The sequence below is a fragment of the Chenopodium album genome, chromosome 9 (genome assembly GCF_948465745.1).
Source record: "Chenopodium album chromosome 9, dcCheAlbu1.1, whole genome shotgun sequence".
Lineage (NCBI taxonomy): Eukaryota > Viridiplantae > Streptophyta > Magnoliopsida > Caryophyllales > Amaranthaceae > Chenopodium > Chenopodium album.
The window spans coordinates 5,663,364-5,807,542 of NC_137842.1; the positions used below are offsets into that span (position 1 = coordinate 5,663,364).

The 144,179-nt window shown below is 34.5% G+C and overlaps 5 protein-coding genes across 6 annotated transcripts; 3 read left to right on the forward strand and 2 right to left on the reverse strand.

The window, feature by feature from the left end:
- Positions 1-11,244: 11,244 nt before the first annotated feature.
- Positions 11,245-16,990, forward strand: LOC145558315 (ribulose-1,5 bisphosphate carboxylase/oxygenase large subunit N-methyltransferase, chloroplastic-like). The gene is made up of 12 exons (XM_081619522.1): positions 11,245-11,724; positions 12,296-12,459; positions 12,581-12,664; positions 12,789-12,846; positions 13,390-13,443; positions 14,766-14,837; positions 14,978-15,058; positions 15,430-15,602; positions 15,861-15,963; positions 16,049-16,180; positions 16,320-16,442; positions 16,611-16,990. The coding sequence occupies exons 1-12, from the start codon at positions 11,326-11,328 to the stop codon at positions 16,695-16,697; spliced, it is 1,530 nt and encodes a 509-aa protein (XP_081475648.1). The 5' UTR covers positions 11,245-11,325; the 3' UTR covers positions 16,698-16,990.
- Positions 16,991-24,482: 7,492 nt separating this feature from the next.
- On the forward strand, positions 24,483-28,415 carry LOC145559469 (uncharacterized). Its single transcript, XM_081620894.1, has 6 exons — positions 24,483-24,885; positions 26,507-26,794; positions 26,911-26,959; positions 27,048-27,459; positions 27,736-27,811; positions 27,956-28,415. The coding sequence occupies exons 1-6, from the start codon at positions 24,511-24,513 to the stop codon at positions 28,121-28,123; spliced, it is 1,368 nt and encodes a 455-aa protein (XP_081477020.1). The 5' UTR covers positions 24,483-24,510; the 3' UTR covers positions 28,124-28,415.
- A 7,763-nt stretch (positions 28,416-36,178) lies between these two features.
- On the forward strand, positions 36,179-42,045 carry LOC145558316 (transmembrane emp24 domain-containing protein p24beta2-like). Its single transcript, XM_081619523.1, has 5 exons — positions 36,179-36,379; positions 36,498-36,728; positions 40,516-40,702; positions 40,794-40,901; positions 41,637-42,045. Exons 2-5 carry the CDS (start codon positions 36,513-36,515, stop codon positions 41,768-41,770), a joined length of 645 nt encoding a protein of 214 aa, XP_081475649.1. The 5' UTR covers positions 36,179-36,379; positions 36,498-36,512; the 3' UTR covers positions 41,771-42,045.
- Positions 42,046-42,747: 702 nt separating this feature from the next.
- Positions 42,748-48,185, reverse strand: LOC145558317 (acetyl-CoA acetyltransferase 2-like). The gene is made up of 15 exons (XM_081619524.1): positions 48,051-48,185; positions 47,605-47,663; positions 46,506-46,604; positions 46,212-46,385; positions 46,018-46,123; positions 45,532-45,670; positions 45,224-45,301; positions 45,075-45,140; positions 44,543-44,628; positions 44,299-44,398; positions 44,019-44,129; positions 43,886-43,927; positions 43,616-43,702; positions 43,304-43,408; positions 42,748-43,083 (listed from the first exon to the last, which is right to left on the reverse strand). Exons 2-14 carry the CDS (start codon positions 47,642-47,644, stop codon positions 43,319-43,321), a joined length of 1,218 nt encoding a protein of 405 aa, XP_081475650.1. The 5' UTR covers positions 47,645-47,663; positions 48,051-48,185; the 3' UTR covers positions 42,748-43,083; positions 43,304-43,318.
- Positions 48,186-59,502: 11,317 nt separating this feature from the next.
- Positions 59,503-72,445, reverse strand: LOC145558318 (protein ACTIVITY OF BC1 COMPLEX KINASE 7, chloroplastic-like). 2 transcript variants are annotated; one of them, XM_081619526.1, is made up of 18 exons: positions 72,240-72,445; positions 71,046-71,673; positions 70,732-70,875; positions 70,488-70,613; positions 69,150-69,237; positions 68,443-68,536; positions 66,405-66,498; positions 66,233-66,287; positions 66,017-66,108; positions 65,340-65,510; positions 64,652-64,708; positions 64,489-64,572; positions 63,601-63,685; positions 61,838-61,899; positions 61,656-61,730; positions 61,458-61,562; positions 59,977-60,118; positions 59,503-59,881 (listed from the first exon to the last, which is right to left on the reverse strand). In XM_081619526.1, the coding sequence occupies exons 2-18, from the start codon at positions 71,649-71,651 to the stop codon at positions 59,808-59,810; spliced, it is 2,154 nt and encodes a 717-aa protein (XP_081475652.1). In that variant the 5' UTR covers positions 71,652-71,673; positions 72,240-72,445; the 3' UTR covers positions 59,503-59,807. The 2 variants fall into 2 exon arrangements, with proteins under 2 accessions (XP_081475652.1, XP_081475653.1); XM_081619527.1 differs by lacking the exon at positions 72,240-72,445 and adding an exon at positions 72,030-72,169.
- Positions 72,446-144,179: the final 71,734 nt, after the last annotated feature.

Consider the following 144,179-nt stretch of genomic DNA (forward strand, 5'->3'; position numbering starts at 1 on the left):
TTATTATTATTATTATTATTATTATTATTATTATTATTATTATTATTATTATTATTATTATTATTATTATTATTATTATTATTATCTCAAAAACAAAAAGTCATACAACCTACAATAAATTAGTGGGAAGCCGAGATACAATCTGGGCCCCCACTCCTCTAGCTATAGCAAAGCCTACCCTAGTAAAAATATGAGCTGCAGCACGTGCTCCAATGTCTTGCGTCGTCGAGAACCTCTGAATTCGCTTAAGCAACGCAATAGCCTCCTTCTCTAATTCACCAAACGAAGAAAAGGAGAAGGGAATGAACCCATATCCAATCGCCTGACAACGAGCCTCATACTTATCCCGCTTCCGCTGAGCTGCATCAGCCACAACCCGTCCAGGAATAAAGTCAGATAACCTTGACTGTGTCAAAGGAGAAGATCCTGTCAAATCAACACAGACATCGCGACCACGATCCCAAGAATAAAGTAACACATCAGCAGGTCTGAGGGCATCACCGTTCCCTCCAGACAACCCAATATCAACCTCTTTCCTTGCTGAAATCCCAGAACGATAGCAAACATCAACTAGGGTATCCCGAACAACATTATGTCTATGTTTAATACCCACGATACCAGCACACGACACCGCGTGATCGCCAAAAATATCCCCTGGAAAAACCCTTGAACAAGCAGAGCACGGTGTCGAGGCAGAGAACAACGGAACACCCAATCGGTAGCATAATACACATCGATAAGTCTTTGCATTCATAATCTGACCCAATCCTGAAATAGGAACGGCCCGAAGCCAAGCAGACGTGTGATCTCCCTGCTGAGATTTCCACAATGCTGATAGACGAGGGGATAATGAAAAGGTGGATTCTGCAGATTCGGTAACCTTCGTGAAATATATATCTGCCAATTTCTTCATAAGTTTTGGGGCAGCGACCTCACTAGGATTACTTAAAAAATCAGACTCCACCACGCCATTAAACAAACCCAAGGCGTCTTCAAAAGCTCGACCATGACCAACAATGTCAGCATGTCGAAGAAGCTTTGTTTGCAACCCAGTAGACTGCAACCGAGAAGCAAGAAAAGCATAATGCCGAACATCACCTGCAGAATAAACACCAAGCCCTCCAAACGCAAATGGTAAAGTGGCAAGCCGCCACTGCCAATCGCCAAACCCAGGTCCTGAAGCAGTAACAATACGCTCCAAAGAAGATCGAAGAGCCTCGTCAAAAGTGCGCTGAGCCGCCTCAAAAGTACTAGGGGGACAAGTACGCAACGCAAAGTAGAGTTTAGAAACTCCGGTACAAGCCCTAAGTAACAATAGCTCACACTGAGGATCATCCAGCGTAGCAACCTTATCCATAAGCGCAATGGTCTTGGTCACCCTATGCATCACAAGCTCACTACTAAAACCAGAATCAGAACTAGCAGGACCACCAAGCAACTTAACACCACGCGAAGGTCGAGCAATGTTAGGTGGAAAGACACCCAAAAGTCTGCTTCGGGGGTCTTCTGTAGGCCAGAAAACTTCAGTTTTGTCCACGTTAAGATGTAACCCAAAAAGAGGCCCTTCCTCCATAATCAGATGCAAAATTTTCCCCACCACCAACGTGTCACCAATAATAGTGCCATCATCTAAATACCAAGCCTGAAGACATACATCAAAAGTATCTCTGATTTTACACACCAAGGGTTGTAAAACCAAAGCAAAAAGCAGAGGACCAAGGGGATCACCCTGCTGCACCCCCTGAGACGACCATAAGGTGTGGTCCCCATAATACAATCTAGCTGGATTAGAGTAGCAGAATTCAACCCACCGCGAAATACCCGGACAACGACGACGGACCTCACGTAACATGACCGCACGATCAACTAGATTGAAGGCATTACGAAAATCCACCAACAACATTGAAAGACCAACATCAGATCCACGAACCTCAAGTAATCGATTCACAGCATGAAGAATGGCCTCACCGCCTGAAGAAACCCCAACGCCAAATTGAAGACCATCAAAGTAACTTCCCAAAGACTGCCCAACCATAACAGCACCGACTTTCGAAACCAGACGCCGCCAAACCCAGGTCCTGAAGCAGTAACAATATTATTATTATTATTATTATTATTATTATTATTATCTCAAAAACAAAAAGTCATACAACCTACAATAAATTAGTGGGAAGCCGAGATACAATCTGGGCCCCCACTCCTCTAGCTATAGCAAAGCCTACCCTAGTAAAAATATGAGCTGCAGCACGTGCTCCAATGTCTTGCGTCGTCGAGAACCTCTGAATTCGCTTAAGCAACGCAATAGCCTCCTTCTCTAATTCACCAAACGAAGAAAAGGAGAAGGGAATGAACCCATATCCAATCGCCTGACAACGAGCCTCATACTTATCCCGCTTCCGCTGAGCTGCATCAGCCACAACCCGTCCAGGAATAAAGTCAGATAACCTTGACTGTGTCAAAGGAGAAGATCCTGTCAAATCAACACAGACATCGCGACCACGATCCCAAGAATAAAGTAACACATCAGCAGGTCTGAGGGCATCACCGTTATTATTATTATTATTATTATTATTATTATTATTATTATTATTATTATATCTCAAAAACAAAAGTCATACAACCTACAATAAATTAGTGGGAAGCCGAGATACAATCTGGGCCCCCACTCCTCTAGCTATAGCAAAACCTACCCTAGTGAAGATATGAGCTGCAGCACGAGCCCCAATGTCTTGCGTCGTCGAGAACCTCTGAATCCGCTTCAGTAACGCAACAGCCTCCTTCTCTAATTCCCCAAGCGAAGAAAAGGAGAAGGGTATGAAACCATATCCAATAGCCTGACATCGAGCTTCATACTTAACCCGCTTCCGATGAGCAGCATCAGCCACAACCCGCCCAGGAATAAAGTCAGATAGCCCTGACTGTGTCAAAGGAGAAGACCCTGTCAAATCAACACAGACATCGCGACCACGATCCCATGAATAAAGTAACACATCCGCAGGTCTGAGGGCCTCGTCGTTCCCTCCAGCCAACCCAACGTCAACCTCTTTTCTCGCTGAAATCCCAGAACGATAACAAACATCAACAAGGGTATCCCGAACAACATTATGCCGATGTTTAATACCCACAATACCAGCACAAGACACCGCGTGATCACCGAAAATATCTCCAGCAAAAACCCTCGAACAAGCAGAGCACGACGTGGAGATAGAGAACAATGGAACACCCAACCGATAGGACAACACACATCGATAAGTCTTGGCGTTCATCGTCTGACCCAACCCCGAAATAGGAACCGCCCGAAGCCAAGCAGAGGTGTGATCACCCTGCTGAGATTTCCACAATGCTGATTGTCGAGGAGTTAAAGAATAAGCAGATTCTGCAGAAGCGGTAATCTTTGTGAAATACATATCTGCCAATTTCTTCATGAGTTTAGGGGCAGCGACCTCACTCGGATTACTCAAAATGTCAGACTCCACTGTTCCATTAAACAGACACAACGCATCCTCAAAGGCTCGTCCAAGACCAACAATGCCAGAATGCCGAAGAAGTTGTGTCTGCAACCCAGCAGACTGCAACCGAGAAGCAAGAAAAGCATAGTGACGAACATCACCTGCAGAATAAACACCAAGCCCTCCAAACGCAAATGGTAAGGTGGCAAGCCGCCACTGCCAATCACCAAACCCAGGCCCCGAAGCGGTAACAATACGCTCCAAGGAAGATCGAAGAGCTCCATCAAAAGTGCGCTGAGCTACCTCAAAAGTACTAGGAGGACAAGTACGTAATGCAAAGTAGAGTTTTGAAACTCCAGTACATGCCCTAAGTAACAACAATTCACACTGAGGATCATCTAGCATAGCGACTTTATCCATAAGGGCAATGGTCTTGGTCACCCTCTGCATCACAAGCTCACCACTGAAACCAGAATCGGAACTAGCGGGACCTCCAAGCAACCTAACACCACGCAAAGGTCGAGCAATATTAGGCGGAAAGACACCCACCAGCCAGCTTCGAGGGTCTTCCGTAGGCCAGAAAACTTCAGTTTTTTCCACGTTAAGACATAACCCAGAACGAGGTCCTTCCTCCATAATCAACTGCAGAACTTGCCCCACCACCAAAGTGTCTCCAATAATCGTGCCGTCATCTAAATACCAAGCCTGAAGACATACATCAAAAGTCTCTCTAATTTTACACACCAGAGGTTGTAAAACCAAAGAAAAAAGCAAAGGACCAAGGGGATCACCCTGCTGCACCCCTTGAGATGACCATAAGGTTTGGTCCCCATAGTACAACCTGGCTGGATTAGAATAGCAGAATTCAACCCATCGCGAAATCCCTGGACAACGGCGACGTACCTCACTTAACATGACCGAACGATCAACCAGATTGAAGGCATTTTGAAAATCCACCAACAACATAGATAGACCCACATCAGAACCACGATCCTCAATTAACCGATTCACCGCATGAAGAATTGCCTCACCACCTGAAGAAACCCCAACACCAAATTGAAGGCCATCAAAGTAACTCCCTAAAGACTGACCAACCATAACAGCACCCACCTTCGAAACGAGACGCCTCCAAACCGTACCCACAGCAATAGGACGGATACCACCACCGGGCTTGACAAGTGGCGTAAGAGGAGCACTAGCAATGTACTCTCCTAATTCCATAGGACATCTTCCAGCTAGAAAGAGATTAACCACCCCGGTAATAGAGTCAACCAACTCATCTGAGACTGCCACAGCTGCACCACTTAAGCAATCCATAAGATGTTGAGCACGCAAACCATCCCTACCACATGATGTGCCACGAGGGAAGCTCTTAATCCGATCCAAAACAACAGCAGAAGTCGTTACGAGATGAAGGTGATCAATAGGTATATCAGGCAAGGAAGGAGCTGGAGATGAAGGGTGCTTGGACTGTAAATCCGCAAGAGTGGCGTCATTATAAGGAGCAACGCCTGAAGAGGAAAGAACCCGAACTGCAGCAGTGTAATGGCCATCGCAAATCTTCCTACGACACTGCTTTATATTACGCTCCTCCAAATCAATGTCCTCATCATCAACCGCCGACAAAGTAGGAGATTCCTCCGCCAAAATTTCCCTCACAAGCTGCAAATTACCACCCGCTACATTCCAAGAACAAATAGCACGGGAAATACTCTCTTCTTGATGCCGACGCCTTACCGTAGACCGAGACTCACGACTACTCCGAGGGCGAAAGACTTTAAGGATGCAAAGAGGTAACACCAACAAAGAGACCCAATTAGAAATGTCATCAGGCTTAGAGATCACCTTATCAAGAGCACCTTTCAGAACCCGAGAAAACCCCAAACGACACTTGGGAGGGATAGACTTAACAGTGCGAAACCCCTTAGAGAAAAAACAATCAAGGAGAGCCACATCAAAACCACCGTTATGATCTCGCACCTCACCATCCACATGACCAACTTGCGCAGGAGAAGAAGGAGCTTGCGGCTTGGTAAAATTATGAAGCACAAAACGAACAAAACCATCTCCTTCATCAGGGGGCGAAACATCCTCATCCCTATCATGACGACACTTAGAACGAAACGTGTGCGTTTTATAGCAAACGCCACATAACCAAATCCCCATACGCCTAAAAGTAACTTCTGCCTCACTATAAACAGCTAAATTAGAAGTTAGAGAATGACGGGTGATATCTCGCGCACCGATACAACAATGACGATCACTAAGATGCCTAATTAGAGAACGTCGAGTAAGGCCATTTCCACTCCCATCTTGACAACCACTAAGACCCACAAACGGACAATGAAACTTCACAACGACTCCGGACATAGGCTGCAAATACTCTCCCAAGAGACACTTGAAAACTGCCAATTAAACCCCTATAAAGCTGCCTGAAAACTGCACCCAAAACACACCAAAAACACCACCAAAACGCACCTGAAATACGCCGGAAAAAGCACCAGAAACAGACCATAAACTGCACCCAAAACTGCTACAAAACACAACCTAAAACTGGAGCAGCACTAACCTGAATTATGCCACAAAACAAACAGAATTTTGCCAGAAAAACAGCCCGCAAACAGCCCTCAAACTGACCCAAAAGCCGCCTGAAATATGCACTAAAATGCTCCAAAAACGCAACTGAAAACACGACTGAAAACAGAGCAGAAACAAAGCACCAAAATCCTCAAAACAATGCCTCAAAAACGACCAGAAAGACGCCTGAAACCAGCCCTCAAACAGCACCAAAATCACACCCAAACTGAAACAGAAAACTGACCCGAAACCTGCCTTAAAACCGCCTGAAAACAGCCCCAAAAACACCTGGAAAATACGCCTCAAAGTCGCCGGAAACAGGGGAAAACAAGCAGCAAAACACCGGACTGAAAATCGCCTGAAAATTGCCTGGAAATTGCGCCTCAAAACTGCACCAAAAAAGCCCAAAACCACCTGAATTTTACCCCTAAAATAGCCGCCTGAACCACCGGAACCACCTAACGCGAACACGCCTGACCTGAACGACCCTAATCGCCGGAAAATGCGCCGGAAAAGGACGTGGAAGCCTGCCCTGCCCTACCCTAATCGCCCCTAAACGAGAGAAATTCTATATTATTATTATTATTATTATTATTATTATTATTATTATTATTATTATTATTATTATTATTATTATTATTATTATTATTATTATTATTATTATTATTATTATTATTATTATTATTATTATTATTATTATTATTATTATTATTATTATTATTATTATTATTATTATTATTATTATTATTATTATTATTATCGTCGTTGTAATAAGAGCTTAAAAGAATGAAATTTGGCTTTATATCATTAGCAATATCATTAGACATAAACTGAACTGAACTGAACTGAACAACTGAACTGAACTGAACTGAATTTCAACGTATGAGAACAGGCCCTTAGTAGTAATTTTGTTCATAGATGGCCTTATTATTAATTTACCAAGTGGACATGCTAAACATGTTAATTCATTCGATCAAGGAATTTTGACATTTCTTATTGAATGTCCAATTGAATGTGCTATTATTCTTTGCATCATCCCAGTTGCCGGATGTTTCAAACGATCATGCCATAAAATAATCAAATTTTTGTCATCTAACTTCTGGTTAGATACCCTATTGATTTCCACAAGTCGTATGTTTATACGATATAACCCCGAAGAATATGCTGGCAATTTCTCATATATATGTTTCTTGCCATGTTTTTCTGTCGTGAGGCAAATATACTCTTTTTGATCTGTTGTCATTGTTTCTAGATGATAGCCATTTTGGGGTACATCTTCAAAGCTTATGAGATTTCTTCGAGATTTACTTGAATATAAAGCATTATTGATTATTAATTTTGTTCCATTTGGAAGCATTATACAAGCCTTTCCAGATCCTTCAATTAATTTAGCTGACCCGGAAATAGTGTTTACATTTGCTTGAAACAACTTTAGTTGTGAAAAATATTTTCTATCCTTCAAGATAGTATGTGTTTGTTCTCTCCAAAAGGTATTGATATTCGGAACTAACTGATAGAGAATATCCATAGAATATTCTCATCTTAGGTTTAGGATATATTTTGTATAAGATTATCTTTGATATCGGTACATATCTTATGTTACCTAATATGATTAGGTTTCTCATTGTAACCCTATAAATATTGATCAATGGAAATCACTCTAATTAAAGGAATTTATATTATCTAACATGGTATCAGAGCTTAGGTTAGATCTTGGGATCATATACAAAAATTCTCACCCTGCCGGTTGGTTAGAAAATTAAACCCACCGGCGGGATATACACAAATTTTTCATGCTTCCGCAAACACACACATATAGATTTTTTTTTTCTTTTCTCAAAACATAAGCAACCAAAGACACGTAATGCCGAATAAATTGGATCACGTTGGTATAAAATTTGAGTAGCATATTTATAACCTAAGACTTTGGTTGGAAGAATGTTTAGGAGGTAAGTAGCCATGGCTAGAGCATGATGCCAAAAGGAATGTGGCAAGGAAGCATGAGCAAGAAGGGTCCGAATAATATTATTAATAGATTTTATGTGGCGTTCAGCTTTTCCATTTTGAGGAGAGGTGTGAGGACAAGAGAGACGGTAAAGCATGCCATGATGTTCAAAATTTTTTTGAAGAGTACCATTAACATATTCTGTGCAATTATCACATTGAAAGGTCTTAATGTTACGTTCAAATTGAGTTTGGACTATCTTATGAAAAGATTGAAAAAGATGTTTAACTTGAGATTTTTTTGCAAGAGGATAAGTCCACAAAAAATTACTGTAATCATCAAGAAATAATAAATAATAGCTATTTGAGATTTTCATGCAGATCCATATCTTCATAAAATAAATTTGAGATTAGTTTAGAATAATATCATACAAAGTTTTATTGATGATAGGGATTTAAAGTACATGACTAGAAATTTAAAATACAGGACATAAAGAAAATACATTAGAACATAATATATGTTACATTAGTAGATGAGAAACCAAAGCATTGTTATTTTCTCCAAGGATGAAATTATTTCCAATTTCAGCATTATCCATGAAATAATCAGATACATCAAGGGTGGGACAAGGAGCATTTTCTTCATTAACATTTGCTTAATGTTTGGCCGTATGACAAGTACGTCCCCAATGCCCTGTCATGCCACATCTATAACATGTGTCTTTTCCTTTCGAAGGAGTTTGTTTGTGGCTTCCAGATGATTGTCCATTCTGTTTTTCAAAATTTTTTAAAATTATTGTTTCTTTGAAAATTGTTTCTACCACGACCACGCCCACAGTCGCGATAATTTCCGCTGCCTCTTCCATGACCATTGTAATTTCCACTTCCACCTCTTCGTGTAGAATTTGACCCGAGTGGATAAGAATTTGTTGCATTTGCCTCATGATGAGTGGCCAAAGACCTAGTTGGTTTAAGATTATGATTTTTCAACAAAAGTTCACTATTTTGTTCCGTAACAAGCAATACACTCAATAATTCATTAAACTTTTTGAAACCTCTTTCACGATACTGTTCTTGCAACAGTATGTTGCTTACATGAAAGTTAGTGAGTGTTTTTTCAATCATCTGTTCATTGGATGATCACAATATCTCAATATAGATATTATCTCATGTACAGTTGAATTCTAATCAATTACAGATTTGAAATCCTGGAATCGTAAATTTGTCCAGTCCAATAATGCATTAGGAAGGAGCACTCTTTTGTGCTGTCCAAATCCTTCATTAAGGCAATCCCATAATTCTTTGGGATCTTCAACAATCATGTACTCAGCTTTAAGGCCTTCAAGTAAATGATGTCTTAACAACAGTAAGGATTTTGCTTTATCTTGTTCAGTAACAGGTTTTACAACTATCATTGCAGAAGTGGTAGTATCAGTTGTTTGACCAGAGGGACTTTTATTTTCTTTAACAATGTGCTTCAAGCCTTGAGCTTTCAAATTCATCATTACATCCACTTTTCATTCTAGAAATTTCTTCCAAATAAATTTAAGATGCTGAAATGTCTTTTCATAAGGTCTCCAATTTTAGCTACAACAAATTCAGTGATAATTAGTTTGTAATAATAAATTTTATGTACAAGACATATGTTTAGTCCTTCCATAATTATAGTTAGGTTAATAAAAATAAGTAATAATTAAATTTAACAATAATAAACCATAAATAATATAGTTTTTTTTCTCCCTCCCCTGGTTTATTATTGTGAGTAATTGTATGATTAAGCAAAAATTAATCATGTAAGTTGCAAAAAAAAAAAAAAAAAAAAAAAACAACAAAACGATAACAATAACAGTCGTAACAATAATTAAAATGATAACGGTAATATTATACAATGATGATTAATAACAACAAGCCAACATAATAAAACAAAAACAAGATTTGAATCTACTAAAACGACAAAAAAAAGTGAGTTTTACTTATACATAATGACAAAAATTAATATTGCTATTAATAAACTACAAGCGCCGTAATTAGAAGGAAGTATTGTTTTATCTTCATTAAACAAAGTGAAGATTTGGGTGTTTTGGTTGCCGTCGCCAGGGAACATATCGGAGAAGAAGGGGGTGAAAAAAAATTTAGGTGATTTTTTGGATAAAAAGTAGGAAGGGATAAGGGATTTGTGGTAAAATCAAGGGAAAAATCTGCCTTTTATGGAGGTAGGTTTATTTGTAACTATTCTGTGCGACTGTAAAATATCATATAATAATCTAATATACTGACAAAAATTATGGTCAATATATATATATAATTATAATGTAAAAAGTTATCACACTGGGAATGCAAGTCATAGTGGTCAGAGAGCCCTTTTATGTAAAAAAGATCATGGGTTCGAAAACGGAAAGAAACACAAAAGTATGTAAAAGTAAGAAAAATAATAAGTATAAAAGGTTGCATCTTTGATGAGCATGTAACATGCATATATAAATAAAAAATAATAATAAAAAAATAACTACATAAATAAAACAAAGGAGGATATAATGATTTTACAAATAAGAGAATTGTTTTTAACCGTTGTTTTTGAGGTACATAATACAATAAATGTTTGAGTTTCCGATATATAGGATTCCAAATATGGGCAACTATAGAGCATACTCCTCAAAACATTTAGAAGTAGATAGTATTATTTGTTATAGATTTTTAGAAGTAGGTATAAATATACTTGGCTAGAAACCAGTGCTAATAACGTGTTAAATATTTACCGATAGAAAGTTTTATTCAGAGAAATAAAGAAGGAGTAAGTGAAGATGGGGAAATTGGTAGTGTTGCTCCGGTAAATTTTCTTGTGTCATTAACACTTGCATGACACTCTTTATATAGTCATGAGTGTTCAACTAGGAGTACAATAATTACATACATACAGCCATATGAGTTCACAAGAGTTTGGACTCATATGCGCATTATAACATCAAATCAATAATTGGCATTCACATTATCTTCTAACAGACACTATATTTTATTCAAGAATCGCTTATCATATCAGCCAGATTAGTTCTTTTCTCCTCCAACATCTCTTAGTACATTTCTTTTAATTATTTTTGTAACATCTCTCTCATTCCCTCTTAATAACCACCCCCAAAAGATTATTGGCTCGAGATTCTCTTAGGTGCTATGTTTTTAATTGAGTTTCATACCAGACTAGATAGACCAACTTGAACCTAAACCCGACCCAATCAATTGATTTGTCAAGCCTATAAACCATTGGGAAACATTTTGGTGCAATCTACAACCAAAGGTTGCCAAAGAGGTCATCAGATAAGGCTTTCTTCTTCACTCTCTACTTTCTACTCTCTCATCAACAATGGCAGAAGCTTCAACAATAGTATTCCAAACCACACTACTCCCATCTCTTTCCTCTCAATTCCACCACCATTACAATCACAATCCCCTCTTCTTTCCAAAACCCATTCGTACACCCAAAACCCACAACACTCTAACCCCAATTCAGTGCTCAATTTCCACTGCTGCAACCCCAGATACTGCTTCTGCAGTTGACAGAATTCCATGGGGTTGCGAAGCTGATTCGGTCGAAAACGCCGAAGCGTTGCAGAATTGGCTTACAAAGTTGGGTTTACCCCCTCAAAAGATGAGGATTGAGAAGGTGGATGTTGGTGAGAGAGGTCTTGTTGCAAATAATAATATTCGGAAAGGAGAGAAGCTTCTCTTTGTTCCTCCTTCTCTTGTTATTACTGCTGATTCGGTATAATTCTTATTCATGAATCTTTTTTTAATTTCAAGTTCATTTGATCAATACTTTGGAGGGTTGTTTCCTTTTTGTTGGTGATTAATCAATTGTATAAGATTGTTAGTTATAGCATTGAATCGTCGAGTTTGCTTGTGTTGGGGTCTGTTAAGATTGCTACTTTTAAACAATTGTAAGCTAAAAGTATGTCATATGAACTTACAAAGTGTATCAGGCTAAGCAGGGAATCAGGGATGGGATAAGCCATGATTCCCTTGGTCTTTCATACTTTTGTGAAGGTTGTGCCATCGCGAAAGAGTTTTAAAGAGTTGATTGAAATGCCATGATTATCTTGGATGATTAATCCATTGTGGAAGCTTAAAATAGTATCTTAAGCTGTTGGCCAACAGGCCCAACAATCTTAAGCTGCTTTACTTTTAATCTTTTCAGGCTATATCATCTTGTGTAACTTACTAGTCTAAATGTGGATAAAATTTTAGCAGAATACAACTGCATGACACACTTTTTTTGTTTTTTTCTTTTTTTTGTATCTTAATTGCCATGAAGCAATTCCTTGTTCATATATCAGGAGTGGGGCTGTCCCGAGGCTGGTAAAGTTCTGAAAAAGAATTCTGTTCCTGATTGGCCACTGCTTGCGACATACCTAATAAGTGAAGCAAGTCTAATGAGTTCATCAAGATGGAGCAATTATATCTCAGCCTTACCTCGACAACCCTATTCCCTTTTGTACTGGTAAGCTAGCTCTTTAATCTTCCAGCTAAATGTTGGATACTCTTAGTTCCTTTTTACAATATCTCGGCAGAAAGGGTATACTCTCAATGTCTTCCCCTACAGCTTCTCTACGTCGTTTCAGGACTCGTTCAGAGCTGGATAGATATTTGGAAGCATCCCAGATTAGAGAAAGGGCTATTGAAAGGAGTAATGATGTTATTGGAACGTAAGACTTTGTTCTTGTCAAATGGACAATTTGATTTATCTGGCTAAGGCAGATTTTTTTTTTTTTTTTCTTCATGGGAAACAACTATTCATCAAATCATTAATATCAATGTCTCTATGTGCAGATACAATGATTTAAAGCTCAGGATATTCTCTAAACACCCTGAATTATTCCCTGAAGAAGTATGTATTGTTTTTTATGAAAATTATAATATTGTGGTACGCATTTGTGTTGTTATTCCTTCTCATTTACCTTTTTTTCAAGACTCCTTATTTTTCTTCGCACCTTCTAGTCACATTGGCCTTGCCAATAATTGATGTACAGGTTTTGCTACTGCGACACTGATTAAGTTTTATTTATTTTTTATTTATTTTTTATCCTGGCATTCCTTGTTATATACTTATCAAAATTTCTTAGTCTTTTAGTGTGCGAATATATGTTCTGGATTGACAAGAACTCAGTGGCCATAGATCTCCACTCAACAGTTTATTTTTATCTTTATTTCAGATCCTTCTGTCACCTTTTTGAAACAGACTTCCGGTGAATGTGATGATTGTTTGCATTTTGTAGCACAGCACATCCTCTTGATCATATTAAACTGCATTGACTATTATGTTAAACTTTCTGTCTTCAACTCATAAAATATGGAGCTGTCTGAAATCTTACTCAAATATAATACGTGTATCACTTTTCTACTGATTTTCCATGTGCAATTGAAAATGCAGATTTACAATATGGAGACATTTAGATGGTCATTTGGCATCCTTTTCTCACGATTGGTATGTTGATTACTTATGGTAATCTCAGGATTGACTATGGAGTGTATATATATATATATTTTTCTGTTTGCCTTTGGAGATATTATAAATATGATTCTACAATTCATTCTTGACATTCCTTAATACATATTTTGGAAATGTCTTTGGGATGTTTCAAAACATTTGTCCTATGTGCTTATGAGTAACACCCAAAAGATATGCTACAATTCATTCTTTACATCCTTTAATGTGTACTGTATTTTTTTGTTGACTTGGGTAGTCAAGGTGATAAAGCTAGTAAGGGTATAGATGTCAATTTTCTAATATTTTTCCTAAAAGATTTTCAGCATGATTTTGTATGTAAGGCATCTTAGACCCTTTTTAAAAAAAATAAAAAAATAAAAATAAAAATAAAAAAAAATCTTTAGATGGGTAATTGTTTAATCATGCTGGATATGCTAATGGAGATACTCCTTTTGAGTGAAATGATTAGGCATTATTAGGGCTGACAATTTGTGCTACCGAAGAAAGTGATACATTGGAGAGCTTTAAGGGTCATTTGAAAGCTTATGAGTCATAACAATGTAATGATTCTACGATCGGTATCTGAATTTAGATTATGACAGTGAACTGCGCTGAAATATTGTGCCATACTGTGAATGCTGGATGTTGATTAGCTTTAAGATTTAAAATATTGTAAAATATTGTGCACTTTACCTAGTGAATTGTTGATGATGAAAAAGATGCTACATGCTTAACAAATAGGACATCTGAGAAAAAGAAGATTTTCTATAGTTCCAGCAGAAGATATCCAAATCTATCATCCAGTTGAGGAGGAGACAACATATGGAAAGAGCCCAAAAAAAAAAAAAAAAAAAAAAAAAAAAAAAAAAAAAAAAAAAAAAAAAAAACAAGAAGAACAAAAAATAGGACAAACTGAGGAGTAAGGGATGGGAAGGTAAAAAAAAATACTGCCATTTGACACAAACCTCTCCTATGACACTGTAGTGGTACTTCATTACTTGGCTGCGAAAATTGTCTCATCAACGCTTCTTTATAAAGTTGGTCCAGAGCTCCACTAAATGTCTAGATGTACCCAGACTCTAGCCTCAATATAGGATTTTGGAGTTCTATTGCAACCATAAGTTCCTTAAACATTAGCTCTAAGTTTTCCTGCAGCTTCTTAAATCAGTGAATGATTCAATATTATAGGGATGCACTTATGGCCTCTTCATATTATGGATGGCATATTACCTGTGGTAGTAGAGACATATTTGAGTTACTGAAATTTGCATATTTTTCTAAAAACTAACATCTAGCATTACTTTTTCCTGAAAATGTAGGTAAGATTACCTTCAATGGATGGTAAGGTAGCATTGGTACCATGGGCGGATATGCTCAACCACAGTTGTGAGGTATATGATCTAGTGCTAGAGCCAAAAATATTGTCCTAGATAGATATTTCACATTTAGATAGCATAAAAAGTCTGGGGAAAGGGCTTGGCCTAGTTTGGTCAGATTAAGTATATTAATCAAATATCTTGATTTTTCGTAGGTGGAAACATATTTGGATTATGATAAGTCCTCAGAAGGCATTGTCTTCACAACTGACCGCCAATACCAGCCAGGTGAGCAGGTAAATCGAAACTATATAATAATTTCAGTACAAGACTATATCAAAAAGCTGCTAAGTAAGTTTTTAAGTCACCAACATCGAAACCTGATAAAACTTACTTTGCCATGCTCCTAAGGGCACAAAGATAAGATGCAGACCTCTTATATTGTCTGTAGCATAGATTTCCTCTGTTTTGGCTGTTGTCCTCCCTATTAAAATAAAGGAAAATTAAATTGATGTCAAGAAGCAACTATCCTTTTTTCTCAAGAGTGCTACAAAATAGAAAGATGCTCCTTAAGGTTTGCAATTAAATTGAAGGTAATACAAAATACAAAATAGAAGGCTGCAGGGTTTCTTAAGGTTTTGACTCTTTCTTTTGTTTTTTTGAATAGGTGTTTATATCATATGGAAAAAAGTCTAACGGGGAGTTGTTGCTATCATATGGTTTTGTTCCCAAGGAAGGAACCAATCCTTCTGATTCTGCTGAATTGTCATTGTCGTTAAAAAAATCCGACAAATGTTACAAGGAGAAGCTTGACGCTCTAAAGAAATATGGGCTGTCGGGGTAAGTTTACGGTGTATGCTTGTATGAGGTGCATAATTGAGTATGAAAACAAAAAACTATCTATATCCAGGAGGTCTTACAGAGTTGTGGATGATTCTTTTATATGATGATTTTCAAGTTCCCCCCGCCCTTCCCTTGCTTTGCATTGTTAGCTGTGTCTTAAGCAATTGATTTCACTGCTTGATTATCATCTGCTTCTGAACTGGGTAGTATGATTGATAGTTTTTGTTGATAATTGACTGAAAAATTGTTATCTAGATCTCAATGCTTTCCTTTGCAAGTGACTGGTTGGCCGGTTGAGATGATGGCTTATGCTTACCTGGTAGTCAGCCCACCAAGCATGCTACAACAATTTGACGAGGTACTATATCCGCTGATTAGCTTTCTTAGAGCAGCTATGATTTCCTGGGTTGTTTGTTAGTGATCCTCACAGAGTTATGTTTCAGATGGCTGCTGTAGCATCAAATAAAACAGGGGCCAAGAAGAATATTAGATACCCTGAAATAGATGAGCAAGCTTTCCAGTTCATTTTAGACACTTGTGAAGCAAGCATTGCAAAATACACCAAATTCTTGCAGGTAACTTTAGTTGTCTAGAATTATTCATTTATGACACGCAGATCTCGCAGAAAAAGTATGCACACACGCACACTATAAAATTAGCACCACTTATTTGATTTGCCAATATCCATAAACCATATCATTCCTCCTTTGACAGGCAAGTGGATCTATGGATTTGGATGTGACCTCACCAAAGCAGCTGAACCGAAGACTCTTCTTAAAGCAACTAGCTGTGGACTTGTGTAACAGTGAAAGGAGGATATTGTACCGCACCCAATATGTATGAAATCTCCTCATCTTAGTTTTGCTTACTGAGTCATAATGTGAATTTTTTTGCAAGTTTTGATCTTGCTCTTTGTTTCTCGTGAAAGTTTGTGCCCTCTTTCAAGCTACCTCCCCATTCATCTCATGAATTTATCTGACTATTACAATTGTCATGTTGGTGTAGATACTTAGGAGGAGATTGAGAGACATACGATCTGGTGAACTGAAAGCTCTCAGATTATTTGATGGTGTCCGGAATTGGTTTAAATGAAAGTCTTTGAAATTTAAGCAGATTGGCATATTGATGCAATTACCTGATAACAAGCTGGGATTATATTTCGATGGTAAGTTTTTTGGTACAAATATCTCAATGGTAAGTAAACTTACCATTTTGGTAGGATTGAATATATGTAATGTGAATTATTGTACACCTGATAGTAGAAACTTTTAAAGTTGCTTATATTGGCTATGTATTGTCTCTTTCTTCTCCTGTAATGTGAATTATTGTACACCCCAACGATCAAGTGAAGATAATAGAAACTTTAAAGTTGCTTTTCTTGTCTATACATTCTCTTTCTTCTCCTGATACTACCATCTCACTTTTGAGCCATAAAAAACTTTGATGCCTATTTTGCAAGAAATGATAGCCCGATACATAGGACTTGGCACAATGCCAATCTCAAGTATCGAGCTATCATTTCTCCCATTTTTCTGCATGAGGGAGGTTGTGCTGAGACTGCCGAATGCGAGCATAACGATTTTGTGTATGTCAATATCTTGTGAGACTACATTGAATTTACAAGGGCAGAGCTTTTGTGTAGAGCTAGAGCATAGGGGTCATTTGACCCCAATAACTATTTGCAACAACATAAAAAATGATTAAGAGATTAGGAGAGGAAAGACAACTAATAATGACAAGATTTCTATTTCGTGGGGATATATGACGGTTACGACTCATGCTGCTTTGCATTTGGTTTGTGTCATCTAACTAAATGAATAGTGATCTCGTCAATACTTTGAATGAATGCCCCATACTAGAGGGTTAAAGTGTATATGCTAAACAAAAGGAGGTATATTAAGGCAAAGTTAGAGGATTTGACAAAATTTAGTCGATTGGTGTTTGGTGTTCAGTTGATGCAGATATTGAATTGGACTTTGTTTTTTTAAGACAACAGTGACACAAAGAAATCTGCCTATTAACAATATCCTAGGCTTAGTAAGTTAGCATGGGTATGCTCTAGTTCAAAGTAAATTATGAGTTCATAGATAAAGTCAAAAATAGACATATAGTAGTATAGGAATGGTACCCACCCCATCTAATGATATAAGGGTAAGTTTATTGCAAGTATTGAGCAAAGTCTCAATATGAGTCTTACTCAAGATTCTTGCAATAATCTCATCTAAGACTCATGTGAGTCTTATATGGAGTTTGGAAAATCCAAACCCATGTCAAGACTTTGCAAGGCCAATGAAAATTAGCCACCTCACAAACCAAAAGTTTACAATAATTTTTTAAAAAATAAAAAAAGATATTTTACAAAAAATAAAATTATTTTGAAAAGAATTAAATGAGTTTGGAGTGAGTCTTGGGATAATGTGTAAATTCGGAGAAAGTCTCGTATGAATCTGAATAATATAAAGTATTTTAATTTTAGTGGAAAGCTGATGTGGCAGAGTCTGAAGTATGGGTCCGAGTCTGGGGATAAACTCACCCTAAGGCTTACATTCCTTTTTGGTGTTTTAAAATAGCGTACCTCGTTCATATACGTAGTATTTCCATTTTATATCCAATAGACATTTTTTTCGCTTCTTCTAGGTAAGTAGTTACATTATTTTTTTCCGTCATTTTTTTCACTTATACTATACTCCACTCGTTTTGTAATAATCACAACATTAGGTGTTGCATAAAGTTTAAGGTTATAGGGTGGACGCCAAAAGGAGAATTTTTTTAAATATAAAGTATAGATAATGGGGATATATTCTTTATTTTCTAAAATATTTGTTGCATATTGTAGGGAATAATTTCAAGCCTTTAAAATCCCACTAGCTTGAACCCCACTGTGATCATACATTAAAGTACGGTGGCGTCCAAAAGGGAAGAAGATAGAGCAAAAGAGTCGCCAACAAGTTTTTTAAGGAACTTGTAAACCGTTCACGAGGTGAAGGTTACACCCCTTAACGATCCAAGAGATCGTCAACTCCATAAGGTCTAGAACTAAATAAGGGTTCGGGGATGAAGGTACAAATCCAACCTAAAAGAGATTGAACATGCCCTAATAATAGGCCTCTACTTTATTCTGATCGTATTCATGTGCGCTTTCTGATTAACATACAATCAATAGGATTAACTCTAAACCTGTTTAATCTATGTTGGTTGAATATTAATGCACAAATAAACTATTATTGACGATCACTTGAATTATAATCATATTAACCCTAAACAAGATTATTAATTATCTTATTAATCGTGATGACAAGTACAAATTCTCTTTAACATGCATAAAAGGTGTGATCAAGCAATAAAGAATAAATAATGTATCAAGCAACATAATCAATAATAATCATGAATAATAATAATAATAATCATCATAATAATAATAGTAATCATGAATAAAAATAATCATCATCAAAATAATAATAATAATATTCATAATCATCCTAAATTATAACAATTATAATCACAATCATGTTCATGTTAAAGCATGATAAAAATAGCAAGATCCTAGGCATGATACTAACAAGATTAATAACAAACCCTAGCATGTCACTAAGCAATAAAAATCAAATCTTTAGCCCTAACATGATACTAGCAATCATAAATATTAGGAAGAACATAGGAAGCAACATAACAATCATATTTAATATTAAAATTACCCTAGACATGATACTAGGAATCATAATAACAATATAAACATGATTTCTACATCATAATATCAATAAAAACCATTAAACTACTTACTTTGATGCCTCGTACCTCTTTCTAATAACAAAATACACACGTTAGTAACTTCAAGGAAAGTAATAATCAAACAACTAAACTAAATAATTGAAATAGAGATTTGGGACCAAACCCTCAGAAATTAAAAGTTTTCACGTTTAGGGCGAAGGCAACTTCGAATATGGCTAGGTGTTTCTAGATCTTGTGAATGCGGAATTTTGTATGTAAAAAAGCAAGGAAAGAAAGAGATGAATGAAAGAATGCTAAAGAATTAATGATTGTTGATGAAAGCTAATTAAAACTAATTGTTGATGAGAATTCGTGAATGATTGATGTAGATGATGAATGAAAACGGAGTTTTTAAATACGATATTTATAGAGAAAATCAGCCAAAAAAGATAAAATAACAAAACAGAGTCTGGCGTACGCAAAACAAGATTGGCGCCAACCCTGGCTAGCTGGCGCCAGACACCAGTGGCTAGCGCCAGGCGCCAAAGGCTAGCGTCTGGCGCCAAGCCTGGTTCCAGTGGCGCCAAGGCCTGGGGTTGGACGCCAGTCTTGATTTTAACGCGTTTTCAAAAATACGATAAGTTTACCGTACTGGAGCATAAAATAATATAATTTCTCCGAAAATGCTATTTGATTTTGATTAAAACTCTGAAAAGTCAACAAAGTCAACTTATCAATGCTAATTGAATTAGGAATGAAAAGAACCTTCTAGAAGAATCTAGAAGAATAAAACCATTCCTAATTGCATTAGGAATGATAAATCATATTAGGCCCTCCCCTAGATCATTGGGCCGCACATAAAGCTCAAACCGGGCCCAGTTTAGTAAATTGGCCATAACTTCCTCAATATTCATCGGAATTGGGCTTATAATATATCGTTGGAAAGGTCTTTGCAAGCCCCATCCAACTACACTACTATTGGACCCATATCATGGACCAAAAAAACTGGATTGGCTGTTTTCTTAAACTAAAGTTTTCAAAAACAGAGAGAAGAGAAAAGAAATAAAACTATCCGCAACACTAGACCTTTCCACACTTTCGTTTCATTCGATTATGATTCGACGTGAAAGGTACTCATCACTGGGTTTGGTTTTGGGGAGACACAAATGGGTGTCTACACATATAATAATAAATAGAGGCAGTAATTGTTTTTAAGAAATAGAAATAAGGAAAATTTTAAAATTACCACAAAAAAATGTAACCATTTTTGAACTAACCACCCGTTTGTTTTTTTTTATTTTAAATTACCACCCCTTCAATTAAATAAATGCTCAGATTACCACCCACTTCAAAAATACGGTGGATTTTCCGTCTGTGGGACCCACCTAACGCTTATTTGACCCTTTTGACTGATTTGTCCCCTATTTTTCGCTTTAAAAATGCTCTCCTAACTTTAATTCACATTTTTCTCTTTGAAATTTGGTAGGATTTGGTGAAGGAAATGTGAATTAAAGTATAGAGAGCATTTTTAAAGAGAAAAATCGGGAGAAAAAATCAATCAAAAGGGTCAAAATAAGTGTTAGGTCAGGTCTATAGACAGAAAATCCACCGGATTTTTAAAATGGGTGGTAAGAGCAACCAATTGGTCTTGGATGCACTCTAGTGCAGCCAAGATAGCTACAACAAATGAGGCCCAAAACGCGCGGCCCAAATAAAAAAATGAACATTTAGTTAAAAAATATGAACATGAAAAAAGAAATGAACATTTAATAACAAAAAATGAACACGTAAAAAAATGAACATTTAATACTAAAAAGTTTACATGTTATAAGAAAATGATCATTTTTAAAAATGAATCTGATTATCATATAATCATAAATTTTCTAGACGACGTCCTTAAAAATGAACATTTAGTTAGAAAAATGAACACATAAAAAAAATATTCAGTAATAAAAATGAACACGTAAAAAATAAACATTCAGTAATAAAAAGTGAACATGTAAAAAAAAAATGAACATTTAGTATATTAGAAATGAACCTTTATCATACAACCATAAAATTGGGATCATATACATCGGAAATTCTCCAACTTAAAGGCAAATTCGTTGTAATATCATATACTTCTTCATCACTTTTACTTGTTTCTTCACTAATTCAGAGTCTTTGTCTTCTACAAATACAATTAATCTGTACTCACTAAAATATAACAAATAATCAAAATTCATAATCATCACAACATATGATCATAATAATTATTTAGAATGTTCATAATATATAATCATCAATACAATAGTTAAAAATATAAATAATTATCACTCTATATGTCATATGTGTTCATAATCAATAACAGATATGTTCGTAATGAATACGAAACATATATATTCATAATAAATTGTTCAGATTTTCAACACTAAATGTTCAAATAATTTAACTTTCAACGTAGTATATTTTACTTTCAACCTAATAAAAATGAACATTTAGTATTAAAAAATAAACACTTATAAAATGAACATGTAACAAAAAGTTATGAACATTTAGGATATTAAAATGAACATGATTTTCATAAAGGTTCAAATTCATTGTATATAATTATTAATGAAAAATAAAGATTAAATAAATTGTTGAAATATGTTCATTTTTTATGTATTTAATATTCATTTTCGGTGTACTAAATGCTCATTTTGTAAAAGATGTTCATTTTTAAATTCCTACTTGTTCATTTTTTTTTACAGAAATTATATTCAAGATCGATTGTAATCATTGAAACTCTAAAAAATTGATTATACACCTTAAATCTAATCTTGATTCATCATAGAGAAATTAATTATTGATTTGTAACATGATTAGAAATCAAAAGAAAAAAAAAATCAAAAGAAAAAGAGAGAGAGAGAAAGAGAGAGAGAGAGAGAGAGAGAGAGAGAGAGAGAGAGAGAGAGAGAGAGAGGGGGGGAATAACTACAAATTAAGCAATACAATTGATATTCATTAACAATTAAGCAATTTAATTGATAGTCATCACAAACTCATAATAATTTCAAACAATCAAACAATAAATCATCATGCATGATCAACGAAATCATATATAATTACAAATTGATAAAATCTAACCTCCATTATTTTCTTTGACCTTCAACTTTCTCTCTCCTCCATTTTTTTTCTTTCCTCTTTGATAAAGCCAAATGATTGAATATGAAACTCATAGATTTAGAAAGAAAGAAGTATACCCATCAAAACACGAATTAGTAACTCAAAAATTTATATAAAGAAGAAGAAAACTTTAAAGATTGAAGGGAAATGAGGTAAAGAGGAGAGAGAAAATGTTAAATTGAGAAGAAAACTGAAGAGAGAGAAAAATAATAGAGCTAAGGAAGAAGAAGAAAGAGAATTAAGATATAAGGAAGAAAAAAAACGTACGTTCATTTTAACGTACTATATGTTCATATTTAATAGTGTTGCAGCTAGCTTGGCTGCAGTAGAATGCAGCTAGCTTGGCTGCAGTAGAATGCAGCCAAGAAATTGCATAAGAGCAACTCCAATGGTTGCTTTCAAGGACTAGCTTGCAATTTTAATAATTTTCAAGCTAATAGTCCAACCATTGGAGTATATTTAATAATTAGCTTGGTCAAGCTAATGCCAAGCAAATTAGCTAAGCTAAGCTAATTAGCTTAAAAATTAATTGTCTCTAATAAAATACTAATTATTTAAAAAATAAAGCTGAAAAATCTAAATATTAATTAGCCTAACCATTGTGGTATGAATTAACTAGAAGGAATAATAGCTTTGCAATCTTCGGTGGCATGGCAAGCTAATTTGCCATTGGAGTTGCTCTAATCTAAGCATTTATTTAATTTAAGGGGTGGTAATTTAAAATAAAAAATTAAACGGGTGGTTAGTTCGAAAATGGTTACATTTTTGGGTGGTAATTTAAAAATGAATCATAATTAAAAAGTAGTGTGGGGTTATAAAATAATAATGGGTCATTATCAAATAAAAGAAGTGTTATAATTATTATGAAACAAATGTAAAAGGAAAGTGTGCCGACTATTATGAAATCGAGGGAGTCTAAAATACTTTGTACTATGGTATTCAAATCTTTATAAAATGTTAGAGTACTTTTTTTTTCAATTATATCTCGCCTCAATTATTTTTTTATTCATCTTATTGTCACTCATTTTAAGTTTTATGAGTTAGATTTTCTAAAAAAAAAGTTTTATGAGTTAGGTGAAAATAATTTTTTTTTTTTTTTTTTGATGCAAATGTGGGTTGAGACCCTTTTATTCATAAAAAACAAAAACATTACACCACCATACGAGGCAAAGCCACCCCTATGATAATAATTTTCTTTGATCAAATTACCTGTAAAATACTCATAAATCTAATTACTACTTCCTCCGTTTTCTTGTAGATGCAACACACTCTTTAGCACGGTAATTAAGAAAGGTGGGGTTTACATGATATAATAAATTTTAAAATAGGATGAGTGGTTGTTAGAAGTATAATTTAGTGGGCCATGTGCTTTAAATAAGGGATATAGTATATTTTTTCCCTAAAGTAACTTTCTTTTTATAGTGTGTTGCAACTATTGTGACATTTCTTTTTTAGGTTAGTGTTGCAAGTAAAAGAAAACGGAGGAAGTATGTATTTAATAAATTAAAATTTAAAAATCAGATAAGTAGAACCTTAATCCTACTCCCTCCATCCTCGAAAGAACGATCCTTTTAGTTTGATTTCGCGAGTATTAATAAAGTTAAATAAAAAAAAATAAAAGATAAATTTACATAGGGTTTACAAAAAAGTAAGGAGAGATAGTAATAAAAGTATATGGAAAAACAAAATTTTATATGGAGAATTTAATTTTACACAAATATTGTTGCAAATTGGTAGGTATTTTAATGCTAATGAGTCATTTTTTTAGACTAAAATTAGGCCAAATGGATCGTTCCTTTGGGAGTATAAAAAATGAAAAAATGGCGTTGTGTTGAAAAAAAATTAAAAAAAAATAAAAAAAATAAAAATGTACACTACATTGTGATTTGTGGAATTGTGGACACGTACCTAAAAACAGTCAAAACCCCATTCATCTTCCATTCTTCCATGATACCACTCATACCACAGTAGCACTCTACACTCCTACTTCCAGTCTTCCACTCACTCACTCACTCACTCACTCACTCACTTCTGAACTGTACAACCAAAAATGGGCATCAAAAAACGCAAAACACCCAAACAACCCACCACCACCGCCGCCGTAGAAACACCGCCAGTAGGCCCCGGTATCGAATTCCGCAACCTCGAAGACGACGCCTGGTACAACATTCAACTCCTTCTTCATAACCAAACTTTACTCGTCAAATTCATCGAATTTCCTGATGATCACGACTTGGAATTCCACACCACTGAATTCTCCTCCTCCGGCGAAATTTCCGACTTCCGGCGACGATTCCGGCCGTTGACTTTGCAGTTTGAACCGTCGGATTGTGTAAAGGTCAAACTTGGTATGAGGGTTTGTGCTTTGATGAATTCCGTTATTTGCCGTGATGATCGCCGGTTTTATGACGCCATTGTTGAAGGGGTTTTTCTCTCTCTCTTAAATTTGTTCAAAGTTTTAGTCTTTTTTATGTTTAGTGTTTTATACTTTTATGGTAGTATATATATATGACATTTTCTTATTTGATTATGTGTTTATAATAATGTTGTTAATAAAGTTAATTACTGTATAAGAGAAATATAATAATAGCGGATTAATTTAATTAAAGAGGTTGTTTTGATTAAGGGTTTGGTTTGACCTGAAATTGTGGGTTGTTTGTGGTTTAGACTATGTTTTAGCTTGGAATGAGTAACAAGGTTATATGATTGCTTGTGTAGGGAGGTTTTGTCGACGGTGTTTGGGTTCGTGTTAGGTCGAGTTTGATTTCGATGTCTTCCATATATGTTGGTGACCTTTAGGAATTGGAACTATTCATGGTATTTGAAGATCTTATTGTACTATTTTAGTGTTGAAGGTGGTTTTGACAAGGAGATTATTATACTAATGGCTTGTTTGGTTAGTTTAAATCATGAGAACGATAATAAATTTGTGTTCGTGTACAATTTTACAAGGAAAGCTTTTGTTCATAGAATCATGGAGGATTGGAGATAGAACACCCCTAGAACTCTAGAAGTCTTCATAAATTTCCACCAACTATCAATAGCTCATATAGGGTGTTGATGGATGATAATGACAATTTAAGAAGAAAATTAAGAATGAACTACTAGCATTTATGTAGATTTTGGCAATTTAGCATGATATTTTCTTCACTAAGTAACTTTTAAAATCATGAGTAAAACCTACCTATATTAGCACTTACCGAATGGGTCATAAAATGTACTCTGTACGGCCATAATATTTACGTGTTTTTTTCCCAATTGTTAAAAAGGAGTATTTGTATGGTCATATGGACAATGTACAAATCAACTGTTCTGCTTCTATTTTACTTGGTTTCTACAGATTAAACAAAATGAGTTTAATTGTTAGATTCAAGGAGGAATAAATTACAAAGAAATTCTCTTCACACCAAACAATAGATGATATCTAACTTTGGTAGTTAGATTTCTCTAGATTTTACCATAGATGCTAAGATTAATGCATCATATGTACATGTGGGATGGTGGCTGATGTCAATCTTCATTGTAATATCATTGCTATCAATTTAAGATTTTAAACTTCCTAACTTGTTAGGTTCAATTAATTTAAAAGCTGTCCCAAGAGAAGGAAAGTGAATTTAAAGAGGAAATTATCATCAAGAATCAAGGACAATATTAAGATTATTAACCAATGAAAGATATACAGGCTTTTTGTAGGATTTTCTGTTTCTAGTGAGGCAATGATGCAGTGTACTTCATTTTCTTACGCTAAACATCTCACTTCGCATATGTTTGTTACTTCGTATCTATTAAAGTTGTTGGCTAGCAACACATTGGCCAGATAACAATAAAGTTTTTAACATCTTAAACTGGAGAATTAGATGCCTTTGTTAGGCAGAGAGGGTAATTTAAGTAGGTAGCCTTTCTTCATATGAGTTGAAGAGGTGCTATTCTGCTGCTCCACTCAACGTTTTTAATGCTTCTATTCAACTTGTGCTTGGTCTTATCAAGATAAAATGTGTCTTAAATCTGCTTGGTGTTTTTTTTTTTCTACCTGTATTCTGGAATAGGTGAAGCGTGAGGAGCATACTATTGTGGATGAAACAGAGAATTGCTCATGCACTGTTATTCTTTCATGGCTGCATGGTCCAAAAGCTGGGACGCTGACAACAGCAAGAGTTGAAGATCTTTGCCCAATCCAGCCTCCTCGGCTTGATCCACGGGTTGCTTGCTTTTTGGAGTTAGCCAAGTGGAAGCAAGGAATAACTTCATCTTGTTCTAATTTGATCAATGAGGATATAACATATAATGAAGAAAGTCCTACCTCTTTAAATTGCCAACGCTGGAATGTAATTCAGGCAAGTTGTTCATTTGCTGTTGTAATTATTCACTGTGCTAGAAATTAAATGAAACAGATCTATTCTGAATTTTCTGATGGTATGAGTTTGATGGATTTTCCCTTAATATTCTGTAGAATTTGGAAGACGAAAGACAAATGGGAAGTATAGTGCCATATGATGAAGGTTTGGAATTCATGCTTTGATTAGTGGTGTCGATTTCTTTTGCAAAGAGAAGTTTTGCCTTTCTGATTGTGCTGCCTCTGCCAAACAGGAAATATTGGCCATGAAAAGAATGAAGATGTAGATCTCGGAGGGGGAGGAGATAATGTTCATGCTAAGGAAAGGCTAAATGATGATAATTATTTCTACTCTTTGGACAAATTGGTGGCAGATGTGTGTAGCATCGGTTTGGGAGGGAGGGATAATGGAGCGACTGAAGTAGTTGATACAGAAGCACGCTATTTTATTGTGATTGAGAACTTGGAGAAGGACATATCTAGTTCAACAATTGTGGAGTTTGTATTAGAAGAGACTGGTCTTGAAATTGAAGCCTTTGTCTTATTGAGTTTGTCTGCAGAGCCATATACCAGAGGAGCCCTTGTTGTTAAGTGTGCTGAGGATCTCGAGAGGTTGTGTAATTTTCTAGTCAAACCAGATCAGATGATCACATCATCAAAGGGAAGGTAGATACAAAAATCTCATTTGATTTCGAGAATGCCCATGATTTCAATGGAATAATCTTCATAATTTATTTCTTCACTTAACTACAATTTGATCTTTGCTCTGTGTTTTGTTTTTTGTCTTTAATAAGCACTTCGTAGTACTGTTTGCTGATAATTTGGAATCCATGGCACTTGCAAAGAGTGTGGCTGTATTTTTATTTATTTATTTATTTATTTATTGCTACAGTTCAGTGAATTCACTTTACTTTTCTAACTGATGACAATTTGTTGCTTCAGGCCATGGATCGTGTCGGATACTTCAGCGACTGAATCAGTGAGGCCTTCTTTTTGGTGTTTGGAACCAGATCTCAAGGTCAGACTCTCTTTTGATCTCAAGTTTTTGGTCTTGTTCCACCACTCGTGTCCTTCTATATCATCACTACTATGAAATGTATTTGTTCCATCGAGCATTTACCTATTTATTCCATCGAGCATTTACCCATTTACTGATTTACAGGACGAAAGGCAGCAGTCAGCTGGTGATGGATTGAGAGTTGTTCAGTCAGGAAGTGAGGAATACAGCAAGGCGGAGAAGCTAAGGGATTTATATCTAGCTTTCACTACCCATCAACAGCAATTGTCCAAAAGGTTGGCCTTGGAGGAGCAACGCATCCTGGATGCCTAACATGAGTATTGTGTAGAATCTTACAAACTGAATGCAGTATCTATGATGGAAGCGTAGATATACTGTTCATATTAACTTAACCAAACTGTTTAGTAATGTTTGTAATTAATGTTATCATGGCCAGCACGGCCCAGCAGTATTCCGGATAGCGCTGTAGAAGTAGACATACACAGCTCAAGCCTCTAGTGAATTACGTGAGCTGCATAGTACATTAAATCGAGCACTGTCTTACCTGAAGTTGTAGATGTGCATATGGTGTTTTAATGCCTGAGTGATTATGTTATTAGTTGTATATGTATATTCTTCGTTTATTACTGTTATCTCTGATGCATCTCTTGCTATTCCAAAGATTTTTCTTCTGCATTTACAAGAACAAACACTTTTGTTTACCATCAATCATCAATAAGATAATACTAAAACAGACACCAAAAATAACACATGTTACTTCTTGGTGTTGTATTTTCTCTCAAAAACTTTTTTTTTATTCACTTTGGGCATGTGCTGATTTACTGAGCTAAACTGAACGAAACTGATTAGAGATGAATTGAACTGAACTAAAATGAATTGTTTATGAGAGAAAGAAATTAGAAATTGAAGTGATTGTAGGTCTGAAATCAATAACATGATACTAAAACAGACATCAAGAATGACACATGTCACTTCTTGGTGGTGTTTTTTTTTTTTTCTCCAAAACTTTTTTTTCTTTGTTTTTTTTATTCACTTCCTAAAAAAAATATTCATTTCTTTATATAGTTGTGATTCACTTCCTAAAAGAATATTCATTTTCATATTTTTATTGTATAAAATATTATTCTACATCTTTTACCTTTCTTTTTTTTTTTTTTTTTTTTTTTTTTTTTTTTTTTTTTTTTTTTTTTTTTTTTAATGTTCTACCTTTGGTCTAGTTCGGATTTGAGGCTCAATTCCGAGTATAAATTAAGATTCAAACCTTTTCAATTTCATTTAAAAATATGAGGATTAATTTTTGGTAGATTTTGAACTAACATTATAGTTCATTATAAAATTTGTTAAACTCGTGCAGTACTAACTCTTTTTTTCATGTTTCATTTTGACACTATTTGCACACCCATCTAATTGTCTTTTGTTAGTCATTCTTCTTTGGTCTCCCTCCCTCTATTTCCTTAATAATTAAGGATATTAATGGCTGTCCCATTTTAAACTCAACTGAGTGAACTAAAAATATGTATGGAAAGTAGTAAGCATTATTAAGTGATGGGGTTTGTTGGGAGTGGATTCCAAGCAAGCTACAAATTAGGAAAAGGATAATAATAAAAGAATCAATTACACTCAATAAGGAAATGAGGTGAAATAGGAAGCATACATGGTCAAAGACATCAAAGAATAATAATCAAGGATTTAATTAGTCCAATTAAGAAGTCAATAATTAATCAAAGATCTTATGAAGACTATGGAGTCAATCAAATAAAGCTAAATTGGGAAATGAATAACTTGATTGATGGAATATATTATCCGCGCAGTGGTCCCTGCTGAGTACGGACAGTACGGACTCAGGTGCACCTTTCTGAATAAGTCGATTGCCTTACTGAGCCTTTTTGAGTAAGGCAGCTTCCCTTCAAAGTTCGGACCATTTGAAGACACGAAATGAATGCTTGGGCAACAAGCACAATCAAGTCCCATGATTGAAGGAGCAAATCAAGGAAATATCAATCACTAAGTCAACATTTCCTAAGATAAGAAGATGCCAATCAATATTGTCATCATTACCATAATAGCGAGGATTCTTCAATATTTACCTTTATTAGACTTATAAATCATTATAAATAGGATGCTCATTGTAATAGAAGAGGACACACATTCGTACATTGTCTAATACAATTTACTACAATTTTATATTAAAATCTCTGATTTATGTCGTCCTTATGACACCAGTTCGTCCTTACTGACACCAGTTCGTCCTTACTCAGAAATGCCTCTCTTATCTCGATCTTTTATTATAGCTCTATTATTTTATTGATCTTAACTAATTCATTTGGAGGTTGTGTTTATTTTCTTTTGGCAGATTTGATTACTAAAACCCCATAAAACCTTTAACAAATTCCTATAAACCCTTTTCTAAGATTTGTCCTAAACAATTTGGCGCCCACCGTGGGGCTTGTAGTAAAAAATTTGCTAAAACCTTTAAACACAAAGCCTAAATCCAAGCCATGTTCGGAAACCAAGGATGGATTACCATGGCCGACATCCATGAGGAAATGAGTTCCTTGAGGAAAACCCTAGACTCACAAAAAATCCAAATAGAAACATTGTTGGAAGGAAAAATCCAAACAAAAGCCAAACTAGCCCAACTAACTCTTGAGAACGAAACCTTGAGGAATCAAGTTCACTTAATGGCAGCAGCAAATGTCAATTCGAGAAATGAAAACGAAGAAATTTTCAGATCTCGAGATCGTACCCCGCCTCGCGCTTTGTTTCATCAAAAAGTTGGGGAATCACAGTCCGTTCTGAGTAGGGAGGAGTCAGTTTTGAAAAAGATAGTAGATTTTCATGTCAAGCAAGTAGAAGAAAAGATCAACAAGATCCCCGGTGTTCCTCGGCCAATCAAGGAAGAAGCTGACAACAGTTATGCCGACTCACCTTTTATCGAATCCATTGAGCTAGTGGAAATTCCAAAGCGGTTTGTCATTCCAGACATGCCAACATACGATGGTACCGGAAATCCCGATGAACATGTTGCGCTCTACAAACAAAAGATGATGACTAGCTTTGTACCACAAAATATTCGAGAGGCGATCATGTGCAAAAGTTTTGGATCCACTTTATCAGGTCCGGCCCTTACTTGGTTTATTAATTTACCTAATTATTCTATTAGATCTTTTGCAGAAATGATCAACATGTTCAAAGTAGAATTTGCAACTAGTCGCCCACTTGGGAAACAATCAAGCGATCTATACCACATTAGACAACGAAGTGATGAAACACTCCGAAGTTATTTGAATCGCTTTAACAAGGAGAAAATAAAGATCTACAAGTGTGACATCCCCACTGCAATTGAAGCATTCCGTCAAGGCCTTTTTGAAGAAAATGGGCTCTATAAGGAACTAACCAAGTACCCTTGTGCAACATTCGAAGATGTGCAAGCTAAAGCTATGGCCCAAGTGCGATTTGAGGAGGACCGGTACGAATGGATTGTTACAAACTGAGTTGGTCTAATGACATTCGGAGAATTGCAAGCATTACTCGTTTCAAGTAACATTTTACCTACTTTTTCCTTACTTTCTTTTAATGCATGTTTAGCTTGGTTATTTTTATATACTCTAGATCCTCATCATGTCATTGGGGGCTTTAGATGTTCCTCTTTATTTTGGTTGCATTTCTGACTTCCGAACTCGGCTCGGAAGCAAATTTATTTCTTTGTCCTTTTTGAATTTCAAACGCAGTTCTTCTGTCCATACTCAGTACGGAACAGAAGTAAATTTATTTCTTTGTCCTTTTTGAATTCCGAACTCAGTCCTTCCGTCCATACTCAGTACGGAACAGAAGTAAATTTATTTCTTTGTCCTTTTTGAATTTCGAACTCAGTTCTTCTGTCCATACTCAGTCCGGAATCGAATAAAATTGATTTGTCTTTTTGAAATTTAAACACAATTCTCTTATCCGTACTCAGTTAGGGGCCATACCGAACCAAATCAGTTTGTCTTTTCTGACTTTCGAAGTTAGTTTCTACATCTGAACTCAGTTCGGTATAGAAATGAATCAATTCGTCTTTGTTTATACTTACTCTTGAAATTATTCACCTTTTGAACGTTGAAATTATTACGCTTTGTTGATTTACGACCTTTTATCGAATTCTTTTTCAAAGTGGTTGCAAAAAGTAGGTGAAGACACTAATTTATTCACATGCCTTTTTGAGTTCCAATGTGTTAAGCAGGTTTCAAACAACAAAACTGAGTACAGACATCTCAGCAAATCTGACCGGTCAGTACCGAAAGATATAACTGAAATACATACTATAATACAACTGAAATACATACTGTAATACAACTGAAATACATACTGTAATACAACTGAAATACATACTGTAATACAACTGAAATACACACGGTAATACAACTGAAATACATACATATGAGATACATACAATGATACAATACATATACGAAATACAAGGGATACACATGCATTATTTACAAACGGTACATTCGCGAAATCTCTACACAACATAGTATACATACATCTACAAAACCAGAAGCGGCATAGCGTAAGACACGATGTTCGTAAAACTCACAATGAAAACATTGGGGGCTATAAAATTTTACAAGTTACCACACGAGTTCAGAAGATTCATCTGCATTTGCCACTATCATCAATTTTACAAGCTACGTGTTGAGTACGACAACAATTGACAACTTTACAATTTTCCTCTCTAGATAGATGTCTAGAGAGAAAAACTGGGGGCTATTGTTGGGAGTGGATTCCAAGCAAGCTACAAATTAGGAAAAGGATAATAATAAAAGAATCAATTACACTCAATAAGGAAATGAGGTGAAATAGGAAGCATACATGGTCAAAGACATCAAAGAATAATAATCAAGGATTTAATTAGTCCAATTAAGAAGTCAATAATTAATCAAAGATCTTATGAAGACTATGGAGTCAATCAAATAAAGCTAAATCGGGAAATGAATAACTTGATTGATGGAATATATTATCCGCGCAGTGGTCCTTGCTGAGTACGGACAGTACGGACTCAGGTGCACCTTTCTGAGTAAGTCGATTGCCTTACTGAGCCTTTTTGAGTAAGGCAGCTTCCCTTCAAAGTTCGGACCATTTGAAGACACGAAATGAATGCTTGGGCAACAAGCACAATCAAGTCCCATGATTGAAGGAGCAAATCAAGGAAATATCAATCACTAAGTCAACATTTCCTAAGATAAGAAGATGCCAATCAATATTGTCATCATTACCATAATAGCGAGGATTCTTCAATATTTACCTTTATTAGACTTATAAATCATTATAAATAGGATGCTCATTGTAATAGAAGAGGACACACATTCGTACATTGTCTAATACAATTTACTACAATTTTATATTAAAATCTCTGATTTATGTCGTCCTTACTGACACCAGTTCGTCCTTACTGACACCAGTTCGTCCTTACTGACACCAGTTCGTCCTTACTCAGAAATGCCTCTCTTATCTCGATCTTTTATTATAGCTCTATTATTTTATTGATCTTAACTAATTCATTTGGAGGTTGTGTTTATTTTCTTTTGGCAGATTTGATTACTAAAACCCCATAAAACCTTTAACAAATTCCTATAAACCCTTTTCTAAGATTTGTCCTAAACAGGGTTATAAAAAATTATTGTGCTAGGGAAAATAATTCACATGTGAGTTGGAAATAGTTGTCCCACTTTACCTAACATATAATACTAGTGCGTTACTTTACCTATAACCAATTGGGTTTAGGGTGAAACCTTGCTGGATATGTATGTTATATGTGGTCACACTAAGGATAATTAATCTTCTTTGAAGATGAAAAATATAATGACGATTTATTGGCTCTTCTTGTGTCATGAGACAATGTTAGTTCTCCTTGTGCCCTAAGATAGGGATAAAAAACGAATTTGAGTTTAGCTTTAATTTGCTTTAAAAATCTTAATCATGATTAAAGTGAACTGTTAATGTTTAATGGAATTGAGTTTGATTTTACTTCCAAAAGCTAATATTTGATAAGAGGAGCTTTGAAAAGAACATCATTTTGTTGTATTGATATGTGGACAATATTAGAGGCATGAGATATAATTAGGGATGTTAATGGGGCAGGGCAGGGCGGATGTTGACCTTCATATCTCTATCCTCACCTAACATTTTCATCCCCATCTCAATCCCTATGGCGGGTCCAAATTTCATCACTATCCCTACACCGGCGAGTATAATTCCAAAACCATCCCCATGCACCCCACCATCCACTTAGATATCCACACCTACATAATATAGATTACAATAAAAGAAAAAAAATTACAATGAGAGAAAAAATCACTGTTAATATTACACTTTTTTTTATAAGTCTATTACAAAGTATTATATATTTATATTTATTACTTCATTTTACTTAATCTTATTATTTTATGAGATAGTGTATAAAAGTGAATAATTTTATTTTAAAATATATGGATGCGGTCCATGCGGGTATGGGACGCTTACGAAGTGGGGCGAGTAAAATCTAAAATTCACGCTGCCCCATCATCCAGGAGGGTATGTTTTTATCCTTATTTCTACAGCGGAGAAGAGGCGAGTCTCCTACTCGACTTGCCCCACTGACATCCCTAGATATAATCAATATATTAGGAGCATGATATCTTAAGATACAATGTACGATTTAGTGAGTATAAATATTTAATGTTTAACATAGGAGAAATTGTATGGTGTTAGTGAAGGAGTTATGTCTTCGTCGTGTGCAATTACTAGATATATAAATGGATCAAATTATGGAGATAATTAAGTTCGTACTTTTGGGTCGTTGTTTTGCCATAGCTAGAGGTACTAACGATCTTTGGACTAGTAAAATAGCCCAAAGCCCAATTGGACGGATCCTATAAGGTCACACAAAGGGGCTAGATCGAGCATTAGAGGACGAGGCCCAACATGGGCCTCATCAGATCACTCTAGGTGGCCGACCACATGGGGATTAGAAGGAGTTTTGGGCTTCGTGCCCTAGTCTAATTATAAAGAGATTATAAATAGACTAGGTGCCTAGGTTTGCAGTAGACGTATGCAATTATCTGATCAGTGTGATCAAACCCTAATTAGCAAACACAAAACCCAACCCCTCTCATAGTCCTCTCTCTCACACGGTTCTCTCCTCCTCCTAGGCGCCGGTGGTGTGTCGTGGTGGTGGTGGTTCGTGCGGTGGTCGGTTGTCCATAAAGGTGGTGATCGCGGTTTTCCTCAATCACTCGACCAATCTAGTATTGGTGGACGGCTCGTTCGAATCTCGTGGACTAAGTAGAGGAGCAACGCTTGTGGCTCTATTCTCTCCCTGGTTTGCCCGTCGAATAGCTTCATGGAATTCACGCGTCAAAGGTATGATTACGTGTCTTGTGTGTTATGCATGTGATTCTTGGGATCGGTATTGTTTGAATATGATTCATATTATTTCCGCTGCGTAGTACCTATAAACTCCTACAGTTAGGAATGTTTAATTGAGAGTAACTAAGAATTCTTGAATATAGATATTTAATGATTTTTTCAATAATATTAAAAGCTACTTCTATTTTTTTGAAAACATTAAAAGCTACTTCTATAATACTACATCGTTAACTAAAACTTGTCATGGTATTAGAGCTAACAATCATAATCTATTGTCAACACTGAATAAGAGAGGGTTCAATGATTTGAAGAATGCAAGATGAAAATGATTTGAAGATTTGTTTTTTGAAGTAGTAGCTCAATAAAATTGTAATTGCCTAAACAAGGCCTTAGGGCCTTTGACCTCATGTTGGAAATCCAAAGAGGGCCCAACAACAAAACTTGTGGCATATCTACATTGCAAGATTAAAGGTAGCTCACATGTATGTATAGGATAACATTAAAAAATAAAAAAATAAAAAATTACAATGGAGTTGAAACTAGTAATTTCACATTGAACCCGTAAAAAAAAAATGATCTCGTATTGAAAAAATGAAAAGAATAGCTAATATATAAAAATGGTGAGACTATTCCACCTATCACCAATTGCTTTTAGGATGAAACTTTGCCAGATTTATATGTGGCAAATTCTCCTTTAGGCTCCTACTCGGGCTACTTAGATAAAAACAATTTACCCACACAAATTTTTGATGTAAAATTGGTTACTTTGGGTAGTTACTGAATAAAGGAATTCCAATTCGATTCCAATTAGCATTTGAAGTTTAAAGTAAAACATTAGTTAACTAATATTGTCACTTGTTTGTTCATAAAAACCAATGAGAATTCGCCACATCACAAAAAATACGTATAACTCAAACCCTTCAAAAGTACCGCCCCTCACATGCCCTTTTCTTCCTCTTCCTCTCATAATTTAGAAAACCAAAAAAATTAAAAACCAAAAAAAAAAAAAAAAAAAAAACAAAAAAAAAGAGGGGTTGGGATGTTCTAAGTTTCCAACCTCAAAAAGCCAGAAACTTTAACTTCAATCAAATTCATAATCTTGCAGATCAATAAAACTAAACAAAAAAAAAAATCCCAATTATTCCAAATTCAAGCACCTTTTTTGGTTTAATTTAAGAGGTAATTTGCTCAATTCTGCATTACCCAGATTCTAAAATCTTCAAATTTTCTATCTTTTGACTTATTTTTGTATATTTTTTTGTTCAATTATTCATTAATTCATGTTACAATGATGCAGAATAAGAAGAAAAAGATGGGTCTTAAGAAAAATTTGATGGGTATTATAATAATAATGTTATGGAGTATTAGAATATTAAACGGAGTAAATGGGTTAAGATTTGTGATTGATAGAGAAGAATGCTTTTCTCATAAGGTTGAATATGAAGGTGATACTCTTCATTTTTCCTTTGTTGTTATAAAAGCTGATACTCCTTGGCATCGTGACAATGAAGGTGGCGTTGATCTTGTGGTATTTTCTTCTTCTTTATCTCCTTATTATTTTTATTTTTTATATAGGTTTTGTTGAATTTGCCTTTTATTTTATGGAATTTTATGCTCAAGACTTGATTTTGTTGATGGGTTTTGGTTTAATTTGTGATTTTGTTATTGCATTATGATTTACTTAACTTATGTTAGGGAAACAACAATTGAGCTTGGAAGGTGTAGAATCTGGGATATAATCGATCTGCTGATATGAAGGAACTCAAAGAGTTCATGCCTGGTTAATTAAATTATGTAGTCTAGCTAACCGACTAAAATGATTTGTGCTAAGATAGCCTAGCAAAGTAGTAAGTGATATAAATCGATCGTGGAATTTTCCTAAGATGAATTCAATGATAATTGAACTGGAGACCAATAAACAGTTGATTCTAAGAATCTTAACCAAATGCTGCAACCAGTGATCTAGGAAATTCTGCTTTCTATGTAGAGCAAAAAGTAATAGTTATTCTGAATGCAGTTAGATTAATTCTAAATTATGTCTAGTTTTGCTGACCTATTTCTTTGGCTTTGGCCGATTTAGTCATGGAATGTTACCTCTTCGGCTCTTCCTCTTTTTTGGTCTATTTTCATTGATCAGTTTGTGAAGGTTTATTTTTGATCTAGTTCGGTATTTGTTATTTAATTTTTCTGAGCACATGATGCCATCTATCTGTTTGATGCTAGTATACATCAGTATTGTTGGTGTTCTGAGTCTTCTTTTTAATCGGAGGACATGGATGCAAGTTTTTTTTTTTTTTTTTTTTTCCTTTTTGGAGGACTTAGCTTGTCGATCATCTTTTTACTTTTGTTAAGAATTGACTGTTTAGTCTTGATTTATTTTATTTTAATGATGAAATTTTAGCTCATCATTGCTGGAAATAGAAAATTAAAAAGGATAAAATTGTCTGGTGGCATGCCCTAAAGGCCTATATACGGACTACGGTCTACCACTATTTAACTTTTGGCTGTCTTCTATTGCAATTCTCTAAATTTTCGGAGTCATAATGAGCGTTATTAATCGAATTGCTGCAATTGGATGGTGAAAGAGTTGGAAAGTGAGTCTGATACAATTTCTTGTCTTGATTTCATCCGTACCCTTGGAAGGAACTAGGAATCATAGCCCTTTAGACTGTTTTGTTTAGCAGATGTTGGTTGATGTTGATTGATTATTTGTTCACCTTCTGAATCATTGAATTACTACCAATGGCTGAACTTTGAAGTAATTGTTGCTTTCTATTGCCGTAAATTGAGTTGCTCCAAGGTGTACTCAAAGCTCTTGTTTTATCTTAGGTTCCCTTTCCAGATTTTTCTATCTGATGCCAATATAAGTTTTTGGAGGTTTATCCAGCGGTTTATTTTGATTATTTTTTCTAGTTTTTCTGGTGGGTAGTTTATTTTGCTGTTTTTAGTTTGCATCATTCTGATTTCCTGAGTGAAGGAACAGAGCATCCTGCCTATATAGTGATTAGTGTCCTGCATTCTGTTGATTAATGTTTCTGGAGAAGATCTAAATTTGTATGATTATCTAATTGAGAATCTTAGTGTAAGCAAAGCTATTTTAAGCTTATTTGTTCATATAGAGTTCTCTCACAAATTTATATGGTATGAACGGGAAGTTCATTGAATTTATGTTTGGATTGGAATTAGTTTCTATTAGGTATGTGAACTACCATTGTTGTCGAAGGCGGATTTTGATTAGGTAATTGTGTTATTGTTTGAATCTTTTTTCGTGTAGTTTTGCTTGGTTATTAAAATAGAGAGGATATTGTGTAGATAGTGAAATGGGAGATGGTGTAATTGTAAATCCATGTGCTATCCTCTTTTTTTGATGTGAATTTTGTTTGAACTAAAGTTGCTACTTTAGCCATTAGTATCTATTAAAACCTAAGGAAGAGTGAACAACAATGGTTTCTTTTGATGAGAGGCGAGACCCAATATAATTCTCATGTATGGACAAACCCCACGCTTCATATTCCCTCTACATAGGAAATAGAAGTCAAGGTGGTGTGGTGGAGTGCGTAGGAGTAAATTCTTGTCAGTTTTACTCTCATGGACAAGTTTATGGTTGGCTGTGAGGATTGAGGAACTCATAAACCATCCAATTTAGAGTTGGTCAGCCTCTTATTGTGTTTGCCAGCGAGTAAATGTTAGGAACATTAATCATGCTAGGATGTGATTTTTTTTGTATAAGTCATTATGACTTAGCAATGTGTTGCTGAAGAATCTTTCAGAGTTGGTAGCTTTCTCCTCTGTAATGTATGGCTTAATAGTAATTGATGACTGATTTCAAAACCTATTGTTGACTTTTCAAGAATTTTTGATCCTATCTTTTATACAAGTATATATCTTCATTTCTTTCCATATGAGAAATCAAAGATTTAATAAGTACACAGTTTTTAAAATTTTTCCTTTTGTCTTGATATGTATATCACTTGATTATTTAAATTAGCCTAGTTCATCTGACTGTCTTTTTTAATGGAAATCTAATGTTATACTAACTATACTTCCAAGTCAATCATGTAAAGAAACTGAGAGCAGTATGGGAACTTGGACAAAATCCTTCTTATATAGCTACTTCAGATTAAGTTTCTGTTAGTAGTTTGATGCTAAATTCTGTTGGAGTAGGTTTGTGGCAACTTTAAAAGTTGGACTATGGGAGATGAAGGGGCTAATTTTGGATAATTCCTCTTTTATTTCCTAGAATCATAGATGGGTTGGAATCGGTTGGACCCTCCCCCCCCCCCCTCTCTCTCTCTCTCTCTCTCTTAGTATATATGATGTTAGGGGATGGCCTTTTGATACAATCACATAAAAAGACCCAGGGATTCCATAATTGAAAAGAAGATATTTGTTAGAGTATTTATACTTGATTTCTTTGTCTCTCTCTCTTTTATAGAAAAGAAATTCAGGCTAGATTATGAACCTCATTATAATTATGATCCACACTAGTGCAATACATGATAATAAATTGCTAACTTGATAATAAAATAGAGCAATGCGACATACAAGCCTAATTTCTGACTCTGCACCAGTAGAGGTCCTTTTTTCTTAACAAATCACCTTGACAGACCACCACATCCACAGTCAAGTACTTTGTGAAGAAAACACAATAAATGTGTAAAGTATCTTAAGTGTGGACAATGAGACTGATACACTTGATTCTTTTGCCCTAATTGAGGATGAGGTCTTAAATCCCAGTGGTCACATTCTTGGTGGAAGCAATTCCATAAATGATGAATTTTATAGCAGTTTTTTTGAAAATTGGGTGTCATTTATGAGTAGGCTGATGAGAAAGCAGCCATCTTTATGTCAAAGCGTAGGTATATATTTTGTTTTGGTTGGAGGAGGAGGAGTGGTATCAAGGATAACTGTGAGTGATGGCACTTATAGAAGCTCATACCCCATGTAGCGGGGGTGATAGTTCATAATGTGTCTACTTGATATCCCACTTGTATGATTTACATCTATATGAGCCTTGTGCCCCCCGCTCCATCACAAACAAAGCCTTTGGTCACATGGAACTTGTACTCGATGCTCTATACAAACGGTCTACGGTTTTGATTTGCAACCAAAAGCGAAATGGCAGTTTCAATCCAAACTCCTCCTTAAAAGGCTTTTTAGTTAAAAAGCCCCGCAAGATTTTTTATTTTTACCTGCAATTTAATAGTGATTCAAAATTATCTTTTAATTGAACTTCATGCTTTGGACAGATTATTGTTAGAAATATATAGCAAACTTTTCTCTTACTCTTTATTGGCATATTGACTTGATGCCAGGTGAAAGGACCTGATGGTGAACAAATCCATGACACTCGTGACAAAACTAGTGAGAAGTTTGAGTTTATCGCCCACAAGAAAGGGGTCTACAACTTTTGCTTTACCAATGGGTCCCCGTATCATGAAACAATAGATTTTGATGTGCTTGCCGGTCACTATGGATATGTTGATCATCATGCAAAAGATGGTAATAGCTCAATACATTGCCTTATTTGAACAAAAAATTTCTACTGTTTCATTTAAGGAAAATCTTATGAGGCCAATGTGTCAATTTGCAGAGCATTTGAATCCAGTGTATGAACAGATTAATAAATTGGAGGAGGCTCTCTACAACATACAGTTTGAACAGCACTGGTTGGAGGCTGAGACCGATCGTCAAGCAATAAGTACGTTCTTTGGGAACATTTTTTATTTCAATTCATGCTTTCTTTATAAAAATTTCTGTTTCCTGTGTATTCCAAAAGTGAACCTTATAGTAACTAAAAGTTGGTTTAGATCAAAATTTCCAAAATTAGACCTTTGCCAAAAGTATGCAATTATAAGGATTTAAGCTTCTCTAGAATATCAGGAAGATGTTATTCTATGAATACAATTATTGTTCATGGGAGACAGTATTAGATTAGTTCATCTTTTAGGCCCTGCAAACTAGATTTTTACAGACTTGTTTTAGTCCGGTGCCAATTTTGATTCAACATTAAGTGAACTATACCATGAACTTGTGATTATGTGTTGTTCATGAATAATTTTAGCTGGGAGCTGTTCTTTATGCTTATGCATAATAAAATTGAAATTGGATATTTTTGTTGTAATCCCCGTTTTGCGCTTGCCTAGAATATGCTTCCCTATCTTGGAAGTTATATGATCAAATAACATCCTAAATTGCATGTTTTTTACTAGAAAAATTGCTAATAATGTGCCTTTGTAAACTTTTTTAAGGATAGGCAAGTATCAGTTTTATGCATCAGGGAGTGAAACTTAAAGAGTAAAAATTATCTCTTGCTGGTTTTAGAACGAGCTGTAAAAAATGCAGAATTCTCCCTTATCGTTTAAAAATGTAGTTCTTGTGTGCATTGTTAACAGCATGACAAATATGACTTGAAATTTGCCTGATTTTGATGCAGTTAACGAAGGAATGAGCAAAAGAGCAATCCATAAGGCAATCTTTGAATCAGCAGCACTTATTGGGGTGAGTGTTCTCCAAGTCTATTTGCTCAAACGCCTTTTTGAACGCAAGCTTGGGACATCCAGAGTTTAATGTTTTGTTGGTGAATGAATACCTGTTGCCCCCAATTTTAGAGCAGCTTCATATAGTTCCCACTTTTGTGCTTTTGCCATTCCTTTTTTTTTCCTTCTTGGTAGGTAGTTCAAAGTAGAAGTTTGGGCGGCAATTACCTCTATATGTTGAGAATTTATTTATCTTTTAGGTTTCGGTTTCGTGTAGTCTGTAATATGTGTTGTACTAGTATCAAGTATACCTTGTATCTCTATTTATATTTGGTTATCCGCACTCTCTTGAGATGTTAGTTGTTAGTTGGATGTGCAAATGCACTTGAAAAGTCTCACAAAAGTGTTTCCTGATTACATATATACTCAATTGATGTTATGCCATTTCTAGTTTATATTAATTTATATTGTTTCATATAGCAAGCAACCTAGCCCATGTTAAAATTTTTTTTAGATCTTGTTTCCTGTTGCTTTCATTAACTACATTGTTTCATATATTAATGTCAATAATTAATGTTCATAATTATTATTGTCCATAGTAGCGAGTAAATGAACATGGCAAAAACTAACAAACCCCGGAGAACATATTATCTTGAAATAAACATTAACTACATTGATTACCGTGTGACTTTGACATATATTTCCAAATTAATACCATTTTAGGAACTGTTTCAAAGGGTTATCCAATGAATATCGCATTTCATTTTTTTTCATACCTTTGTGATAAACAAAATTTATGAAAGTATTATACAAGTATGTGAAGATGAGCTATTAGGCCCCTACAAATTAATGATTAGCTGCCACTCTTTAAGAGTCTTAATACAAGATGATGGACTTTGAAGTTGAAAACCATCAGTTTTCACCTGTCAATGATAATAACACAATACCAACTGTTTAATAATCCAGCTGATGGACTTGCACTCACCATTCAGGTTAATTGCAATATGCAATGGATTCAATTCCATTTTCGAAATCAGCATTCGGCTTATTATTACTTAAAATCAAGAATAGACAGAAACTTCAAGATGAGATACTAAGAATACAACTTATGCCCCATTCAATAGGTCAGTCCTAGTACAACATAAAACAAATACTATCATATCATCTAAACTTCCAAACGCAAAAAAAAAAAAAAAAAAAAAAAAAAAAAAACAAAACAAAAAAAAAAAGAAAAACAAAAGCTACCAAAGTACAAAAACATTTGTACCACTATTAATTTTTTTAAAAAAATTGCTTGCATAATTGGAGCCATATTAAGGGCATAAAAATGTCATAAATGACAGGTTGTACAACTTATTGCTAACTGCTCCTCCAATATTGTGATGAGCTAAGTCCTCAATAAGCCTGCAATGTAAAAGTATAATAAAACACATTTTAGAATTCTCTCCCAGTCAAATTTATTTAGTATTCTTCACTGAATGATACTACTAAAATATACTGCTGGAATTTCTATTTCAGAAAGTGTAGAACCATATAAGGGGCAAAAGGAGGAATGAAGATGCCCAAAGCTTGACGAAATATTAATAATCAAAACTGCAATGAGTAGGACTATTGCTTAGGTTACCTTAAATATCAAGTCTTACAAAAGCTCTACAACAAGAGCAGATGCACCACCTCCACCATTACAAACACCAGCAACACCATATTTCCCACTTTTCTGTCGTAATACCTGTAAAAGCAATGCAATCACATTCAGGAAAGAGGCAATAACAACCCCGTCAAAAGATACAGCCAACCAAAAAAGTGTTGCATTCAGATACTTTTGATAACTTGTTTTAACCTAATATACCCACTATTGTATGAGGATGATAAAATTGTTACGGTGTCAAATGCGCCAAACTATACATACACCATAAAAGAGCAAATAGAGCCATACCCCCAAAAGTGTAACGATGATTCGTGCTCCACTGCACCCAAGAGGGTGTCCCAAGGACACAGCTCCACCGTGCACATTTACTTTATCCTGCAGAATTGAAGGTAGATGTAAACAAACACTATCGAGTCGAAAGGCTCAAAACCTTGTTAGCATATGAAGAAACCATAATAGTACAATGATGTGGACATGACAGCTTCATGCAAACATAATTGAGCATAAATATACTATTTTTTTCAGTGTGCAAGAAGTTTTATGTCCCAAGAGACTGACCTCGGAAAGCCCAAGCAATTTCATATTCGCAACAGAAACAACCTGCTCATGTCAGAAGAAGATTAATTAAAAAATAATGACAGATTGACAATTGCTCATAGTTTCAAGCATGACAAAGAAAAAGAGCACTTACAGCGAAAGCTTCATTTATCTCATAGTAATCAATCTGAGAAGCATTTAAGCCTGCATGAGAAATGGCCTTTGGTATTGCGAGGGCGGGAGCTGTCGTAAAATTCTCTGGAGCCTGACCATTAATTAGGATTCAATAACACAACAATACCCATGATGGCAGAATTCAAAATGCATATTAGCCATTAAAAAAACATATTACGTTATAGATGATAATAATCCTCCAAATTTTTTACATAAAACTCTAGAGTATGTTGTCTACAAGTAAAAAATCCATGCAATACCTGAGCGGCATCTCCATAACCACTAATCTTAGCAATCACCTCTAACCCAAGCTCTAGTGCCTTCTGTCCACTCACTAAAACAATTGCAGCAGCACCATCACTGTCATCAAACAATAAAATTGTTAGAAGAGTGCATGGACTGCAAGTTTGCAACATTTGACTTCCCTACATATATATCACCTAACAAGCACAATATCCACAATAAAGTATTTCCAAAAACACTATACATAAGCTTATGACAAACCTTATGCTAGAAGCATTTCCAGCGGTAACAGTACCTCCATCTGCTTTGAAACTTGGTCTAAGTTTTCTTAATTTCGCAGGGTCATACTGCAACACACAAGAGAAGAAAAAAAATGAACTCAAGTAGCCCATGATAAAGATAGCATAAACAGAAATAAAATTCTTGGCAGAATACAGATGTAAAATCATGAACAGTAGTTCAGAGAGCTTATAAGCCACTAGATAACAACTTTTTCATTCTTTTTTTTTTTTTTTTTGATAAAAGATATTGAAAATTACATAGAAGGGCTACTTCTTGGCTACACCAGGACCACGCCAATAACTCAATAGTCTCCACAAGGTCATTGCATTTTGAAAGCCATAAAAGAAAAATTGAATAGGAAAGGAAAAAGGTTTTTGGTAAAATAAATGAAAAGACACATAGCATCAAATAAAATCAATATTACAAAGAGATAAACAAACATTAACGTACACATATTAATCACTTTTTCAACATGAGATGTCATTGACAATGTTAGTTATCATTATTATACCTTAGTAGGGCCTTCATCTTTATCAACGACTGTTGTTGGTTTTCCCCTTCCACCAGAAACTTCAACCTGCACCGATACATATATATATATCAATATGAAACAATCATAGAAAAGAGAATGAATATATAACAACAAAGTTATGCCCTTACGGGAACTATCTCCCATGAAAAAGCACCGGCCTCCTGAGCAGCAACACCACGCTCAAAGCTTTGGCAAGCATAGTTATCCTGTAGCGTCATGCAAAACAAGTAATTTATTCAGTGCATGAAATAGAGAAGAAATGCAATAGCTTTTACCACATAGGTTTAATTTAAAGGTTTATTTATCAATTGTGGTGATAATATGGACTTATCTCCAACTTTAAGCATAATTGCATCAAAAAACAATTAGTTAGTGCAAGACATAGTTACCCTATATATGGACAGTACAAGCATTAAAAATGGAGTCAAGACTTTACCTGATCCTCTCTTGTTACTGCATGATGTTCCGCACATAATTCAGCACAAACTCCCATGCCACAATCATTGTAAACATCCCACAGCCCATCTTTGAGCATCCCATCAACAAGTGTGTCATGTCCAAGACGGGAACCCTTCCTGAAATGTTGGCATATAAGGTGAGATGTATATTACATGCACTAGTTTATGGGACGTGAGAAGAACAGCTCTAGACAGGTAAACATAAGACAATAATACATCATTCAGATAGTACTGTGGGATGGTCTAAAAAAGGTAAACATAAGACAACGATACAACAATGCCCTTCTATGCATTGTTTTGGTTATTTGCCTCATAAATTCACTTCCGTCGTTTATTTATTTATTATATCATTATGGGGTATATATTTATATTGATAGGAAGGGCTAAGGGCACTTTATGAAGATACTAAACCAATTAAGTAAATTGATAACAAACACTAGAATTAATAAGATTGTAGCATCAACCTGGCTTCAGCTATGTATTTAGGAGCATTTGACATGCTTTCCATGCCTCCTGCCACAACAACGTCATTGAGGCCCAATTGGATACTTTGTGCCGCAAGCATCACAGCTGTAAACAAAGAAAACAGGCAAATATGTTTTCAAAATTGTATTACATGCAAAGATTGTTTAATGGTATATGATAGTGCACACTATACCTTTCATCCCTGATGCACAAACTTTATTAACCGTGGTACATACCACTGTATTTGGTATTCCTGCCCCTAATGCTGCTTGCCTTGCAGGAGCCTGACCCAAATTTGCACTAAGAACATTTCCGAAAATCACTTCTTGTACAAGGGATGGATCGATATTTGCCCTTTTCAATGCACCTACGTTTTTTGTAAGTGAAAATCAGTCACTTTATTTATTAATTTATATGTAAAAAAGGTAAAACGCCACCAAAAGACTAGTACAATATAAGACTATCTAATAAATAGACATAATCTTACCCTCAATAGCAACAGATCCAAGCTTAGTGGCCGTCAAGGATGACAATGTACCAAGGAAACCACCCATGGGTGTACGCGCAACACCAACAATGCAGACATCTGCATAAAAAAAAACAAGACAATTGTATGGACAATATAAATCTCGAATCTCAAGAATCTATAACTCATGAAATACTAGAAGGATCTTTTGTTGCCAATATAAGCTTCAGATTTCTAAACACAACAAAAGAAACCCAATAATTTCTTCCTAAGCTTCCATTATCGACCTTTAAAAGATAACTCTCAACATTGTTTTCCTTTTAAATCATTCATTACTACATTAAATTCTATATCAAAATCAATTTCCTCAAAGATCAATAATTCCTTGGGCAAAAAAGGGGTTTAATTCCTTGCATTATTCTAAAAGCAATTATGATTATTATTCTAAAAAATAAATGGGACCTAATTATTCTAAAATCAATAATAATCAATAATTATATTAAAAACCAAAAATTCCTTACAAAAAAAAGGTCTAGTTATATATCAAAATCAATTTCCCACATTTGAAATACTAGGAATAAAATAAATAATCATATAGCACCCCTTGCATTTGCACAGGTACACTCTAGTGTCTTAAAGATTATAAGATGATCATCAAGCTTTTTCGACGTCACACCAAGCAAAATACCGCTATAAATCACTAAACCACTTCAAAAACACCTATATAAACACTTCACAAACTAAAATGTGCAAGAACAACAATCCATTTAAGACCCATAAGGCCATAATGCAAGCCAATCATAGATGTAATTAATGTAAAAGATCACTTAGGTGGCAACGTCTTAGCTAGGTTGCACGGAAACGGATATGGGTACAAAAACGGGTACGGGTACAGAAATGGGAAACGGCAAAAAAAAAAAATTCCAAAAAACGGGTATGGTAAAAAAAATTGATTTTAGAATTTTAGATTGATTTTTATTTGAGTTAAAAAATGAATTATTTGGATTTTAAATCGAATAATTATACACATTTTGGAATGAACATGACCCAAGACCTGATACCAAATCTCACATCGAAACAAGAACAAAACAATGCAAATCAATTGAATTAAAGATTTAACCTTTGGGATTGATTGACTTGGAATCTAGTGCAGGAGTCATAATTCAAGTCGACGAATAACTGTAGAAGCAAAAATCACAAATCATTAGTCATATTCCCAAATTTGACACAATTACAAGATATAAAACACTAGAAAATTCAACCATTTTTTATGAATGATCCCAAAAAACAGCAGAAAATTCTACTACAACAACAACCAAAATTCATAGAAATTCGACGATAAATAAAAAACTATAACTTCACAAATTGAGAAATGAAACATGACCCATTTAATCATCCTAACAAAAAAAGTCAATGAACAATAGTAATGACTACAGAAATCACAGTTTTTTTTTTTTTTTTTTGTTTTTTTTTTTTTTGAGAACCCAGAAATGACAGATTAAAAAGAGCGTGAAAAACAAGAAGAATTGATTGAAAATGTGTAAAACAAAAAATGGAGTTACTTACTTAGAGAAAGAGAGGAAATCAAAGTATTTGAAGAAGAGAGAGAAAGAGAGTATGGGAAGAAAGAGAGGGTGGCAAAGGCAGAGATTTATAGGACTTGAGAGTGAGGAGAGCACGAGGATCTCGCAGATTAAATCAAACAAGGCGTCCATCTCTATATTCCAATTCTTTACTACTAACTCCGTCTTTTTAATTGACACCATTGTATTATCACAATTGTTAACGCATATTTTAAATGCTTAATATATCTATTCGTCGACATTATAAAATTATTAAAAATGTATATTAATAAAATATACATTGAAACGATTCAAAGAAAATCGTACATGATTACATATTATCGTATGTATAAATTACAAAAGCAAGTAAAAGTGTAGTGCGTAACTAGTGTAAAAATCAAACGATGTCAACTACAAAAACAAAAGTTTTTTTTTTTTTTCTAGTTTTTTTTTTAAATTTATTTTTAATTATTTTAAAACTAATTTAATTAAGAATAATAAATGTGTTGTGTTTAAGTTTCTAAGTTGGAGAGCGAGAATGGTCGTAGAGTACATGTACTTTTGTAGGACGTGATAAACGATTTCAATATCAACAATTTCAATTTTCTTATTGGGTGATCTTGGTTATGTTATCTTCTTGTTATCTTGTGATTTTGTTGTCTCTGTTTTCAAATATTTGCTTAAGTTTTAAGATTTGAGATCTAATTATGTGTTCATCTTTTGTTGTTAAACTGTTTTTCTTACCGATGTATCGTGTATGATGCTCAAATTAAGGTATGTAAATAATATAGAGGTTAAAACATTGTAATTTAAAAATAAAATTAAAAATAAATTTGGAGAAATACCAATTAATACTTTTTAATTTTATGTGTAATAAAAACGCAAGGTAATAAGATCTCCAACTTCAAATACTTCGTACCTTGATAGGATTCGAACATTAGATTTCTTAAATATAAGGTAAGACTATTGCTAAGTGAGTCAAACTTTATTTGATACTTAGACAATATATCCATCAAGGATATTATACTATTAGTATAAGTAACGTATAATTGTCAAATTAGATAGATCATCAACTTTTAACCAAGGAAAATATAACATTCTCTAGTATTTAAATAAATTAAATGTTTTCCTTGTGCACGTATGTCAATGCAATACTTTGACTACTACTCCCTCCGCTCCCTTTTGTTCTTTACGTTTCCATTTTAGATATTCCTTTTTATTATTTACATTTAGCATCTTTTCTTTTTTAGACAAAATTACCCTTGCTTTATCATTTAAATACTCAAATATCCTTACTTTTCCATGTGCATTTGTACCTTTAGTACTATTTTTATGGTTTTCTAATACTCCCTCTGTGTTTTTTTAAGTGTTATACTTACCCAATCCGGCCGTGTTTTAATAAGTGTTACACTTCCTTTTTTGGCAAAAAATTACATTAAAATATTATATCTCTCTCCTCTCATATGCCCCACCCAAACCCACTACTACTTTTTATATTATATCTCTCCTCTCACATTCATTACTTTTCAATAAACTATTAATTCCACTATCTTTCTTTTACAATTTTTTAATACTCCAACTACCCCTCTTACTTCTTATTTTATTTAAGTCAATTAAATTGCCTAAAACTATGTGTTGGTCAAACTGTAACACTTAAAAAAAAAAAAACACGGAGGGAGTACTCATTATTACTTTCTCTCTCTTTTTTTTTCTTTTTTTTTTGTGGGTGAAAGAGTCATCTCAATTACTTAGGTCTTTTTTCGGGGGTTACTAAATGCCACAATAGAATTACTTAGGGTGCGGTATTAAATTACTCATTTACCCTTATAACTTACATGTTTGACATCATTCAATTTTTCTCACCAATCATACTCCTTCCACCACCATCACCCTAAACACCATCACCACCACCCTAAGCTTGTCAGAATCACCATCACGTTAAATACCATCACCACCACCACCCTAAGCTCGCCGGAATCATCCAATTTTCTCACTATCTATCACACCAAATCAACCACTTATCATACCAAATCAACCGGAAAAAGGAAGAGGCCGACGATAATGGAATCGCGGCGTGGGAATGGGGTTCATTTGCCTGGAAATGTGGGGAAAACACCGGTAAGTGTTTTTTTTCGCATAAAAACCATAGTCGCGTGCTATATGCGACTCCACCACGGCATAGTCGCATATAGCATGCGATTACACCGTGGTGGAGTCGCATATAACGTGCGACTACGCCACGATACAGTCGCATATAGCGTGCGATTCTACCACGGTGTAGTCGCATGTAACATGCGACTGTACCATGGCATAGTCGCATGCTATATGCGACTACACCGTGGTATGGTCGCATATAACATGTGACCGGGTACAACGAAAATTGAAAAAAAAGTCCGACATATACTTGACTCGACGGTAGTCGTCACCACCAAGTGCCTCCGATACACCTCAACTTTACACAGTTTCTTAATTACCGCGCATAATTCCAAATGTCAAAAATAAAGGGAACGAAGGGAGTAATACCTTTATTTATCAATAAATAAAATTATTGGATATTAACAAACTATTCATTGAAACAATTTCAACAAGTACTTACAAAACTATAAATATTTATTCTTATGTATTAATCACAAACATTAGTCAAAGTAAATAAGATGAATAATGTAAAATGTAAAAACGTTTCATTTATTTGAACACGGAGCCTCGGAGGGGATAACATATATAGTCGGTCTATAACAAGATAAAGTTTTTTTTTATTTTTTTTTATTTTTTATTTTTTTATTTTTTTACGAAGGATGACCAGGCCATATGGGCTACCTGGTTTACAAAAGTCACTAAAAACAAGTGATAAGGAGATCAATATTAAGGATGCTAATTTTCATAATCTATGAATAATTAATCTAATTGGGGTTTTAAAGAGTCAAATAATTCTGATTGGTTAATACATGTGCTAGTGGATTGTTGATATTTATGCCAAATTTCGCCTAAAGGCGACCTACGGCTAGGACGTACGACGGCTAGAGTACTAATTATGTAAATTGAATAAGGAAACGAATGAAAAGCTATTAAAGACAAGGTATTTTGGTGACGCAGAAAACCCAAATGTGGGAAAAACTGCGGGTGGGTGCAAGACCACCGATTTACTATGGAAAACTGATGATTACAATAAGTATAAGAACTTTTGATGCTAAGTTGAATGCGAGTGAGTTGTGTCTACTGAATACAATTGCTAAGTATTTATACTGAAGATAAATAATTAACTAAACCTAGCTGAGAGTCGTTGGGAGCTGCCAATCATTCTCCTAAAATCACGGAGGCAGTTGCTTGGACTTGGTCCTGAGTTTATCTTTTTGTTGAGGATAGTCTTGAACAGAATTCTGTTTAAATAGGATAAAGATATTGTTGGGCAAAGATATTTCTAAGACTTGGTCAATCCTTATCTTTCGGTAAATCAGTTATGTAACACCCCGTTCTTTTAGAACTAGAAGCGTTAGCGGAATTATGCCTGAACGGGAGGCTACTTAACTTCGATTAGAAAAGTCATGCTTAACCTAGGTATAAAGGTCAAATTTAACTCATTCACACATCCAAATTAAGTTGTTTAAGCTAAGCGCAAACTAAGTCAGCAAAAGAAAATAACAAACGAACTTAAACATACACCAATCAATTACATTCAAAAGCCAAGGGCAGAACAACCCTTATCGGCCAAACAAAAACAAACCAAACAAAATTCAAAGTACTTAAAGAATCAACTAACAACAAAAGGCATACAAGCTTAAAAGTTAGGTTCTAACTCTCAATCCCCAACCCATTGCACAGAGATCAAATAAACAAATGAAACCCGCAAATTATAACAACGTTCCACATTCTATCAGTGGGGGAGCAACTAGCAGTTTTCCCTCACATCAGAAATAGAAGATTTTAGACTTAAATTAACAAAAAGAAACCACAACCACAAATAACTTGAAAACTCAAATGAAATCACTTAAAACCATCAAACCATAAAAACAAAAAATTATTTCAAATAAACTTAAAACAGGAATATCGACATTAAATCACTCAATTTCAACATAATATATAAACTTCAAATAAGTAATAATTTAATAGTATAAATATTTCAAACTCAAAACCTTCAAAACAGTAGAACTGGCATGGAGGGAACGCTAGTGGCCTCGCAATCCACTTCCTAAGGTTTTTCAGGACGAACCCCCGGTCATCTCGCGGAGACCGTGTCTAAGATTGGCCAACTCCCGGTTATGGGTAGATGCCTATAAGGTCTTACACACCCCCGGACGACAACAATTAACCCAGGTTGAGCTACCTAAGACTTGCAATCCAGGTAGTTAGCATGTTCATTAACCATCGGGAAGCAACTCGGCCTCACACCCGACTATGGCCCCACACACAATTCAAAAATCACTTAAAATACTTAATATAATATACTCCCTCTGTCCCAGTTTACTTGCAACATTTTCACTGGACACGCTTGTCGATGCACATGTTTGACCGTTAATATCTTTTATTATATATTTATATGAGTTATAAAAAGTTTATATTAAGAAACTATACATTAAAATAGACCCAACAATATCTCACATGATTACATTGACTTTCATATAATAGTTAAAAAAAGATGGTCAAAGGGAGATGTGTGAATAGTGAAAAAAGTCAAACCGTTGCGAGTAATTTGGAACGGAGGGAATATTTCACTCAGAAATCTGCAGAGAAGCCAAACATGGTCTTACACTCAATTCAAACAGCATAAGAAAATCATATTTCTTAAATTCAATTGAAACTTCAATTCAAAACACACTTCAACATAATAAATCACAAAAGGTATCGTCTGAGTTTGGGAATATAATTAATTATCGAAATTCAACAATTAAGTGCATTCAAAACTCTTGGAGAAGTGATGCTAAAGACAGTATTATCCTTCTCTAAAGCATTACGACGTCGACAATACAATTACAACCCCCACATATACAAACACGTATCGAAATAGTTCACTTTAGGGGTTTATAATACCCAAAAATTCACTCATCACCTATTTAAAATATAATTTCAAATAAATATATAATTCTTACAATAAAAATTACATAAAATCATTTAATTAAACCAAAAATCCAAACTATCATTTCATAAAACAACCATAACAGGACATCAACATACAAGTTCAATAATCATCATAAAAAACCCAACCAAACATGCTTCAAATACGAAATAAAAATTAGGGCATATACATACACTCATTAGGCATCATATAACACAATTTTGGACTAAAAATTCAAGAGAGAACATGCCAAAATAAAATCATATTTACGGCAGCCGCTACATTAATATACAGCAGTACCAATCATACCAAATCACCTAAAAACCCACCTTAAACATGAATCTATGCTTAGCCCATTTTAGTACACACTCTAAAAACACAATAGGTCATGTTAATCATGCATTTAGGCTTAGAAATTTGGCAAAGAATATCTTGAAAACTCTCTAATCACACTCCTTTCACAGTAGATCGCAGCAGGTCCTGTACTTTGTTATACGCCATTAAAACAAATCACTCTTTCTTAAAATCATGCCAAATTAATTGGGGAATATCCTAACATGATAATAAATTAAATTAGGCAAGAAAAACCAATCAAGATAATTAATATAAGGCTTAAGGACACAAGATACACAAGCTTCCATGTCAGATTAATGAATCAAAACACATGCTCGTATAAAAGGTAGAATTGCCTAAAAACATGGAATTTCACTAAGGTATAAACTTATAATAATCCTAACATGATAATCTAGAAGATATATATTCAATTAACCTCAATAACAAGAGTTTATCATGCCCTAAAATACTGCTACTCACACGTCCAAAAAAGCACTGGCAGCACTACATTGGCTCACAATTTCAGTTTAAACACCTCCGAATTTTACCCATAATATATCAAATCGATCGTAAAACAATCCTATACAATACTATGAAATAAAATCATTGAATTCATGGCTCATTTATGATTAATAACCACCACAGAACCTGCAGACTTATACGCACATAATCAGATTACATAATCAGTTTTAAGTGCCCCAAAAATCATCACAAAACATAATATAATCATAACAAAATATCATACACCTATTAAGGATTGATTGTAAGATAATTCAAGCATGAAAATATGATTCAAACACCCAAAATCTCCTTAATTGTACATGAAATTCTGACATACATATCAAGAACGAAAATCAACAAATCAATCTAACCCTAACATGATTTCTACCTATCAATTCAACCCTAAAACCTAGCATTTCTAATCTAAGGGAAGAAAGGCTAGTTACCTTGATGTATAAGCCACCAAAACAAGAAGAAAAAGAAAGCACTACCAAACACAAACAACAGCAACAACACGCACAAACACGCACTCAAGCAGCCCTCAAAGTTCTTCGGTTTTGACACTTTGAAAGAGGAGGAAATTTGGCCACGAATTGGAGTTTGATTAAGCAAAAAATTAGGCTTAGATTTCCCCCTTGATTTGCCTTTGAACCTCACGAAAAAGATGAAGAGAGAGGAGAGTATATGAAGCGTTTTTTTGGTGAAGAAAAACTAATGAAGCTAGCATATAATGTACACGTAAAAAAGGAAGGAGAAGTGGAGAAGTTGGGCAGCCATAATTAGGTGTTATTACCATTGATTATAGGAGGTTACTAAGGGTAAAATGATCAGCCACTAATCTCTCAAAGCTGCTGTGTAAATCAGCCTATAATGGGTTCAAATGAAGCTCACAAACAAGCCTCATAATACTTCGGTTCAAGGCTCTTCTTTTGGGCTTGATTGAGTGATTACTTTAGGCTTAAGAATGGGTTTAAGAAAGATAATAAACAAGCCTATCTTAATCTACTTAGTCACGAAAGTGTTAAGGCGAAACCCGACTAATAAACAAAGTCTAGTTGGCCCGAACTAGACTAGGAAAGGGATGTAACAAGAGGCGATTTTGAAAGTATGTTTTATAAAAACAATAATATAGATTATATTATTGATACCTCAAAAATAATACAAATAGTAATTACAATAATAATAATGAAAACAATAATTTAAATCACAAAACAAAAATATATATAAAGTTCATATTTTACTGAAAAACAATATAAAGAGGCGATATGCGAAACCAATAATATTATTCATTTATAATGACCTAATTAATAAAATGACATTATAATGAGTTTTATAAATATAAATTAAAGAATAGTTTGTAAACAATATCAATTCGATAATCAAGTTGACGGAATCACCCAATACCAATTTATACATCGATATTGATACTATTGAACGTAAAACGTCTTTAAATTCATAGAATCATTTTATACCTATCAAATTGGCACTTCAGTCAAGGAATCACTCATGATGACCCGTATCAATTGTGATAAGTTAAATATTGAAATTACATATAATTTAGAAACACTTACTGAATTGACGCTTAAGCTTAAAGAATCACCCTTTAAAGCTAATATCAATTCAGACATGTCAAATATAGTTGAAATGATTAAAACTGAAGTATATGACTTTTTTAAATAATAATTTCAATTGCTTTATCAAAATATTATAATTAAGGTTTCAAAAGTTTATGATGACCCTTAAATCAAAATAACGATTTTAATAATCAAATAAAGATTTCACTTTCAAATTTGGGATTTAAATAAGAAATTAGGTTTAATAGATTTAAATGCACATAAATTAGTGGTTAGAAAATACGGGGTGTTACAAGTTACCTCCTTGTACGATGTCCAGTCTTGTCGTGCGATCTGTCGTGCGTCTGGACGTGCCTAAAAATCGACCATAACAGTTGACTTGGCAAATTCTTCCAATCAAGATTTATTATAGGTGATTTATGAAAGAGTTCTGTCTTCGATAAGTGCAATTACTAGATATATCAAGGATCACTATTATGGAGATAATAAGTTCGTTCTTTTGGGTCGTCATTATCTGTTGCTAGACTATGATCAATGATCTTTGGGCTAGTCAAATAGTCCAAAGCCCACTAGAATGGATCCTATGAGGTCACACACAAAGGTATTGAGTTAAGTAAGTTAGAAGCTCATTTATGGGCCTCATGAACAAGAAACTAATCATAAATTGGATTGGGCTAGCACAATAGGTCTAAGATGCATCCGTGTGCACCTATTTTGGATGCAACATCAACCCACAAGCCCAATTTTAAACATGCCCCATTAAAAAAGCCCCAAACCAAAATGAGCCCACCCAAAAATTGAACATATGTTTAAATTACAGCCCACTCAACCATCACTTACAACAGCTATTATTTTTTTTTAAAAAAAACGTCACTCTTAAATTTAAATTTCTGAAATTTATTATTCATCTCTTTTATTTTCTCCCTCTAACAATCAAACACAATTCACTCTCTCTTCAAAACACCCATGAATATTTGAGATGAGATGAAAAATCAAACAAATTCTCCCTGAAAAAGGCAATTTAATGTAAATTTTACTTAATTTTTGTTTGAATTTATATGTTTATCACTTAATTTTAAATTTTACTTAATTTTGTTTGAATTTATATGTTTATCACTTAATCTTTCAAAAAAAAAAAAATGTTTATCACTTAATTTTGTTGGATATTGTTTGGATATTGTTCGATACTCTATTGTTCGAAATATTCTTATGTTCATATTTTGAATACTTATGTTCACTTTCTGCAATACATATGTTCATATTTTTTATGCGTATGTTCACTTTCTTAGATGTTTATGTTCATATTTTGAATCCTTGTAATCTTTCTGAAATGCATATATTCACTTTCTAAATCCATATGTTCATATTTTTTTATGTATATGTTCACTTTCTAAAATGCTTAATTATGTTCATACGCATTCAAAAATGAACCAATGCATATGTCACATTTAATACTTATGATGCATATGTTTCATAATCATATTATTTTTTATTTCTTCAATTTTTTATGTTCATAATTAAATGCCTTATATTCATAATAATATTTTATATGTTCATGATGTAAATATTCATAGTAAATATTTGTTGTTCATGAAATATTCTCATTAAATCTGTTTATGCATATGTTCTCTTTCTTAAATACATATGTTTATATTATTTACGCATATATTCACCTTTTAAATGCTTATGTTCACTTTAAGGAAACAAATGCTTACGTTCATATTTTGAATTGTTATGTTTACTTTCTGAAATACAAATGTTCATATTTTTTATGCCTATATTCACTTTCTGAAAAGGTAATATTCACATTTAAGGGAACCTATGCATATGTTCATATTTTGCATGATTATGTTCATTGATAAAAAAAATGTAGAAAATCAGATGAAATTAATCAAAATTAATCAGCTCATAAGAAATCGAAATTTATACGTAATACATCAAATTGATCGAACATAACCAAAAATCAAATGAAATTGAATAACTGATCAATCGAAACTAATCGAAGCTAACCTAAAATCATACAAAACACAATTACAATTGAAACTAACAAAAAAAAATCTAATTACAAATCGCAAAATCAAGCAACTAACCTGCATTGACGATGTCTTCGTCGAGAACAACCAATTCCATATTTATCCAATCGAAACAGATGCAATCGCAAAACAGAGGATAATTTTTCCAGAAAAAACAGAGGAAAAAGAAATTAAAGAAGGAGAAAAAACATAGAATAATTTTTCCAGGAAAAAAACAGAGAACAAACTATAGTAATGAAAATTTTTATGGAAAACTTTGATGAGAATTAGGAAATATAGGAGAAGAGAGAGAATTGGAAAAGAAGAAACCAAAATTTTTAAAAAAAGAAACTTAGAAACTTGAGCGGGAAGAAACATTAGAGAACACTAAATAGGTGGGCTGCGTTTCACGTAGTTTCTCCTGCGTTTTGAGCAGTGACACCTACTTCTAGGTGTAGGAGGTTACACCTAAGAATATGTGGGGCTAGCATAGTTAGAGTTATTAGGTTTTGGACTTGGTCATGAACTCTTATTTAGAGATGAGATCTATAAATAAGGTCCATGCCTAGGGTTGTATGATACAACACAATTAATAGTTGATTGTGCATCAAGCAACCAGAAATCCCAAAACCCTCACTCTCTCTCTCTGTCCCACGCCTCTCTCCTCCCCCCCTTTAAACTCACGGTCGACCACTCCTAGTGGCGCGTGTGGTGGTTCGTGATTTGTTCGTTGCTCGTTCTTCTCCTTAGAAGGTCAATGGAAGGGTTCAATTGCAACTAACTAGCATTAGTGGAGGTCTTAATCTGTGCCTATGGACCAAGTAGAGGAATCATGTTTGAGGTTCTTTGTCTCCCTTGTTCTTGTTCGATCGCACGTGGAATCACGCTTCAAAGGTATTAATTCTAATTCTTTATGTGTTATGCATGATCTTGGGGGTGCTATATGAATATGATTCATGTTTTCCGCATTCGTACCTATAAACTCCTACAATTTAATTACAACAAATTCCCATAAATTAAATAAATAAAGCAGGAAAGACAAAACATTAATTACAGAGCTGCAATTAAATTCCAAATTATAAGGATTCCTCCTTTTTTTTCATTTTTTTTTAGTGATTGATTCCAAAGAGCACTTAACAAAGTGAAACAGAGGGAGTAATTTACTTTATTTACCCATCTTAAACAAACTTAAATGGTTTGAAAGTAAAGCAATAATATTTTAAACCATAGAGCGAGACAGGTCAAAGCTAGTATAGTTCGAGTGACTTCTGTTTTAGTGTATATATAGATAGATAGATTAGTTTTATGATTAGTTAAGTGGTTATTCGTATGTATATAAGTAAAATTCTATTGTTAATTGGATATTCATATTAATTATAATATGTGATGTGTTGTTATAAATAAAAGTCTATTTTGTCAATAAAAACAATTACTAGTATAAATTATTTTATGTATATTTTTTTTATCCCAAACAAATCTATCCAATCCAATTTAACATGACATTTAATCTAATCACAATAATATCTATTTGTCACTTATATGACTCGACACTTGGCGAAAAACTGGAATGTTAAGTGTCGTGGTCTGGGTGCGAAACCGGCTTTATTTATTAGTGATATAACATGATATTGATAACCTAAAAGTAACAACTGTATATCAAACAGATCACGGGACAAAAGTCTATGATTGTTGATTATATTAACACAAATCACTGCACAAATCAATAGTACCACTTGGCACACATACCTAACCTCTTTTTTTTTCTTTCAATTTTAAAAAAATAATTTATAATAAAATCATCAAATAAAGTTAATTCATTACATATAACCAACATTATTTCTTTTATATTCCCACTAACTTAAATATAGATTATAATAACATTAAACAGTTAAAATGCTCTAGGCATTAAGTAACTTGCATAATAATTTAAGTATCAAAGTGATATGTTTTATTTTCTTAAAAACACACATCAAGGAAAAACTCGTGTGTCAAATGGGCCAAAAAGCTAGTTTAATTAATGAATAATTGATGTTAAATGAATTACAAGTACTACGTACATAATAACATAAGAATTTTCCACAGCTAGGATGTCATTGAACTCCCCTTCTTCAACCTTGCCACCTCCATTTCTTCAGTCGTATATAGTTTATCACCATGCAATGGTTATGTACCCTCCCCTCGCAACTTCATCATATATATGAGAAGGCAATTGTATTTAATAATTCTTATATTTACAATATTTCTACAATTTACGAAGTGTATACACCAATTCTAAAAGACATTTGAATTCTTCATATCATGGTTTCAATCTTATCAAGTCTCTTCACTCTTTGCATTGACCTGATAAGCAAAGTCAGAAAAACACCTGCAACAAAATATGCAGTGATTTTACTACCTTTGTGTAATGTATATACCAGAGAAACTTAAATGAAAATGCTTTTGCAGGCAGTGGAGTCTTACCTGCGCCTACAAACGAACTGTTAGCGACAATTTGACTTCCTTGGCTGCTGAAGGTGACCCCCAGGTTCAGCAGGGTACCGCCTAGCACTGTGTACATGGTTGCCATTTGCAATATTGTTGCCTTCCGAGCTGCTCTTTCTGACTAGAATAGTAGAGTTTTTTACCCAACAAGAATTCAAGGCAGAAATTAGTCACGTCAATTTGCATATGCTCTTTTATAAAGTAATTGTATAGCTACAATTGCCTTCCTATCCATATTTTTTCAACACTCAGTCATCCAAAGCACAAGCAATGATGCATAGATGAGACGTCTGATTTTCTATAACAAGTCAAGAATAGCTTTTGACCTGCTGATTTTTTTCATATAAATTCCTACAGTATCATAGTATGTGTTAAAACTTAAAGCTTCCTTCGAAACGACACTAGTGTTCTAAAAATGGATGAACCCATCACACAGATCATATGTCTATCTTATAAGTTATAGCCCTAGACAGTTGCCCTGAAATACAGATGCTGTATAGAAATAGAGCTCAATCCCAACAGCTCCCTCAACTCCATGCTCAATTTAAAGAAAACTTCTCACATTAGCACCATGCTAACAAGTCAGTGCTAACTAGTAAGTTCCTATAAGAATGTATACAAGATCCAAAGTACAAATTGACAATACTGACAGTATATTAAACAAAATTAGGACATATAAGACACAACTGCCCTGTCAACCAAAAAAAAAAAAAAGAGACACGATTGTAGGCTATGAAATGCACTGCATCCACCCATCCCAAATGACTTATCTCAACTAGGATAGTGTAACAAGTAACATGAACTCCATAGGCTTCCATGAATCAAATCACCATTTATTCACACAAATGTAAACTAAGGCCCACTACATTTTAGCTAGGAATTTCATAAGCTACAAAGCATGAGAAGTCATCGAGCTATCTATGTAAAAAAAAGTTTAATTTAGGTTACTCAGGCTTGGAAGCTACTGTTGGTAATGGAAAGAGTGAGACCTGGCTATGTAATGAAATTTTTTGCAGGATTTTAGTCCAAACTGATTAGTCAAGTGTCCACATTCACGTCACCGTGTTGTATATACAGCATGGATACATATAAATACTCTAATTATTAGCCTATTAGGTAACACTTATGCATCATCCTATCAATTGCCAATTGGCAGGTGCCGAGTACTTATTTGTTGCCTCTCTACATAGTGGTCATGATAACTAGGAGATCCTCATATCTCAATGGAGGTAAAATGTAACTCTCCATTATAAAACCTTTTTATAGGGTAAAACCTCACATCCTCTCTTTCCATCCTTCACATTAGAAGTAGCCCCTTTCCTCCAGTTCCTCACAAAAAGAAAATAGAAGAGGAATTATACAGCATGTAATATACACAATCTTAACTTCAAGTGTCTCAAATCCATGGTCATACAGTACGACTATATGAGAACTAGAAATTACGTTTGGCGGGGGTTTACCTCAAGAACTCGCACTCGTAGCTTTAAATCTCCTGTTTCTAGTTGCTTCACAAACTCTTCTATGCGCTGGACTCGGTATGGCATGGATACTGTGTAGTCTCTGGCCTGCAAATATGAGATAAATTGATGGATTGTTAAATCAACTGTCTGAGCAATTTAGGAAACGAGAGACTAATAGCAAGACACAAGATTTGCTACATCTTCAGCTTGTTTCCTTATCTCCTGCACGAGTTGAACTCCTGTACGACGCCTGTCTTTCAGGTCAAGAAGCTCCTGCAGGGAGTTTATATACATATTAGATCTACTGCTGAAAGAAAAATTGACATACACATAAGTACTAGATGATAACATTATGCTATATTTATCTCCATTACACATACTTGAGCATATGGTGCAGCAATCTTCACAAAGGAGAAATCCGGGTCAAGAAATTTGCCAACGCCTAGAGGAAAAAAGGGGAGATTGTCAAGTTTCGTCATATAATCACAAAATAATGCTCTCTTATAGCAGCAAGTTATTTACAATCAATTAACTCAAACAAATATACTGGTGGGATCTGGATAAACAACAGAAAGATTAAAGAGCACACTAAAAATTAGCAATCTAGAACACCCTTTTAGCTTATACCATCTGTTTCTAGGTTCAAAATCTCCTGTAATTTTACTGACTGAAAGCAAAAATAGCTACCCTCTAGCAGGAATGGGGTAGGATAATGAGCTAGCAATCTAGAACCTGACAGTTGAAGTGAGCTATAAGTATATAATATGATGATTGAGTAATTTCCATATTATACTCAATGTCAGGACCAGGAGAAGATTGTACTTCTCTTAATGCTGATTTGACAATAAAAGATGCAGCAAACTTAAGACACTATAATCACTAGTACATCAGTACATCCTGAACAGTTATTTTAAAGGATTCCAATCATCAAAGTAAGAGAACACATTGGCGGACGTAGGAAGTAACAAGGGGTAGCACATGCTACCCCTAGAAAAGAGAAAAAAAAAATAGTGTTGATTAGAGAGACCTGTTATTATGTATAGGCGGTCTCTTTGATCAGCCAATAGGAGCATATTCATTGTACCCGTAGGGCCCATATCACCAATTTCCTTTGCTTTCAGTTTTATAGCAAAAGAGACCAGTTGTTTCTAACAACCAGTCTATTAGGTTGTCTTGTGTTTTTTTTTTCTTCTTTCCAAACTTTTGCTTATGATCTTCTACTTCTACTTTATGTGAGCATAATTAATTATGCATTGTAACATTTTTTTTTTTTTTTGAAATCATTCATTTAATTTATGAAAAATCAAGTAATAAAATTTATGATTTCAAAATTATAAATAAATATACTCATACTTTAATTATTTTTTAATCACCATACCTATGTAGATGATACCAATCATACAATTTTATTTTTTTTATGAGTTCATTTGATGAAATTCTTCCCATTTTGTTTCTCTTTTATTTCAATGCACATATTTGGTACATAATTAATTAAGTAATTTATTTATAATTTAGTTTTTTTTTTTTTTTGACATATTTATAATTTAGTTTTAAATGAAAGCAATTAAGAAAAGTTATTTTATATACAAATTACCATTTACAAAGTAGCTTTTAAACTTGTGAATGATGGATACGAAATACATAGAAAGGTAATTTATTGAACATATAAAATACTTTTAATTTGATCATTGTATTATATTGATAACTAAAATATAAACTATTCCATATTTGCAAAATGAAAATTTAATTACCAAAATAAATGCTTAAAATTTAAAGGTTAATTAACGATAATATACCGTACACGTTTTTATCTCTTATTATTCAATGGCTCAATGCTACCCCTAATTAAAAATCCTGAATCCGCCACTGAGAGAACACACCCCCATATCATATATTAATCACCAACAAAGCTTATGCTATTTTTTTGCTAAACAGTGTAACAAAAGAACACACTTTTTGCACTCTTCTGCTTAAAAAAGTTTGGCTAGCGTGAGAAATTCTTATTCGTCCATTGTATTTTAAAAAAAGGACGAATCAGATCTGGTCTGGTAAACCGTGGCCAACTGGAAACTGATAATATTTTATTATGTGCGTATGTGCGGTGTGCCAGTGTTCTGATAGGAAAGAGTCTGCAGAAGAATACCTTCAAGAGTTGAAAATGCCCTTAAGACGAAGGTAAAGGTAGATGGAAAGCGAAAGGGTTGATCTTGGGCAATAGCAAACAAATCCTGGAATATTTACAATTCATATAACAGAGTATATCAGAAACAAAAGGATAGTTAATAGGTCAAAATCAAGACCATCACCTGCGCTATATAGTAAAAGCATTCAGTAAAAATTCATCAGAGAATTCCGTGCTTATGCCATGTTCTCTACCTTATTTTTTGCTGAACTGAAATTATTTTTATCAAATTGAAAATATTTTTACTTAATACTTGTATTATTTTTAAGGTGAGGCCCTTGTATGGTCAAACAAGTTCATACATCTTATAACTTCAAATATTTTCTGTACAAATAAGCTAAAAGGTTATTAGGTGAAAAGTACTCAAAGCTTTAACAATATAGAATAATATCTATAGACCATGATTAATAATGCAGATAAGCAAACTCCAATAGTAAAATAAATTTCCTCCCTTCCCCACCCCCCACCCCCCATCTCTCAAAAACCTATGAATAACAGCAGCAATGTGAACTGGAACCCGATACCTTATCCAGCATAACACATTCAAGGTTGTGTTGTGTACTTTTTCACCTTGCAAAAGGTAAATTTCTAGCCTAATAAGTTCATATAAGAGTAAGTTCAGAAACGTCACAACTAAAATTAAGTTCAGACAAAGATAGGTTCAGAATTTCAGATAACGTAATAAAGTGTAATATGTTCGGATATGTCAACGGTTTTCAATTTTACAGACGACGGGCTACACAGCCTAAACCTCAAAAATATATACACCAATTTATAAAAGCCATCATGAATGCATGAGGCGGTCTAGCTAACCAAGGAATAGATTGAGTAAGATGTTGATTTTCATACCTCACCAATAGCAGCCAACGTTTGCTGTTGATCTGGTGATTGACTCAATAAATTGTCTAAAAAGAACCGCACAGATCTCTTCACCTGTAAGCCGAATGAGAAGCTTTTCAGGTTTAAGATGCAGAGACAAAAGAAGTGTTTATGACTTCCTGAAATTACATACCGCAGACAAATCTCCTGTGGGCTGAAGTGCTCCAAGATCAATGAGACTCCTAATAACCTGAGTGGATGAGGTTTTTCAGCAAATAATGAATAGGTTTTCCAGTGAAACTGAAGTTGAATTAACAATAAGCTTCTATACTACTTCCTCCGTCCCATAATAATCGACACGTTTGACCTTTTTTCACTATAAACATAATAACTTGGACCGTAGATTTTTAGTAACAAAAAAAAAACAAATTTTATCATAAAATATGTTGTTAAATAGGTATTAATACAAAGTTTCACAATATCAACTAATTATTTTTACTAATTTTTAATTATATACATTTGAGGTCAAATTAGCTCATTGGCATGTGTGTCATGTTTGAGGGTGTCAATTATTCTGGCATTTTGGGACGGGGAGAGTAATAAAGTCACCAACAGGCAACAGACACCCTTCATCCAGCCAAATGAAGAAGTTGATATAGCATATAGCCATATACTCACCAACATACCCATTGAGAAAAGCTAAGCCTTAGGCTGGGAAATAAATTAAGAAGCATAAGATGTTGATGATGGTGAGCTACCAAATTATGTTAATAGTCTAATCGATATCCATATCCAGTGAACCCGACAAACTTTATGTGATATTGGCCTATTGCAAATTGCTAAAATCTGTTACGGAAAGGTAGTAAAATGCATATTAATACCTTTGTTGCATCTTTCTCATAAACTGCATAAAACAAATCCAGCAATCTTTCCCGTGTGAAAGATTTGATTTCTCCCATCATTCCAAAGTCGTAATAGATGATTGCTTCATCCTTGTCAATAGCAAGATTTCCAGGATGAGGGTCAGCATGAAAGAAGCCTGTCTTTAATATCTGCAATGATCCAAAATAGAGAAAAAAAATTATCAGTGCAACGAAGAACAGTAATTAGATTAGTCAAAAGAACACACTCAAACTCTCAACTCTCGTGGCTAACAGTTGAGACTTTGAGACATAACCATCAGCCAAGAATTAATTAATCCCATCAATCAGTTTAATTGCAGAAAGGAGTAAGGTGAATAGTATATCTAAATTGTCAATTTCTTAATCATTTTACTGCATAAAGGCCATATATTTCCACAGTAAAGATTGTAGTCTGCATTTTCAATTAATAGCTACTAGATAGCTTTGACACGAAGAAATGCTTAATACATGATGCATAAAGCATGGAGTTTACAAAATGACAAGCACAGCATTGCAGCATGAATATCTTATTACTACGTACAACCACATTGTGGCACACTGGCACATATCACTTTTTTCTCAGAACTGATGCATGTACAGTCCTTTAAAGAATCCATGAGGAACTGAAAGGTTCAAAATTATCATGCACATGGTACCTGAATTAAGTATGCTTCAATAGCACGTGATGCAATCCGAGAACGATTATAGCCACGTGCATCCAGCTTGGCCAAATTATTTATTTTCACACCTGTTTGAAAAAGTAATCGATCAATTTGGTGGAATAAGCATTCAAAATTAAGCTTCTTAAAGGACTAATTAATTATACGGAGTAGTTCAACTCAGGCCAGAGCATATGAATACCAGCATCATACCTGGAACATATTCCAAGGTCAAAACCTTTAAGGCAGTATAATCCCAGTGAATCATCTGAGTAAGAGAAGGATACAATCACACTATTTTACTAAACAAGTTAAGAAGGAAGGTAAAAAATACATGTAAAGACAATAGCTTGAAAATAGAAATGTCCAACAGAAAGAAACTCACAGGTACTCTAACCCATTTGACATTCCGGAAATCCCGGCGAAATCTATCAGCATTTTTCCCTTCATTGATGTAATCTATCTCTTGGTACAAAATTCTACAGCACAATTTAAAAGTGAAAATTTCACAGGTCTAGTAAGTTCCAAGGAAATGCATGCCAAGCATTACAGTGGTCAAAGGCCGTCAAATTATCAAACAAAAAAAGATCAATGTTTTTTTTTTTTTTTTTTTTTTTTTTTTTTTTTTTTTTTTTTTTTTGATAAGAAATGGATAAAATGTTTTGTAGAAAAAAAAAGGATAAAATGTTGATAAGAACCCAAATAATATTTTCATGAAAAAAAAGGAATTTATAAATACTAGATACTTGTCAGCTTTATTTATTTCCTCTAAACCTGCAATAAGTTTAGAGGACTGTAGTTTACATTTCCCACCACTTCATAAGTTTTGATTTTTTATTATATAAATACCATCAGTTGTAATAAAAAGAAAATATAGTATTTAAAGCAATACTTCTCATGTTACCCTCTTATATACCCTTATCACTATTTAACATTTTAATGCAATCTTTAAGAGGGTGATATAGTCAATTGAGCCAAAAAAATTTCAAATTAAAGTGATAGTGTATTATGAAGAAGAAAGTTTGATCAAGTTCTAGTAGAGCAACTTCAATGAATTCAGTTTAGCATTTCAAGCATCGTATTATTTCATATGCAAGATAAAATAATGTTCTATGCAAGAAAGAGTTGCTAAGAGTGTAAGACAATAACATATTTATCATGAGAGCAACAATTTGCAAACAAACAGAATAGTTAGATTAGTAAGTAACCAGTGGCTTCTAGTCACAAGAAAATCAGCAGAAATAACAAACGATATAGTAATTAAAAAGGAGGAAATATCTTGAAGAACAGCTCTGATGTGAAAGTATGCAACAAATATCTTGTACAGTACCAACTAAGCTATGTATATAACCTAAAAGTGGATGGGGGGAGAGGGAAGGACATTCTAGCGCTGGAGTCAAATACTAACTACGTTTTATTTCCCAGTACATTTTTTTTTATAGAGTTTCTGGACAAATTACATGTGATTCATAGTTGTGAGGATTGCTGCTAGACATGTATTCAAGTGGACATGACAGCTCTTTTTGTTTCAAACTTACAGGGGACTAATTCTCTTTTGTTTATAAAGCGATACACTAGTCAAACTACTCTCATCAGCAATTAGAGCCTCCCTGCATATTCATCAGCATGATTGGCCTAACTATAACTCTGAGCCAAATTCATCAGCATGATAGGCCTAACCATTACTCTGAGCCAAATCATTCTATATGAAGTTTTTTTTTTAGCATATGAGACTATGAGTAACCTGATTGTACAGTCACTTTATTGTTATAAGGCACCTTTCTACTTCATTTGTTTTTAACCATTAGCATATACAAATCAGTTCCCTGTTTTCCTGTCATAAGGACAATGGTATAGGCACGAGATCTTCCAAAACCACCAAAGAGTGACTTTATAGCTCCCAAATTCTTTAGAGAATGGCAGAATAAATACAACCAACCCATCAGCAACCAACCAAGAACCTCAGACTGTCACTCCTCAATCTGTAACCATTTACAGTTCCATTCATCCATGTCCGACATGCATAAGTTAAAGGCAAAGGGATGTTGATGAAAGCTACTTTAACAAGACATAATAGGTCTACACCTCTTGAACTTAGACATTGTGAAAACTAATTGTTATGTCCGATTAAGCTATCAAGTTATATTTTTCCAACAACAATTGGTCATATCAACCCTTAAAATGTAAATAACCCTCGTCCTACCTTAGCAAAATGCACAAATTCTAATGCATCGTATTAAATCCATTAAGACAACCACCAAGGCCAATAGAGAAAACGGACGAAAATTAGAGCTGAAAGCACAAAGTACAGCATATCATCCTCCATAGAATATCACAAGAAGGAATAAAGAGAATTAACTTAAAGAAGGAACACCAGTGAAAAGTTTAACAAAAAAGAAATAACAAAACAGTTTAGAACTTACGTAGCACATTCTTCATATATACCAATCCAATCCCTAGTTGGACCCCCTAAAGACTCACTTTTCTGGAAATATTCTGCAATCAGCTTCAGATTTCCTGAGTTTAAAGTAGCCAATTATTTCATGCAGAAACCTCTGGAAGCTAAATTGAGAGACAAAAAAAAAAAAAAAAAGAGAAAAAAAGAAAAAAAAAACTAAACTAAACTTCAATGTGTATCGACCTACAATTCATGTATGACTTCATTATATATCATGGAGAATAGCAACTATGACGTAGCAAGTGTAGATGGTCTTTCTCATAAGATGCTAAAGTAAATAATGAAAGGTGACTAGGAAAAAGGAAAGTATGACCATAACCGAGGTTTCTGCCTAGAGGGAGCAAGTGGTGAAGGTTTTTAAATGTAGGTAGGAATTAGGAAAAAAAATAATAGTCTAATTATTATATAAGCAGTGAAAATCCCTTTATTGCTTAGCTAATCCCATATCATTCGCAGGCCAATAAGCTTGAAAAAAAGTATAAGACCAAAATCATCATGATTTAATGCTTCATAAGTTAAGGGAACATATTATTAGAAAAACTATTTCGCAAGGACAATTTAATTGTGTTAAGACGGTGCTTGAGAGCCAATCCTACCCTATAGTGTTTTGGTGAGAATGTTGCTTTAGTTATAGACAATTTTTGGTTGTCATAATAAGTCAGCATTGCTTACGTAAATCAATATCAAAAAGTCTCTTCAAGCCAGGCCTTTGAACTTTTACAACAACTTTCTCTCCATTATGCAGGATAGCTCGATGAACCTACAAGGGACATTCACAATGTTTAATGACACAGAGTTGAGTAAGCACTTGAAATGCAGCATGCCAGCACAAAACAGTCTATATTAGTCATAAATTCTAGTTTGCATTATTCAAATCTCATTCTTGCTTTATATTCCCTATATGGAAAGTTAAAAATGCAAGAATACTTTTAGCTGTGTCAGAAATCTAGTGAATTCAGTTATATCAGTATATGTGCTGATGTGGTTATTATTATTAATTTTTTTTTCACCATGAGAACAACTTTATTTGATCAACACTTACATAATCAGAAGACAGATATATAGATTTTGCAGATTTAGTAAGCACAGGAAGCTACAGTTGCATTTTCTGTAGAACATACATGTAATAATACAAAATTTACAAATTTATCTAAATATTTTGTCAATGTAGCTAGCATATCAGTAAGTATATCTTAGCCTCTAAGGGTAAGTTGGACACGAGGTCATTTAATCATCTTACTGGTGGGAAAATGCCCCCAAAAACCTCCTCACTTATAAAATTATGAGACATATCTTATCAAATGGTAAACCACCATCACGTCTGAGAGAAATCAACTTCAACATCCCCAAGTAAGTTCTTATGATCTCTAGTTTATTTTACCAGAATTAATCTTTCAGTTTTCAAAGCTGCATTTTCTATCTTGAAGACAGTCGCAGTATAGAAAGAATGATATGGAAATCTCAAGAAAGTATAAATAAGAAATGAAGTGTGGCATTGTTTGTGACATCCTTGTTATAGAATTATCCTTTGGTTTGCATGATTAGGGAAGTTCTTTGATCTCAAGATGCTCTGTTCCATGAAAAGGCACTTTATACCAGGAGCAGAGGAACTTGTCTTTAACTATCTTGAATTATGTAAATCCAGAAAATACAACTGGAAATTACAGTAATTTTTAAATCAAGTTCACATTTTAATAAACTGCTTGAAAGAGCCTCTTGACTAATCTTGATTTGTTAGAAGTAATGTTGTGTACATATTGTGATACGGACCCCCAAAATGTCCACAAATCAAAGATAAGTAGATAACCAAATTTCAGACTTGTTGAGATTTAAGTCAAGTCCCAGGAAAAATATACGTAATACAGTATATGGAATATCGCCGTATGACATTGCTATCCATTCAAGAGCAGCCTTAAATAAACGTTCACAATTGACCCAAGAATTTACTGAAATTATTTTTACCACTGTGATCATTTGACAAAGAAAAAGAGTAAAAGTCAGAGAGAACACCTGACCAAGACTAGCAGCAGCAATAGGCTGATCTTCAAATTCTCTAAAGAGAATGTCAACAGGAGCTCCAAGTTCAGCAGCAATGAACTCTTTTGCTTTGTTCGATGAGAATGCAGGTACCCTATCCTGCAAACAATTCCATATGTAAAACAAGCTCATCAGAATCTAAATATAAATGATATTGCTTTGCTTTGAATAGAGCACAGAAAAGACATCTTGTGAGTTGTGACCATATATGTCTAACCTGCAACTTCGCAAGCTCATCCACATACTCTCGGGGAAATAAATCAGATCTCGTAGATGACAGTTGCCCAATTTTAATAAAAGTTGGACCGAGCTGCAGCACACGTTCCCTCAACCATGAAGCAGTTCTTTTCCTTCTCTTCTTCTGCGCATAACAGTATTGAGAGCGTATGTAAATAAAGCCCAAATAAAATTACTAAAAGTGTAACTATTACAGCCAAAGGACAGGAGAACATGATCCAAACAGGATAGAAGCAAAAAAATCAAATTAACATTTTTTTTTAAATGTTAAAAAAAAAAGGACATGAAACATACTTGCTTCTCTTCATCAAATCCACCAATGTATGCCCATTTTGCATTCTCTAATAAAACACGCACACGAAGAGAAAGAACAAACGACCAGACATCAGCAGACCTTTGGACAGAACTGTAATTGTCATTAGCCCAACTAAACCCTGCATCACTCGGCATTACCCTTGGTTCCTCTAAAGGAGGAAGTCCTTCATCCTCCAAAACTCTGGACCTCTTAACCAAGGATGAAGGAGCTTCTCTCGTAACTATATTCACTCCATTAACCACCTTACTTGCTCCATTAATAACCTTACTTGCTCCATTGATAGTCTGCTTGGTACCATTCACTGTTCTAGCCTTGTCAACAGGGGGGTTTCTTATAGTTTTTACAACTTCACTTGTTGGCACCAATTTAATTGAATGTTTGTCACTACCAGTACCTGTCGGCTCTTTGGTTTGTCGCATCTCCACCTGAAACCGGAAACCTTTAGTAAAGGCTTGCCCCTCAGACTTGGGCAATCGTCTCCCAGAAATCGAGCATGAAGAACCAAGGTCATCAACTGCTGTTCTTTGTTGGTATAGCTCAAAATTGCGGCAATAACAGCCCTGTGAAGCTAGTATTGCCGCCATTTAAGCAAGATCCTCACAAAAACTGATCAAACACAAACTTTATGTTACAATTACAACTAGTTCTAAAATCATGACATAAATTAAGTCTTCAGAAAATCAAATTCCACATTTAATAAAAATAGTAATCAAATAGCTACAATGAACAATGAATTTAACTCAATCAACACTTCAAATTTACACAAAACTACACATGATATCATTCCATGCAAACTTAAGTAACGAAATTCGATGTAAATAGAGCAATTAACCTACCAAACTCAAGTCCTAGCAATACCACAAGCTGATGTCAGTACATTACAAACATACATATTCAACAAACACAAAATCTATCAAACGTCCAATATCATAACAGAAGTATATTAAAACATACTCTCTTACCCTCCTTCCTTTCCGGAATTGATTGTCACGTTGATAGTGTTTAAACTAGTAACGTGACAACTAAGTTCGGACCGAATTAGTAATATACAAAACAAACCCCACCAACATAATAGAACTAATAATCAACTTCAATTTAGCAAATGGCGTGCAAGAAACATATACCCACATAACCATTAATCAATTTTACAGTAAAAACACAAAAAATGTTACCTTTCAGAAAGACCCAGTATTAAAGCAACACGCTATTGCCAAATTCTCCTCAAACCCAGAAATTAAATCAATCAAAAATGTCAAAATCAATAGTTTCTTAACAATTTGACTATTCATACATCAAAAAATCAAAGAGGGTATTGTATTTGTTGCAAAGAAAAAGAGAGAGATTGAGAAAATTTTAGAATAATTAATAAAAAATAAATAAATTTAATTAAAGGAAGTATAATTTGGACTGATATTGAATATAATTAATGGATGCAAATGCGTTTCGTGTGTAAATGCACATCAACGGCTGTGAGTCACAGACTTTTGGACGAATAGTTAGTTACTGTATTTTCACTGTTTGGTAAACTAACTGTTGACGTGTCCTTTGCTGTCACCTGTGATACCGTCACAGCCGGTGAAATATGTACTAGTTGTCTCGTACAGTGTACAGTACTCCGTAGTATTTTAGTATTAGTACACGTTTAAAAGCCGGGAAAAACATTAGGATTTTTCTGAGTAAAGGTAAAATACAGTCCCTAAATTTTTGTATTTGTGCACTTTTAGTCCCTGTCAACTTTTTTGTGCACTTTTGGTCCCTCCTCCACCACTTTAGTGTTTTCTAGGCAAAAGTTTAGGGACTAAGCCTAGTCACCAATAGTTTAGGGACCATGACTCATTATATTATTTTGTTTTTTAAATTTTTTTATGTCAAAATTTTATTTAACACCCCCATTAATAACAATAAATAAATAAAAACAAAAAGAAAAATTCCTTTATTTTTTCTTTAATTAAAAAAAAAAACCTATATTCTTATTTAACATTTATAAAAATAAAAAAGTCATGTAATTATTTTATCACCAATTCACATTGCTGCTACTCAATCTCCACTGCAACTACCACCAAACACAGCCCCTGTCTCCCCTAACCTCCCGTACCGCACCATTACCAACCTTGCAACTTGCATTAATTCACAACACCACCACTTCTGCTACTCCTCCTCTCATGTCGCCGCAACCGCATCTCCCCCTTCGCACATCTCCACCATAACAACCTAATTCACGCAGCCGCATATCCAACACCAGCTCGCCATTGCAATCCAAACCAAAGCCTAAAATGTTTCATCAACCGTAGTAATTTTAAGCCTTGTAATCGTACCACCCGAATCACCATTAATTCCACCATTAGAGAACAATTACATATGCATTTACCCAGATAAATCCTTAAATCCGGCCAAATTCAACCCATTCTTAAACACCCTTAAGTGCGAGCAATTGTTGATGCAAGCTTTTGTGGGGTCATGGTGGGAAGATTAGGGAGGATTTAGCGGAGATTTCGAGAGGGGAAATTAGGGTTTGTTCATTGTTTTGTTGGTGGTTGAGGTTGGGTTTTTTAAGGGGTGGGAGCCATTTTCGAAGGAGGAGAGGGAATTGGAAGCCATGGGTGAAGGGAGGAGAGAGAAAATTGGGAAGGGGGTGTTAAGGAAGAAGGGGAGAGAGTAGAATCCATGAAAAGATAAAGCTTAATTTTATTTTTTTCTGTCAATTTTTTTTTATATAAAGAAAAGTATTATTTTTAATTACTTTTGATTTATAATTAAAGCTGATTTTAAAAATAATGTTGTAAAAAAAAAAAGAGTAAAAATGACAAGTAATTAAAAGATTCTTTTTTTTAATAAATTCTAAAAAAAAGGGAAAAAAAATATAAGTCATGGTCCCTAAACTATTGATGACTCAACATCCCTAAACTATTTTGCTGACTCATAGTCCCTTAACTAATGCTTAGTCAGCATAGTCCCTAAACTTTTGCCTAGAAAACACCTAAAGTGGTGGAGGAGGGACCAAAAGTGCACAAAAGAGTTGACAGGGACTAAAAGTGCACAAATACGAAAGTTTAGGGACTGTATTTTACCTTTACTCGGATTTTTCTAGCATTAAATTATTAAGGTAAAATCTCTCATGCGTTAAATAGCAGAATTAAAAGTGGAATTGTTAAAGGCAAATTAATTTTAATTACATTTACTATCGCGTAATTTTGTCAAATATTCCCAACTTGTACTCCCTCCGTCCCAAAAAGAACGACCCATTTAGGTTGATTACGCGGGTATTAAGGAAGTTAAGTAAAAAGAAGTAAAAATATATTAGAAAGATAAATTTACATGGGGTTTGTAAAAAAATAGAGAGAGAAAGTAATAAAATAACATGGAAAATGAAATTTTTATATGGGGAAGCTAATTTTGCACAAATATTGTTGCAAATTGGTGGTGTTTTAATGCAAATGGGTCATTCTTTTTGGGACAAAGTTTTGGCCAAATGGGTCGTTCTTTTTGGGACGGGGGGAGTATTAATTTGTTATCTAACGTCGAGATGCTCATTAACAAGAACCAATTATTTGTTTAGTTTAATGGAATTACTAAATCTATATCTATCTATACTTAGTATTTAAAAAAGCAAACCAAAAAAGACATATGTCATCATTATATTACACTTCCCTATCATCTTCTTCAACTCAATGTGCCACATTTCGTTTTATATTTTTTATTTTTAATTATACAATTCTTCTTAACTCTTTCATTAAACATTTATCTTCATCTCCCCTCTTTAATTCAACCTTTTTATTTTCTCTCTTTGATTTTAGTTCCTCCATCTTCTTTCTATTAAGTCTCATTTTAAATTAAAGTCCCAAAACTTTTATTTCTTTAATTATGTTTTCAGTTACATATTACACTCATAATTATTTATTGGTATTTCCTCACTCATATCTCAATGCAATTTTCTATGAACAAGCCGTGCATTGCACGGGCCAGAAGGCTAGTCGAAAATAATATGGTACCGAAAGTACATTAGATATAAAAGAACATTGGCCATTTTTTATTTTTTTTTGTAAAAAAAAATTATATATAATGTTCTTTATTTTTTATGCAATGTTCATTTCACCCCTTCATTTTCTCTCTCTTCAATACTCTCTCTTCTCTCCCTCCAACTTCTTCTTTCATTTTATTTCTTGATTTTTATAGTTATTACTCCTTCAGTTTCAGAATGATGTTCCTGTTTCGTAAATCGATGCAAATTTTTACCCATCTTTGACCGCAAATCTTTAATCTCACACAAGCAAAAATTATAAAAGTTAGATATTAATAATCTACTCACTAAGACGAATCAGACTAGATCCTACATGACTATATTTGTTCTTATATATTAAGCAAAATTTAGAAGATTCTCTCATTTTTTAAAAAGTCAAAGATTCCAAATAAGAACATCATTGTGGAACGGAGGGATGACAAAATCCGAATTTAACGCGTTAAAACTGAAATAAACAAGAAAAACCCAGCCAATAACCCTCACGAGCTCACGACCACCCTCCCCACTCTCTAGGCCTGCTAGCAACCCTTCAACTCTCCGGCATTCCCCACCCTAAACCACCGGAATCCCTCTCTCACCATGACACAGTCATCAAAATCTGCCCCCCCCCACACTCGAAAACCACCCTTTCCTTTTCCCCAACCCAGAAAAAGTCGTTATCGGCCGTCAGAGAAGTAGCCACAGGAACAACGACGAGATGTGTAGCCGTACATATTGTTTTCCTTGCTTTTTAATGGGGTGTTTAATCTTGGTCGTTTATAAAGTACCGGCGTCGATCTACCATCTGATTTGGTGGAAGAAACGGTTTGGGGGAGAAGGGTGGTTTTTGAATTTTCGGGGGTTGGGATAGAAATCATGGGTGAATTCCAAGGAGTGGGAGCGGTTTAGGTGGCTGGGTCGTGGTGACCTTCCCTCTCCCTGGCGCCGGTTTTGGGCTAGGCCGGTGGGAAGAGGGACGCCGGAGTGTCAGATTTGGGTGGTGGTGGACTAGTTGGTTTGTCGTGGGATGGGGTTGGGCGTTTTTTTATTATTTTTTCCAGCCATTCACGTGGCGACACATGTCACTTAACCCCCCCCCCCCCAAAAAAAAAAAAAAAAAAACTTCTTTAACAGGTTAAAGGTCACTTCGGGCCATTTTGAGCGAATACCAGCCAAAGTTCGGATTTTATTTAAAAATACTCCAAAGTTGGGATTATTTTGAGCGAACCGGCCGCGAAAGTTGGGATTATTTTTTTCAATTTTTCCTTATATATATGTAATGTTCTTTTATTTATAAGTTATGTTCTTTATTACATGTAATGTATGTTATTTATTAGGAAAAATACACTTTATAAATCCCAACTATTGCCCATTTACCTACAACAATCCCAACTACAGTTTATTTTTTAACAATCCTAAGTATTGACCCAGTTTGCCTAGAGCAGTCCCAGCAAGTCACCAACCTACATTAGCAGGTAAAAAGCACACGTGGCATTTCTTTTCTTTTTTTTTTTTTATTCAAATTTTGACTTCCTCCCTTAGCTGGCAATTTTTGCCCGTTATTTTCTCTTCTCTCCTCTCTTCTTCTCCCCTATTTCTGCAATTAAAGTTTTTTAATTTTTTTTTTTGCGATTTCTTCAATTAATCAATGGCTGGTGGAAGAACTTCACTTGGTGGGTCCCCTGCTTCTTCTTCAAGCTCTAGAGGAGGGTTATATGCTAACATGAAATGCAATTGTGGGCTAGATGTTGTTGTTCGTACAGTGAAGAAGGGACCAAATGTTGGTTGTAAGTTCTTTGGCTACCCAAAATGGCCAGTAAGTTAATTACTAAGTTAATTGGTTGTTAGTTTATTCTGCTGTGATTACATTTTTGGGTAATGAAGATATGTTGATGTTGCTGTTGTTTTTTAATTTTGAAAGTTTGAAATGATGCTGAAATTAGGGTTTTGTTGCAACTATACAGGACACTGATTGCAATTTCATGAAGTGGGTGGACTGTAACAATGGGGATGACTTGAGGTTTCAGATCTTTGAAAGGGAAACAACAATAGCTGAGTTGGAGATGCAGAAGGCTATGTTAGAAGACAAAGTCAAGAGATTGCAAGGAAAGAAGGGAAATTTCGCGGACGAGCTGCAAGAAATGAAAGATGAAATTACCCAACTTAGGATTGAACTCATGCGTTGTTCAAGGACTGAATCCAATTTGACATTGGCTTTGTTTTCTTCATGGGTGTTCTTTGGCATTGTTGTTTGTATTTTAAAGATGGGTTCTTGATTAGTATTGAACTAAGTAGCTTAGTATTTGTTGAAACATTATGTACTCATGTCAATTGAGAGTACTTTAGTGTGTGATGTGTTGCTAGATCAGCATTGTGGTTTGGATTTCACTTTGTATTTTGTCAGTGTTTATGCAATGAAATAAAAGTTGACATTTGAACAATATATGCTTCATTTCTTATCATACACAAAGATTGATTCATGTTAGAGTAAAGTAGTAGATTCATTTAAAGTCAAACAAGTCCAAAATAACTAGCCAACATGCATAGGTTATTACAAGTACAAAAGAAACATTGTTTCATACACAAAAGGACACACAAAAGGACATTGTTTCATACAAACACATCCTACATATGCTACTGAGTTTGATGATGCTTGGTTGTTTTGTGGCTTGAGCTATCTCCAGTCATGACATTATAGGCTTGCTGACTTGATGCTGCTCTGGTCTTCATGGTGATAGTTGTTCCAGAAAGCTCCTTAGCAGATTTTCCTCTAACCTTGAAGACAAATATACAAGTGTGGTTAGTGAAATTTGACAGTGAAAAATAAGGAATGACAGAGATCCAAGTTAGTCTAGGTTACTTACATTGGGTAGTACATCCATCTGCACCAAATAGAACCCCAACCCCTATAAGAGCTCTTCCCCTTCCTCTGCCACCCCTTGTATGGCCTCTCCCAGAACCTCTGCCACCCCTTGTCTGCTCCCTCCCACTAGCTCTGCCACCCCTTCCCTCTGTAAATTGAGAAAACCCAACAGACTGTGATGTAGCTGCTGTAGAAGTCTGTGATTGACCTCTCCCAGTCTGAGGTTGTTGACCACCTGCAGGGAATAATTTCAAGCCTTTAAAAATTCCACTAGCTTGAACCCCACTGTGATCATACACTAAAGTACGGTGGCGTCCAAAAGGGAAGAAGATAGAGCAAAAGAGTCATCAACAAGTTTTTTAGGAACTTGTAAACCATTCACGAGGTGAAGGTTACACCCCTTAACGATCCAAGAGATTGTCAACTCCATAAGGTCATGAACCAAATAAGGGTTCGGGGATGAAGGTACAAATCCAACCTAAAAGAGATTGAACCTGCCCTAATAATAGGCCTCTACTTTATTCTGATCGTATTCATGTGCGCTTTCTAATTAACATGCAATCAATAGGTTTAACCCTAAACCTGTTTATCTATGTTGGTTGAATATAAATGCACAAATAAACTATTATTGGCGATCACTTGAATTATAATCAAAATTAACCCTAAACAAGATTATTAATTATCTTATTAAGCGTGATTACAAGTACAAATTCCCTTTAAACATGCATAAAAGGTGTGATCAAGCAATAGATATCATCAAGCAACATAATAATAATGAATATCATGAATAATAATTATAAATAAAATAATCATCATAACAATAATAATAATAATCATAATAATAATAGCAATAATAAAATTATAATCATAATCATCATAAATAAAATAACCATCATCAAAATAATAATCATCATAAATTATAACAATTATAATCATAATCATGATCATGTTAATATTAAAGCATAATAATAGCAAGATCCTAGGCATGATACTAACAAGATTAATAACAAATCCTAGCATGTCACTAAGCAATAAAAATCAAATCTTTAACCCTAACATGATACTAACATCCATAAATATTAGGAAGAACATAGGAAGCATCACAACAATCATATTTAATATTAAAAATACCCTAGACATGATACTAGGAATCATAATAACAATGTAAGCATGATTTCTACATCATAATATCAATAAAAACAATTAAAGTACTTACTTTGATGCCTCGTACCTCTTTCTAATAACAAAATACACACGTTAGTAACTTCAAGGAAAATAATAATCAAAACAATCAAATTAAATAATTGAAATAGAGATTTGGGACCAAACCCTCAGAAATTAAAACCTTTCACGTCTAAGGCGAAGGCAACTTCGAATATGGCTAGGTGTTTCTAGATCTTGCGAATGCGGAATTTTGTATGTAAAAAGCAAAGTAAGAAAGAATTGAATGTTTAAGAGAGATGAATGATTTAGAGAATGCTAAAGAATTAATGATTGTTGATGAAAACTTGCGAATGAGGAGAATTGGTGAATGAATGAAGATGATGATAATTGGTTGTAGGTGAATGATTAGTGAGAATAGGTCCATGAAAACGGAGTTTTTAATACTATATTTATAGAGAAAATCAGCCAAAAAAGATAATTTAACAAAACAGAGTCTGACGCTCAGGAAACAGAGCTGACGCCAACCCTGGCTAGCTGGCGCCAGGCGCCAGTGGCTAGCGCCAGGCCTGGTTCCGGGCGCCAAGGCCTGGGGTTAGACGCCAAGCTTGATTCCAACGCGTTTTTGAAAATCCGATAAGTTTACCGTACTGGAGGATAAAATAATATAATTTCCTCGAAAATGCTATTTGATTTTGATTAAAACTCTAAAAAGTCAACAAAAGTCAATTTATCAATGCTAATTGAATTAGGAATGAAAAGAACCTTCTAGAAGAATTTAGAAGACTAAAACCATTCCTAATTGCATTAGGAATGATAAATCATATTAGGCCCTCCCCTAGATCATTGGGCCGTACATAAAGCTCAAACCGGGCCCAGTTTAGTAAATTGGCCATAACTTCCTCAATATTCATCGGAATTGGGCTTATAATATATCGTTGGAAAGGTCTTTGCAAGCCCCATCCAACTACACTACTATTGGACCCATATCATGGACCAACCAAACTGGATTGGCTGTTTTCTTAAAATAAAGTTTTCAAAAACAGAGAGAAGAGAAAAGAAAATAAAACTTTCCGCAACACTAGACTTTCCACACTTTCGCTTCATTCGATTATGATTCAACGCGAAAGGTACTCATCACTGGGTTTGGTTTTGGGGAGACACAAATGGGTGTCTACAGAAGCCCCCATTTTGACTGAGTTTGGAGAAACGCAGGTTTCGAAAACAAAAGTCAAAGTAGCGATAGGGACGGAGAATGATTCAGAACGTTCTGCGATCCTAAATCACTCTTGTAACGCCGATACCTGCAAAACTATCGTTAGTTAAACAGATAAAAGAGTTAAGAAACGCGTATCTTGCACCGTCGAGCACACGTCTCTGAAAGTAACCGATTCGTTTTGATGACCTTCTGCAAGCTAGAGAATGCCATCCCGCTTGAAAACCGCTACGCCTGTAACTGCTTCCAAATTTGGAAGATTGCTTCGCCTGAAACGATCCTCCTCCGCATTGATAATACTCCACGTCCAAGGGAATACCATCGAAGATTATTTCTCTTGAAACAATCCTCATCCGCAGTGATAATATTCCACATCCTAGGGAATACCATCGAAGATTATTTCTCTTGAAACAATCCTCAGTTGTTCGTGACAACTTTCCGCAAGCTAGGGAATGCCGTCGAAGATATCTTCTCTTGAAGTCACCTTCATTTGATGCGATAATTTTCCAAAGGAAACTACCGAAGATCCACGCCTGTCGATCTTTAAAAGTTCGCCTAAACTTTGCTTCTGCTATGCCTGTACGTCGGCGCTCTTTTGCTTTTGAACCTGTATGTCGGTGCTCTTTTGCTTTTGAGCCTATATGTCGGTGCTTTTTGCTAATGAGCCAATGCTTAGGCGCTTCAAGCTAAGTGAGACGATCTCTTATCAGGTCGATCACTTTATGTAATCAAGCCGATTACTAAATCATGTCAAATTGCTTAGAGGGGCTAACTGGCGTACCAAGGAACCCAAAAACATGTTGCAGAAGACTAGCACAACCTCAACAGGTGGCTGGGTGCTTTGGCGTTGCTAAAAAACCATCAGCGCCACACAGCTGGCCTTAGCGTCAGGCGCTGATGTTGGCGCCAGGCGCCAAGCAAAATTTGTGACGCCAATGCATAGGGCCTGGCGCCAATACGGGGATTTCCTTAAATACCCCCTTCCTTCTTCATTTTGCTGGCTGCTCGTCGCGAAACTGCTCGAAAGAAGTCCGAAACTTCAATTGCTCATTGCTTGCTCGTTTCTCAACCGAATTCGCTCAAATTTGTTGCAAATCAAAGCTCTTTTCATCTATTTTCCTGATTTATGTAAGTTTTCTTCAAACTCACATCAGTTTTTACAAATTTTTAGCATGTTTATTCACGAATTTCATGAAAATTCGAAACTTATAATGCTCAATTTGCTTTGTTTGTCAAGTTTTATGCCATGAAATTGCTTGATTATGTTTGTATATTGCCTTGTGAGTAATTTGAGACTTGTTTGACTCAATTTGGTGAAGAAATGAGCAATTTGCCATTGTTGGACCTCTTAAGGTCGTGAAGAACAATGTGACTCGTTCTTGACACTTTTGCTAGCAATTCTTGTTCAATTTGTCACAATAATCACTATAGTGTTGCAAGAAATCGTTTGATTGCTTGAAAAATGTTGTCATGTTCAATTTGAATTTGTGCTCTGTTTTAGTACTACGTACTCTGTTTTTGCGAACATAGTATCATGCGGCTAGGCGAACCTTAGATACTATAGAACCTTAATTCATGATAATTTTGCACAATGTAGCATGGCTAGACAGCGAGGCTCGGGTTCACGGTCCCGAAACACTAGACGGGAGCATGAGCCCGTGGAGGATGACGTTACGCCTTCCACTTTGCTTGGTCGACTTCCGGAGTGGGATGAGCGGACCTTGTTTTTCGCCCCTGTCCACCACATTTCCGAGAGGGTGAGACAGGGCATCGCGCCCGGGAGGACACGGCATCACGACTCTGGCTGTGACGGTTTAGGCGATTTGTACAGGATGTACATCGCCAAGGATCTTGAGACGAGACTCCTATGGGAGTCTTGCGGGCTAGCTACTCTGTTCGAGACCTCTGAGGCTATGGTCGCCTCCAGCGGGGGTCATCATGTAGTGCGCGCTTTGGTGGAGTTCTTCTGGGACACCACCAACACCTTTCATTTCCCCTAGGGCGAGATGATGGTCACCCCTACGGATTTCAGTCTCATCATAGGACTGGAGTTCATTTCTGTGCCACTGCCGTTTGACAGTGGAATCGACGTCTTCTCTTCGGAGGTCGAGGAGCTGTTGGGGCCGATCGCTATTCGGGCCCGAGCTGAGGTCGAGACGACTCAGTTCAGTGCTAGAGGAATTCGCCGCTCGACGCTGGCAGCGGCTCTTGATGACGATGTGACCACCCGAGAGCAGCGGGTGCGTATCTTTGTGCTGATGTTGTTGTTAGGGACATTCTCCCCTAATAAGGGTAGTAGGACATTGCTTTACTACCTCCCTGTTGTCCGTGATCTTTATCGGATCGGGACTTATGACTGGGTCAGCTTGGCCTATGCTGACTTCATTCGTGCGCTGAGGGACTCGTGTCGACACCGGTCCTTTGGAACAAACGTTGCTTTGTCTGCTTTTTGGAAGGTCGTAGAGGTAAACATTTACTCCCTATAAAGTTTAGCTCTACATATTAGTTAGCATTTACTCACACTTTTAACTCCTTGTAGATCTGGTTCTACGAGTACTTTCCTTCTGCTGCGCCGGCGAGACCATCGCCGCGGGGATTTCCGGCGAGCGCCTCTTGGGGCGGCCACCATGTGGACATGTCCACTACACATGTCCGGCACCGGATCATCTCGGTATGACTTTTATTGTTTATCTTGCTCTTCCGCGGTGCTTTAGATGTATTCTTGCCTGATTGATTGCTCTTTATAGGGACCTGAGGTGGTATACCGACCGTGGGGCGGTTGGACAGTCCCTGGGTTAGCCGCACAGTATTCTACTGAGTGTCGCTATTTTCTGGGGACTTACGGAGCGGTCGCGTACTTAGGAGAGAGGGTTGCTAGACAGCACTCTTCTGATGTCTTCGTCGTTCCTGTTGCTCCACCACGTCATATGTTCGACGAGGCGCGGTTGTCGAGCATGTCTGAGGAAGCTGGCACCCCTTGGTGGTCCCATGTGATCCTCGGGCGGTGTTATGCTGAGGAGCTACTACCTTTGTTAGCTCCAGCCCCTGTTCCGGCTGAGGATGCGAGGGTAAGATTCTTAGCTTTTATTTTTCACTAAGTAGCCCCCAAGTAATGCTTTACTGATTTTTTCCGTTTTATCAGGATGGTGCTTCTGAGTTCGTGCCACCCTGTATGTCCATCCACTACCAGGGGATGTACGGGCCGATCGAGGAGATGATTTCTCCGGCTCCCGAGGGCGAGCGCTTCGTAGAGCGGTCGATTCCTCGCCACCAGACTAGAGTAAGCCTAGTTTTTTTCAGAATCTTATGTTCATATATCATGTATATTTACTGACTTATTTTTCCGACAGTTTTCACACGAGGTGGTTTCGGCGATGGCACGATGCATAGATGCCTTCCGGAGCCAGCTCGTCCGGATGAGGAACGCGACCACTTGCCGTCGGGATGACGTCATCCGAGAGGTAGCCTTTCTTTGCTCATTATTTTTGCATTGCTGCTTCAATTTTACTTTGTTTTTGATTTAACTCTTTTTTGCAGGGCCAGCCTATCGTTTCTCACACCCGCACGAGACCTGAGGGGCGGAGGGACCCAACGAGGTCTAGCTCGAGACGTCGTCGCACTTCGTCAGGGGGTAGAGGCGGTCGCTCTGAGGCTGCTCGAGCTGATGTTGCAGAGGGCTCGGGATCTTCCTCTGAGGGTGCTCACGCTGCACCGGTAGGAGAGACTACCTCGGCTTTCAGAGGTGGTGGGATGTACGAGATTGGCTCGTCATCGCAGCAGCCTCTGCGGCCTCAGCCTCAGGTTGATCCTGGCTGGAGCGGTCCTATATTGAGTCTTCCTCTTCCTACGAAGACTGGAGCTGGAGCTGGAGCTGGTGGAGAGGTGACTCCTCGTACGGCGCAATTTTATGACATGATGGGCCTACGTCCTCCGGCGCCGTAGTTTGTTCCTGTGTTTATTTTATTTTGACTTTTTTATAGAACTTTGCCTTTGACTCATTATTTATAGACACATTTTGTATATTTATGCCATCATGAGTTTATTTACTGTTATGTGTGTGTTAGTGTGTGCAAGAAAAGTGTGACAACAATTTTGCGCAAAAATTCCGTCATTTTTATTATTGATGGAGGGTATCCGACTCTCTCCCCCAAAAAGAAAAATAAAAAAGGAAAATAAAAATCGAGTAAAATGTCGGGTGTTTGGAATTTAAAATAAAGTCCAAAAAGAATAATATAAATTAAAAATAATAGCTATGTTTAATTAATTAAGAAAAAAGGATAGAAAAGATGTTTAGGAAAATTAAACGGAGCCATAAAGTCATTAACCGACTCGAGTCTAATATTAAAAACGCAAGTGGAGCACGCGCGGTTAGTCTGGCAACTTGGCGCCAGCTGGCGCCACATTATGGCGCGTGGCGCCAGGGGCTACACTTAGTGTGTGGCGCCAAGCGCTGGCGGTTGGCGCCAATCACGGGGTTTTGACGCCAATTGACGCTGACTCCGTGTTTCATTCTGATTAAAATTCTTCGCAATTTGTGTATAAATAGCCCCCTGCCCAACCGATTCTTCTCATAATTCCAGCGAATAAAACAATTCTCTTCTTTAGAAAAAACAATAATCATGTCTTTAGTCACCAAGACCTTCACCCAATACACTCATGAATGGTGTCGATCTCTTAATGCGAGGGAGAGAAAAGAATTAGATTTATTTCACTTGGGGGGGATTTATGGCATCAAAGGGGTAGATCTAGACCTAGACTTCATACATACCGCTTTAGAATTTTGGAATGTTGATACTCATTGTTTCAGAATAGGGTATGATGAGATTAGCCCTTTGCCAGAGGAATTTGGTGCTATCTTAGGCTTCCCTGCAATAGACCTCGTGTTAATCCCTAGAGTAGATGCATACTATTATAAGGATTTTGAGCGCTTCTTTAATTTAAAAGAAAGGGATTTATCGAAAATAGTGGATGGCAACATAGTTAATTTGAAAGAATTTGCACGCCATTATTTTGATAAACCTCTTTCTGAATCTTTTCATATATATAGAAGAAGGGCGTTCCTATTTTGCATGCTTAACCAATTTTTTCTTAGTAGTGGTAAAAATAATGAGGGTCAATCAATTATAACCACTGTACTAGAACAAATTGAATCAGGGAGAAATCCAATGCCATTAATAGTTGGAGAGACTATGATTAGTCTAGACGAATTGAAAAGGGACCCAAAAGCGCCTCTTCGCGGCTCTCCAATTTTATTACAGGTAGAAAAATAATATTTTTAATTACAGAAATCAAAAAATATATTTTTGTATTGTAATAATAATTTATTTGCATTGCAATTTTTTTTTACAGATGTGGCTAATGGAGAGACTAGGATTAATTAGCCCTCCGGACGACATTGAAAAATATACTCCCAACTGCTTCGTGAGAAGGAAGAAACGCATCCCTAAAATTGGGCGCCATGGGTGGAGAAAAGTCTTTGAATCACGTGATTTTACTATCAAGTGGGTCATCCCATGGTGGAAAATAGAAAGGATGGTTGGTGTTAACAAGAAACCCTTCTACCGTCTTCCAAGCTTGTCTCGTGTAACTTATTATTATCCCTGCAGGGTAAAAAGACAATATGGCTTGCTTCAGAATATTCCTTCCGGAGATCTTCGTCCTCCCTATGAGTACCCTGTATCTCAAGAAGTAGATAGATTCGATGCTTACTGGAGCGCTAGACCTTTATGGGAAGTGATTACCCAAAAGGTTCCTCCTTCTTTGCCCAATGATGTAAAGAAGTGGTTGCTGAAGAAATCTTCGACTGATCAGGGTAGAACCGATGTGAAGAATCGTCTAGGTGATAGAGTGACTCCTGCCAAGGAACGCTTAGGTGCAAGGATTGAATTCAAAACACCTGCAATGCCTAGGAAGAAAAATACTACCAAAGACAAAGGAAAAAGGAAAGCTAACACCATAGACAAAAAAGCTTGGGTGGAAAAGAAGCATGGAGTGCTAGCTGAAGGGGAGACCATCTACTCCAAAATTGAATGTAGGTCCTCTAAAGGATGCCTACTTGCTAAAGTAATGGATGAAGAGGAGGAAGCAGACAAGAATTGGGAAAGAGCTAGAAAGGAAAAGAAAGATTAAGAGCATTGCTTAGCTTTAGATTTATTAGACTTAGATTGTTATTTTTATTTAAAGTTAATTTATTTCAGCTTTTATTTAAATTCCATCAATAATGTAATTTTATTTTATTAATGAAATTTTAGCTTTCAATTAAATTATTTACTTTAAATTTATTTTATTAAAGCAATGAAAATCGAAAAATTAATTTTCCAGAAATTCTTCGAGTACGGAAGTCGAAAATTTTCCGAAAAACACTGAAATTCGCCAAGATTTCATTCCTGAATTGGCGCTAGTCATTGGTATTTGGCGCCAGCTATTGAAGTCTGGCGCTGTAGACACCCATTTGTGTCTCCCCAAAACCAAACCCAGTGATGAGTACCTTTCACGTCGAATCATAATCGAATGAAACGAAAGTGTGGAAAGGTCTAGTGTTGCGGAAAGTTTTATTTCTTTTCTTTTCTTTTCTCTTCTCTCTGTTTTTGAAAACTTTATTTTAAGAAAACAGCCAATCCAGTTTGGTTGGTCCATGATATGGGTCCAATAGTGGTGTAGTTGGATGGGGCTTGCAAAGACCTTTCCAATGATATATTATAAGCCCAATTCCGATGAATATTGAGGAATTTATGGCCAATTTACTAAACTGGGCATGGTTTGAGCTTTAAGTACGGCCCAATGATCTAGGGGAGGGCCTAATATGATTTATCATTCCTAATGTAATTAGGAATGGTTTTGGTCTTCTAGAACATTCTAGAAGGTTTTATCATTCTTAATTCAATTAGGATTCTTCAGAGTTTTAATTAGATCAAATAGCATTTTCGACTGAAATTATATTATTTTATCTTCCAGTACAATAAAATTATCAGATTTTCGAAAACGCGTTAAAATCCGGTTTGGCGTCCAACCCCAGGCCTTGGCGCCTGGAACCAGGATTGGCGCCAGACGCCAGCCATTGGCGCCTGGCACTAGCCACTGGTCCAGGCGCCAATGAGCCAGGGCTGGCGCCAAGTTGGTTTTTCGATCTTCAGACTTTGTTTTGATAAATTATCTTTTTTGGATGTTTTTCTCTATAAATATCGTATCAAAAACTCCGTTTTGATGGACGGATTATCATCTATCATTCACTAATTCTTTTATTCTGAAGTTTTAATAAATTCTGTTTTCAATCATCATCTACAATCACCAATCGTCAACAATTACTTTATGAATCATTGATCTTTTAGCATTCTTTCTAAACTTTACTCTTTAATACAAAATTCCGCATTCACAAGATCTTGATACACCTAGCCATATTCGAAGTTGCCTTCGCCCTAGACGAGAAAGGTTTTAATTTATGAGGGTTTGGTCCCAAATCTCTACTTCAATTATTTAATTTAATTGTTTTGATTATTATTTTCCTTGAAGTTACTAACGCGTGTATTTTGTAATTAGAAAGAGGTACGAGACATCCAAGTAAGTACTTTAATGGTTTAATTGATTTTATGATGTAGATATCATGCTTAGATTGTTATTTATGATTCCTAGTATCATGTCTAGGGTAACTTTAATATCAAGTGTGATTAAAAGTACGATGCTTCCTATATTCTTCCTAATATTAATTCATGTTAGTATCATGTTAGGGCTAAAGCTTTGATTTTTATTGTTTAGTGACATGCTAGGGTTTGTTATTAATCTTGTTAGTATCATGCCTAGGATCTTGCTATTATTATGCTTTAATATTAACATGAACATGATTATGATTATAATTGTTATAATTTATTATTATTTTGATGATTAGTTTATTTATGATGATTATGATTATTATTATGATATGATTATTATTATGATTATTATTGATTATGTTGCTTGATACATTATTTATTCTTTATTGCTTGATCACACCTTTCATGCATGTTTAAAGGGAATTTGTACTTGTAATCACGCTTAATAAGATAATTAATAATCTTGTTAGGGTTAATTGTGATTATAAATTCAAGTGATCACCAATAATAGTTTATTTGTGCATTAAATTCAACCAACATAGAATAAACAGGTTTAGGGTTAATCTATTGATTGTATGTTAGTCAGAAAGCGCACATGAATACGAGCAGAATAAAGTAGAGGCCTATTATTAGGGCAGGTTCAATCTCTTTTAGGTTGGATTTGTACCATCATCCCCGAACCCTTATTTGGTTCATGACCTTATGGAGTTGACGATCTCTTGGATCGTTAAGGGGTGTAACCTTCACCTCGTGATGGTTTACAAGTTCCTTAAAAACTTGTTGGCGACTCTTTTGCTCTATCTTCTTCCCTTTTGGACGCCACCGTACTTTAGTGTATGATCACAGTGGGGTTCAAGCTAGTGGGATTTTAAAGGCTTGAAACTATTCCCTATAGTTTTTGGCGACTCCACTGGGGAGGATTTCTATTTTAATTCCTGAATTTGTTTCGGCAATGATCTAGAATGAGTGGATGAGACTCGAAAAGTTCTAAGTATTTCATGTGCGTAATTTTGATTAACATTGTGTCATATGCATAAAAAGGTTCTCATTGGAAAGACCATCCGTAATGAGTCAAAAACATAGGATTTTACACGTAGGAAATTTGAGAAACGTCTTTCACAACTAGGACTGAAATAACACCGCGCGAAACTGGATGATTTTATTGAGCACAGAAAGCTGCTGAGGCATGTGGGAAGTAGCGTCAGGGGCCAGAGCTTGGCGCCAAACTTTTAGCCGTAGCGCCAGACGCCAGTATTGGCGCCAGGCGCCACAGTTAAAAGTTGGCGCCAGTCTCTGTTTGCTGGCGCCAATTTCCCCCAATACCGAGCCAGAAATATGCGTTCTTATTTCGACCGGTTTTTCGTATTGTTTGCTCGATCCTACTTCCTGATTGAATTTTTTCTCATTTTTCTGAAACCCATATGTGTTCTACATATGGACATAACCCTCTGGGAATTCATGCTCTATCTACCCGATTGAACGCTCCTGGCAACAAAGGGTACATCTGAGAGGTTGAATTCACCAAACCATGGAAGTGATTTTTTTTTTTCTAAAAACTCGCGGTGTTCTATCCACACGCGTTAACCCTTCACGGTTAGGCTTCTACGCGGTGCATCTGAACAATTAACCATGGACCCTGTTTGACTAAACTATATCCCGAACTTTAGAGAACTAGAGCCATGGTTAGGTTGCGAACTCATTGCATCATATTGTGCTTACTTGCCTAATTGTGCATTATTTGTTGTGCACATATATTCTATGATCCTCCTAACCGTTTGTTGATTTGTGTTGAGATTATAATTAATGACTTAAAGAACTTTGCCTAATTAATTAATTAATTAATTAATTCGAGTCAATAAAGCTTTTTCTTTTTTTTTTTTTTTTTTTTTTTTTTTTTAATCGGAATTGACCTAGTACGACTTTAGGCATACCCCAGTTGACTAATAATATCGAAAACAGTCCTAGACCGAGGCTATAGTGTTGGTGCCAAAATCTGGGCTGTAGCGCCACTGTATGGTGTGTAGCGCCAGACATTTACTAAAAAGTCTGGCGCCAACCACCATATTGTGACGCCAGTCCTGTCGCTTGGCCGAAAGTTCGGATTATTTGTCGAGTCATCACCTAATGTCTAATTAATCAGTTTCCTGTTTAATTCGGTTAATTTTGCCGGCAATAATGCTTAATTGAATCAATATTCGAGTTTAGGCACTAAGTCCCATGGTCTTACACAAGAGTCCAAGTATGTCACTTACACTCAATACACACACTAATACACATGTCTTGACCATGATTAAGGGAGTCTTGGTGCGCGCGTTATTTTTTCGTCATTTTTTTTAGGGGGGTAAGTCGGATATTAATCCTCCAATAAATAATAGTACTTAAGTTCCCTAAACACATGTACATTATTGCTCCCTAAAAATATGCATACTTTTTTTTAATAAAGCCATAAAGTCAAACTGATTCGAGTTAAGTAATTAAAACTCAAACTGGCTTAATTTACAGTGCGTGGTCAAGAAAGGAAGGACGATTAATCAAAGATAACCTCTTCGTACAAGTCCAACTTTTTGACAAACCTATAGCTCGCAAGAGGAAAGCAAGAGTTATAATGGCAACTCAGGAAGAAGTTAATGATCTCAAGAACCAACTGGCTACTGTAACTGAGACACTAAAGCTTCTCGCACTTAAGATCGAGGATCCCGCGAAGCAACAACAAATGGACCTCATGCAAGAAAGCCTAAGCAAGTTGTCCAGCGACTACAAATTTCAAGAACTCACATCCCAAGGGGTCTCGGTGGATAAAGATCTTCTTCCGCAGAAGTTCAGTGCCAACGACATCCCAAAGTTTAGGGCAATCGACAACCCCTACTTCCATCTAAGGGCATTTGAAACAATAATGAGTATCAAAGGTATCGATAAGAAAATTTTCCCTTCTTTGTTTTCGCTATCTCTCGAGACCGTTTGCCAATAATGGTTCTTTTCTCTTGAAAAAGAAAAGACCTCTACCTGGGAATCCATAGCAAACGCTTTCGTCGATAGGTACAAGTGCAACGTTCAAGTCGAAACTGACCATAGAGAACTTGAAATTCTCAAGCAGAAGGAGAATGAAGGCTTCACATCTTTCTTTAACAAGTGGAGAGAAACCTCAGCTAAAATGATTGAGGTACCAAGTGAAAAAGAGTCCGTGAGATTGTTCATTAAAAACCTCCAAGAAAAATATTCAAAACATCTTAAATATCAAAATAACCTTCATACCTTTAAGGCTGTTTATGATATTGGGATTAATATTGAAGATGACTTAGCTAAATCTAAAGCTGCCAACAATAACTCCAACAGTGGCTGGAAAGGAAAGAAGAACGACAATCCTTCTTCTTCCAAAACCGCCTACTCAAATAATGTTAGCGCCTTTAATATGGGAGAAGTCCTCGCCATGAACAATCAAGGACAAAAGAAACCGTTTAGGAGAAACTTCACTCCTATTGGCATGAGTTATGACACCGCGTTTGATCGGCTAAATGCAAAAGGTCTTATAACTCCCATTGGACCATTTGGAGATCCACCAGTCGAGAAGAGGTCGCCTAATTGGAACCCCAATGCACATTGCAAATATCATCAAGGTAGGGGCCATTCTACTGAAAGCTGTTGGAAGCTTAAGGAAGCTATTCAAGACTTAATTGACAATAACAAGCCGCCATTGCCTCCTGCCAGTAAGAAACCGAGTATTGACAATGCACCTCTAGCCCACACATTGGCTATCTCTGATGAAGAAAGCGAAGTTGACCCCTCATCTCTCATTAAGCCTGTCAAAGAAACCAATGTCGAAGAGGAAGAAGAAGAGACCTTCTTCGATATCGAAGATAATCTTCTAGAACCAGCAAATGAGGTAGAGATACGAATACTCACACTGTATCTGAGGGAGACATCGCAACTGTTACATGAAAATCTCAAAATTTTGAATGAACTTCACAAGGAATATGATGAAGAACCTAAGAGAGAATTCACACCAGTAAAAATGACTTATGAGGCAAAACACTTTCCCTTACAAATCACTAAAAGACCCAAGAAGAGCAATAAAGTTTATACTCCAATTGGGATCCCGTATGCACAAATGTTTAAAATGCTCTCCGAGAGTGGCAAGGTCAAACCTCTCGAACCGAGACCATTTGAATCATTAAAAAGAACAGATAGATATTACTGTCAATACCATCAGTCAGGAGGACACACCCTAGAAAACTGCTTCAAGTTCAAGGATTTGGTGCAGAAAATGATTGACAGAAAAGAATTAGTCCAAGTTCAACAAGAAGAGGATATAAATGTTAATGGAGTATGGGACAGTGATGAAGAAGATGTCTATCTAAAAGACATATCAGAACCTTCACCTTCCATATCATACACCACGGACGACATTTGGGCTGAAGAAGATTCATCAATAGACGTCCTCACAAGATCCGGGAGAATACAACCTCCTGTTTCGACACAACCCATGCCTACCGTACAACAAGTTCCCATACCTATCATCGAAGACAATGACATCGTTAAACAATTCAAGAAGACAAAAGTGGAGATGAATGTATGGAAGCTTCTGGCAACATTTCGAGAACATAGGTTGGCTGTAATGAATGCCTTGGATAAAATCGGGATAGATTCTGACACCACTCCTGAGGGACTAGCTATCTTCCTCACGAGTGATCTCCCTAGTCCAATTAATCTAATCACCTTCTCTGATAAAGATTTACCCCCGGAAGGTGACAAGCACTACAAAGCGTTAAACCTCACAGTAGTCTGCAAAAGAATGAATGTTCCCATGACTCTTGTAGACAATGGATCGGCTATTAACGTCTGTCCACTTAGGACTGCGAGGATGCTCGGCATAAAGGATGAGGATTTAACTCCGTCCACACAAGGAATAAGAGCTTACGATAATACTCGACGTCAAGCTCTTGGCAAAATAACCCTAAATGTGACGGCAGGAGCAATAGAACATGCTACTACTTTTCAAGTGGTAGACATCAAAGCCTCATTCAATCTGTTGTTAGGACGCCCTTGGCTCCACGATCTAAAGGCCGTCCCTTCATCTCTCCACCAACAAGTGAAAGCTATAGTTGGAGGAATCCCCATCACTATTGATGCTTCGCCAATGAGGATCAAGTCAATAGAGAATCCAATCATCAACGTGGAGCACGACGAAGATGATGAAGACTTATGGGGCTTTAACGAAGAAGTATCCTTAATCCAAGAGGATGAAAGGACATCTCTTTGCCACGACCCCCATTCCAACATGATTATCAACACTATGCTAAAGAAACAAGGACACTTCCCTGAGATGACCTTAGGAAAGAAGAAAGGGATAGCAAAATCGATAGAGTCACCTGGCCTCCCTAAACTAGATACTTTCGGACTTGGTTTCGAACCGACTCGGAAAGATCTCAAGCGAGCCCAGGACAAATTAAAAGCACGTAGGGACGCTCGCATTCAAAAGAAAGCAATTCCAATGGATCAGTACCCTCTTACACTTAATGGTCAGTTTATAAAAGAAGGAGAGGACTATCCATGCTATGAATTTCCCGAACCATTTGTTGTGAATGGCATACGACAACCAGGATTCGAGATTTTCTTGGATTGCTATTTCACTGATGAAATCCCAATCCCCGTTCATAAGGAGAAAGCGCCTTCATGCTTTGACTTTAACGTCATGGGATTACTGTTTGGGCGAGAAAAGAATGAGCCAGTTTATGAGGAAGACAACTCCTCACTCATTCAAACGGTCCTACAAAGCGAAAACTTCGACCCCTCAAAGCTAATTACTCCAGCTGAAGGATTATTGCAAGGGTGGCGCAAGACTATCAAGGTGACTACTCCGAGTGGAAGGAAGATATCAATCACGACAGGACAAGGGCCGATGTTTGAAGAATCGTCAGAGTCAGGGTCAGAGTCTGAGTCAGAGCCTTTCCCTTTAGAATCTTCTAAGTCTTTAGCTATAACGCCTTCCCTTCCTATTTCTTCTCCTAGGATAGTTAGTGATCCAGTCCCTGAGGACATATCACTCTTTGATGTAATGATCTCAGAGTATAATAATATCGCTCATTCTCCTTACTTCTCGTGTTCTTCCCTAACCCAAGATGACGAACATTGCTTAGCTAACGATGAAAAAGATAAAGAATTTATTAAAGCAATGGAAACACTTGAAAAGAAAACACCAGTAATTGAAGAGACTAAACAGTTGACATCTCAAATGATTCAACTCATAAAAGAGAAGTTAAAATCGGACTAACATTGAATAAACAAGAAAGAACTGATTTAATTAACTTGCTCAAAGAATTTATCGATGTATTTGCTTGGTCATATGAAGATATGCCAGGCATTAACAGAGAAATAGCTCAACACACTATACCATTAATTCCAGGAATGAAACCTGTAAAACAAAAGTTACGTCGAATGAAACCCGACGTAGCACTTAAGATAAAAGAAGAAGTTCAAAAACAAATAACTGCAGGTTTCATCAAGGTATCCAAATACCCCGAATGGGTCGCCAACGTCGTCCCAGTTCCTAAGAAAGACGGAAGGGTAAGGATGTGTGTCGACTATCGAGATCTAAATAAGGCAAGTCCAAAGGACGACTTCCCTTTACCACACATCGATATTCTGGTAGACAACACAGCAAATCACGCGCTTCTCTCATTCATGGACGGATACGCAGGGTACAATCAAATTCTCATGGCGGAAGAAGACATGGAGAAGACAACTTTTATCGCACCATGGGGCACTTACTGTTACACGGTAATGCCATTTGGGTTGAAAAACGCAGGTGCTACTTACCAACGTGCAGCAACTGCCTTGCTCCATGACATGATGCACAAAGAAGTCGAGGTATATGTAGACGACATGATTGTGAAATCAAAAGACCGTCCAGGCCATCAAGTAGCCTTAAGGAAATTTTTCGAAAGGCTAAGAAAATACAATATGAGGTTAAATCCCTCAAAATGTGCTTTTGGAGTCACATCAGGCAAGCTCTTGGGATACGTCATAAGCTCTAGAGGAATAGAGATAGATCCAACCAAGATTAAAGCAATCACGTCAATGCCGCCGCCCAAGACCGAGAAACAGATTCGAGGATTCATTGGCCGGTTGCAATACATAAGTAGGTTCATATCAAAACTAACAACGATATGTGAACCAATCTTCAAAAAGCTCAAGAAGAATGTACCAGTAATATGGGATGACGAGTGTCAAAAAGCCTTTGACCGGATCAAAGCCTATCTCGCAAATCCTCCCGTATTAGCGCCAGCACTTCCCGGAATACCTCTTAGGTTATACTTGACGGTTACCAAAGAGACGATGGGAGCCATGCTAGCACAAGAGGTAGAAAACAAAGAGAATGCAATCTATTACTTAAGTAAGAAGATGCTCGAATACGAAACACGCTATACACCACTCGAGAAATTGTGCCTCGCTTTGGTGTGGGCCACAACTAAGTTGAGACATTACATGTTGGTGCATACCGTTTTCGTGGTATCTCGATTGGATCCGCTCAAATACTTGTTCGAGAAATTAACGCTCAATGGACGTATTTCAAGATGGATAGTCAACTTAGCCCAGTTCGATGTGCGGTTTATGCCACAAAAAGCTATTAAGGGATCCGTGGTGTCAGATTTTCTGGCAGATTTTCCAATAGAAGACTCGACACCAATACAGGACAATGAATTTCCAGATGAAGATTTGATGGTCACCGAAGATGATACTTGGACCTTGTACTTTGACGGAGCCTCAAACTAAAAGGGATGTGGTGTCGGAGTGCTACTAGTATCACCTAAAGAAGAACACGTCCCAATCTCGATAAAGCTTGATTTCGACGTTACCAACAATGCTGCTGAATATGAAGCATGTGTGGTAGGCCTTGAAACAGCCCTAACATTGGGAGTAAAAAAGTTAAGGATATTTGGAGATTCCTCTCTAATCATCAATCAAATATCTAAAAGGTGGAAAGTTAGGAGCGAAAGCCTAGCCCCTTACCAAACTTATTTGGAAACCCAAACTTATTCAGAAGGTAGAATACTCATACTTACCTAGAGAAGAAAATCAATTTGCTGATGCCTTGGCAAGATTAGCCTCAATGGTTAGGATTCCCACGAATATCGAGCAAATGCCTCTAACTATCGAAAAAAGGCACAAACCGGCATATATACAGGCTATAGAAGATGACGACCCAGTCCAAGACGAAGATGAAGAACAAGAAGAAGAACCATGGTACACAGACATTCTCAACTATGTCACCAATGGAGAATACCCTCCTCATGCTGACAAAAGAGCTAAGCGAGCCTTGAGACTTTTGGCTTCTCAATATGTACTCATAGACAACGAGCTACATAAAAGGGTACCTAAAGGTCGAGCCCTCCTATGTGTAGGGAAGGTGGATGCACAAAGAATAATGAGAATGGTCCACGAAGGAATCTGTGGAACTCATATAAATGGAAAAATGTTAGTTCAGAAAATAATGCGAGAAGGGTATTATTGGACTACCATGAATAGGGATTGCCATCAATATGTAAAAAGATGCCCTAAGTGTCAAATTTATGCCAATTTACAGCACGTTCCTCCATCTTTGCTCTACACCTACACATCACCATGGCCATTCTCTACATGGGGAATTGACATAATTGGCAAGATCGCTCCTCCAGGGACAGGAAGCCATGAATTTATTCTAGTAGCAATTGATTACTTTACGAAGTGGGTTGAAGCACAATCATATGCTAAACTCACCGCAAAACATGTAGCACTTTTTATCGAGAGAAATATCATTTGTCGATATGGAGTCCCACATGAAATGATAAGTGACAATGGAACTCACTTTCAAGCCGAATGTGAAGAATTGCTACATAAATATGGTATCCAACATCATCATTCGTCCCCTTATAGACCTCAAGCAAACGGAGCAGTCGAGGCAGCTAATAAGAATTTAAAGACTATCATCGAGAAAATGACAGAAAATTATAAGGATTGGCCGGACAAGCTTCACTTTGCATTGTGGGGTTATCGCACGTCAATTCGTACGTCAACAGGAAATACACCATTTTCTTTGGTATATGGAATGGATGCCGTACAACCTGTCGAACTAGAAATACCATCTCTACGTATTGCGCTAGAGAGTAAACTCGATGAAATCGAATGGACTAGGGCACGATATGAAGAATTGATCCTACTCGATGAAAAACGACTAGAAGCCCTACATCACACTCAGTGCTATCAAACTCGTATGGCTAGACATTTTAATAAGAAGGTCAAGACAAGAAATATCAAAGTAGGAGATTTGGTATTACAAACGCTAAGAAAAATTGTTTTAGATCCAAGGGGAAAGTTTAGACCTAATTGGTCTGGCCCCTACATTGTCAAAACAATCCTGTCAGGTGGTGCAGCAAAATTAACTGACATGGATGGCAATGAATTCTCAAACATGACCAATCTTGACCAACTTAAAAAATACTACCCATAATTACTTGAGTAGGACACTCAAGAGAGCTACGTTCGGCCTGATTCCTTAAGAAAGGATACGTAGGCAACCCATTATGGGTGCGGCCACTTTATTCTTCGACATCTCCGCGTTCCAGAATCAACAAAAAGACAACAAAAGTCGGAAAAGCAACTGGCGTCACAGAACAGAGCCTGGCGCCAGCAAAAAGCCATTAGCGCCAGACGACGGCATTGGCGCCTGGCGCCAGACCTCAATAGCTGGCGCCAATTCGCAATTATTGACGCCAATTCAGTAATAAAATCTGGGCGAATTTCGGTGTGTTTCGGAAAATTTTTGACTCCCGTACTCGAAGAATTTCTGGAAAATCAATTTTTTCGGTTTTTCATTGCTTTAATAAAATAAGTTTAAAGTAATAATTTAATTGAAAGCTGAAATTTCATTAATAAAATAAAATTGCATTGTTAATGGAATTTAAATGAGGCTGAAATTAATTAACTTTAAATTAAGAATCTAATAAATCTAAAGTTAAGCAATGGTCTAGTCTTTCTTCTCCTTCTTTGCTCTTTTCCAATTCTTTTCTGCCTCCTCCTCTTCATCCATTACTTTAGCTAGTAGGCATCCTTTAGAGGACCTACATTCAATCTTAGAATAGATTGTTTCTCCTTCAGCTAGCACCCCATGCTTCTTTTCCACCCAAGCCTTCTTGTCTATAACCTTCCTTTTCCCCTTGTCTTTAGTAGTATTCCTCTTCTTAGGCATTATAGGTGTCTTGAACTCACTTCTTGCACCTAAGCGTTCCTTGGCTGGTGTCACCCTGTCACCTAGACGATTCTTCACATCGGTTCTACCCTGATCAATTGAAGACTTCTTCAGCAACCACTTCTTTACATCATTAGGTAAAGAAGGGGGAACCTTTTGGGTAATCACCTCCCATAAAGGTCTAGCGCTCCAGTAAGTGTCAAATTTATCTACTTCTTGAGATATGGGATACTCATAGGGAGGACGAAGATCCCCGGAAGGAATATTTTGAAGCAAGCCATATTGTCTCTTTACTCTGCAGGGGTAATAATATGTCATGCGAGACAAGCTTGGAAGACGGCAGAAAGGTTGCTTGTTAACACCAACCATCCTTTTTATTTTCTACCATGGAATGACCCACTTGATAGTGAAATCACGTGATTCAAAGACTTTCTTCCACCCATGGCGCCCAATTTTAGGGATGCGCTTCTTTCTTCTCACAAAGCAAGTGGACGTATAACTTTCAATGTCGTCCGGAGGACTAATTAATCCTAGCCTTTCCATTAGCCACATCTGAAAAAAAAAAAAATTCAATGCAAATAAATTAATATTACAATACAAAAATATATTTTTGATTTCTGTAATTAAAAATATTATTTTTCTACCTGTAATAAAATTGGAGAACCGCGAAGAGGTGCTTTTGGGTCCCTTTTCAACTCATCTAGACTAATCATAGTCTCTCCAACTATTAAAGGCATTGGATTTCTCCCTGATTCAATTTGTTCAAGCACAGTGGTTATAATTGATTGACCCTCATTAATTTTACCACTTCTAAGACAATATTGATTAAGCATGTAGAATAAGAACGCCCTTCTTCTATATATGTGAAAAGATTCAGAAAGCGGTTTATCAAAATAATAGCGTGCGAATTCTTTTAAGTTCACCACGTTGCCATTCACTATCCTTGATAAATCCCTTTCCTTCAAGTTAAAGAAGCGCTCAAAATCCTTATAGTAATATACATCTACTCTAGGGATTACTACCAAGTCTATTGCAGGGAAGCCTAAAATAGCACCAAATTCCTCTGGCAAAGGGCTAATTTCATCATACCCTATTCTAAAACAATGTGTATCAATGTTCCAATATTCTAAAGCGGTATGTATGAAGTCTATGTTTAGATCTACCCCTTTAATGCCATATATTCCCCCCAAGTGAAATAAATCCAATTCTTTTCTTTCTCTAGCATTGAGAGATCGACACCATTCATGAGAATATTGGGTGAAGGTTTTAGTGGCTAAAGACATGATATTATTTTTTCTAAAGAGAAGAATAATTTTTTCGCTGGAATTATGTGAAGAATCGGCTGAGTAGGGGGCTATTTATGCACAAATTACGGGGAATTTCAATCTGTATGAAATACGGAGTCAGCGTCCATTGGCGTCAAAACCCCGATGTTGGCGTCACACATCTGCTATTGGCGCCACACGCTAGCAACAGCACCTGGCGCCACGCGCCACAGGCTGGCGCCAGCTGGCGCCACGCGCCACAGGCTGGCGCCAGCTGGCACCAAGTCAGCAGGACAGCCGCGCGTGCACAGTTTGCGTTCTGATTTTAATTTAGAGTCGGTTAATGACTTTATGGCCCCGTTTTAATTTCTTCTAAATATCTTCCTATCCTTTTATTAATTTATTAAATATATCAAATATTTTTAATTAATTTTTATTTTCTCTTGATTTTATATTAAAAAATCAGCCTTTCTCTCCGTTTTATTTTTCCTTTTTATTTTTTCTTTTTGGGGGAGAGAGTCGGATAATACCCTCCATTAATAATAAAAATGACGGAATTTTTGCACAAAATTGTTATCACATTTGCACACACTAACATACACTAACATAATAATAGATAATACAGAACAAAGTGTCTAAATAACAAGTCAAAGGCAAAGTTCTATAAAAAGTCAAAATAAAATACATATACAGAAAGAAACTGCGGCGCCGGAGGACGTAGGCCCATCATGCCATAAAACTGCGCTGTCCGAGGAGTCACCTCTCCACCAGCTCCGGCCTCAGTACCAGCTCTAGTCTCCGTAGGAGGAGGGAAACTCAAAACAGGACCGCTCCAGCCAAGGTCAACCTGAGGCTGAGACCGCGGAGGCTGCTGCGATGACGAGCCAACCTCGTACATCCCACCACCTCTGAAAGCCGAGGTAGCCTCTCCTAACGGTGCAGCAGGAGCATCCTCAGAAGAAGGCCCTGAGCCCTCAGCAACGTCGGCTCGAGCAGCCTCGGAACGGCCACCTCTACCTACTGATGAAGTGCGACGACGTCTCGAGCTAGACCTCGCCGGCTCTCTCCGCCCCTCAGGCCTCGTACGGGTGTGAGAAGCAATCGGCTGACCCTGCAAAAAAGAATTAAATCAGAAACAAGGTGAAAACTGAAGCATAGTGCAGAAACAATAAGTAAAGAAAAGTTACCTCTCGGATAGCGTTGTCTCGACGACAGGTAGCCGCGTTTCTCATCCGGACGAGTTGGCTCCGGAAGGCATCAATGCATCGTGCCATAGCCGAAACCACCTCGCGTGAGAACTGTCAAGGAAAGTTAAGTCAGTAAAAATGCACGATAACTGAATACAAGATTCTGAATTAGAGCTAGACTTACTCTGGTTTGGTGACGAGGAATCGACCGCTCCACGAAGCGCTCGCCCCAGGAGCCGGAGAAATCATCTCCTCGATCGGCCCGTACATCCTCTGGTAGTGGATGGACATACGGGGTGGCACAAACTCAGTGGGACCATCCTGATAAAACAGAAAGAAATCAGTAAGGTATTATTTGGGGGCTACTCAGCGAAAAACAAAAAAACAAAACACAAGTTAAGAATCTTACCCTCACATCCTCGGCCGGCACGGGGGCTGGAGCTAACAAAGGAAGCAGCTCCTCAGCATAACTCCGCCCAAGGATCACATGGGACCGCCAAAGAGAACCAGGCTCCTCAGCCATGCTCGACAAATCTCTCTCGTCGAACATGTGGCGTGGTGGAGGAGCAGAAACGACAAAGGCATCGGAAGAGTGCTGTCTAGCAACTCTCTCTCCTAAGTACGCAACCGCTCCGTAGGTCCCCATAAAGTAACGGCGCTCAGCAGAGTACTGTGCAGCTAATCCAGGGACTGTCCAACCGCCCCATGGCCGGTATACTACCTCAGGTCCCTATAAAAATACCAAACGGGTAAGAACATGTCTAAAACGTCGCAGTAGAGCAAGATAAGCACCAAAAATCATACCGAGATGATCCGACTCTGGACACGTGCAGTAGACAGGTCCACATGGTGGCCGCCCCAAGAGGCGCTCACCGGATACCCCCTCGGCGATGGTCTCGCCGGCGCAATGGAAGGAAAGTATTCATAAAACCAGATCTACAAAAAAGCTAAAGCATGAGTAAATGCTTACTAAACATATAGGGCTAAACTTTATAGGGAATAATGTTTACCTCTACGACTTTCCAGAAAGCAGACAAAGCAACATTCGTCCTAAAGGACCGGTGGCGACACGAGTCCCTCAGTGCGCGAACGAAGTCAGTATAGGCCAAGCTGGCCCAGTCATAAGTCCCGATCCGCCGAAGATCGCGAACAGCAGGGAGATAGTAAAGCAACGCCCTACCACCCCTGTCAGGGGAGAATGTCCCTGACAACAACATCAGCACGAAAATGCGCACCCGCTGCTCTCGGGTGGTCGCATCGTCATCAAGAGCCGCTGCCAGCGTCGAGCGCCGGATCCCTCTAGCACTAAACTGAGTCGTCTCGACCTCAGCTCGGGCCCGAACAGTAATCGGCCCCAGCAGTTCCTCGACCTCTGGAGAAAAGACGTCGATACCGCTGTCAAATGGCAGCGGCACAGAAGAGAACTCCAGTCCTGTGATGAGACTGAAGTCTGTAGGAGTGACCATCATCTCACCCCATGGAAAATGAAAGGTGTTGGTGGTGTCCCAAAAGAACTCCACCAGAGCGCGTACTACGTGGTGACCCCCGCTTGAGGCAACCATAGCCTCGGAGGTCTCAAACAGGGCAACCAATCCGCAAGACTCCCATAGGAGTCTCGTCTCTCGATCTTTGGCGATATGCATCCTATACAAATCGCCTAGGCCATCGCAGCCAGAGCCGTGATGCCGTGTCCTCCCAGGCTCGGTTCCCCGTCTCACCCTCTCAAAAATGTGGTGGACAGGGGCAAAGAACAAGGTCTGCTCATCCCACTCTGGGAACTGACCAAGCGAAGTGGACGGTGTAGTGTCGTCCTCCACGGGCTCATGCTCCCGTCTAGTGTTTCGGGACCGTGAACCTGAGCCTCGTTGTCTAGCCATGCTACATTGTGCAGAATCATCATAAATCAAGGTTCTATAGTATCTAAAGGTTTTCCTAGCCGCATGATACTATGTTCGCAAAAAAAAAAAAAAAACAGAGTACGTAGTACTAAAACAGAGCACAAATTCAAATTGAGCATGACAGCATTTTTCAAGCAATCAAACAATTTCTTGCAACACCATAGTAATTATTGTGACACATTGAACAAGAATTGCTAGCAAAAACATCAAGAACGAGTCACATTGTTTTTCACGACCTTAGGAGGTCCAACAATGGTGGATTGCTCATTTCTTCGCCAAATTGAGTCAAACAAGTCTCAAATTACTCCCAAGGCAATATATAAACATAAACAAGCAATTTCATGGCATAAAACTTGATAAACAAAGCAAATTGAGCATTATAAGTTTCGAATTTTCATGAAATTCGTGAATGAACATGCCAAAAATTCATAAAAACCGACGTGAGTTGGAGGAAAACTTACATAGATCGGGAATATGGATGAGAAGAGCTTTGATTTGCAACAAATTTGAGCGAATTCGGTTGAGAAACGAATGAGCAACGATCAATTGAAGTTTTGACTTCTTTCGAGCAGCGTTCGCAACAAACCAGAGCACGAAATGAACTAAAAACGGGAATTTAAAGTGATTCCCGTGCTGGCGCCAGTCCCTAGGCATTGGCGTCACATTCTGTGCTTGGCGCCAGACGCCAATTTCAACGCATGGCGCTAATGCCATATGTTTGGCGCTGATTGATTTTCAGCGACGCCAAAGCAGCCAGTCACCTTTTGGGGTTGTGCTAGCCTTCTGCAATATATTTTGGGTTCCTTGGTACGCCAGTTAGCCCCTCTAAGCAATTTGATATGATTAGGTAATCGGCTTGATTACATGAAGTGATCGACCTGATGAAAAGATCGTCTCACTAAGCTTAAAGCGCCTAAGCATTGGCTCATTAGCAAAAAGCACCAACATACAGGTTTATTAGCAAAAGGCACCGACATATAGGTTTAAGAGCAAAGAGCGCCGACGTACAGGCATAGCAAAAGGCAAGTTCAGGCGAACTTTTAGAGATCGACGGGCGTGGATCTTTGGTGTTTTCCTTTGGGAGATTATCACATCAAATGAGGATGACTTCAAGAGAAGATGTCTTCGACATCATTCCCTGGCTTGCGGAAAGTTGTCACAAACAACTGAAGGTAATTTCAGGGCGAAATTGTCTTCGATCATAGTTCCTGAGGCATGGAAGATGATCATAATGCGGATGAGAATTATTTCAAGAGAAATAATTTTCGATGATATTCCCTTGGACGTGGAATATTATCATTGCGGAGAAGGTAGTTTCAGGCGAAGCAATCTTCTAATTTGGAAGCAGTTACAGGCGTAGCGGTTTTCAAGCGGGATGGCATTCTTTAGCTTGCAGGAGGTCATCAAAACAGATCAGTTACTTTCAGAGACGTGTTCTCGACGGTGCAAGATACGCGTTTCTTAACTTTTTTATCTGTTTAACTAATGCTAGTTTTGCAGGTATCGGCGTTATAAGATTGATTTAGGATCGCAGGACGTTCTGAATCATTCTCCGTCCCTATCGATACTTTGGCTTTCGTTTTCGAAACTTGCGTTTCACCAAACTCAGTCAAAGTGGGGGCTTCTGTAGACACCCATTTGTGTCTCCCCAAAACCAAACCCAGTGATGAGTACCTTTCACGTCGAATCATAATAGAATGAAACGAAAGTGTGGAAAGGTCTAGTGTTGCGGAAAGTTTTATTTCTTTTCTTTTCTTTTCTCTTCTCTCTGTTTTTGAAAACTTTATTTTAAGAAAACAGCCAATCCAGTTTTTTTGGTCCATGATATGGGTCCAATAGTGGTGTAGTTGGATGGGGCTTGCAAAGACCTTTCCAATGATATATTATAAGCCCAATTCCGATGAATATTGAGGAATTTATGGCCAATTTACTAAACTGGGCCTGGTTTGAGCTTTAAGTACGGCCCAATGATCTAGGGAAGGGCCTAATATGATTTATCATTCCTAATGTAATTAGGAATGGTTTTGGTCTTCTAGAACATTCTAGAAGGTTTTATCATTCTTAATTCAATTAGGATTCTTCAGAGTTTTAATTAGATCAAATAGCATTTTCGACTGAAATTATATTATTTTATCTTCCAGTACAATAAAATTATCAGATTTTCGAAAACGCGTTAAAATCCGGTTTGGCGTCCAACCCCAGGCCTTGGCGCCTGGAACCAGGATTGGCGCCAGACGCCAGCCATTGGCGCCTGGCACTAGCCACTGGTCCTGGCGCCAATGAGCCAGGGCTGGCGCCAAGTTGGTTTTTCGATCTTCAGACTCTGTTTTGATAAATTATCTTTTTTGGATGTTTTTCTCTATAAATATCGTATCAAAAACTCCGTTTTGATGGACGGATTATCATCTATCATTCACCAATTCTTTTATTCTGAAGTTTTAATAAATTCCGTTTTCAATCATCATCTACAATCACCAATCGTCAACAATTATTTTATGAATCATTGATCTTTTAGCATTCTTTCTAAACTTTACTCTTTAATACAAAATTCCGCATTCACAAGATCTTGATACACCTAGCCATATTCGAAGTTGCCTTCGCCCTAGACGTGAAAGGTTTTAATTTCTGAGGGTTTGGTCCCAAATCTCTACTTCAATTATTTAATTTAATTGTTTTGATTATTATTTTCCTTGAAGTTACTAACGCGTGTATTTTGTAATTAGAAAGAGGTACGAGTCATCCAAGTAAGTACTTTAATGGTTTAATTGATTTTATGATGTAGATATCATGCTTAGATTGTTATTTATGATTCCTAGTATCATGTCTAGGGTAACTTTAATATCAAGTGTGATTAAAAGTACGATGCTTCCTATATTCTTCCTAATATTAATTCATGTTAGTATCATGTTAGGGCTAAAGCTTTGATTTTTATTGTTTAGTGACATGCTAGGGTTTGTTATTAATCTTGTTAGTATCATGCCTAGGATCTTGCTATTATTATGCTTTAATATTAACATGAACATGATTATGATTATAATTGTTATAATTTATTATTATTTTGATGATTATTTTATTTATGATGATTATGATTATTATTATGATATGATTATTATTATGATTATTATTGATTATGTTGCTTGATACATTATTTATTCTTTATTGCTTGATCACACCTTTCATGCATGTTTAAAGGGAATTTGTACTTGTAATCACGCTTAATAAGATAATTAATAATCTTGTTAGGGTTAATTGTGATTATAAATTCAAGTGATCACCAATAATAGTTTATTTGTGCATTAAATTCAACCAACATAGAATAAACAGGTTTAGGGTTAATCTATTGATTGTATGTTAGTCAGAAAGCGCACATGAATACGAGCAGAATAAAGTAGAGGCCTATTATTAGGGCAGGTTCAATCTCTTTTAGGTTGGATTTGTACCATCATCCCCGAACCCTTATTTGGTTCATGACCTTATGGAGTTGACGATCTCTTGGATCGTTAAGGGGTGTAACCTTCACCTCGTGATGGTTTACAAGTTCCTTAAAAACTTGTTGGCGACTCTTTTGCTCTATCTTCTTCCCTTTTGGACGCCACCGTACTTTAGTGTATGATCACAGTGGGGTTCAAGCTAGTGGGATTTTAAAGGCTTGAAACTATTCCCTACAGGCGCCAGGCGTCAATTCCATCGGCTGGCGCTGATGACTTATGGCTGGCGCCAGGCTCTGTTCTGCGACGCCAACAATTCGCCGATTTTCTATTGAATTTTTAATTAATTCTGGAACGCGGAGATGTCGAAAAATAAAGTGGCCGCACCCGTAAAGGGTTGCCTACGTATCCTTTCTTAAGGAATCAGGCCGAACGTAGCTCTCTTGAGTATCCTACTCAAGTAATTATGGGTAGTATTTCTTAAGTTGGTCAAGATTGGTCATGTTTGAGAATTCATTGCCATCCATATCAGTTAGTTTTGCTGCACCTCCTGATAGGATTGTCTTGACAATGTAGGGTCCAGACCAGTTAGGTCTAAATTTTCCCCTTGGGTCTAAAACATTTTTCCTTAGTGCTTTTAATACCAAATCTCCTATTTTGATATTTCTTGTCTTGACCTTCTTATTAAAATGCCTAGCCATACGAGTTTGGTAACACTGAGTATGATGTAGAGATTCTAGTCGTTTCTCGTCGAGTAGAATCAATTCTTCATATCTTGCCCTAGTCCATTCAACTTCATCGAGTTTACTCTCTAGCGCGATGCGTAGAGATGGTATTTCTAATTCGACAGGTTGTACGGCATCCATTCCGTATACCAAGGAAAATGGTGTATTTCCTGTTGATGTACGGATTGACGTGCGATAACCCCACAATGCGAAGTGAATCTTGTCAGGCCAATCCTTATAATTTTCAGTCATTTTTTCGATGATAGTCTTTAAATTTTTATTTGCTGCCTCGACTACTCCGTTTGCTTGAGGTCTATAAGGGGAAGAATGATGATGTTGAATGCCGTATTTTTGTAGCAATTCTTCACATTCGGCTTGAAAGTGAGTTCCATGGTCACTTATCATCTCATGTGGGACTCCATATCGACAGATAATATTTCTTTCGATAAAGAGTGCTACATGTTTTGCAGTGAGTTTAGCGTACGATTGCGCTTCGACCCACTTTGTAAAGTAATCGATTGCTACTAGGATAAATTCGTGGTCTCCTGTTCATGGGGGAGTGATTTTGCCAATTATGTCAATTCCCCATGTAGAGAATGGCCATGGCGATGTGTAGGTGTAGAGCAAAGATGGAGGGACATGTTGTAAATTGGCATAAATTTGGCACTTTAGGCATCTTTTTACATATTGATGGCAATCCCTATTCATTGTAGTCCAATAATATCCTTCTCGCATTATTTTCTGGACTAACATTTTGCCGTTTACATGAGTGCCACAGATTCCTTCGTGAACTATTCTCATCACTCTTTGTGCATCCATCTTTCCTATACATAAGAGAGCTCGACCTTTAGGTACCTTTTATGTAGCTCATTGTCTATGAGTACATATTGAGAAGCCAAAAGTCTCAATGCTCGCTTTGCTCTTTTGTCAGCATGAGGAGGGTATTCTCTATTGGTGACATAGTTGAGTATGTCCGTGTACCACGGTTCTTCTTCTTCTTCTTCTTCTTCTTGGACTAAGTCGTCGTCTTCTATAGCTTGGATGTATGCTGGTTTGTGCCTTTTTTCGATAGTTAGAGGCATTTGCTCGATTTCCTTGGGAATCCTAACCATTGAGGCTAATCTTGCCAAGGCATCAGCAAATTGGTTTTCTTCTCTAGGTAGATATGTGTATTCTACCTTCTCTAACTGATCGGTAAGAGTTTCCAGATAGGTTTGATAAGGGGCTAGGCTTTCGCTCCTTACTTTCCATCTTTTAGATATCTGATTGATGATCAAAGAAGAGTCTCCGAATATCCTTAACTTCTTTACTCCCAATGCCAAAGCTGTTTCAAGGCCTACCACACATGCTTCATATTCAGCAGCGTTGTTGGTAACGTCGAAATCAAGCTTTATTGAGATTGGAACATGTTCCTCTTTAGGTGATACTAGTAGCACTCCGACGCCACATCCCTTTTGGTTTGAGGCTCCGTCGAAATACAAGGTCCAAGTATCATCTTCAGTGACCATCAAGTCTTCATCTGGAAATTCATTGTCTTGTATTGGCGTCGAGTCTTCTATTGGAAAATCTGCTAGAAAGTCTGACACCACGGATCCTTTAATGGCTTTTTGCGGCATAAACCTTACATCGAACTGGGCTAGATTGACTATCCATCTTGATATGCGTCCATTGAGTGTAGATTTCTCGAATAGATACTTGAGTGGATCTAATAGGGAGACTACGAAAACGGTATGCACCAACATGTAATGTCTTAACTTAGTTGTGGCCCACACCAAGGCGAGGCACAATTTCTCGAGCGGTGTATAGAGTGTTTTGTATTCGAGCATCTTTTTACTTAGGTAATAGATTGCGTTCTCTTTGCCTTCTACCTCTTGTGCTAGCATGGCTCCCATTGTCTCTTTGGTAACCGTCAAATATAACTTAAGAGGTATTCCGGGAAGTGCTGGTGCTAATACGGGAGGATTTGCGAGATAGGCTTTGATCTTTTCAAAGGATTTTTGACACTCGTCATCCCATATTACTGGTACATTCTTCTTGAGCTTCTTGAAGATTGGTTCACATATCGTCGTCAGTTTTGATATGAACCTACTTATGTATTGCAACCGGCCAATAAATCCTCGAATCTGCTTCTCAGTCTTGGGCGGTGGCATTGACATGATTGCTTTAATCTTTGTTGGATCTACCTCTATTCCTCTAGAGCTTATGACGTATCCCAAGAGCTTGCCTGAGGTGACTCCAAAAGCACATTTTGATGGATTCAACCTCATGTTATACTTTCTTAGCCTTTCGAAAAATTTCCTCAAGGCTACTTGATGGCCTGGACGGTCTTTTGATTTTACAATCATGTCGTCGACATATACTTCGACTTCTTTGTGCATTATGTCATGGAGTAAGGCAGTTGCTGCACGTTGGTAAGTAGCACCCGCTTTTTTCAACCCGAATGGCATTACCGTGTAGCAGTAAGTGCCCCATGGTGTTATAAAGGTTGTTTTCTCCATGTCTTCTTCTGCCATGAGAATCTGGTTGTACCCTGCGTACCCATCCATGAACGAGAGAAGCGCGTGATTTGCCGTGTTATCTACCAGAATATCGATGTGTGGCAAAGGGAAGTCGTCCTTTGGACTTGCCTTATTTAGATCTCGATAGTCGACACACATCCTTACCCTTCCGTCTTTCTTTGGAACTGGGACGACGTTGGCGACCCATTCGGGGTATTTGGATACCTTGATGAAACCTGCAATTATTTGTTTTTGAACTTCTTCTTTTATTTTAAGTGCTACGTCGGGTTTCATTCGACGCAACTTTTGTTTTACAGGTTTCATTCCTGTAATTAGTGGTATAGTGTGTTGAGCTATTTCTCTATTAATGCCTGGCATATCTTCATATGACCAAGCAAATACATCGATAAATTCTTTAAGTAAGTTAATTAAATTGGTTCTTTCTTATTTATTCAATGTTAATCCGATTTTAACTTCTCTTTTATGGGTTGAATCATTCGAGATGTCAACTGTTTCAGTTTCTTCAATTACCGGTGTTTTCTTTTCGAGTGTTTCCATTGCTTTAATAATTTCTTTGTCTTTTTCATCATTAGCTAAGCAATGCTCGTCATCTTGGGTTAGGGAAGAACACGAGAAGTAAGGAGAATGAGAAATATTATTATATACTCTGAGATCATTACATCAAAGAGTGATATGTCCTCAGGGACTGGATCATTAACTATCCTAGGAGAAGAAATAGGAGAGGGAGGTGTTACTACTAAAGACTTAGGAGACTCTAAAGGGAAAGACTTAAACTCAGACTCAGACTCAGACGACTCTTCAAACATCGGTCCCTGTCCTGTCGTGATTGATATCTTCCTTCCGCTTGGAGTAGTCACTTTAATAGTCTTGCGCCATCCATGTAGTGATCCTTCAGCTGGAGTAATTAGCTTCGAGGGGTCGAAGCTTTCACTTTGTAGGACCGTTTGAATGAGTGAAGAGTTATCTTCTTCATAAGTTGGCTCATTCTTTTCTCGCCCAAACAGTAATCCCATGACGTTAAAGTCAAAGCATGGGGGTGCTTTCTCCTTATGGATGGGAGTTGGGATTTCATCAGTGAAGTAGCAATCCAAGAAAATCTCGAATTCCGGTTGTCTCATGCCGTTTACAACAAATGGCTCGGGAAATTCATGGCATGGATAGTCCTCTCCTTCTTTTATGAACTGACCATTAAGCGTAAGAGGGTACTGATCCATTGGAATTGCTTTCTTTTGAATGCGAGCATCCCTACGCGCCTTCAACTTTTCCTGAGCTCGCTTGAGATCTTTCCGAGTCGGTTCAAAACCAAGTCCGAAAGTATCTAACTTAGGGAGGCCAGGTGACTCCAGCGGTTTTGCTATTCCTTTCTTCTTTCCTAAAGTCATTCCAGGAAAGTGTCCTTGTTTCTTCTGCATGGCGTTGACGGTCATATTGGAATGGGGGTCATGGCAAAGAGATGTCGTTTCATCCTCCTGGATTAAGGAGACTTCTTCGTTAAATCCCCATGGGTCTTCATCATCCTCGTCGTGCTCCACATTAATGATTGGATTCTCTATGGATTTGATTCTCATAGGCGAAGCATCGATGGTGATTGGAATTCCTCCAACTATAGCTTTCACTTGTTGGTGGAGAGATGAAGGGACGACCTTTAGATCATGAAGCCAAGGGCGTCCCAACAACAAGTTGAATGAAGCTTTGATGTCTACTACTTGGAAAGTAGTAGCATGTTCTATTGCTCCTACCGTTACATTTAGGGTTGTTTTGCCAAGAGCTTGACGGCGAGTATTATCGTAAGCTCTTATTCCTTGTGTGGACGGAGTTAAGTCTTCATCCCTTATGCTGAGCATCCTCGCAGTTCTAAGTGGACAGACATTGATAGCCGATCCATTGTCTACAAGAGTCATAGGAACATTCATCCTTTTGCAGACTACCGTGAGGTTTAATGCCTTGTAATGTTTGTCACCTTCTGGAGGTAAATCTTTGTCAGAAAAGGTGATCAAATTAATCGGACTAGGAAGGTCACTTGTGAGGAAGTTGGCTAGTCCCTCAGGGGTAGTGTCAGAATCTATCCCGATTTTATCCAAGGCATTCATTACAGCCAACCTATGCTCTCGAGATGTTGCCAGAAGTTTCCACACATTCATCTCAACTTTTGTCTTCTTAAACTGTTTAACAATGTCGTTGTCTTCGATGATAGGTATGGGAACTTGATGTATGGTGGGCATAGGTTGTGTTGAAACGGGAGGTTGCATTCTCCCAGATCTTGTGAGGACGTCTATTGATGAATCTTCTTCAGCCCAAATGTCATCTGTGGTGTACGACACAGAAGGTGAAGGTCGTACTATGTCCTTTAGATAGACATCTTCTTCATCACTGTCCCAAACTCCATTAATGGTTGTATCCTCTTCTTGTTGAATTTGGACTAGTTTCTTTTCATCAATCATTTTCTGTACCAAATCCCTGAACTTGAAACAGTTTTCTATAGTGTGACCCCCTGATTGATGATAATGACAGTAATATCTATCTGTCCTTTTTAATGACTCGAATGGTCTCGGTTCGAGAGGTTTGACCTCGCCACTCTCGGAGAGCATTTCGAACATTTGCGCATATGGGATCCCAATCGGAGTGTAGGTTCTATTGCTCTTCTTGGGTTTTTCAGTGACTTGTAAGGGAAAGCACTTTGCCTCATAAGTCGTTCTCACTGGTGTGAATTCTATTTTAGGTTCTTCTTTTGGAAGTGGAAGCTCATCATATTTCTTATGGAGTTCGTTCATAACTTTGAGAGCTTCACGTAGTAATTGCGATGCCTCCTTCATAGACAGTGTGAGCAATTGTATATCTTCCTTATTCGCCGGTTCTGGAAGACTATCCTTGACATCGAAAAAGATCTCCTCTTCTTTTTCTATGGCACTGATTTCTTCAACAGGTCTAATGAGAGAGGAGGGGTCAACCTCGTTTTCTTCATCGGAGATGGCTAGGGTGTGAGCTAGAGGTGCATTGTCAATTCTTGGCTTCTTACTGGCAGGGGGCAACGGCAGTTTGTTATTGTCGATTAGGTCTTGGATAGCTTCCTTAAGCTTCCAACAGCTTTCAGTGGAATGGCCCCTACCTTGGTGATACTTGCAGTGTGCATTGGGGTTCCAGTTAACCGACCTCTTCTCAACTGGTGGGTCCCCAAATGGTCCAATAGGAGTTATAAGACCTTTTGCATTTAATCGATCAAATGCGGTGTCATAACTCATGCCAATAGGAGTGAAGTTCCTCCTAAATGGTTTCTTCTGTCCTTGGTTGTTCATGGTAAGAACTTCTCCTAAATTAAAGGTGCTAACATTATTTGAGTGGGCGGTTTTGGAAGAAGAAGGATTGTCGTTCTTCTTTCCTTTCCAGCCACTGTTGGAGTTATTGTTGGCAGCTTTTGACTTAGCCAAGTCATCTTCAATATTGATCCCAATGTCATAAACAGCCTTAAAGGTATGAAGATTATTTTGATATTTAAGATGCTTGGAATATTTTTCTTGGAGATTCTTGATAAACAGTCTCACAGACTCTTTTTCACTTGGTACCTCAATCATCTTAGCTGAGGTTTCTCTCCACTTGTTAAAGAAAGAGGTGAAGCCTTCATTCTCTTTCTGCTTGAGGATTTCAAGTTCTCTATGGTCAGTCTCGACTTGAATGTTGCACTTGTACCTATCAACGAAAGCTTTTGCTATAGACTCCCAGGTAGAGGTCTTTTCTTTCTCGAGAGAAAAGAACCATTGTTGGCAAACGGTCTCGAGAGATAGTGAGAAAAGAGAAGGAAAGACCTTCTTATCAATACCCTTGATACTCATTATTGTTTCGAACGCTCTTAAATGAAAGTAGGGGTTGTCAATTGCTCTGAATTTTGGGATGTCGTTGGCGTTAAACTTCTGCGGAAGAAGATCTTTGGCCACCGAGACCCCTTGTGATGTAAGCTCTTGAAACTTGTAGTCGCTGGTGTAGGCGTCGTTCGAAGTGCGCCTACGTTAAAGCATGTGGTGAATATGCTTGGCACTCATAGGAAGTGGGAATTGACATATACGATTAGGGACAAGGAAAGTAGGGAGCCGCCAACAAGTTTTTAAGGAACTTGTAAACCGTTCACGGATCATTAAAGGCAACCACGATAAGGGACAACGATAGGCAACAACGATTGACCCGTGAAGGTTACACCCCATTCATAATCCATGAGATTACTAACTCCATATGGTTCGGAACCACGAAAGGAGGATCGAGGATGATGGTACGAAGTGAATCATGGAGTCACATTCGCCCGTATTGGCCTCTACTCGATTCTTATAGTGAAAAGTGATTCCTGCGATCTCAAAGGCATACAAATAAAATATTCAATTCGCTCCAAACTATTATTAGGCTAAATTGGTTTAATATTAATGCAACACATAATTCTATAAAATTTGTGATCACTTGAATTAAACAACAAGATTAAAAAGGAACCTAAACCGGTCGTCCAAATTATCTTATTAGGCGTGATTTTCAATTACATATTCCCTTTAAACATGCAATATGGTGATCATAAAAATTATAGAATAAACATTAATATTGGAAGCAATTCAACAGTAATAATGTTAGTCAAATTAAATATAAAATAACCTAATCATGATACTAGCAATATTAAAATAAAATAAGAGTAATTAATTTAATTAATTACTCACATTCTGCGCGTTCCTTTAAATTGCTACATCGTGAATAAACTGTTAGTAACTTCAATAAAAATATAAATCAAATGGAAATTAAATTAAATAAATATAGATTTGATTTGGTCCAAACCCTCAGTTAATTCTACCTTTCACGCTTTGGTTTAAGTATAGAACTTTGGGTATTGTATGAACTCCTTGGAGTGCTTAATTAGGGGAAGTATTTTGGAAGAATAGGGAGGCTAATATTTAGGCTAAAGAGGGAGAATAAAATTAGAGAATTACTCGGTGCCCCGTTCATCAGAAATGAGGGGGTATTTATAGGGAAAATGTGCTGAGGGAGCACACGGAACCCTAAAATGATAAAAACCCTAAAAAATTATCCCGTGACACGGTCAAACTGTACCGTGACACGGGAAGCTCCACCATCAGACGGTACACTTTCCCGTGACACGGTACATTTCTGGTGTGACGCGGGAAATTTTCAGAAAACGGGATAAAAAACGCGTTAAGGGTTTACGCGGAAAAGACACGGAATGTCCCGTGTCATGGCAGACCTTTCGTGTCACGGGAAATCCCACCGTAAGACGGGAAGGATTCCCGTGACACGGTAGATACCTGCCGTGGCGCGGGAAATTCCAGCCTGTTTTTCCGTCTAAATACATTTTTAACCCTAATTTCCTTCGGCATTTTAAGTGCCGATTGATAATTTCGGGCCTTTTCTGACTTTTTATTATTCGGGCTAAAATAAGAAAATAATTAAATTAAAATAAATAAAGGGTTTGGGCCAAAAATAAATAATAAAACAATAAAATAAAAAAGGCTTGGGCTAAAAATTAATTAATAAGTTTGGGCTGAAATTAAAACTATGATTTTACCAAACATCAAGACTAATCCATGGACTGTGCAATCCCTTTGTATCCATATTTTATATCATGACCTATGGAATACTCTAACATGAACTACTTATTTTCTTTTTGATCTTGATGTACGTTAAAATAGGTTTGATGATAAAGTCGTGGTAAAGGCCATCTCCGGTACCCTAACAGGCTACTATCGAAAGCCTTGGAGGAATTACGGAGAAGTTGATGCTAAAACAAAGGAGCATTGGTGGAACTTGTTTTGTGTATGTCATTTTATACTTACAACTATGTATTACTAATTGCGAAGTTTGAGATTTGGTTGTTAACTTTAAATGTTTGTCAATTGCAGAAGCAATGCACATGGGCACCCGAGTTGGAGGACCATGTGAAGACAACCTTCGAATCCAAGTTCGCATATCGGTTGAAGGACATGTTTCACACAATCACACACAAGATGAAAGGTCAGAAGCCGGTCTGGCTTATTGATGATGTCCACCGGAAGATGATGAACATTGTTGCCAATGATGATACGTACAAGAAACGGTCCGAACAAAATAAGAAGAATAGAAGAGGCGGATCATTGGACAATGTGGTTGAACCAACCCACTACCAGGGTTCAATTTAAGCTGTACAACATGCAAAAAGGATGGTTAGTTTCTTTATAAGGCATGTAAATAGGTAACAATTGTGGTTCACATTGGAATGACAAGTTTTATTTGTTTTTGTGCATGTACATTCAAAGGCGGCGAAAAACAAAGGGCAGTTACCTACTGCACATGAGCTTTTTATGAAGACGCACTTCAAGGAGGTCCCTAGGAAAGGAATGGTGCCTGCCAATGTCAAATCAAAAACCATAGCGGTAACAATTTTAATATAATTTTGTATGGTTTACTTATTATGTTGCCTTAAACTTAGAAATATGCTTCTTTATTGTGATTTAAACCCATAATATATTATAAGTATGTAAATATGAGATGGTTTGACAAAGAATAAGTTAAAAAGTAAAGGAATGTTGGAAATAGGCATGTAAGAAGCCATAAAGGCTTGAAATGGCTTCATTTTGAGTATATAAACCCTTAAACTTAGAAATATGCTTCTTTTATGTGATTTAAACCCATAATATGTTATAATTATGTAAATATGAGATGGTTTGACAAATAATGAGTTAAAAAGTAAAGAAATATAGAAAATAGGCATGTAAGAAGCCATAAAGGCTTGAAATGGCTTCATTTTAAGTATATAAACCCTTAAACTTAGAAATATGCTTCTTTTATGTGATTTAAATTCATAATATGTTATAAGTATGTAAATATGAGATGGTTTGACAAAGAATGAGTTAAAAAGTAAAGAAATGTTGGAAATAGGCATGTAAGAAGCCATAAAGGCTTGAAATGACTTCATTTTGAGTATAAAGACCCTTAAACTTAGAAATATGCTTCTTTTATGTGATTTAAACCCATAGTATGTTATAAGTATGTAAATATGAGATGGTTTGACAAAGAATGAGTTAAAAAGTAAAGAAATATAGAAAATAGGCATGTAAGAAGCCATAAAGGCTTGAAATGGCTTCATTTTGAGTATATAAACCCTTAAACATAGAAATATGCTTCTTTTATGTGATTTAAACCCATAATATGTTATAAGTATGTAAATATGAGATGGTTTGACAAAGAATGAGTTAAAAAGTAAAGAAATATAGAAAATAGGCATGTAAGAAGCCATAAAGGCTTAAAATGGCTTCATTTTGAGTATATAAACCCTTAAACTTAGAAATATGCTTCTTTTATGTGATTTAAACCCATAACATGTTATAAGTATGTAAATATGAGATGGTTTGACAAAGAATGAGTTAAAAAATAAAGAAATATAGAAAATAGGCATGTAAGAAGCCATAAAGGCTTGAAATGACTTCATTTTGAGTATAAAGACCCTTAAACTTAGAAATATGCTTCTTTTATGTGATTTAAACCCATAATATGTTATAAGTATGTAAATATAAGATGGTTTGACAAAGAATGAGTTAAAAAGTAAAGAAATATAGAAAATAGGCATGTAAGAAGCCATAAAAGCTTGAAATGGCTTCATTTTGAGTATATAAACCCTTAAACTTATAAATATGCTTCTTTTATGTGATTTAAATCCATAATATGTTATAAGTATGTAAATATGAGATGGTTTGACAAAGAATGAGTTAAAAAATAAAGAAATGTTGGAAATAGGCATGTAGGAAGCCATAAAGGCTTGAAATGGCTTCATTTTGAGTATAAAGACCCTTAAACTTAGAAATATGCTTCTTTTATGTGATTTAAACCCATAATATGTTATAAGTATGTAAAGATGAGATGTTTTGACAAAGAATTAGTTAAAAAGTAAAGAAATATAGAAAATAGGCATGTAAGAAGCCATAAAGGCTTGAAATGACTTCATTTTGAGTATATAAACCCTTAAACTTAGAAATATGCTTCTTTTATGTGATTTAAACCCATATTATGTTATAAGTATGTAAATATGAGATGGTTTGACAAAGAATGAGTTAAAAAGTAAAGAAATATAGAAAATAGGCATGTAAGAAGCCATAAAGGCTTGAAATGACTTTATTTTGAGTATAAAGACCCTTAAACTTAGAAATATGCTTCTTTTATGTGATTTAAACCCATAATATGTTTTAAATATGTAAATATGAGATGGTTTGACAAAGAATGAGTTAAAAAGTAAAGAAACATAGAAAATAGGCATGTAAGAAGCCATAAAAGCTTGAAATGGCTTCATTTTGAGTATAAAGACCCTTAAACTTAGAAATATGCTTCTTTTATGTGATTTAAACCCATAATATGTTATAAGTATGTAAATATGAGATGGTTTGACAAAGAATGAGTTAAAAAGTAAAGAAATATAGAAAATAGGCATGTAAGAAGCCATAAAAGCTTGAAATGGCTTCATTTTGAGTATATAAACCCTTAAACTTAGAAATATGCTTCTTTTATGTGATTTAAACCCATAACATGTTATAAGTATGTAAATATGAGATGGTTTGACAAAGAATGAGTTAAAAAATAAAGAAATATAGAAAATAGGCATGTAAGAAGCCATAAAGGCTTGAAATGACTTCATTTTGAGTATAAAGACCCTTAAACTTAGAAATATGCTTCTTTTATGTGATTTAAACCCATAATATGTTATAAGTATGTAAATATGAGATGGTTTGACAAAGAATGAGTTAAAAAGTAAAGAAATATAGAAAATAGGCATGTAAGAAGCCAAAAAGGCTTGAAATGACTTCATTTTTAGTATAAAGACCCTTAAACTTAGAAATATGCTTCTTTTATGTGATTTAAACCCATAATATGTTATAAGTATGTAAAAATGAGATGGTTTGACAAAGAATGAGTTAAAAAGTAAAGAAATGTTGGAAATAGGCATGTAAGAAGCCATAAAGGCTTGAAATGGCTTCATTTTGAGTATAAAGACCCTTAAACTTAGAAATATGCTTCTTTTATGTGATTTAAACCCATAATATGTTATAAGTATGTAAGTATGAGATAGTTTGACGAAGAATGAGTTAAAAAGTAAAGAAATATAGAAAATAGGCATGTAAGAAGCCATAAAGGCTTAAAATGGCTTCATTTTGAGTATATAAACCCTTAAACTTAGAAATATGCTTCTTTTATGTGATTTAAACCCATAACATGTTATAAGTATGTAAATATGAGATGGTTTGACAAAGAATGAGTTAAAAAACAAAGAAATATAGAAAATAGGCATGTAAGAAGCCATAAAGGCTTGAAATGACTTCATTTTGAGTATAAAGACCCTTAAACTTAGAAATATGCTTCTTTTATGTGATTTAAACCCATAATATGTTATAAGTATGTAAATATGAGATGGTGTGACAAAGAATGAGTTAAAAAGTAAAGAAATATACAAAATAGGCATGTAAGAAGCCATAAAGGCTTGAAATGGCTTCATTTTGAGTATATAAACCCTTAAACATAGAAATATGCTTCTTTTATGTGATTTAAACCCATAATATGTTATAAGTATGTAAATATGAGATGGTTTGACAAAGAATGAGTTAAAAAGTAAAGAAATATAGAAAATAGGCATGTAAGAAGCCATAAAGGCTTAAAATGGCTTCATTTTGAGTATATAAACCCTTAAACTTAGAAATATGCTTCTTTTATGTGATTTAAACCCATAACATGTTATAAGTATGTAAATATGAGATGGTTTGACAAAGAATGAGTTAAAAAATAAAGAAATATAGAAAATAGGCATGTAAGAAGCCATAAAGGCTTGAAATGACTTCATTTTGAGTATAAAGACCCTTAAACTTAGAAATATGCTTCTTTTATGTGATTTAAACCCATAATATGTTATAAGTATGTAAATATAAGATGGTTTGACAAAGAATGAGTTAAAAAGTAAAGAAATATAGAAAATAGGCATGTAAGAAGCCATAAAAGCTTGAAATGGCTTCATTTTGAGTATATAAACCCTTAAACTTATAAATATGCTTCTTTTATGTGATTTAAATCCATAATATGTTATAAGTATGTAAATATGAGATGGTTTGACAAAGAATGAGTTAAAAAATAAAGAAATGTTGGAAATAGGCATGTAAGAAGCCATAAAGGCTTGAAATGGCTTCATTTTGAGTATAAAGACCCTTAAACTTAGAAATATGCTTCTTTTATGTGATTTAAACCCATAATATGTTATAAGTATGTAAATATGAGATGTTTTGACAAAGAATTAGTTAAAAAGTAAAGAAATATAGAAAATAGGCATGTAAGAAGCCATAAAGGCTTGAAATGACTTCATTTTGAGTATATAAACCCTTAAACTTAGAAATATGCTTCTTTTATGTGATTTAAACCCATATTATGTTATAAGTATGTAAATATGAGATGGTTTGACAAAGAAGGAGTTAAAAAATAAAGAAATATAGAAAATAGGCATGTAAGAAGCCATAAAGGCTTGAAATGACTTCATTTTGAGTATAAAGACCCTTAAACTTAGAAATATGCTTCTTTTATGTGATTTAAACCCATAATATGTTATAAGTATGTAAATATAAGATGGTTTGACAAAGAATGAGTTAAAAAGTAAAGAAATATAGAAAATAGGCATGTAAGAAGCCATAAAAGCTTGAAATGGCTTCATTTTGAGTATATAAACCCTTAAACTTATAAATATGCTTCTTTTATGTGATTTAAATCCATAATATGTTATAAGTATGTAAATATGAGATGGTTTGACAAAGAATGAGTTAAAAAATAAAGAAATGTTGGAAATAGGCATGTAAGAAGCCATAAAGGCTTGAAATGGCTTCATTTTGAGTATAAAGACCCTTAAACTTAGAAATATGCTTCTTTTATGTGATTTAAACCCATAATATGTTATAAGTATGTAAATATGAGATGGTTTGACAAAGAATTAGTTAAAAAGTAAAGAAATATAGAAAATAGGCATGTAAGAAGCCATAAAGGCTTGAAATGACTTCATTTTGAGTATATAAACCCTTAAACTTAGAAATATGCTTCTTTTATGTGATTTAAACCCATATTATGTTATAAGTATGTAAATATGAGATGGTTTGACAAAGAATGAGTTAAAAAGTAAAGAAATATAGAAAATAGGCATGTAAGAAGCCATAAAGGCTTGAAATGACTTTATTTTGAGTATAAAGACCCTTAAACTTAGAAATATGCTTCTTTTATGTGATTTAAACCCATAATATGTTTTAAGTATGTAAATATGAGATGGTTTGACAAAGAATGAGTTAAAAAGTAAAGAAACATAGAAAATAGGCATGTAAGAAGCCATAAAAGCTTGAAATGGCTTCATTTTGAGTATAAAGACCCTTAAACTTAGAAATATGCTTCTTTTATGTGATTTAAACCCATAATATGTTATAAGTATGTAAATATGAGATGGTTTGACAAAGAATGAGTTAAAAAGTAAAGAAATATAGAAAATAGGCATGTAAGAAGCCATAAAAGCTTGAAATGGCTTCATTTTGAGTATATAAACTCTTAAACTTAGAAATATGCTTCTTTTATGCGATTTAAATCCATAATATGTTATAAGTATGTAAATATGAGATGGTTTGACAAAGAATGAGTTAAAAAGTAAAGAAATGTTGGAAATAGGCATGTAAGAAGCCAAAAAGGCTTGAAATGGCTTCATTTTGAGTATAAAGACCCTTAAACTTAGAAATATGCTTCTTTTATGTGATTTAAACCCATAATATGTTATAAGTATGTAAATATGAGATGGTTTGACAAAGAATGAGTTAAAAAATAAAGAAATATAGAAAATAGGCATGTAAGAAGCCATAAAGGCTTGAAATGACTTCATTTTGAGTATAAAGACCCTTAAACTTAGAAATATGCTTCTTTTATGTGATTTAAACCCATAATATGTTATAAGTATGTAAATATGAGATGGTTTGACAAAGAATTAGTTAAAAAGTAAAGAAATATAGAAAATAGGCATGTAAGAAGCCATAAAGGCTTGAAATGACTTCATTTTTAGTATAAAGACCCTTAAACTTAGAAATATGCTTCTTTTATGTGATTTAAATCCATAATATATTATAAGTATGTAAATATGAGATGGTTTGACAAAGAATGAGTTAAAAAATAAAGAAATGTTGGAAATAGGCATGTAGGAAGCCATAAAGGCTTGAAATGGCTTCATTTTGAGTATAAAGACCCTTAAACTTAGAAATATGCTTCTTTTATGTGATTTAAACCCATAATATGTTATAAGTATGTAAAGATGAGATGTTTTGACAAAGAATTAGTTAAAAAGTAAAGAAATATAGAAAATAGGCATGTAAGAAGCCATAAAGGCTTGAAATGACTTCATTTTGAGTATATAAACCCTTAAACTTAGAAATATGCTTCTTTTATGTGATTTAAACCCATATTATGTTATAAGTATGTAAATATGAGATGGTTTGACAAAGAATGAGTTAAAAAGTAAAGAAATATAGAAAATAGGCATGTAAGAAGCCATAAAGGCTTGAAATGACTTTATTTTGAGTATAAAGACCCTTAAACTTAGAAATATGCTTCTTTTATGTGATTTAAACCCATAATATGTTTTAAATATGTAAATATGAGATGGTTTGACAAAGAATGAGTTAAAAAGTAAAGAAACATAGAAAATAGGCATGTAAGAAGCCATAAAAGCTTGAAATGGCTTCATTTTGAGTATAAAGACCCTTAAACTTAGAAATATGCTTCTTTTATGTGATTTAAACCCATAATATGTTATAAGTATGTAAATATGAGATGGTTTGACAAAGAATGAGTTAAAAAGTAAAGAAATATAGAAAATAGGCATGTAAGAAGCCATAAAAGCTTGAAATGGCTTCATTTTGAGTATATAAACCCTTAAACTTAGAAATATGCTTCTTTTATGTGATTTAAACCCATAACATGTTATAAGTATGTAAATATGAGATGGTTTGACAAAGAATGAGTTAAAAAATAAAGAAATATAGAAAATAGGCATGTAAGAAGCCATAAAGGCTTGAAATGACTTCATTTTGAGTATAAAGACCCTTAAACTTAGAAATATGCTTCTTTTATGTGATTTAAACCCATAATATGTTATAAGTATGTAAATATGAGATGGTTTGACAAAGAATGAGTTAAAAAGTAAAGAAATATAGAAAATAGGCATGTAAGAAGCCAAAAAGGCTTGAAATGACTTCATTTTTAGTATAAAGACCCTTAAACTTAGAAATATGCTTCTTTTATGTGATTTAAACCCATAATATGTTATAAGTATGTAAAAATGAGATGGTTTGACAAAGAATGAGTTAAAAAGTAAAGAAATGTTGGAAATAGGCATGTAAGAAGCCATAAAGGCTTGAAATGGCTTCATTTTGAGTATAAAGACCCTTAAACTTAGAAATATGCTTCTTTTATGTGATTTAAACCCATAATATGTTATAAGTATGTAAGTATGAGATAGTTTGACGAAGAATGAGTTAAAAAGTAAAGAAATATAGAAAATAGGCATGTAAGAAGCCATAAAGGCTTAAAATGGCTTCATTTTGAGTATATAAACCCTTAAACTTAGAAATATGCTTCTTTTATGTGATTTAAACCCATAACATGTTATAAGTATGTAAATATGAGATGGTTTGACAAAGAATGAGTTAAAAAACAAAGAAATATAGAAAATAGGCATGTAAGAAGCCATAAAGGCTTGAAATGACTTCATTTTGAGTATAAAGACCCTTAAACTTAGAAATATGCTTCTTTTATGTGATTTAAACCCATAATATGTTATAAGTATGTAAATATGAGATGGTGTGACAAAGAATGAGTTAAAAAGTAAAGAAATATACAAAATAGGCATGTAAGAAGCCATAAAGGCTTGAAATGGCTTCATTTTGAGTATATAAACCCTTAAACATAGAAATATGCTTCTTTTATGTGATTTAAACCCATAATATGTTATAAGTATGTAAATATGAGATGGTTTGACAAAGAATGAGTTAAAAAGTAAAGAAATATAGAAAATAGGCATGTAAGAAGCCATAAAGGCTTAAAATGGCTTCATTTTGAGTATATAAACCCTTAAACTTAGAAATATGCTTCTTTTATGTGATTTAAACCCATAACATGTTATAAGTATGTAAATATGAGATGGTTTGACAAAGAATGAGTTAAAAAATAAAGAAATATAGAAAATAGGCATGTAAGAAGCCATAAAGGCTTGAAATGACTTCATTTTGAGTATAAAGACCCTTAAACTTAGAAATATGCTTCTTTTATGTGATTTAAACCCATAATATGTTATAAGTATGTAAATATAAGATGGTTTGACAAAGAATGAGTTAAAAAGTAAAGAAATATAGAAAATAGGCATGTAAGAAGCCATAAAAGCTTGAAATGGCTTCATTTTGAGTATATAAACCCTTAAACTTATAAATATGCTTCTTTTATGTGATTTAAATCCATAATATGTTATAAGTATGTAAATATGAGATGGTTTGACAAAGAATGAGTTAAAAAATAAAGAAATGTTGGAAATAGGCATGTAAGAAGCCATAAAGGCTTGAAATGGCTTCATTTTGAGTATAAAGACCCTTAAACTTAGAAATATGCTTCTTTTATGTGATTTAAACCCATAATATGTTATAAGTATGTAAATATGAGATGTTTTGACAAAGAATTAGTTAAAAAGTAAAGAAATATAGAAAATAGGCATGTAAGAAGCCATAAAGGCTTGAAATGACTTCATTTTGAGTATATAAACCCTTAAACTTAGAAATATGCTTCTTTTATGTGATTTAAACCCATATTATGTTATAAGTATGTAAATATGAGATGGTTTGACAAAGAAGGAGTTAAAAAATAAAGAAATATAGAAAATAGGCATGTAAGAAGCCATAAAGGCTTGAAATGACTTCATTTTGAGTATAAAGACCCTTAAACTTAGAAATATGCTTCTTTTATGTGATTTAAACCCATAATATGTTATAAGTATGTAAATATAAGATGGTTTGACAAAGAATGAGTTAAAAAGTAAAGAAATATAGAAAATAGGCATGTAAGAAGCCATAAAAGCTTGAAATGGCTTCATTTTGAGTATATAAACCCTTAAACTTATAAATATGCTTCTTTTATGTGATTTAAATCCATAATATGTTATAAGTATGTAAATATGAGATGGTTTGACAAAGAATGAGTTAAAAAATAAAGAAATGTTGGAAATAGGCATGTAAGAAGCCATAAAGGCTTGAAATGGCTTCATTTTGAGTATAAAGACCCTTAAACTTAGAAATATGCTTCTTTTATGTGATTTAAACCCATAATATGTTATAAGTATGTAAATATGAGATGGTTTGACAAAGAATTAGTTAAAAAGTAAAGAAATATAGAAAATAGGCATGTAAGAAGCCATAAAGGCTTGAAATGACTTCATTTTGAGTATATAAACCCTTAAACTTAGAAATATGCTTCTTTTATGTGATTTAAACCCATATTATGTTATAAGTATGTAAATATGAGATGGTTTGACAAAGAATGAGTTAAAAAGTAAAGAAATATAGAAAATAGGCATGTAAGAAGCCATAAAGGCTTGAAATGACTTTATTTTGAGTATAAAGACCCTTAAACTTAGAAATATGCTTCTTTTATGTGATTTAAACCCATAATATGTTTTAAGTATGTAAATATGAGATGGTTTGACAAAGAATGAGTTAAAAAGTAAAGAAACATAGAAAATAGGCATGTAAGAAGCCATAAAAGCTTGAAATGGCTTCATTTTGAGTATAAAGACCCTTAAACTTAGAAATATGCTTCTTTTATGTGATTTAAACCCATAATATGTTATAAGTATGTAAATATGAGATGGTTTGACAAAGAATGAGTTAAAAAGTAAAGAAATATAGAAAATAGGCATGTAAGAAGCCATAAAAGCTTGAAATGGCTTCATTTTGAGTATATAAACTCTTAAACTTAGAAATATGCTTCTTTTATGCGATTTAAATCCATAATATGTTATAAGTATGTAAATATGAGATGGTTTGACAAAGAATGAGTTAAAAAGTAAAGAAATGTTGGAAATAGGCATGTAAGAAGCCAAAAAGGCTTGAAATGGCTTCATTTTGAGTATAAAGACCCTTAAACTTAGAAATATGCTTCTTTTATGTGATTTAAACCCATAATATGTTATAAGTATGTAAATATGAGATGGTTTGACAAAGAATGAGTTAAAAAATAAAGAAATATAGAAAATAGGCATGTAAGAAGCCATAAAGGCTTGAAATGACTTCATTTTGAGTATAAAGACCCTTAAACTTAGAAATATGCTTCTTTTATGTGATTTAAACCCATAATATGTTATAAGTATGTAAATATGAGATGGTGTGACAAAGAATGAGTTAAAAAGTAAAGAAATATAGAAAATAGGCATGTAAGAAGCCATAAAAGCTTGAAATGGCTTCATTTTGAGTATATAAACCCTTAAACTTATAAATATGCTTCTTTTATGTGATTTAAATCCATAATATATTATAAGTATGTAAATATGAGATGGTTTGACAAAGAATGAGTTAAAAAGTAAAGAAATGTTGGAAATAGGCATGTAAGAAGCCATAAAGGCTTGAAATGGCTTCATTTTGAGTATAAAGACCCTTAAACTTATAAATATACTTCTTTTATGTGATTTAAACCCATAATATGTTATAAGTATGTAAATATGAGATGGTTTGACAAAGAATTAGTTAAAAAGTAAAGAAATATAGAAAATAGGCATGTAAGAAGCCATAAAGGCTTGAAATGACTTCATTTTGAGTATATAAACCCTTAAACTTAGAAATATGCTTCTTTTATGTGATTTAAACCCATAATATGTTATAAGTATGTAAATATGAGATGGTTTGACAAAGAATGAGTTAAAAAGTAAAGAAATATAGAAAATAGGCATGTAAGAAGCCATAAAGGCTTAAAATGGCTTCATTTTGAGTATATAAACCCTTAAACTTAGAAATATGCTTCTTTTATGTGATTTAAACCCATAACATGTTATAAGTATGTAAATATGAGATGGTTTGACAAAGAATTAGTTAAAAAATAAAGAAATATAGAAAATAGGCATGTAAGAAGCCATAAAGGCTTGAAATGACTTCATTTTGAGTATAAAGACCCTTAAACTTAGAAATATGCTTCTTTTATGTGATTTAAACCCATAATATGTTATAAGTATGTAAATATGAGATGGTTTGACAAAGAATGAGTTAAAAAGTAAAGAAATATAGAAAATAGGCATGTAAGAAGCCATAAAAGCTTGAAATGGCTTCATTTTGAGTATATAAACTCTTAAACTTAGAAATATGCTTCTTTTATGCGATTTAAATCCATAATATGTTATAAGTATGTAAATATGAGATGGTTTGACAAAGAATGAGTTAAAAAGTAAAGAAATGTTGGAAATAGGCATGTAAGAAGCCAAAAAGGCTTGAAATGGCTTCATTTTGAGTATAAAGACCCTTAAACTTAGAAATATGCTTCTTTTATGTGATTTAAACCCATAATATGTTATAAGTATGTAAATATGAGATGGTTTGACAAAGAATGAGTTAAAAAGTAAAGAAATGTTGGAAATAGGCATGTAAGAAGCCATAAAGGCTTGAATTGACTTCATTTTGAGTATAAAGACCCTTAAACTTAGAAATATGCTTCTTTTATGTGATTTAAACCCATAATATGTTATAAGTATGTAAATATGAGATGGTTTGACAAAGAATGAGTTAAAAAATAAAGAAATGTTGGAAATAGGCATGTAAGAAGCCATAAAGGCTTGAAATGGCTTCATTTTGAGTATAAAGACCCTTAAACTTAGAAATATGCTTCTTTTATGTGATTTAAACCCATAATATGTTATAAGTATGTAAATATGAGATGGTTTGACAAAGAATGAGTTAAAAAGTAAAGAAATATAGAAAATAGGCATGTAAGAAGCCATAAAGGCTTAAAATGGCTTCATTTTGAGTATATAAACCCTTAAACTTAGAAATATGCTTCTTTTATGTGATTTAAACCCATAACATGTTATAAGTATGTAAATATGAGATGTTTTGACAAAGAATGAGTTAAAAAATAAAGAAATATAAAAAATAGGCATGTAAGAAGCCATAAAGGCTTGAAATGACTTCATTTTGAGTATAAAGACCCTTAAACTTAGAAATATGCTTCTTTTATGTGATTTAAACCCATAATATGTTATAAGTACGTAAATATAAGATGGTTTGACAAAGAATGAGTTAAAAAGTAAAGAAATATAGAAAATAGGCATGTAAGAAGCCATAAAAGCTTGAAATGGCTTCATTTTGAGTATATAAACCCTTAAACTTATAAATATGCTTCTTTTATGTGATTTAAATCCATAATATGTTATAAGTATGTAAATATGAGATGGTTTGACAAAGAATGAGTTAAAAAATAAAGAAATGTTGGAAATAGGCATGTAAGAAGCCATAAAGGCTTGAAATGGCTTCATTTTGAGTATAAAGACCCTTAAACTTAGAAATATGCTTCTTTTATGTGATTTAAACCCATAATATGTTATAAGTATGTAAATATGAGATGGTTTGACAAAGAATTAGTTAAAAAGTAAAGAAATATAGAAAATAGGCATGTAAGAAGCCATAAAGGCTTGAAATGACTTCATTTTGAGTATAAAGACCCTTAAACTTAGAAATATGCTTCTTTTATGTGATTTAAACCCATAATATGTTATAAGTATGTAAATATGAGATGGTTTGACAAAGAATGAGTTAAAAAGTAAAGAAATATAGAAAATAGGCATGTAAGAAGCCATAAAAGCTTGAAATGGCTTCATTTTGAGTATATAAACCCTTAAACTTATAAATATGCTTCTTTTATGTGATTTAAATCCATAATATATTATAAGTATGTAAATATGAGATGGTTTGACAAAGAATGAGTTAAAAAATAAAGAAATGTTGGAAATAGGCATGTAAGAAGCCATAAAGGCTTGAAATGGCTTCATTTTGAGTATAAAGACCCTTAAACTTAGAAATATACTTCTTTTATGTGATTTAAACCCATAATATGTTATAAGTATGTAAATATGAGATGGTTTGACAAAGAATTAGTTAAAAAGTAAAGAAATATAGAAAATAGGCATGTAAGAAGCCATAAAGGCTTGAAATGACTTCATTTTGAGTATATAAACCCTTAAACTTAGAAATATGCTTCTTTTATGTGATTTAAACCCATAATATGTTATAAGTATGTAAATATGAGATGGTTTGACAAAGAATGAGTTAAAAAGTAAAGAAATATAGAAAATAGGCATGTAAGAAACCATAAAGGCTTGAAATGACTTCATTTTGAGTATAAAGACCCTTAAACTTAGAAATATGCTTCCTTTATGTGATTTAAACCCATAATATGTTATAAGTATGTAAATATGAGATGGTTTGACAAAGAATGAGTTAAAAAGTAAAGAAATATAGAAAATAGGCATGTAAGAAGCCATAAAGGCTTGAAATGGCTTCATTTTGAGTATAAAGACCCTTAAACTTAGAAATATGCTTCTTTTATGTGATTTAAACCCATAATATGTTATAAGTATGTAAATATGAGATGGTTTGACAAAGAATGAGTTAAAAAGTAAAGAAATATAGAAAATAGGCATGTAAGAAGCCATAAAGGCTTAAAATGGCTTCATTTTGAGTATATAAACCCTTAAACTTAGAAATATGCTTCTTTTATGTGATTTAAACCCATAACATGTTATAAGTATGTAAATATGAGATGGTTTGACAAAGAATGAGTTAAAAAATAAAGAAATATAGAAAATAGGCATGTAAGAAGCCATAAAGGCTTGAAATGACTTCATTTTGAGTATAAAGACCCTTAAACTTAGAAATATGCTTCTTTTATGTGATTTAAACCCATAATATATTATAAGTATGTAAATATGAGATGGTTTGACAAAGAATGAGTTAAAAAGTAAAGAAATATAGAAAATAGGCATGTAAGAAGCCATAAAGGCTTGAAATGACTTCATTTTTAGTATAAAGACCCTTAAACTTAGAAATATGCTTCTTTTATGTGATTTAAACCCATAATATGTTATAAGTATGTAAATATGAGATGGTTTGACAAAGAATGAGTTAAAAAGTAAAGAAATATAGAAAATAGGCATGTAAGAAGCCATAAAAGCTTGAAATGGCTTCATTTTGAGTATATAAACCCTTAAACTTAGAAATATGCTTTTTATTATGTGATTTAAACCCATAATATGTTATAAGTATGTAAATATGAGATGGTTTGACAAAGAATGAGTTAAAAAGTAAAGAAATATAGAAAATAGGCATGTAAGAAGCCATAAAAGCTTGAAATGGCTTCATTTTGAGTATATAAACCCTTAAACTTAGAAATATGCTTCTTTTATGTGATTTAAACCCATAACATGTTATAAGTATGTAAATATGAGATGGTTTGACAGAGAATGAGTTAAAAAATAAAGAAATATAGAAAATAGGCATGTAAGAAGCCATAAAGGCTTGAAATGACTTCATTTTGAGTATAAAGACCCTTAAACTTAGAAATATGCTTCTTTTATGTGATTTAAACCCATAATATGTTATAAGTATGTAAATATGAGATGGTTTGACAAAGAATGAGTTAAAAAGTAAAGAAATATAGAAAATAGGCATGTAAGAAGCCATAAAGGCTTGAAATGACTTCATTTTTAGTATAAAGACCCTTAAACTTAGAAATATGCTTCTTTTATGTGATTTAAACCCATAATATGTTATAAGTATGTAAATATGAGATGGTTTGACAAAGAATGAGTTAAAAAGTAAAGAAATATAGAAAATAGGCATGTAAGAAGCCATAAAAGCTTTAAATGGCTTCATTTTGAGTATATAAACCTTTAAACTTAGAAATATGCTTTTTATTATGTGATTTAAACCCATAATATGTTATAAGTATGTAAATATGAGATGGTTTGACAAAGAATGAGTTAAAAAGTAAAGAAATATAGAAAATAGGCATGTAAGAAGCCATAAAAGCTTGAAATGGCTTCATTTTGAGTATATAAACCCTTAAACTTAGAAATATGCTTCTTTTATGTGATTTAAACCCATAATATGTTATAAGTATGTAAATATGAGATGGTTTGACAAAGAATGAGTTAAAAAGTAAAGAAATATAGAAAATAGGCATGTAAGAAACCATAAAGGCTTGAAATGACTTCATTTTGAGTATAAAGACCCTTAAACTTAGAAATATGCTTCTTTTATGTGATTTAAACCCATAATATGTTATAAGTATGTAAATATGAGATGGTTTGACAAAGAATGAGTTAAAAAGTAAAGAAATATAGAAAATAGGCATGTAAGAAGCCATAAAGGCTTGAAATGACTTCATTTTTAGTATAAAGACCCTTAAACTTAGAAATATGCTTCTTTTATGTGATTTAAACCCATAATATGTTATAAGTATGTAAATATGAGATGGTTTGACAAAGAATGAGTTAAAAAGTAAAGAAATGTTGGAAATAGGCATGTAAGAAGCCATAAAGGCTTGAAATGGCTTCATTTTAAGTATAAAGACCCTTAAACTTAGAAATATGCTTCTTTTATGTGATTTAAACCCATAATATGTTATAAGTATGTAAATATGAGATGGTTTGACAAAGAATGAGTTAAAAAGTAAAGAAATATAGAAAATAGGCATGTAAGAAACCATAAAGGCTTAAAATGGCTTCATTTTGAGTATATAAACCCTTAAACTTAGAAATATGCTTCTTTTATGTGATTTAAACCCATAACATGTTATAAGTATGTAAATATGAGATGGTTTGACAAAGAATGAGTTAAAAAATAAAGAAATATAGAAAATAGGCATGTAAGAAGCCATAAAAGCTTGAAATGACTTCATTTTGAGTATAAAGACCCTTAAACTTAGAAATATGCTTCTTTTATGTGATTTAAACCCATAATATGTTATAAGTATGTAAATATAAGATGGTTTGACAAAGAATGAGTTAAAAAGTAAAGAAATATAGAAAATAGGCATGTAAGAAGCCATAAAAGCTTGAAATGGCTTCATTTTGAGTATATAAACCCTTAAACTTATAAATATGCTTCTTTTATGTGATTTAAATCCATAATATGTTATAAGTATGTAAATATGAGATGGTTTGACAAAGAATGAGTTAAAAAATAAAGAAATGTTGGAAATAGGCATGTAAGAAGCCATAAAGGCTTGAAATGGCTTCATTTTGAGTATAAAGACCCTTAAACTTAGAAATATGCTTCTTTTATGTGATTTAAACCCATAATATGTTATAAGTATGTAAATATGAGATGGTTTGACAAAGAATTAGTTAAAAAGTAAAGAAATATAGAAAATAGGCATGTAAGAAGCCATAAAGGCTTGAAATGACTTCATTTTGAGTATAAAGACCCTTAAACTTAGAAATATGCTTCTTTTATGTGATTTAAACCCATAATATGTTATAAGTATGTAAATATGAGATGGTTTGACAAAGAATGAGTTAAAAAGTAAAGAAATATAGAAAATAGGCATGTAAGAAGCCATAAAAGCTTGAAATGGCTTCATTTTGAGTATATAAACCCTTAAACTTATAAATATGCTTCTTTTATGTGATTTAAATCCATAATATATTATAAGTATGTAAATATGAGATGGTTTGACAAAGAATGAGTTAAAAAATAAAGAAATGTTGGAAATAGGCATGTAAGAAGCCATAAAGGCTTGAAATGGCTTCATTTTGAGTATAAAGACCCTTAAACTTAGAAATATACTTCTTTTATGTGATTTAAACCCATAATATGTTATAAGTATGTAAATATGAGATGGTTTGACAAAGAATTAGTTAAAAAGTAAAGAAATATAGAAAATAGGCATGTAAGAAGCCATAAAGGCTTGAAATGACTTCATTTTGAGTATATAAACCATTAAACTTAGAAATATGCTTCTTTTATGTGATTTAAACCCATAATATGTTATAAGTATGTAAATATGAGATGGTTTGACAAAGAATGAGTTAAAAAGTAAAGAAATATAGAAAATAGGCATGTAAGAAACCATAAAGGCTTGAAATGACTTCATTTTGAGTATAAAGACCCTTAAACTTAGAAATATGCTTCCTTTATGTGATTTAAACCCATAATATGTTATAAGTATGTAAATATGAGATGGTTTGACAAAGAATGAGTTAAAAAGTAAAGAAATGTTGGAAATAGGCATGTAAGAAGCCATAAAGGCTTGAAATGGCTTCATTTTGAGTATATAAACCCTTAAACTTAGAAATATGCTTCTTTTATGTGATTTAAACCCATAATATATTATAAGTATGTAAATATGAGATGGTTTGACAAAGAATGAGTTAAAAAGAAAAGAAATATAGAAAATAGGCATGTAAGAAGCCATAAAGGCTTGAAATGGCTTCATTTTGAGTATATAAACCCTTAAACTTAGAAATATGCTTCTTTTATGTGATTTAAACCCATAATATGTTATAAGTATGTAAATATGAGATGGTTTGACAAAGAATGAGTTAAAAAGTAAAGAAATGTTGGAAATAGGCATGTAAGAAGCCATAAAGGCTTGAATTGACTTCATTTTGAGTATAAAGACCCTTAAACTTAGAAATATGCTTCTTTTATGTGATTTAAACCCATAATATGTTATAAGTATGTAAATATGAGATGGTTTGACAAAGAATGAGTTAAAAAGTAAAGAAATATAGAAAATAGGCATGTAAGAAGCCATAAAAGCTTGAAATGGCTTCATTTTGAGTATATAAACCCTTAAACTTAGAATTATGCTTCTTTTATGTGATTTAAACCCATAATATGTTATAAGTATGTAAATATGAGATGGTTTGACAATGAATGAGTTAAAAAGTAAAGAAATATAGAAAATAGGCATGTAAGAAGCCATAAAGGCTTGAATTGACTTCATTTTGAGTATAAAGACCCTTAAACATAGAAATATGCTTATTTTATGTGATTTAAACAAATAGTATGTTATAAGTATGTAAATATGAGATCGTTTGACAAAGAATGAGTTAAAAAGTAAAGAAATGTTGGAAATAGGCATGTAAGAAGCCATAAAGGCTTGAAATGGCTTCATTTTGAGTATAAAGACCCTTAAACTTAGAAATATGCTTCTTTTATGTGATTTAAACCCATAATATGTTATAAGTATGTAAATATGAGATGGTTTGACAAAGAATGAGTTAAAAAGTAAAGAAATGTTGGAAATAGGCATGTAAGAAGCCATAAAGGCTTGAATTGACTTCATTTTGAGTATAAAGACCCTTAAACTTAGAAATATGCTTCTTTTATGTGATTTAAACCCATAATATGTTATAAGTATGTAAATATGAGATGGTTTGACAAAGAATGTGTTAAAAAGTAAAGAAATGTTGGAAATAGGCATGTAAGAAGCCATAAAGGCTTGAAATGGCTTCATTTTGAGTATAAAGACCCTTAAACTTAGAAATATGCTTCTTTTATGTGATTTAAACCCATAATATGTTATAAGTATGTAAATTTGAGATGGTTTGACAAAGAATGAGTTAAAAAGTAAAGAAATATAGAAAATAGGCATGTAAGAAGCCATAAAAGCTTGAAATGGCTTCATTTTGAGTATATATAAACTCTTAAACTTAGAAATATGCTTCTTTTATGTGATTTAAATCCATAATATGTTATAAGTATGTAAATATGAGATGGTTTGACAAAGAATGAGTTAAAAAGTAAAGAAATGTTGGAAATAGGCATGTAAGAAGCCATAAAGGCTTGAAATGGCTTCATTTTGAGTATAAAGACCCTTAAACTTAGAAATATGCTTCTTTTATGTGATTTAAACCCATAATATGTTATAAGTATGTAAATATGAGATGGTTTGACAAAGAATGAGTTAAAAAGTAAAGAAATATAGAAAATAGGCATATAAGAAGCCATAAAGGCTTGAAATGACTTCATTTTTAGTATAAAGACCCTTAAACTTAGAAATATGCTTCTTTTATGTGATTTAAACCCATAATATGTTATAAGTATGTAAATATGAGATGGTTTGACAAAGAATGAGTTAAAAAGTAAAGAAATATAGAAAATAGGCATGTAAGAAACCATAAAGGCTTGAAATGACTTCATTTTGAGTATAAAGACCCTTAAACTTAGAAATATGCTTCTTTTATGTGATTTAAACCCATAATATGTTATAAGTATGTAAATATGAGATGGTTTGACAAAGAATGAGTTAAAAAGTAAAGAAATATAGAAAATAGGCATGTAAGAAACCATAAAGGCTTGAAATGACTTCATTTTGAGTATAAAGACCCTTAAAATTAGAAATATGCTTCCTTTATGTGATTTAAACCCATAATATGTTATAAGTATGTAAATATGAGATGGTTTGACAAAGAATGAGTTAAAAAGTAAAGAAATATAGAAAATAGGCATGTAAGAAGCCATAAAGGCTTGAAATGGCTTCATTTTGAGTATATAAACCCTTAAACTTAGAAATATGCTTCTTTTATGTGATTTAAATCCATAATATGTTATAAGTATGTAAATATGAGATGGTTTGACAAAGAATGAGTTAAAAAGTAAAGAAATGTTGGAAATAGGCATGTAAGAAGCCATAAAGGCTTGAAATGGCTTCATTTTGAGTATAAAGACCCTTAAACTTAGAAATATGCTTCTTTTTTGTGATTTAAATCCATAATATGTTATAAGTATGTAAATATGAGATGGTTTGACAAAGAATGAGTTAAAAAGTAAAGAAATATAGAAAATAGGCATGTAAGAAGCCATAAAGGCTTAAAATGGCTTCATTTTGAGTATATAAACCCTTAAACTTAGAAATATGCTTCTTTTATGTGATTTAAACCCATAACATGTTATAAGTATGTAAATATGAGATGGTTTGACAAAGAATGAGTTAAAAAATAAAGAAATATAGAAAATAGGCATGTAAGAAGCCATAAAGGCTTGAAATGACTTCATTTTGAGTATAAAGACCCTTAAACTTAGAAATATGCTTCTTTTATGTGATTTAAACCCATAATATGTTATAAGTATGTAAATATGAGATGGTTTGACAAAGAATGAGTTAAAAAGTAAAGAAATATAGAAAATAGGCATGTAAGAAGCCATAAAAGCTTGAAATGGCTTCATTTTGAGTATATAAACCCTTAAACTTATAAATATGCTTCTTTTATGTGATTTAAATCCATAATATATTATAAGTATGTAAATATGAGATGGTTTGACAAAGAATGAGTTAAAAAATAAAGAAATGTTGGAAATAGGCATGTAAGAAGCCATAAAGGCTTGAAATGGCTTCATTTTGAGTATAAAGACCCTTAAACTTAGAAATATACTTCTTTTATGTGATTTAAACCCATAATATGTTATAAGTATGTAAATATGAGATGGTTTGACAAAGAATTAGTTAAAAAGTAAAGAAATATAGAAAATAGGCATGTAAGAAGCCATAAAGGCTTGAAATGACTTCATTTTGAGTATATAAACCATTAAACTTAGAAATATGCTTCTTTTATGTGATTTAAACCCATAATATGTTATAAGTATGTAAATATGAGATGGTTTGACAAAGAATGAGTTAAAAAGTAAAGAAATATAGAAAATAGGCATGTAAGAAACCATAAAGGCTTGAAATGACTTCATTTTGAGTATAAAGACCCTTAAACTTAGAAATATGCTTCCTTTATGTGATTTAAACCCATAATATGTTATAAGTATGTAAATATGAGATGGTTTGACAAAGAATGAGTTAAAAAGTAAAGAAATGTTGGAAATAGGCATGTAAGAAGCCATAAAGGCTTGAAATGGCTTCATTTTGAGTATATAAACCCTTAAACTTAGAAATATGCTTCTTTTATGTGATTTAAACCCATAATATATTATAAGTATGTAAATATGAGATGGTTTGACAAAGAATGAGTTAAAAAGTAAAGAAATATAGAAAATAGGCATGTAAGAAGCCATAAAGGCTTGAAATGGCTTCATTTTGAGTATATAAACCCTTAAACTTAGAAATATGCTTCTTTTATGTGATTTAAACCCATAATATGTTATAAGTATGTAAATATGAGATGGTTTGACAAAGAATGAGTTAAAAAGTAAAGAAATGTTGGAAATAGGCATGTAAGAAGCCATAAAGGCTTGAATTGACTTCATTTTGAGTATAAAGACCCTTAAACTTAGAAATATGCTTCTTTTATGTGATTTAAACCCGTAATATGTTATAAGTATGTAATTATGAGATGGTTTGACAAAGAATGAGTTAAAAAGTAAAGAAATATAGAAAATAGGCATGTAAGAAGCCATAAAAGCTTGAAATGGCTTCATTTTGAGTATATAAACCCTTAAACTTAGAATTATGCTTCTTTTATGTGATTTAAACCCATAACATGTTATAAGTATGTAAATATGAGATGGTTTGACAAAGAATGAGTTAAAAAATAAAGAAATATAGAAAATAGGCATGTAAGAAGCCATAAAGGCTTGAAATGACTTCATTTTGAGTATATAAACCCTTAAACTTAGAAATATGCTTCTTTTATGTGATTTAAACCCATAACATGTTATAAGTATGTAAATATGAGATGGTTTGACAAAGAATGAGTTAAAAAATAAAGAAATATAGAAAATAGGCATGTAAGAAGCCATAAAGGCTTGAAATGACTTCATTTTGAGTATAAAGACCCTTAAACTTAGAAATATGCTTCTTTTATGTGATTTAAACCCATAATATGTTATAAGTATGTAAATATGAGATGGTTTGACAAAGAATGAGTTAAAAAGTAAAGAAATATAGAAAATAGGCATGTAAGAAGCCATAAAAGCTTGAAATGGCTTCATTTTGAGTATATAAACCCTTAAACTTATAAATATGCTTCTTTTATGTGATTTAAATCCATAATATATTATAAGTATGTAAATATGAGATGGTTTGACAAAGAATGAGTTAAAAAATAAAGAAATGTTGGAAATAGGCATGTAAGAAGCCATAAAGGCTTGAAATGGCTTCATTTTGAGTATAAAGACCCTTAAACTTAGAAATATACTTCTTTTATGTGATTTAAACCCATAATATGTTATAAGTATGTAAATATGAGATGGTTTGACAAAGAATTAGTTAAAAAGTAAAGAAATATAGAAAATAGGCATGTAAGAAGCCATAAAGGCTTGAAATGACTTCATTTTGAGTATATAAACCATTAAACTTAGAAATATGCTTCTTTTATGTGATTTAAACCCATAATATGTTATAAGTATGTAAATATGAGATGGTTTGACAAAGAATGAGTTAAAAAGTAAAGAAATATAGAAAATAGGCATGTAAGAAACCATAAAGGCTTGAAATGACTTCATTTTGAGTATAAAGACCCTTAAACTTAGAAATATGCTTCCTTTATGTGATTTAAACCCATAATATGTTATAAGTATGTAAATATGAGATGGTTTGACAAAGAATGAGTTAAAAAGTAAAGAAATGTTGGAAATAGGCATGTAAGAAGCCATAAAGGCTTGAAATGGCTTCATTTTGAGTATATAAACCCTTAAACTTAGAAATATGCTTCTTTTATGTGATTTAAACCCATAATATATTATAAGTATGTAAATATGAGATGGTTTGACAAAGAATGAGTTAAAAAGTAAAGAAATATAGAAAATAGGCATGTAAGAAGCCATAAAGGCTTGAAATGGCTTCATTTTGAGTATATAAACCCTTAAACTTAGAAATATGCTTCTTTTATGTGATTTAAACCCATAATATGTTATAAGTATGTAAATATGAGATGGTTTGACAAAGAATGAGTTAAAAAGTAAAGAAATGTTGGAAATAGGCATGTAAGAAGCCATAAAGGCTTGAATTGACTTCATTTTGAGTATAAAGACCCTTAAACTTAGAAATATGCTTCTTTTATGTGATTTAAACCCGTAATATGTTATAAGTATGTAATTATGAGATGGTTTGACAAAGAATGAGTTAAAAAGTAAAGAAATATAGAAAATAGGCATGTAAGAAGCCATAAAAGCTTGAAATGGCTTCATTTTGAGTATATAAACCCTTAAACTTAGAATTATGCTTCTTTTATGTGATTTAAACCCATAATATGTTATAAGTATGTAAATATGAGATGGTTTGACAATGAATGAGTTAAAAAGTAAAGAAATATAGAAAATAGGCATGTAAGAAGCCATAAAGGCTTGAATTGACTTCATTTTGAGTATAAAGACCCTTAAACATAGAAATATGCTTATTTTATGTGATTTAAACAAATAGTATGTTATAAGTATGTAAATATGAGATCGTTTGACAAAGAATGAGTTAAAAAGTAAAGAAATGTTGGAAATAGGCATGTAAGAAGCCATAAAGGCTTGAAATGGCTTCATTTAGAGTATAAAGACCCTTAAACTTAGAAATATGCTTCTTTTATGTGATTTAAACCCATAATATGTTATAAGTATGTAAATATGAGATGGTTTGACAAAGAATGAGTTAAAAAGTAAAGAAATGTTGGAAATAGGCATGTAAGAAGCCATAAAGGCTTGAATTGACTTCATTTTGAGTATAAAGACCCTTAAACTTAGAAATATGCTTCTTTTATGTGATTTAAACCCATAATATGTTATAAGTATGTAAATATGAGATGGTTTGACAAAGAATGAGTTAAAAAGTAAAGAAATGTTGGAAATAGGCATGTAAGAAGCCATAAAGGCTTGAAATGGCTTCATTTTGAGTATAAAGACCCTTAAACTTAGAAATATGCTTCTTTTATGTGATTTAAACCCATAATATGTTATAAGTATGTAAATATGAGATGGTTTGACAAAGAATGAGTTAAAAAGTAAAGAAATATAGAAAATAGGCATGTAAGAAGCCATAAAAGCTTGAAATGGCTTCATTTTGAGTATATAAACTCTTAAACTTAGAAATATGCTTCTTTTATGTGATTTAAACCCATAACATGTTATAAGTATGTAAATATGAGATGGTTTGACAAAGAATGAGTTAAAAAATAAAGAAATATAGAAAATAGGCATGTAAGAAGCCATAAAGGCTTGAAATGACTTCATTTTGAGTATAAAGACCCTTAAACTTAGAAATATGCTTCTTTTATGTGATTTAAACCCATAATATGTTATAAGTATGTAAATATGAGATGGTTTGACAAAGAATGAGTTAAAAAGTAAAGAAATATAGAAAATAGGCATATAAGAAGCCATAAAGGCTTGAAATGACTTCATTTTTAGTATAAAGACCCTTAAACTTAGAAATATGCTTCTTTTATGTGATTTAAACCCATAATATGTTATAAGTATGTAAATATGAGATGGTTTGACAAAGAATGAGTTAAAAAGTAAAGAAATATAGAAAATAGGCATGTAAGAAACCATAAAGGCTTGAAATGACTTCATTTTGAGTATAAAGACCCTTAAACTTAGAAATATGCTTCTTTTATGTGATTTAAACCCATAATATGTTATAAGTATGTAAATATGAGATGGTTTGACAAAGAATGAGTTAAAAAGTAAAGAAATATAGAAAATAGGCATGTAAGAAGCCATAAAAGCTTGAAATGGCTTCATTTTGAGTATATAAACTCTTATCTTAGAAATATGCTTCTTTTATGTGATTTAAACCCATAATATATTATAAGTATGTAAATATGAGATGGTTTGACAAAGAATGAGTTAAAAAGTAAAGAAATATAGAAAATAGGCATGTAAGAAGCCATAAAGGCTTGAAATGGCTTCATTTTGAGTATATAAACCCTTAAACTTAGAAATATGCTTCTTTTATGTGATTTAAACCCATAATATGTTATAAGTATGTAAATATGAGATGGTTTGACAATGAATGAGTTAAAAAGTAAAGAAATATAGAAAATAGGCATGTAAGAAGCCATAAAGGCTTGAAATGACTTCATTTTGAGTATAAAGACCCTTAAACTTAGAAATATGCTTCTTTTATGTGATTTAAACCCATAATATGTTATAAGTATGTAAATATGAGATGGTTTGACAAAGAATGAGTTAAAAAGTAAAGAAATATAGAAAATAGGCTTGTAAGAAGCCATAAAAGCTTGAAATGGCTTCATTTTGAGTATATAAACCCTTAAACTTAGAATTATGCTTCTTTTATGTGATTTAAACCCATAATATGTTATAAGTATGTAAATATGAGATGGTTTGACAAAGAATGAGTTAAAAAGTAAAGAAATGTTGGAAATAGGCATGTAAGAAGCCATAAAGGCTTGAAATGGCTTCATTTTGAGTATAAAGACCCTTAAACTTAGAAATATGCTTCTTTTATGTGATTTAAACCCATAATATGTTATAAGTATGTAAATATGAGATGGTTTGACAAAGAATTAGTTAAAAAGTAAAGAAATATAGAAAATAGGCATGTAAGAAGCCATAAAGGCTTGAAATGACTTCATTTTGAGTATATAAACCATTAAACTTAGAAATATGCTTCTTTTATGTGATTTAAACCCATAATATGTTATAAGTATGTAAATATGAGATGGTTTGACAAAGAATGAGTTAAAAAGTAAAGAAATATAGAAAATAGGCATGTAAGAAACCATAAAGGCTTGAAATGACTTCATTTTGAGTATAAAGACCCTTAAACTTAGAAATATGCTTCCTTTATGTGATTTAAACCCATAATATGTTATAAGTATGTAAATATGAGATGGTTTGACAAAGAATGAGTTAAAAAGTAAAGAAATATAGAAAATAGGCATGTAAGAAGCCATAAAGGCTTGAAATGGCTTCATTTTGAGTATATAAACCCTTAAACTTAGAAATATGCTTCTTTTATGTGATTTAAACCCATAATATATTATAAGTATGTAAATATGAGATGGTTTGACAAAGAATGAGTTAAAAAGTAAAGAAATATAGAAAATAGGCATGTAAGAAGCCATAAAGGCTTGAAATGGCTTCATTTTGAGTATATAAACCCTTAAACTTAGAAATATGCTTCTTTTATGTGATTTAAACCCATAATATGTTATAAGTATGTAAATATGAGATGGTTTGACAATGAATGAGTTAAAAAGTAAAGAAATATAGAAAATAGGCATGTAAGAAGCCATAAAGGCTTGAAATGACTTCATTTTGAGTATAAAGACCCTTAAACTTAGAAATATGCTTCTTTTATGTGATTTAAACCCATAATATGTTATAAGTATGTAAATATGAGATGGTTTGACAAAGAATGAGTTAAAAAGTAAAGAAATATAGAAAATAGGCTTGTAAGAAGCCATAAAAGCTTGAAATGGCTTCATTTTGAGTATATAAACCCTTAAACTTAGAAATATGCTTCTTTTATGTGATTTAAACCCATAATATGTTATAAGTATGTAAATATGAGATGGTTTGACAAAGAATGAGTTAAAAAGTAAGGAAATGTTGGAAATAGGCATGTAAGAAGCCATAAAGGCTTGAATTGACTTCATTTTGAGTATAAAGACCCTTAAACTTAGAAATATGCTTCTTTTATGTGATTTAAACCCATAGTATGTTATAAGTATGTAAATATGAGATGGTTTGACAAAGAATGAGTTAAAAAGTAAAGAAATGTTGGAAATAGGCATGTAAGAAGCCATAAAGGCTTGAAATGGCTTCATTTTGAGTATAAAGACCCTTAAACTTAGAAATATGCTTCTTTTATGTGATTTAAACCCATAATATGTTATAAGTATGTAAATATGAGATGGTTTGACAAAGAATGAGTTAAAAAGTAAAGAAATATAGAAAATAGGCATGTAAGAAGCCATAAAGGCTTGAATTGACTTCATTTTGAGTATAAAGACCCTTAAACATAGAAATATGCTTATTTTATGTGATTTAAACAAATAGTATGTTATAAGTATGTAAATATGAGATCGTTTGACAAAGAATGAGTTAAAAAGTAAAGAAATGTTGGAAATAGGCATGTAAGAAGCCATAAAGGCTTGAAATGGCTTCATTTTGAGTATAAAGACCCTTAAACTTAGAAATATGCTTCTTTTATGTGATTTAAACCCATAATATGTTATAAGTATGTAAATATGAGATGGTTTGACAAAGAATGAGTTAAAAAGTAAAGAAATATAGAAAATAGGCATGTAAGAAGCCATAAAAGCTTGAAATGGCTTCATTTTGAGTATATAAACCCTTAAACTTAGAATTATGCTTCTTTTATGTGATTTAAACCCATAATATGTTATAAGTATGTAAATATGAGATGGTTTGACAATGAATGAGTTAAAAAGTAAAGAAATATAGAAAATAGGCATGTAAGAAGCCATAAAGGCTTGAATTGACTTCATTTTGAGTATAAAGACCCTTAAACATAGAAATATGCTTATTTTATGTGATTTAAACAAATAGTATGTTATAAGTATGTAAATATGAGATCGTTTGACAAAGAATGAGTTAAAAAGTAAAGAAATGTTGGAAATAGGCATGTAAGAAGCCATAAAGGCTTGAAATGGCTTCATTTTGAGTATAAAGACCCTTAAACTTAGAAATATGCTTCTTTTATGTGATTTAAACCCATAATATGTTATAAGTATGTAAATATGAGATGGTTTGACAAAGAATGAGTTAAAAAGTAAAGAAATGTTGGAAATAGGCATGTAAGAAGCCATAAAGGCTTGAATTGATTTCATTTTGAGTATAAAGACCCTTAAACTTAGAAATATGCTTCTTTTATGTGATTTAAACCCATAATATGTTATAAGTATGTAAATATGAGATGGTTTGACAAAGAATGAGTTAAAAAGTAAAGAAATGTTGGAAATAGGCATGTAAGAAGCCATAATGGCTTGAAATGGCTTCATTTTGAGTATAAAGACCCTTAAACTTAGAAATATGCTTATTTTATGTGATTTAAACCCATAATATGTTATAAGTATGTAAATATGAGATGGTTTGACAAAGAATGAGTTAAAAAGTAAAGAAATATAGAAAATAGGCATGTAAGAAGCCATAAAAGCTTGAAATGGCTTCATTTTGAGTATATAAACTCTTAAACTTAGAAATATGCTTCTTTTATGTGATTTAAATCCATAATATGTTATAAGTATGTAAATATGAGATGGTTTGACAAAGAATGAGTTAAAAAGTAAAGAAATGTTGGAAATAGGCATGTAAGAAGCCATAAAGGCTTGAAATGGCTTCATTTTGAGTATAAAGACCCTTAAACTTAGAAATATGCTTCTTTTATGTGATTTAAACCCATAATATGTTATAAGTATGTAAATATGAGATTGTTTGACAAAGAATGAGTTAAAAAGTAAAGAAATATAGAAAATAGGCATGAAAGAAACCATAAAGGCTTGAAATGACTTCATTTTGAGTATAAAGACCCTTAAAATTAGAAATATGCTTCCTTTATGTGATTTAAACCCATAATATGTTATAAGTATGTAAATATGAGATGGTTTGACAAAGAATGAGTTAAAAAGTAAAGAAATATAGAAAATAGGCATGTAAGAAGCCATAAAGGCTTGAAATGGCTTCATTTTGAGTATATAAACCCTTAAACTTAGAAATATGCTTCTTTTATGTGATTTAAACCCATAATATGTTATAAGTATGTAAATATGAGATGGTTTGACAAAGAATTAGTTAAAAAGTAAAGAAATATAGAAAATAGGCATGTAAGAAGCCATAAAGGCTTGAAATGACTTCATTTTGAGTATATAAACCCTTAAACTTAGAAATATGCTTCTTTTATGTGATTTAAACCCATAACATGTTATAAGTATGTAAATATGAGATGGTTTGACAAAGAATGAGTTAAAAAGTAAAGAAATATAGAAAATAGGCATGTAAGAAGCCATAAAAGCTTGAAATGGCTTCATTTTGAGTATATAAACCCTTAAACTTAGAAATATGCTTCTTTTATGTGATTTAAACCCATAATAT

Bases quoted from the DNA above. Each gene is read 5' to 3' on its own strand.
- LOC145559469 (XM_081620894.1), top strand. From the start codon at position 24,511: ATGGGCATCAAAAAACGCAAAACACCCAAACAACCCACCACCACCGCC. The intron at 24,886-26,506 runs GTTTTTCTCTCT...ATTCTGGAATAG, and splicing joins ATGACGCCATTGTTGAAGGG to GTGAAGCGTGAGGAGCATAC. The intron at 26,795-26,910 runs GCAAGTTGTTCA...AATATTCTGTAG, and splicing joins AACGCTGGAATGTAATTCAG to AATTTGGAAGACGAAAGACA.
- LOC145558317 (XM_081619524.1), bottom strand. From the start codon at position 47,644: ATGACTCCTGCACTAGATTCCAAGTCAATCAATCCCAAAG. The intron at 46,605-47,604 runs GTTAAATCTTTA...TTTTTTATGCAG, and splicing joins CAAGTCAATCAATCCCAAAG to ATGTCTGCATTGTTGGTGTT. The intron at 43,703-43,885 runs GTCAGTCTCTTG...TCAATTCTGCAG, and splicing joins AATTGCTTGGGCTTTCCGAG to GATAAAGTAAATGTGCACGG.
- LOC145558318 (XM_081619526.1), bottom strand. From the start codon at position 71,651: ATGGCGGCAATACTAGCTTCACAGGGCTGTTATTGCCGCAATTTTGAG. The intron at 69,238-70,487 runs GTGTTCTCTCTG...TGTCCCTTGTAG, and splicing joins CTGCTGCTAGTCTTGGTCAG to GTTCATCGAGCTATCCTGCA. The intron at 61,900-63,600 runs GTATTCTTCTGC...TTTTTCCTCTAG, and splicing joins GGCATTTTCAACTCTTGAAG to GCGTTGGCAAATTTCTTGAC.
- LOC145558315 (XM_081619522.1), top strand. From the start codon at position 11,326: ATGGCAGAAGCTTCAACAATAGTATTCCAAACCACACTACTCCCATCT. The intron at 12,460-12,580 runs GTAAGCTAGCTC...ACGTCGTTTCAG, and splicing joins CCCTATTCCCTTTTGTACTG to GACTCGTTCAGAGCTGGATA. The intron at 12,665-12,788 runs GTAAGACTTTGT...CTCTATGTGCAG, and splicing joins AGTAATGATGTTATTGGAAC to ATACAATGATTTAAAGCTCA.
- LOC145558316 (XM_081619523.1), top strand. From the start codon at position 36,513: ATGGGTCTTAAGAAAAATTTGATGGGTATTATAATAATAATGTTATGG. The intron at 36,729-40,515 runs GTATTTTCTTCT...ACTTGATGCCAG, and splicing joins AAGGTGGCGTTGATCTTGTG to GTGAAAGGACCTGATGGTGA. The intron at 40,902-41,636 runs GTACGTTCTTTG...ATTTTGATGCAG, and splicing joins GACCGATCGTCAAGCAATAA to TTAACGAAGGAATGAGCAAA.